Raw genomic sequence first — 121,896 nt, 5'->3', positions numbered from 1 at the left:
TTCTCTGGTGGGGCTCTGACTTTATCTTCAGTACAATAGCCAGATTCCCAAACAAATTATTATCTCTAAACAAGTTTACTTGGTCACAGATGTAGCCTGGTATTCAGTAACAAGGAGTTTTGTATGGTCTGTTTTGCCTTCTCAGCGGTCTTTAAAGCCAGATTGGATATTCCTGCACTGTCCTCAAAAACAGATACATGGAGATATCCCATTAAAACCCCCTTTCCTTGAAGCCTTGTCAGAGGTGGAACTCCAAGCTTCAGTAAAGGAACTTGATTTTGATTCCACCTTTAACATTGCTGAGCTTTTAGACCAAGCCCACTGAAACTGGAGTGTGCTGAGCATTTGGTATGTAACAACTCTGTCTCCTTGAGGTGGGCAAGCCAAATTTGATGTGCTGAGCAAGTCTGCAGTAGCCTTTTGGAAGCTGGACAGGGTTAGAAAATAGAGCAAGAGAGTTCTCGGCCATGCACTGTAGAATAGGGTCACTTTCTCCACAGCTCCTCTAGCACTTGTCAAGGAAATAAATTTTCACTTGTCAAACATTTGTGCATTTAAAAATACCCTGGCCTTGAGTGGTAATGTGCTGGGTAGTGCAGCAGAACTTTCCTAGCATTTCCTTGTATCTCCTGCATGTAGCCTGCTGCTGGATAGAGAGTGAAGACATCCCATAAGGCATGGTCCCCACAGTTATGGGTTTCCTGTGTTCAAATCTGTCCTGAGATTCTGCAGTGTTCAGTACAGTCCTAGTATGTAACAAGGCTTTTTTAAAGTTAGTTCTTCTAACAAGGAATAGTAATGTCTCAAAGAACAGTGACCTCTGACCTGGTAATTAAAAGACTCGGTCTGGCTCATCTTGATGCATCCAGGAAAAAAATGTTCATTTACTCTAAATTAAATTATAAAGTGAGGTCAAATCCATTTATCCCCTCAATGTCTTCAACAGATGCTGAATGCTCTGAAGCAGAGGTGACACTGCCTGGCTCCTCCTAAAGCTGGGTTTTGGTATAATGACACAGGCTGTGTTCCCAGCTCTTCTATGAAAAGATAATCATGCTGATGCTACAGATAACAGGTTATCAGAAGGCATTCCTCAATGCCTTCTGTGTTTCTAGAGCACTGCCAGTCTTCCCATCAGCACAATCTGCTTATGCTACCCAGTCCCATACTGGAAATAATTCCCTGAAGCAGCTACCTGCTTTGCTTTTCTCAGGGAATCATAAAGCACTAGCAAACAAGGTTAGATTTAGGCAGGAGTTATGTGAGGCCTGCAAGGTTGTCCATTCATATGATAATTATTCTGCATTCATCCCCTTTTTGTAACCTGCTTTTTTATGCACAGATGCATTTTTTTCCCAGCAGAGCTTAAATTTTGTTTTGCTTGTTTCAAATCCCTGTATTGCTGTAAGCATTCAGCAATTCTGTCTGCTGAGATAAGTCCTTACTATTACTGCTTTGTGCTCCCAGCAGTTCAGGCTACTTGTCTTGTGCCTTTTGGTCCTGGGACTTTGGATATAAACTCCTTGTCCAGTGATGTTTAGCCCTGGCATGTTGGTGGTTGCTTTAGAACTCATCATTCTCTCAGCACAGGATTCAACAGAAATATTTGCCTAAGTGGGATTTTTGTGTCCAGCCACATGGGTGTACTACTAGGGAGGGTTGCCTTATTTACCTCAAGAACACTTCTTCACCTCCAAATCACTTTATCGTTTTTCTTTCTCTTTTTATTACCCTCTTGTGAGAGAGACATTATTTACATGTCTCTTGTATGACCAGTGACTTGATGGTTTATGGCAGACAGGGATAATGCAGTTTTCAGAACTTGTTTTCTGAATTTGGGCATGGTATCAGAGGCTCCTGGAGATACAAAAACCTTCTTCTGCACCCCAAGGTTATGGAACTGGGCAGTACAACCGCGGGAAACGCGTAGGTACCTTACCATTCAAGACCTCCTGCCTTCCCTTGCACGATTTATTGTGCAGTCTGACTGTGTCATGTTGTCCAGTTGTATCATTCACTTAATATTTTAAGCTTTGCCAGTGTTCTTGGCCCTAGGTAAGAACACAAAGCAGCACCTGACATAAGAAATGTTTCATATTATGTATGTGGAGAGGTAGATGATGTTACATTCCAGTTAGTTTTTATAAAAATTCACCTTAGAGTCCAAAGGAGCTCAGCATAGCTGAAAGAGGTGAATGGAAAGAGGTGACTTCCACAAAGGGCATTTCAAAATGTTCCCCTTCCTCTGGAACATAAAGTTGTCTCACTCACTGTGTATGAATCAGCTCATCCAGGAGAGGAATCCAAAAGGGAACTGTGCCGAGCAATCATAATTCTAACAAAGCCCTTACAAAGGGTCTAGTCAAAGTGAAATGTTTATTTAAAAACATCCTCTGTCTAGCTCTTACCTTGGTCTTTCAAGCAGGTTCTGTGACCTTACACTTGTCCTTGTTGAACTTCATAGGGCTCATGTTAGCCCAAGTTACCCATAGTACCCACTCTTCCAGCCTGTCCAGGTCTTCCTGCAGGGTGAGTCTTACCTCCCAAGTGCCTGTTTCCCCATTTGGCAAATCTCCTCAGGGTGCACTTGGTCCAATCACACTGATCACTGGTGAGGATATTAAACAGTTTGGACCCCACATGTGACAGGTCACCAACCTGAAGAGGAGCTGTTTACTGGCACCTCCTGGTGCTTCCTGCCAGCCAGTTCCCCACCCACTGCAAGCATCACTTGTCTAGATCATAATGGGTCTGTTTGTCCAGGAGGAGGCTGTGGGAAACCATATGGAAATCCCTGCAGAAATCCAGGTAAACAATGTCCAACCACCCACCCCACTTGGACCGAACAGTTCCTTTGCCATAGAAGGTGATCAGCTCTGTCAAGCACAATCTGCCTTTGGTGAATCCATCCTGGCTTTTCCCAATCCCCTGCTTAATTTTTCTTGTGGTAGCCTCAGGAGGATTTCTCAGTAACTCTCCCAGGAACTGAAATATAACTTAGTGGCAAAAGCATTTGTAACTTGGGGAAATACATCAGGTTAGTAATGCCCACACAACCACAAATCTGTGGGGCATCATTGTGGTTGAAAACCTGACTCTCAAAAGCATTTGCCAAACTTGTAGATTGTTTAGTGAAATCTAGACTTCACTGCTGGCTGCTCACATGCTTTCTAGCTGTGTTAAGATGAGTTGGCAGCAGAACAGGCTTTCCCCACACCCTGTTCAGTAATGTGTGCCTGCATTTCCATCTGCCCATGTTGTTACAACGTGAGGTCTGTGCTTCAGCTGAGGAAACCCCTCCTTCTGTGGCTTGCAGAATGGTTGTCTGATGGTCCCTCACCTGGTGTTAAAGCCATGAGCTAGAGCTCAGCTGCTTCATCTAATCATCAAAGCACCTGTGCTCCTGTTTCACATCAGTTGCTCTAAGTGGGTTGGTTCATGAGGCTTCACATAAAGCTCCTGTAGCCTGGACCCCTTCCAGTAGTTTTACTCAATCAGGAGTGTGGCATGCTGCAAATTAATGTCTCAAAATGTAAACACTTTCTGTCCTATTTCTTCTTGTTTGAGACTTTGCTTTTGCTGAGGTGATCTTGAACTTGATTAATCAAGGCTTCTTTAACATGTTTCCAGGCAGGATTCCCTTCTTCCAACGTCTTTGTTGAACATGACGCACCCATGGGCCAGGCCAGACCTCATGACAATGATGTTAATGCCATCAGTTCTGCTCTTCTGTGAACCAAAGACAAGTTTGGGGCAGACAGGATGGTGAGAAATAGGTGGTGGACATTGTGAGTGAACAGCATTTTAGGAATGAGTTCACCGTCTATGCATGGACCAAAGCAAGGGGAATTTTTTTTTTTTTAATTTACTGTGATGAGCAAAAATAGTGCCAATTCTCTAGTGACTGAAACTTAGCTGTGTCTGAGGGCCCTACAAGGTGGAGCTGCCCCTACAGTGACATGAGGAGCTTAATTGCTACAAGATCCTTGCCCTTCTCTTTCCTCCTTGCTTCCTGAACATTGCTTTGGATTTTTATCCAGCGCTGCTTTTTAATCTATAGCTTGTTTTTTCTCTTCTCCCCTTGTCATGAATGTTGACACTCATTGGAGGCCTCTTTGGTTGTCTAAAGGGAGGGCCCTAACAGCACATTTATTCTTAAAGTTGAGCAAAACATCCTGGAGCCGGTAGCAGTAGCCTCGTTTGTCATGCTCTTGGCCAAGCCTGAAGTTCTCTTTAGGAGCTGACCTGAAATGCAGCATCACCACTGGGAGAAGGGAAAAATGGATCTCTTGATTCTCCCTTCCTTAGCTACATATGATGCACATGTTTGGCTTGTATGTTTAGGAGCACTGCTGGTGACTGCCAGTTGGACATTCCAGGCTCTCTGTGTAGCATGTCCCTGAAGATTTCAAGCCAGTGTCCCTCATCCAGTTGCAGTTGGGTTCCCTGTGAGGAATTCTGAAGAGCTCAGCAGAGATGCTGGCTTTGGCAGCTGCTGGTCCTTTGAAAAACCTGCCATGAGAGACAACATCACATGGCAGCTTCCACTGCCTTGCAGTTCTAGAGAGGCAATTACTAAATCTGTTTTGTTGTTTCTTGACGGTTAAGGCAAAATTCTGCAAACATTCATTATGATCTACTGATGAGTGTTTGTGGCTCTAAGAGGTCTCTCTGAAACCAAAAGGAGTGTTTACAGGAGAATTCCCAGCATTCACAAGCTTTTCCTGAACTCAGCTTCTCGAGCAGTGTGTCTTTGATGCAGAGATTGTGCTTCAGCCTATCAGTATTGGGAATTGTGTGTGGAAAAAGCTGTCTACCTAGTACACATCAAAAATTCAAATGATTTGCTGCCTCAGGTAAGCAATCTGTTCTTTAGGTGCCATCTAACCTTCCTGTTGAGTAGTATTTCACTGAATATAATCATAACTGAATGATGATTTAGAATGCTAGGGAGAATCTAGGGATTCACACAACTCTGAAAATCTCTGTGGGAGTGTTGGGGCGAATATTCTGTGTTTTAATTTTGCAGTACAAAATTGTTTTGGAAAGCTAATCTAAAATGGAAATTTCTGATGTAACAGACTCAAACCTAAATGCAGAGTGTGCACCACAGGCACACATTGAGGGAGGAAATAAATGTTTGGATACCATTTTTTGTTTGCTGTGGCAATTACTGGAATGACTTGGTGCTTTGGAAACTGAAGATTTTTCATGTTTGCTTGCTTAACTTTCCCTTTTTCCCACTGTTGACTCCAATAAAGCATTTTGCATTGACCTTTTTAACTGTTGAAGCAAAGCCTGGGTGGCATCTATTGTGTACAATGCTGCTCTTTTGTAAAAGAGACGTTGAATATCTGCTTTTTCTCTTCTAGAGAAGCTGACCCAAATTGAGCCTTCATAATGGAATTTACAGACACACAGAACAGTTGAAATAACTAGGAATTAATTTGTTGAAATCTTGACTTCCCAGGTGCTGTGACAAATGTTGAGATTGTTTAAACAAAATAATCTCCCCCTCAATGCAAGAAGCATAACCACTGAGTGGAAAGAGGTTTAAATCTGACATGCTGTCCTTTACCAAACAATTGATGCCTTTTGTAACTTGAATCTGTTGAGAAATTATCAGTGCTGGACACTGGGTCTCAGTGGGACCCTCATGCAGATGTAATGGTTCTGGTACAGTGCTTGCAGGAACAATTCTTTGGAAGTTTGGACAATGAGGGTTTTACACACATATAACTTGCAAAATTTATTATTCTGTCCCTGCCCAACCCTCCCAAGGATCATTTTTATGCAGTTTCCATTTGTTTCTCATTTAGATCTTAACAGCTGCCAGTGTGCTCTCCACTTATACCACCTGCTATCACTCTCCAAAGTACCTCTAACTTCTTTTTTTTTTTTTTTTGCAAAACATCTGCAAGGAATGAACCTTAACTTGTGGAAGTTCATGGGCGTTATGGAACACTTTAAGGCATTCTGAGTGATAAGTGAGTAATGCCAAGTAAAATGATTGAAATTGCTCCTGTTGGCTTCCAAAAGCTAGTAGGGCGTAGCCTCTAGTACAGTCTGGTGCCTGCAAGAAGGTGGTTTCTTTTTAAAATCTGTTTTCTTCAATTTAGGTATTGAAAGATGAAGGCTTGTTTTCCTCACTTCTCAGAAGAGTTTGATTCCTAACATCTGTAGAGCAATTACTTGCATAACAGACTGTACCCAAGTTAGTCTTCTTTCTTAAAGTCAACATATCCTTTTGGTTGTATTCTTCCCTACCCCTTTTTTCAGTGTTGTGCTCAGCTGTTCCTTTCCTTTGCCCTGCAGCTCCTCTAACCTCACTGCAGCTACACCGTGTGGGCAAGACCCAGTGAAATGCAAGTGCTTTCCAGGATTTGCCCAGCGAGGATGTGCTCCTGGCAGTCAGCTTTGGTTCTGGAAAGGGCTAAGGTTAAGGAGGTGCAATAAAACAAGTCTAGAGGGAAGTGCTTTGCTGAATCAGGGTTAACAGAGAGTTTTGCTGCTTCAGCTTTCTTCAGATTCATCATTTCTCACAGCTTCATTTACCTTGTTGAACTGGTTTTTGTGTGTGCTTGCCTGGATGGGTTTCTGAGTTTTTTCTCACTTTCCAACTCAACTTTGGAGGCAGGAGTTTGAGGATGAGATTAACAAACTCCTCCAAATATGTGGAACTCTTGAAACCCTGTGCATTATGGTTGTAGCCCTTGCTTTACAGCACCAACACACACATCTGTAGTGTGGCTGGCTCCTTGCCTACCGGTGGGGAAAGACACAAGAGAATCAAGCCCTTGGCAGGTTTGTGTAGGGTTTGGGATTGCCAGAACACAAGCAACTCTGCAGGTGTGCAGCCTCTGGCTCTCTACAGAGGCAGCAGGGGGATGCAAGGCAGAAGGGCGCTGACAGCCAGAGGGGCTCAGGGGTCAGGGATTGTTCTACAGAGCTGGGGCAGCAGAGCCTTTATGGAGCACAGTCCTTGCCTCCTGACCCGGTGCAGAAGTGCCCTTTGCAAATGAAAGGCCACCCACGGCTCCCTCAGGCCGGGAAACACAATATCCACTGGACCCTTTTCACCTCCAAATGTGAGGGACTCATCAGTGGCAATAAACGGCAGCGGTAAGATGGATTTCTTGTCAACAGAGCTGGGAGAACACATGGTAATTAAAGGACAGCAGGGACTCCTGAAGAGTGAAGGTAAAGGGGTGTGTCTGTTCAAAAACCTGGTGCAGTGCAGTGCAATGAGGTATTTTGAACAGTGCGGCAAGGGCATGGATTTGACCTATTTCTGGGTATAAACAAATAATGTTTTACTCTACAGCAAATGTATTTCAAGAAAGCTTACTGACCATGTCTTTATTCTAATGATTTTACTGTTGCTTGGTATGCGTTCCTTCTTCATTGGTACTCCATGCTTGATTAATTGTTTCACAATGCCACAAGCTTCTGGCATTTGTCCCACAAACTTAATGAATTATCATACCTTTATTAGGATAATGTCATGTTCTATTTTTTTCTGGAGTTAAGGGATGCTGCATTCCCCTTCCTGAACCAACAGCTGGGTATGGCCAGCACTGTTAGTGGTGAACAGAGAGATCCCATCCTCCTTGTACAGGCCCTGCTGCGGATGCTGTGGGTAATTTTTGTGGCAATGTATCAGTAACTGCGCCTTATCTGGAAATAATGTTGCTTCATGCTAGAAACTTCTGAGTCTTTTCCTGTTGAAAAATCCTTCTGGTCAACATGTCCAGGTACAGGTAGGTCTCTAGGCAGGTGAGAGGGGACTTAAATGAAACATAATGTACCCACAGCCTGTGCTTTACCATGGACACCTGAGGTTGGCAGTCTGGCCTTTTCAGGAGTTCAGAATTAAGTAACAATGGCATCCTGCACACCTTTGTTTGTTTTTCGGTTGGATTTGCATTTCTGTGAAGTATTTAAATCACAAACTTCATCTCTGGAGAACTCCATTCTCATCCAATGCATAGGTAGATATGAATGAATCCTCAAATATTATATACAGCCTAAATACCATTTGGAATGATGATCACCTGTAGGAAGCCTTTCCTGATAGGTTTTTAAGACAGAGAGCTCAGTGGTGCATTTCTGAGCTTCTGATGAGCTGAAGAGTACAAAGAGTTTATTTTATTGATTTGTTTTGTTTGCATTTTACTTAAGGGAGACATTTTCCTTCATTTGCAATACATCTAACAAAGACAATGTAAAAAAAGAGGACACTTGCATCCCTGATCAGTGAATAGAACCAGGTGAGAAAAGCTGATTTTGGAAACAAACATGAGGCAGGAGCCAGCAGGTGACAGGACATATTCTGACATAAAGCTTTCTTTGGAGAAACGCTGATTTGTCAGATGTACAAGTGCTTTTGAAGAGGGGCAGGTAGAAAACTGCTAGAAACTTTGGGTGAAAGAAAACAATTTTTTCTTCCTGGAGAAAGCTCAGCTGCAGTGGAAAATCTAGGGAATATTTTTTTCTGTTATATTTTGTTCTGCCTGAAAGAGCTGATATTAATTTTATTTAACCTCCGAGGAGATAGCTCAGACTCGAGATTCCCATAAAGGTTATCTGGAATAGGAAAACAAGCAAGTACAAACCCTCCTCCTGGTATCTGCCAAGTACTTTGCCACAAGCTGTGCTTTAAACCAGAAAAGTAGGAGGAACATAATGTTGCAGTGTCGGTAGAAACCTTAGCCATACACAGTCGCGGAGAAAAGTTGAGAGGATCTTGGATGAATGTTTTTTGCCTGCTGAGTGCTTGGTTAATTCCTAGCTAAGAGCAGTTGCAGGAGTAGTTTGTTTCTATAATTGTGCCAAGAAACACCCAGAGCAAAGGACAGGTATTGCTGCTTTCCGAGCGCGTCTGCAAACCGCGGCCAGGACCGGAGCCCAGCAGAAGTTGCATAACCAGCTTCATCTGCGCTCAACAAACCTTACCCCAGAGGTTTCTCAGCCTGCAATTCCAGCTCTGGCTCCAGCAGCGCGCTCAGGACTTCCTGTGCCGCATCTGCGCGGACACCTGGGATGCGGGTCTGCACCTGGGCTCTGCTTTCGTTTCGAAGATTTGCAAAGTCCCGGATTTTTGAAAAATTCGTGCCGTTCTGTACTGTCTTTCTAAAACCATCCCCCCCAATACAAACAATGATAATAATAATAAAATAATAAAATAAAATAAATAATAAACCCCAGATAAAACAGCAGATAACTGAATCAGACCCCGCCGGAGCACCCGCTGGGCCGTGGCGGAGGGCAGGGGCCGGCTGCCGGAGCAGCCCCGGCCCGTCCCGCTCGGCCCGTGCCCTTTCGGCCCGCTCGCCTCAGGAGGGGTCCGGGCCGGGCCCGGCCCTCCCGCCGCCCGCCCGGGCCAGGCCGGGCCGTACCACGAGCGCTCGGCCGGGCAGGGGGAGGCGGGCGCGGGGCGGGCGCGGGGCCCGCTCTGCCGCAGGTCCCGCCGCCCCGGGCACCGCGGCGACAGCGAGCGGGGCCGCGGCCCGGGCGGACGGCGGCACCCGGCCCCGCCGGCTGCGGGCCGGAGCGGGGCCCTCCCTCGGGGCCGGGCGGGCCCCCCTCCCTGCCGGCGGCCGGGGGAGGGCCGGGCGCCCGGATGTCGATCAAAATGAGCGAGCCCCAGCCCTGCGCCGGCCGCCCGGGCGGGGGGAGCCGCGGCGCGGCGGCACCGGGCACTGGCGGGGAGGCGGCCGGCGCATGGGACGGCGGGCTTCGGCAGCGGGGTAGAGCCTGGACAGCTGCGGACGGAGCTCATGGATAGAGGACGTTTGGCAGGATAACCCCGCGATGGCTGCCCAGTCGAGGTACGGCACTAAATAACTTTGGTCGCGCCCGGTGCATCTCGCTCGGAGCTGGGTTTGTGATGCCCTGGCTCCTGCTCAGGCTCAGCTGGCTGTGAGGCTTTACCCCGAGCCCCGGGTGGATTTTGTCCTTGCGTTTTGTTCACCGCCGTGCCTGCTCCCTCTACCCAGCGTAAACTTTCTTCTAGCAGGAAAAACAAAGTCTTAATTGCTCCCCGTCAAATCTCTCCCAGTCCAACAAGTTTAAAGCTCCTTGAAACCGATTCCCTTCTCCCCCGTGGACTTGTCTGTTTCAAAGCTCTTTGAAATTGATTCTCTTCTCCCCTCCAGACTTGTCTCGCGTGTATTTGTTTCTGTTCGCCCGTAGCCAGCCCGGCGTGAGCGGGTCTCTGTCGTTGCCTACAGCCCTGGCTCAGGTGGGCAATGGTTTCGCTCGGCCGGGTCGCAGAGCTGGCTGCGCAGCTGCGAGCGTAGAAAATGTTAGGTTACGTTTTCTAGGTATGATTACAACAGAGAAGAGTACGGGAATGAGTTACTTAGTTGCTGTCAGTGAGCAAGATTCAAGCGAAAACACCGATCTTAGGTAAATGCTTTTCAGCTGTGGTTTTAAAGAAGCAGCATTTTGCCCGCTCTCGGGGGAGTTGGGGAGCGTCCTGCCTAAAGTAAATTTCACACACAGCATGGGGGAGGCAGCTTTTCTTAAGCAGCAGTACTTGATGGAGCAGTGCTATTTAAGGTACCTGTTAAATGCCTTTTAGCGTTTACGATGCTTTAATGGGCATTTCAGAAATGCCGAAGATATAAATTCCTTTTTGCTCTTTAGTCCCACACCAAACAGCCACCCTGCTCCCCTTTCCTGCAGGCAGGAAAAAAAAAAAAAATGGTGGTATATCCTACACGTAAGTTTGGCACTCACGGTGCGTTTTCACAGTGGTGCCTTTCTGCAGGTTTGAAGCCAAGAGCTGGCTTTAAATTACAAACTGGAGAAGGACAGAGCCCTGCGGTTTGGGGAAGAAGCAGGGGAAGATTGATTGCTTGGTTAACAGCTGAGCTCTTCTCCAGCTTCCACCCTCCCAATACTGGGAGTATTTTGCATAAAGAGTACTTAACAAAAAGGTAACGATTGAGTTTCTAGCATCTTTTTTTTCCTTTGTATCATCCCTTTGCATGATTTACTGGCCTGCATTATCAGCGTTGCTGTAATAGGACCGCATGCTGGATGCAGCATAAATCCTAGGGATGCTGGCTGGCCCTGGAGCTTGGCTTGGCTCCAAGGCCAGGGACGTGCCTGATGTCTCAGAGGTCGTACAGCCATTCTACTGGGTGGCAGGAGGCCACGTGGGTGCAGTAGTCCCAGCAGTAGCCCCAGCTTCAGCCAGCTGGCCAAGAAAGGGCAGAGTGGTGCTGTGGCCAGTGAGCCACATCCCTGACCCGTAAGGTGAACGGTGCAGAGAATCAAGTGTTGCAGGCGGAGTGGCTCAGAGTGAAGGGAGGAAAATGGTCCAAGGGCTGGGACTGTGGGGCTGAATTCTGCAGGGCAGATGGAAGGGCCATGCCCCACACCTGCCATTTGAGACAGACATGGGGACAAGACATGCTCCTGCCATTCTGTACCCTCCTTCCTTCTCCATCCTGTGTGTTGGCTTTTGCTTTTGTCAGGATGCTGTGAGGTGCTCAAGTTGTAAAATTCTGCCAGAGCATTTCAGCACAGTGAGTGCAGAGGTTACACTGTATGCCTGAAGATCAGTGTTAAGATCTGTGATTATTGCTTGTTTTAAGACGTTTAAAGAGAGTAGGAGTGCATATGAGCAGCAGAAATGAGTCTGTAGGAGAGAGGTTGCATTTGCCAGAAGGCCTGTGATGTTTCTGTTTTAGTGGCATAAATCCGCAGGGGTATCCATCCCATTTTAAAAAAATTGTGCTTTGTGGGTGTGTAGAAGTTTTTATTCAATAGTAAAGGATGAGTTAATATTCACAATAAATAATTAGAACTCTGCTGCATGGGACTGAGAAGCCACATGTCTCTAGAATTCATTTTGCCAAAACATGTCAGAGGGTTTGCTCTGCAAGGCTGCTGACAGAAGAAATGGGTGAGCTTTCTGTGTTTATTTGTGCTTTGCAAAAAATACAGGCAATTTTTGCAAGCTCGGTAAATTACTGATGAGATGGTGTGATACTGAGCTCAGTAGTGGTTTGTGTATCACTCGGTACAAGGCCTTCAGGCTCTCCTCCATCTGCTCACGTTTTTTAATTCTCACATGCTGTTTGCTTTAGCTAGTGAAAGTGATGTGACACAGGGGAGGATGCTTGTTTGGAAACAAGAGAATCCAGCATCCTTTCCTCAGCTTCAGTGCTGTGATCCTCGGCAGCTCACCTGGCATTTGGGCTTCACAGTTTTGAAGGGTGGAAGGGTAGGGAAAATAAGGTGATGAAACCTACCTGTTGCTGCTCCTTAGCATTTTATAAACTGTAGTGGTGATAACTGAGGAACTGATGTGCTAATGGATGCCAGAGCATTTTTTAAAATCGTGATCTTAAGAAATGCTTGCAGGGCAAGTTGGGCATGGTTTGGTTTCAGCTGTTTGAGAATGATCAGCTTCTCCCATTAGCTACTGCAAGTAGCTTGCATCTGGAACTATTAGGTGGAAAAACTATCCTCCAGTTAACTTTTATTTTTGTGTAAAATGTGGGGTTGTGGGGGTTTTTAAGTTGCTCTCTGAGCCGTAGGTTTGCAGCTGTAGCTTTCTATGTGCTCACTTCTGGAGTACACAGATGATCTGATGCCTGTGGTGTCCCCAGGCAACAGGACTTGTGTCAGATTTTTATGGTATATTCAGCAACTTGTGAGCAGAAGCAGAGCTGATATGAATAAGGACAAATTTAGTTTCTTATCGACCATGGTGTGATGTTCATCATGTGCCATTCAGCTGCTGTGGGAATATGGCAGGACCCTTGGGAGGAGTGTGGGACAGACTGACAGCCCATCTCATTTCTGCTTCTTTATCCATAAAAATACCTGCTCTGCTGAAGCAATTGCAAGCTGAGCATCTTTAGAGGCATATCTGCCTCTTTTTTTTTAAGATGCAGGCTGCTTTTCTCAGACTGCTTGAGGTCATTTTAGATTGTCTGTAGATGCTGTCAGTTACACTTATTTACAGCAGGAGGATAAACAAAATACTTTGTTGTTTTGGTTGCTAAGAATTTTGGGTTTTCTTATATATATAAAACTTTCTTTTCAGTGTGGTCATGGTTAGCATAATTTCTGGTGTGCAGAACCAATGCAATTTCCAAATCTTTGTACATAGGTGAGTACAGTACACAGTCAGAGCAACATGAAACCTGAGTGTTGTGCTGTCACCCCTGCTGGGCTCATGCTGCTCTTTCTCCTGAGCCAGACCTGCGGGGAAGGGTAATGATGGACAGCAGCCTGGGAAACCCTCTGTTTCCACCCCCTAAAGAAAAGTTGTACCAGCTAAACCCAGAAGAGTCTTGAGAGGAGACTGTACTGCCCGCTCTGGTAGAAAAAAGGTGATGCTTTGCAGAAATAAAATGTGGCTTTATCTATATTTGAAAGACAGTAAATTCTGAAGGGAGTAAAGCTGAGGCTTTTCCCTGAGGAGAAGCTACATTGAATGATGCAGCTTTAGTTCATTCCATGTTATTTCACAGCTTTCCAGGCCAGATGTAAAGACACTTTTCATAACTTGTTTGTTTCATGGGTCCTGTTGATACAGGCAAATGCCAGTATTGGTGATGCTGAATTCCAGTCAGCTGGGGAGGTCAAGAAGGGCTGAAACAATATCTTGTTGGAGTTTACTTGTCTATTGAAAGCTAAAACATCCCATGAAACCCTGTTGGTTTTGCTTTCTACTAGCCTTGCCTAGAAATACAGACCTGTTTTCACCAGATGTCTGGGTGATCTATGGCATGTTTTGTGGACTGCTGGGGATTTTCAGTTTGCAGTTCCTTATTGCCTGGACTTTCTGAGCATGGAGTTGCTCTGAGGCAGACCTGCAGCTGAAACTCTCCCAATACAGAAGACCGAGATGCTCGCAGGAGAGTGGATTTTTCAGGTTGGTTTGTTTTTTTAGCAGTGGGTATACCAATTTGCAATAGGCCATTGAAAATTTTGAAGTACATTTGTCATGGCATACTTGAGCTGGTATACAAGGGAATGTTTCCATGTTCCTTAGGTCATGTAATTTTCCTGTGTCTGAATCTGTGTTACAAAGAGAGGCCTCTTCTCACAGCTTTTTATGAGAAAATCATTTGCTAGTACAACTGCAGGATGCAGTATGAAGAGAAGGAAACAAGCTTTTAATGAGGTGCATGAATTCTCCTCAGCACTTTTCTTCTGAGAGGAGTCATAGTGAATGATACATGAAGCTTTTAAATGTCTTTAAAACATAACAGAAAAGGTGTCTCATAAAAGTTACTTGGGAATGCTACAGTGACATTGTTTTCCATGAGGTGGAGGGCAGTGAAGTGAGGACGAGTTCTCCACAGAGTGCAGGGTGCCATCCTAGGGCCTGGCTTTGGTGCTGGGTGGTTGGGGGTGCAGAATTTGTTTACCTGGCATGACAAAAGAGTTACGGTAGAGATACCTCAAAAAAATAGAGAAAGTACTTTTTCTGTTCAGTCTTGAACGCAGCCTGGAGCTTCCCCCCCCTCCCCGTGGTATGTTATAGTGGAAAATGTACTGCTATTTTATGTTTTGCTGTTTTGGCTGCTGCAGTTCATCTGTGTCCGTGATAAAAAAGGGAAGAGTGTGGGACTGGCTGGGGCAATTAGCACTCCCAAGTGAGGTGTTACCATAGTAGATTAAGATAGAGCTGCCTCTCCAGCAGAATGCTTTTGTGGGGAGCAGACAAGAGCTGCTGCGTGTGCTAGGAGAAGATTTTCCACAGTTGCCTATTCATAGACAATTCAGGGAAGTGAAGTTGAATTCTCTATCAGTACAGAATCAAGCAGCTGTGGAAAGTGGTGAGAGGCAGAATTCTTGTAGTCCATCTTCCCTCTCAGCTGTGGTGGCTGTTGTGTGCAGAGCCAGCCCCCAACTCAGCTCTTTTGCAGCTGAGGTACAGAAGTTGTTGATCACCTTGTTGAACTGCATAGCTTTTTAAAAAGTGCCTTTCTTTTGCTGCCTTATTCTTGTATAGTAAGGGGGAGGTGGCAAACGGGGAGAAAGAGCAGGTGTGTGGGCACAAAACTGCATTTGAGAAGTTGCTCTGTTCCCGTTAATGCTTCAGAATTGTCAAGCTGAGGTATCTAGGTACACTTGATTAGGCAACCTTCATCACAAATGCTTCAGAAAGATGTTTGTCTTCTGCATTAGTTTAGGCTTAGATACTGTTTGAAGAATTGTCATTTTCAGTTGTTCTGAGTGTTTGTTGTACTAGCAACCTAAAGTTTTCCTTTACTGTTGTTTTTGCAATGTTACCATCAGGTTAAGAGAAAATAATGTCCCTGCTGTAATTTTTAGAGAAAGTTCAACAAGCAAATTGTTAATGGTTAACCTTAGAGACAACAGCAAAACTCATTTTCAGAACTGCAAGAACTGTGGGTTTCATTTTTGTACTTGCAAATAAAAAAAAAGGGCAACAAAAACCAACCCCAAAAACTCATCAAAGAATAACAAACAACAAAAACACCTCTATCACCAGTTCAAACAAAACCTGAGTAAGAAGTATTTTAAAAAGAAACAAAAGAGGAAACTCTTGAGCATATGGTAGTATTTTTATTCTGCATATCTTTGCTTCTCAGAATAGTGTATAAGCTGTAAGCAGCAAGTGATGTATTCAGCAGTGTATGATCAGCTCTTTCATGGCACAGTGTTTAGCAGGTGTTGTGTGCATGTGAGGTGTGTGAGAAGATCCAGTGCTCGTGCCCCCTCCCTGAGCTGAGCTGTGGGCACTGCATTTTGAAATACAGCTGTCTGCTTGCATCTGAAATGGAAAGGAATTATTAAAATGTGGAGCAGTAAAGGGATATTTACGTCTCTGGAGAACTGGAGATGTGATAAGAAATTGCTTTTGGGTTTTTTGTTCTTCTGCAGTTTGTAAGGTTTTGCTTAAGAAGATATTACTGGCATAAATAATTTCTTCAAGCAGAGCTCAGAAACTCTCCCTCATAACTGGTATGCAGCTATTTCTCAATACTCTTCTCTTCCCCGTAGGCTATTTTGGAAAAATCATCCTAATCTGAAGGCAGGGAATATTCTGGCAGTTTAGAAGTGCTTTGGTGACATGCTTCTCTTTCCCCTGTCCCCGAAGCCCTCAGCAGAACAGGCTGTTCTAGGAAAAGTTGTTTTCCTGATGTCAGTAAACCTGTGGCTCTGCTAAGAACAGGCTGTCAGTCTTAGAGACCTATTTCTTCTTAGCTTTACTGGAATAACACATACTAACAGAAAGAGAGCTTGGTCTGTCCCTCTGTGCTGCAGAGGAGGGAGCTTTGCTTGGATTTTTAGAAGACTCCCTTAGAATTGCCACTACCTGGAAGCTGCCATGTGTGTCTGTCTGTCTGTCACTGCAGGCCTTCTTTACTGTGAAAAGTGCTGGCACAGCTGAAAGGCAGCAAATGCACTGCAGAGGTGAGATAACTGTGTTGGCCCAAGTGTGAGCTCCGTGATACTGGTGAAGAAGGCTGCTTTTCCTGGCATATGGCTATGGGATGGTGGGTGTTAGCTGTGTTGGCCAAAGAGCTGTTTTGGACCACTGTGTCTCCCTTCTTTGCTGAGACCCTGCAGCTCCCTTGCAGCAAAGTGCTCAGCTTTTTCTAGCAGTTAACTTTTAATTGGTCATTGGTTTGGTTTTTGGGTTTCTGATTTAATGCATGACATTCTGTAACTTCCATTCTGGAAGCAAGATGAACAAGTGCCTTAATATTTAAAGGGAATGTGATCACTTTGCTGAGGTTTTGGAACACTGTAGGTGATCTTTATCTGTTTGCAAACCTTTATCCATTTTACATGGACTGGCTTCAGCAAACTGATAATAGGCTCTCTTTTCTTAGCTGGGTTTGTGGTCCTCCGTAGACGGAATGCCTGGTTCTGTGTAACGCACTACAGGGGTACAAAACTACTAGTCCTATAGCATAAGAAGATTCTCTGTAACCACCCATACTGATGAAAGAGAAAAATAGGTAAAATCATGTGCTGTTCTTTGAGAAGGTCTAATCTGCTTTTAGAAACACCGTAATAGTGAGATCTATTATTCAGAGACCTGGGGTACTTCTGCCATTGCAGAAGTTGACTTGTACAATGAGGAATTGAGAACAATAGACCTAAATAGCTTCCTAAATTGGCTGGGAGAATTCAGTAACTCAGTGTTTTACATATGAAAAAAGGCTTGGCCATTTAGTAAATTAAGTGGCATAAAGCTTTCCCTTGCAGCTCTCTATTTATTTGTAATAAAAATGAAGATTTTAGCCAAGGATGGGAGAAGAAAAAACCTTAGCAGCTTCAGTCTAAAATTTCCCCCTGAAGATGCCTTTAACTATTTGCTGTTGTTCCCTCCTCCTTCCAAACCAATTCCAAACTCTTAGTGGGCAGGTGGGATGACTTCAGCCTTGGTTTTGGTTCCAAGTGGAGTTTCTGTACCTACCTGAGCATGAGGTCACTGATGAGTATTGCTGTTGTTTGGTGCCATGGTGCACTGACATGCAGCTCTGCAGGAGTAGGACCACAGTGGAGTAAAACAGATGGATGAAATTGCCAGTCTGCAGAAATTGATAACATTAAAACTTGGCTCCCAAGCTGGTTCTTCCATTACTTAAACATGTGAATTGGTCTGGTTCTTAGTGATTTGGAAAGGTTGTTTTCTTTCCAAGTCAGTTAAGTAAACTGGATGAACCGACCGACAGCAAATAGGTTTCTTTCATTACACATCCCTTTTTGCTGCATGTTTGGAGGGACAGACAGAATTTATGTGCAGGGAACCTATTGCTGTTTCTTCCTCTTGCAATATAGACAGCTGATGTAGTATGGCATGTGTTTCACAGCCAGAACCTCCTTTCTGTAATTCTTGAATAAATGAAAGCAGTTTGTAATTATTGCACAATCTGGTAATTGCAACCAAAACCTTCTTTTGATCTGGTTTGGCAACTGTATTGGTGTGTGTTGATGTTGTTTTGCTATTTGATCAACGTGTGAGAGAATTTATTGTGAAAACTGAGGAGCTGTGCATATTAAACAAACCCTACCAAAACACCCCGAATCACAGAAGGTGATAACCATACACACACACAACCCCCCGTCCTGTAATGCTTATAAAGCCAGATGCAGTCTGAGTTAATTTTTAAATCTAATGAACATTTAGTTGACATTCTGTCCTTTAGGCTGAACATTGGCCAAATACAGAGGTTTCAGTTCTTAGCTAGAACTGACTTTGGTATCTGTGCTGTACTTAGTTATAAAGAGACACCTATGGAGCTCAAGGTGTCTCTGCCAAGGGTCCTGTGTTCAGTACTGTTTCCACTCAGCTCCCTTAACAGTGCTTATTCCTGTAACTTTCTGATTTGGCTGTCATTTGTGCCAGTCAAAACAGTAGAAATAGGAGAAAAGGTCCTATTTTCAACCATAGCAGGAGAAAACATCTAAATTCTGTTTAAAATTTCCCCCCTGTCCCCATGAAAAAGTCTGATAGAAATGCCATCTAAAAGAAGGTATTGTGAAGAAAGCTCTCTTCTGTGTCCCAACCCCATCTTCTGGGCTATTTCTTCTTCACTTCCCTGTTCCTTCGTTCATTGATTAAATATCAAGTTAATGGTTTCCTTTTGTAAAAATTGCTTCCTTGAAAATGGGCCATCTCCTCCCTCGCAGCCTAATGATGGAAAAGTACAGATGATATTGATATAAGCTGTGTTTACTTTAATGTAACAGCTTGAAAGGCTGTTTGTGTACAGTAATCTGCCAAGTGAATAATGGCTTGGTTTTACTTGTTCAGTATTTCTTTCTTTCCCCTAGAGAGGGGGAGGTCTGAACAACCAGTAGCAGTTGCTGAGGTTAATAAGATGCATTTAAAAGGTCTTTAATTAAGCCATGCAGTTTTCTTAGAAGGCCCTTGAACTATTCTTTCACCCCTTCCTCTTCTGTTTCACGTGGGTGAGTGCAAATAAGATGGGAGTGCAAGGGAGGTGCAGGCACTGACTAGATACAGATCTAGGATCCTGCTTACACACAGCAGAGTCTCAATGGAAAATAGGAAACCAGAGGAGGATTGAAATGGTTTGTGTGAGTTCAGCTGGCCAAGGGTGTGCTGAAAGCTGAGGCAGTGGTGAGAATTGATGTGCCAGGGCTCAGCAGGGTGAACACACAAGGTGTTGTTACAGCTGCTGCTCCAAATTTTATTGGTTCCTCTGGGTTTTTCTATGCTGTCCTCATTTGGGGCCAAATTGTAGCCTTCAGCTTGTACACTGGGTTCCAGCTGATCGACCCCTTCCACATCTTTTGAGACACTTAAACTGTGTATTATAAGGCAATGTTGTACTTTAGAGAAAAGAGGAATTTATGCTAGTATCTAATTTTCTAGTTTCCTTTGGCTTTTAAGTTTTCAAGTCCACTTCAAAAGGGTGTTCCTGGTAAAGAGCTCTGCTTGAGCTTATGCTCAAAAAGAATTTTTGACCTGGAGCTTTTACACAGAGAATGGGTTTTGCATGTGTATAAGCAAGTGCTCAAAATGGATTCCTGATTCACAGCTTGAAACTGAGGAGTGACAGAAAAAGAGATGGAGAAAAGGGAAGGGTATTAACCTTACAGTTTCCTGTGTTCTTTCTCTGTTGTATGCATTACTACAAGCTCCACATTTCTAAGCAGGGCTGTTAAGTGAAAAAATGGGGAGTTAAGGCACAATTTGCTAGTTGGGAAGGATTCTAAGAGCTGTTCTGAGGATTAATGGAAGTTTCAAGAAGAATAGAAAAATGTGTAAATAGTGAGACTCTTTCCTTACTCCCTTTTTTCAAGTGGCTTCCAGAAGTACTTGCAACAGGTTTTGTTTGGCAGAATTTTACTCTTTTTTCAGCCCGTATTTAGTCACTGTGGTAACCAAGAAATTGGGCAAGATGGAAAAATTACTGAATGTGTTAAAAAGTGTGTGTGGAGAATGTTATCCCGTGGTTCCAAATTACTATGATCAACTTGCATTTTTCTTGAAAATACCTAGCTTTCTACAGATGGCTTGGCTGGATGTTACCTGGGTTATGTGAGGTGTCAGCTGCTGTTGGAGGTGTTACTCATTCTGTTTGTGGATGTTTCATTAATGAATTTCGGGGCCAGTGAGAGAGTACAGAGAGATGAAGCAATCCTGAGTCAGTGCATCCCTGTGATGATGCGGGAAGCTGCCTGCTTGAACACGGGTTGTTCAAGGAGCTTTGTGTGCTTGGCTCTGAGTGTAGCTCTGGGCAGACAGTCAGGGGGTGAGAAAAAGTCCAGCAGCCTGCATGTAAGAATGTAAAACCTTCTCCTGGAGCTTGGTGCAGTGGTTCCTGTAGGGCATCTGCTCTGTCCCTCGGTGTCCTGCTCATCCTGAGGTCAGGGAGTGACTGCTGTCGGAAACATTCGTGGGAGGGCAGAGATGAGGAACCCCGGGGAGAGGCAGTGCTGATTCATTCTACTTCCAAGTCTGTTGCCACCTTGGTGTTGAGGACGGGAGCTCATTGGCTGCGCCATGAAAATAGTCGTAAGGGCAGAGGCTTGGAAGGGCGTTATCAGAAGGTGGTGTATTCCCTGGAAGTGCCCTGAGTCACCACTGAGTGGGCAGAATGCTGGATGTGCCTGGTGAAACTCCTCGTGTGTATTTCTGAGGCACTTTGGTGGGATTTTCCAGCCTTGGTCACAAGCTTGGTGTGAAATCACCACAGTCATTGCCTGGGCAGATGTGACTTCCTTTGGCTGTCAGGTTTTGCTCCTTGAAGAGGTGATCAGTTTTTATGGAAGTAGAACTTCCTTGACAAATTTGCTCTGCTCTTAGAGGTACAAGAAATGATGCTGTGTTTACAGAGGAATGCACTCACTCACAGGTGCCTGGTCAAGGACTCTTCCCCAGTTCCACCCACTCTCTTGGCAGCAGTCAGTGCCCATCCTGTCCCTGGTTTTCAGATCCTGCCTAAGAGGAGGGTCTCTGTGGACCCATGAGCACCTCCTGCCCATCCTGGGCTGCTTCACTGGGCTCTGCCTGACAGGCATCAGCTCATGAGGCTCCTGCTGTTGCATGAAGTTGTTTGCTCAATTGTTTAACAAAGTGCTTTTAATGGAAACATAAAACCGGATAGAAATACAAAGCCTAATGGAATAATCTCTTAATTGCAGTGCTGTAAATGACTATTCAGCACATGATTACTGTACTTCCAGGGGGAACAGTGAGGAGGAAAGAATATTGAATGAAAGACACTAAACACTTCAGCTGCTAAGAATGATGATTTATTGCCAATCTGAGCATCGGGCTAAGCAGGGCAAATAAACTGACAATAGTAAGTGCTTTTGGAGGTAAAAATTGCCTCATTCAGGGTATTCACTGTGTGCAACATGTAAATTCTACCAGGATAAAAAGCACAAAGAGTGATTAATTAATAGTGGCGAGAAACTCATGCATGCAGTGTCCTTAGGCAACCCAGAAAAAGTATTAATCAGCACATTGCCCAATTATTGGCAGATAACTCCTGGTATGTAGTAGTTTACTACTTCAGCTAGAAAATACGTTGTCCCTCTGCCTCCCTGTAAAAATCATGGGGTTGCTGTGTTATGTGGTTCACAAAAAATACCTCATGTTTTTTAGGCAGCCAAAGAGATGTACTCAGAGGCACATTGACATTATCATGTCAATGATAATGCCTTTCAAGATACATTAGTTCTTAGAGAAACTCTGTTCATCCTTCAGATATCTCGCCTAGGTTAAGACGCAGCAGGTGAAACAACTTTTAGCTGGGTATTGAGCTGGCTGTTGATGTGGTGTACAGCTGTGTGCTTTCCAGAATGGGTTAGCAGGGAACACGTTCTCCAGGAGCACTCAGGTGCTGCTCAGGGAGGCGAGGTAATTGCTTTGGAATTGGCCTTGCTGGCTTCCAGCAGCACTCCCCTTTCCCAAGATGTAGTTCCTTGTACATTTAGTTCCTGGATTGCCGGTGCTGCCTTAGGCAAGGATGCCCGACTTCACCTGCCTGCAGAAGCCCCTGTGCTGCTCAAGCCTTTCTTGGCAGGTCTGGGACATGCCCGGTGCCTGCTGGGCTCTGCCAGGCGCACACAGATGCAGACCCAGCACCAGGCTTGCAGCAGGCAGCTCAGAGATTTCCAGTGTTTGCAGTGGCCTCGGCAGTGCCAAAGCCGTGCTGCTGTCCCGTGGGAACGGGAGCTGGCTGTTGATTTGGTGCGAGCCAGAGGGTGCCGTTCCCACTGCCTGCATGCAAGTGTGGCTAATGGTGGTGGTGCTGAGCACTTGCTGGTTTCTCAGCCTGCTTCCTGAACCAAGGAAAAATAGGTGCTTTTTAAACAGAGGTGCAGATGATGTGGTGAAAAAGTGGCTTGTGTTTGTTTTGGTTTGGATTTTTTTATTGTTGTTGTTTTAGTTTGCTTTTTTGGTTTTGAATTGGAAAAACAGAAATATGTTGAATAATTGTGTACACAATTGAAGTGGCAAAGTACTTGTATCCACTTTATTATTATTCTTTAAAGGGATAGCTTTTTGTAGTTGCTAAAAGTAACAGCTTATGTAAACATTCTAAAAAAGCAGGAAAAAGGAAAGATAAGATAGTTCAGAGTGTGTTTTGGAGAGGTATATGCTTTGCAGTGTGCATTAGGCATGCATCAGTACCTGCCTAATGCACCCTGTCATGGATTATTGCTCTTGCTTAGATTGAACACTTGCCAAGTTCTTTCAGAATGACAATGAGCTGCTTTGTTCAGGCTGATGATTCGATTGCAGTTTGAAACTCCAGCACAGAGAGGTAGTCAGCTACAGAGCATGTGCACCTCTTAATACAATGGAAAAACAGGTAGAAACCATAGGGAAGTTAGCAGGCCCTTCTGTGTATAGATGAAAAAAATTAGAAAAGGCTTCTGGAATAATTAGAATCTGGCAGAGAATGCAGGAAAGGTTTTTAAATAGGCTTTTCAGCATATAAACAGATCTTTTCAACAAACATTGCTAATCTCGTTATGCTTCCACGTAGTCCTTGCTATGCAGATAAGACTTGTCCAACCTGTTACTTGGTACATGCTGTTATGTAAGTGAAAAACTCAAAAGGATAGGAGACCTTTCTTTCATGTATGATGTGTTTGCTGCTAATTCCTATGAAAGTATGAAAGAATTAATCTCTTTGATATTTTTTAACTTTTCTTAATCTCGATTTAGTTACAGTACTATCCTGTTCCTAGCATGTTAGATTTGATTTACTCAGTTGTTTGGGAAGGATTTACAGTAAGAATGTGTCACAAGAAATGTTATGAAGTTGCTCTTGTGTTTAATAGGCTGCAGGAAATTAAAGATCCAGGAGGCAGAGTTGCACATATCCATATTTCTGAGACAGTTTCAAATGCTCATATTTGCAGGTTTTGCTTTTGATATGCCTCACAGCAAATTAAACCACTGATAGCATTTGATGTGGAGTTAATTCTTTGAATAGCTTCAGGTTTGCAGTTGGGAAAGGAGTAAGTTCTCAGGCTGATGTTACATTTTACACTGGGCTGGGCTTTGAGCTGCTTTGAGCTGTAGCTCCAGGAGCTTGTGTTGGCCCTCAGCTGGGATGGTCACAGAGGGAAGGAAGGAGGACCCTTTGGACTGTGCAGGAAATCTGAGATGAAAGGCTCTTGGGCTCTGCAGAGGTCTCACTGCCAGCCCTTTCAAGCTGTCTGACAGCATTTACAACAAGCTGGATGAAGTCAGCCCTGTAAGAAATGGGGGTTTGGGGATGGCTGAAGGAAACCAAGCTAAGTTGAGCTCTGTGTGAAGCAAGAATGTGGCAATACGTGTAGGTTGTGGCACCTGTGGACCACATGGCAGAGTGACTGATGGAATAGGAGCTGCTTGTCAGAGCATGGACAAGGTCAGCTGATAGCAGGCTCCTGGGGAAAAACCAGTGATATATTCACTTGGCCAGATGTGCAGGGATGGTAGCTGTGTGAGGAGAAGTGTTGTATGAGAAGGGATTTAAAATGCACACCCATGAAGCAGCTGCTCACTAAACATTTCGGGTTTTCTTCTATGAACTGTGTATCTTGTTGAAATTCTTTTTTTTACTGTGGTGGAGAACAGCAGCGTTGGGGGTTTTTTAGTGGCATTTAGGAAATTCTATAAAATCAATGAACAAAAGACATGTTCACTTGAATAATTTTAATGTAGCCCTAAAATAGAAAATTTACTGCAATTGAGTTCCTGCACATTCAGTAAGCATTTCAGTATCCTCTCATAGAACTAAGATAGTAAAATAGATTGTAAGACTTGAATCTTTGATTTAACTTGAAAAATTATTTGACATAGAAAATTAAACATTACTTTTCTGAAATTTAACAGCTGATATCATCTGGATTGTTATTTTTCTTTTTTTTTACATTGCTGTAACTTGCTTTTTATCTTAAGGCCTTTTAGCTGAAAGTTCTTTCAAAGCTTTATCATTTTTGTGAGGATGTGGAGAAACTGTAACTAGGTTGGAGGGGACCATTGGGCTTTGCTTGACTGAGTACTTCTGTGCTACATGAAGAATAAAATACTTGGATATTGGGTGGGAAGAAACAGTAGGTCTAAGCAAGCATGGCTTAATTTTCTATAACCACTAGTTTGGAAATGTGTGTGAACCAAAATGTTGCAATTGTGTGACAAAATAAATTTAAATAGGTCTGGGAAATGAATATGAAAGGTAAAAATGCTTGTTCTTGATCCCTTGATTATTTGGTTCCTTTTCAGATAGTACTAGTTTGCAACAGCCTTTTTACTTAATCTCTCATGGTTTGCCAGTAAAGAACCTTGTTTTAGAGCATACTTTAAAGAAATAGAAATCTGATTTCATTTTTACATTCTGCTTTTTGTGCATTACTACTGCAAACGCACAGTTCTCTTGCTGCTTTTAAATCTATTGATTTTATTGAACAACAAGAACAGCATAAAAGGTATTTCAAGGCAAAAGCAAATGAACAGGTAGGGTAAGTTTTATATAAAGTAGAATGTAGGTTGTACCCTATACATTTTCCCAGGCAAGCCTACAACAGTTCATCCCAGGTGCTGGATTTCTGCCATTGAGATGAGGAATTCAGAGGCAGATGGGTACAGTGGGAGATTTCATGCACCACTTCACTGAAGAAAGCCTTCAGACTGCTCGGGCAGCAGCTGATAACCACTTCTGACTATTCAAGTGTGCCTTGTCAGCATTAGAGACCCTGATATTTTGCTAGTGGTGGGTGAGTTAATAAAATATCACCATCCTGCCTCTGTTTCCACTGGGGAACACCTTCTCCCTGTGCTGGGCAGTTGTGCACACATGTTCATAATCTGAAAGTATTGCTGCTCATCATGTGGTGGTTACCCTGCTCCTGTGTTCATGCAGCTGATTTAAAGAGCCCTGCCAGAAAGATTTGGCCTAGAGATAACAGCTGAAGCCGAGCACTGAAGTGCAGAGTGCTGGAGGATCTGGCCAGGCTTAACAAAACTTAAGATTTGGCATCTTTCCACCGATTTTACTTCAGTCACATAATTTTCCTGAGCTGGGGTTTGTAAGACAATGAGTTAAATTTGTTTACATGTCTCAGACTGACTTAAACAATCAGGAGAAATGCATGATGTTTTTTATTGTAAGTGACATGGAGATAATCAAGAGGAAGAAGCACTGCGGGAGGGAGTACTGCTGCAGGGCAGTCCATTCCCAAGTAGTGGGAGGTGTTCCAGGTGCTGTCACTCCTGGTGGAGAGCAGAATGTGTCAAGCTGAGTCTCTAATGGGTGTACTCATCTTAATTTTTCTTGCTGCCTGCCTACTACCTGAACGCTAACTTAATCCAAATTGCCACCGTGCTGCTCTGACGTGGCCACGTGTGAGTTCAAGTCTACATGCACAGTTCACGGCAGTCGCAAAGTGCTTTACCTCCTTTTTCATTAAGGGAAAAATCCAGCTCGCAGCAAGCTCCAGGTGCTGCAGAGGTAGGGAAGGTGCCGCTGGAGCAGTTGTGCAACAGCGGCTGGGGCACAGGGCTGGTGACCCTGCTGTGCCAGCATCCCTGCGCTTGCCCTGTGGCGAGTCGGGAATAATGCCAGGTTGCATTTTGTGGATGAGAGACTCCGTGACTGCAGCTGACTTTTAAATCCATAAAAATGGGAAAAGGTCACTTCTGAGAAAATCGTGGGTGAGTCAAAGTCCCCTCTCGGTTGGAGGAGGATCTGCTTAGCAGGGAATGCCGATTCTCCGTGTAAGCGGATTCTCAGACAAAGGCAGGATGTAGCTCGCTGTCAGAGGGATCTGGGTGTACCAGCTGAGCCTGACCAGATTGGCCCTGGGTCCTCTGTGCGAGGAGGCACTTGGGGCTGTGTGAAAATGTTTGCTCAGCTGTGCAACAGAGCGCTGTAGACAAACTGATGCTTCCCATTTTGATACAGAGAGTGAAGTTTAGAATAACTTATTTTTCACTGTCACCTCTGCAAAATAAACCCATTGGGGCAGCTGTTTTATCTGTATCCTGACAAAGGTATCTTTTTGATCCTTGCTGATGAGGTGAGAAGAGACATGGATGGGCTCCTCTTGCCTGCAAATGCTGCTCACATGGAAGTTCGGTCTTGTCACGGTTGCGGTTGGGTCACCGCAATCAAGGCTGCCTGTTGTGCAGCTATGAGAGGGCTCTTAAAATCTGGGGAACTCGTCCTGGGCTCGGGTCCCATCCGAGGCTGCGCTTCTAGAGCTGCTCCATCAGCCGCAGCCAAGGCGCCAGCAGCTTGGATTCTTTCTTGCATACCCGATCACTGAAATAGCATCGTAGTTGCAGATCTTTACTCACCTACCCACAGAGACACGCATGCCTTCAGGGCTGAATGGCAGTCAGACCACTCACGTGGCTGGAGGAAATCTAGGGATGTTTGCCTGAGCCTGCTGCCTTGCACAGGCGAAGTGGTCAGGATTTTTCATTGCACATACCCGGTGATTTAAATTTTTCACATTTCCTGCTTTGCCTGCCACATCCAGAACAAACAAAGCCTTAAATTCATCAACTCCTTGTCTGCTTTCCTTGTAATTACACTTCACACAATCACACCTTCTTAAAAGCCCTTCTAATATATTTGCATTTAAATGGAGAATGACAGCTTTCGTGTTCCCCTTCTAACTTATTATTAACACCTTTTCTGACTGTTCTATTAACGTCACCTACATGGGGAGAGGCTGAAAGCCCGGGTTACTTTAGAGACTTCATTTCTGCAGCAACACACGTGCAGATACTGCCTCTTGATTTGTGCCGGTCTTGACTATGGCACCATAGTTATGTGCTCTATAATTGTCAGATTTTTACAGATTTCCTAAGTTGCTGTTGTACGTGGCAGTTTATGACTAAATAATAAATTTTAAACATTTCAGGGTGAGGGAAAGTCCAAGTCATAAACTTTTCACTTGTTTGCCTTTCTTGAGTAGGCACGAAAAGGGTTGTTACTGTCAGTTATTTGCATCTTTTGACAAATCTGCTTTTTCCTCTTTTGAGATTTCAGTGGTTCGTGAACCACAGGCGGAGAAATCTTGGGGTGTGTTTTTAAGTGCATAGCCATTTGCACCGGGGTTTAAGTTCAGTCTATGAAGGATCTGTCATGTTTGAAGAACATCTGAGAGTTCCCAGTTCCTGCAAAAGTCACTGGGCGCTGCAGGGGCTCAGTTCTTAGGAAAAGATCAGGCTTACTCCTGGGAACTGCTTGATGATCAAAGGCCTATTGATGCTGAAAGGAAGCAAAAGCCTTTTAATGGCTGAGTAATGAATATAATTTTAAACTTGGCAACAGTGGGAGGAAACAAATAAGTAAGAATTTGAACCCAAAGATTACCATAGGAGAGGCTGAGTGAGAAGATGATTAATGTTACAAAAGTAGAACTGTTTTTTTTTTTTTTTTTCTGGCAAAGGCCGACTTAGCTTCTACTTAAGCAAAGTGGCAGTTCCCTTCTGCCTGTTACAACATCCCAGCCTTCTCTGCTTCAATTTTATTTTTTTTTGTGAGGGCTCTGTGTTTAAAACATAAAAAGAGGTGTATTCAGGATCATTTTTCCATATGCTTTGAAGGAAAGGTTGCAGCAGTGTTACATTTTCTTGGAACACATTTTTTGTCCAAAAATATTTGACAGGAGGTTTCTTACAGTCATTGTAGATAAACAGGTGGGCTGTGAGGCCTTTATCTCTTGCTCAGTGGGTCTGATGCCCCTGTCATATAGTCAGTAAACAGGGCTGGATAGATGCGATGAGTTGATGAGCTTAGAGAAAGCAAAATCTTGAAAAGCTAATTCCAATTCATATCACTTTAGTGTGAAGATATGTATTTTTGGGAAACATACCAAAGCTGATTGATGACGATGCAGAAAATTGACTAACCATTGTACTTCTACCCTATGTTTTTCTTTTACCATTTGTGTATGCTCAAACTGTGTATTTTCTGAGAAATAGTGTTTGATGTGAAACAGAACTTAAAAGATTCAGCAAGTCATAACTTGTTGATGTGTCCATAAAGGAAAGGAAGCAAAGGTTGGGACAGGGAGTTTTTGATGCTGTTTGTTATTAGCTGTAGTGTTGTCCTTCCATCATCTTGTGTTGCACTCACTGTCAGGCTGTGTAGGTGACACCAGTGTGAGTGCTGAGCACAGCTGTGATGCTCAGGAGCTTTCTGTGCCATGACTTTATCCACATTTCTTTTCAGGCTGATGGACTGATGAATGAAACTGAATATTTAATCTTTGCAGACGTGATCTTGGCTCTATAAGTTGTGGTAATTCTTCTGTGGATATTTTAATAGGAACCGAACTGGGGTGCTGCAGCAAGGCTGTTGTGATACATCCTTGTGATCTCTGTTTAATTGTTTTCGGGGATGATGTGTCTTAACCTTAAGCAAAAATACATCTCTCAGTCACGATCAGCATTTTCTCACATTAAAAAAAGAATCAATCTTAATGACAAAACAGCTTCAATGAATTTGTGTTTTCCTGCAGTTGTACTAAAATGAAATGTTGTGTCTCAGTGTTTCAGAGGAAGACGTTCTGCATGTTGAGAGGGAAGTGAGTGTTTTCTGTGTGTTTGCTTTTTAGCCTTTTTCCACTTTCCTTCCTTGCTCCTGGATAAGTCCTTTTGGGAGCCGGTACTAGATATTATTACAATTAAAGCTGATTTTTATTTTCATTTCATTTTCACTTGGAGAGCACACAGGACAGAGGCAGAATTTCTTCCTGCACCAGTCTATTTTTTGAAAATGTTGTCATGGTCTGGATTGTCACATATCAGCATTTGAACCTATGTTGTAAGGGGTGGCATGTCACTGAGAGCAGCTTCAGAGCACGTCGGCATTTTATGGCTTCTGTTACAGACCGAAGTCTGGATGATGTTGCAGCTCAGGGCGTGTGCTTTGCTGAACTTCCTGAACCAAATCCCTTGTTATGGGAGCCAGTGCCGTGCCTTCACCTTGGGCTGCTTTGAGCCTAGCAGAATTGTACTGTTTCAGTCTGTATCAAAGCACTGTTTTGGTTTTTTGGGGGGTGGGGGTGATTTGTGCATGTATCCCCTAAATCCCAGGCTTCCATGTGCTTGGTGTGTTGATGCCAAGCCTTGAGGTCCAGTTTCCCAAAGCATTTCTGCAAACCAGCAAGGAAGAGCCTGGGGATCGTTTTGAGGTTTTTCTTGAGTTCTCATTTTAGGAAAATCTGAGTGTCAGAGCTGTGAGTCTGAAGAGGTTCCTGAAGAGCAGGAGTTGGGGCTCTCCCCGCAGCTTGGGCAGTAGCGGAGCTGGGGCTGTGCGTGCGCCGGATCCTGGCAGACGGCATCTCCGCATGGGTTTCCTTGCTGGCGCCTGGCAGGACATGGAGACCTCCTCTCCTCTTGGCACGGGGCCACACAGGGCCTGAGCTGACTGTGGTTCTCAGAGGCTTTCTGCCTGGCTTCCTGACACTTGACCTTAGGGAGCTGCCGTGTGAGTTACAGCATAGCCCAGGTTTTCAAAAGGTTTTCATGACACCTAAATAACAAAATAGAATTGGAAGGGGTTTTAGCTCTTGTCTTCAGGCAGTTTAAGGTCTTGTCTGCAGCTTAGAGAAGGGAAGGCTGCTGCTCTCAACTGCATTATTAAATAAGTTAGCTACTTAGTGTTTTTTCCCCTTATGCTTTTGCTTTTGAAACTGTAGCTCCTTCTGCTCAATGAAGCTGGAGAAAAACTCGGAATGAAAATTACATTGACCTGATTCAGACAGGGAGGCAGGGGGTGGATAGTGATTCCAAGCAGCAAAGGGGAGGGGAGTGACCCCTGGCCTGGCTGCAGGGCCAGCTGGCTGTGTATGGCCAGCAGCCGGGGCCGCGGTACCCGGGGAGGGTATTGAAGACTGAGCAGTGCCCGGTACTCCCGTACGTGGGTGAGTACCCCTGTCCGCTGGGAGGTTCCCGAGCAGGCGCCTTTGTCTCCTCTTAAACCTTCAGCAACTGGCACCATGGCAAATAGGCAGTGTCCCTGCCCTTCCCCTCTACCCCCCCTCCACACTCTTTAGAAAGAATTTATTGCTGGGAAGAGAGCTTGGGGTCAAGGAGGGTTCAGGGAAAGAAAAGGCCTTTAGAGGTATTACAGCTGCTGTCTTTGCAGCAAGCAGCACATAAGTTACTTTACATTCAGTGTCCGGGTACATATAAGAACTTCTCACAATAATATCATAAATATTATTGTTGTGAGAGACTCAAGTGGTTTAGGGTTTTCCTTTTGTTTGAATGTAATCAGAAGCTCTGAGCAAAACAACTAGATTACTCTGAGTTTGGGTGCTTGCCAGCCTAGAAATAGAAGGACATCCGTAATCCACATGGATGTAAGCACAGTGTTTTAGTAAAAAGCAATTTTCAGGGTCATAATATGTGGCCTGCTTTTTTGTGAAGCACATTCACTTTAAAAAAATCATTTGCAAGCATACCATTTTAGATAGATAGTAAATCTAGCCAATATTGCTTCTAGTTTGCCTTATTTTTCTTAAGTTTTTGTGTTTTGCAGTTGGTGTTTCCCACACCTGACTGCACAAAGCTGTTCTGGTACACACAGTGCAACTGCCCAACTAACTGCTTATAGATAGGAAATTGCTGACATGCAAAATTACATTAGATGTACAGGGGAAATGGTTCTATTATACAACTTATTACAGAAGCATTGTATGTATTTACTGAAGCAGTGGTAAGTGATTCCTGCTTTCTTCTTTTTTCTTTTATGAATGTTTAAAATTGTTTGCAGGAGTAGGGTACATAGCTATTACTGGACACTTCTGTTTTGCTATATTTGGAAACAGCTTGACACTAGCAAAGTTGGAAACTATGCTAAACGTGCACAGTCTTACCCCTGAATGTGTTTTTCTGCCTTAGTGCATCCTTACTGCAGTTCCGTATATAGAAATTTGCCATCTGTCAGCATCATTTTCCAGAGCTCCCATTGAGTCAGGAAACCCCCTCTGCAGCAGTCAGACCTCTTGGTTAACTGCTCCAGCAAAGCCAGTCTTCTGCCTCTCCTCTAGGGATGATTAAACTTTCAGTAGGTGGCTATTGATGTAGCATTTGGGAAGATGTCACTGGTGGGGAGGACAAGGCTCTTCCTTGCAAAGCAGACGCTTGGGAATTTGCAAGTATGAAGAGGAATATAGGAATTATATGTATACAGTAGACTGTGCAGTAGAGTAGAAATAGGGCAGGAGAGAGATGCCTGCATGCTTTTCCTTCCCCAGTGTCTATAAAGATGAGAGCAAGAGATTCCCTTGTTTTGCAGTAGAATTTCACAGGCAAGGTGTAGTTTAAACGATCTGGCTTTCCATGAAGTCTTTCTTTCTGCTGTGCATGTGACACAGATTTATTGGTCCTTTGGTGTGGGCTGCTGGAGTTGAGTGCATGCAGATGTGGTTGAGGAGGAACAGGGGGATTTGACCTGGTGTTTTCTGAATTTCTGAGACCTTTCTAAATATGTTTATGTGATTGCTTTAAATGCAACTGCATGGGTTTCCTGGTGAGCAGCTTTCAAGCCTGTTTATTGCCAAGTAGCCTTGCCTTGTTTTTTGTCAAGTAGGCGAAGTTCATTCTTTAAAAGTGGCAACACCTTCAAAATAATGGATTCTTTTACTCCTGGGTGAAGAGTTGGGGTGGAAGTCTGAACAACAAGAATGTTTGTTAGTTTTTCACAGTTATTGTTGCAAATAGATTTACCAGCTGGCGTGCTTGTCACCCCACTGACTGCTCCTCAATTTGTTTCACAATGAAATGGATGGATAGCTTCCTTCCCACTGTTCTTGAAGGATGGTATCGGGAGTAGAAATCACTGTGAAGGATGCATATACCTTGTGTGCCACATTACTATGTTGTGCAGCAAATTCTTGATGTAACTGATTTGTCAGCTGTAACCATCCTATGGATTTCAAAGTTGCTTTCATTCTGGATGTATGTCATTGTCTGAAACCAGGGGTTCTGTACAGAGTAGATACTTGTTGATAGCACTGGTGTACCATGTTAATCATCCTTCCTTTCTCTCCTACCTAAAGCTTGTGCAATGAGGACAGAAACTTGCTGCGGATTCGAGAGAAAGAGAGACGGAGTCAGGAGGTTCTGGAAGACAGAAAACACTTCTCTGAGAAAACTCCCCTCTTTGCAGAGCCCTACAAGGTAATGGTACGGGGGTCTGGGAGGGGAAGAGAGGAGGAAAGAAGGTTGGGGTGGAAGAGGAGAGCTGTGGCTCTGCATAGGGTGTAGCAGACTTGAGCATGATAAATAAACACGGCATCTTCCTATCTGTTTTAATTTCAGTTCCTCAGAGTATGTGCTTGAATCTCTTCTGGTTGTGCAAGAGCAGCATGGACTTCAGGCTGGCCTCCTGTAGTTTGAGGGAGGGTGCTCAGGAGTAGCTTGGCTGCCTGTCTGTCTGCAGCTCTGGGTGTAACAAATGAATCTGATGTTAGCACTCCTGGAGGCTGCAGGTGCCCTAAGCTTGGCTTGGTAGCGGCTCAAGCAGTCCCATCTGCTTTGGAGAGATTTGCAGGATCAAGATGAGCTTACCTAACTTCACTCATGGTGGTGTGTGGTGATTAAGTTAAGATCCTGAAGAATGTCTCTTCCTGAGCTGGATCTCTTGGGGGGCTTTTGAAATGTCTACCTCTTTGTTCTTCTGTTGCAGACTAATAAAGGAGATGAGTTGTCAAGCCGAATTCAAAACATGCTGGGCAATTATGAGGAGGTCAAGGAGTTCATGAGCAACAAATCTTGTCAAAACCTTATAGGGATTCCAAAGAGCATTGCCCCTCAGTTTCCCCCCGGGCAGCCTGACAAGGCCATCCGTACATTGCCATCTTCATTCCAGCACCTGACCCGCCGTCCACCCGTGGGACCCATGGCTGTACCCCCTCGTCCTCCAAGCCACTCCAGTCACTACCAAAAGGCACAGTCAGGAACAGAACCAGCTTTGGGTTTGCACAGCAAGAGCTGCAGCTTACCCAGCGCTCGCAGCCGCGTCCAGGAGCATGGCCGTGGTGGCCGGGACACTCAGGCAGGTTTTCCCCACAGCCACAATGGCAAGCCTGGCAGCGGGGAAAGTCGAGCTCACGGCCTGCAGGCCTCCCCTCTGGCGCTTTCCCCGTTCCTGCCATGTTTGTTGTCTTCTCCCGTGGCACCCCTGTCACCTCTACATTCCAGCCAGCATATCAATTCCAGGTCACAGAACAGCAGCAAAAGTCATGGGTCAACCTACAGTCAAACCAAATCATTACAGGACTTGGTGACGGGATCGCAGGAGAAGGAAAGTCGGGACAGCCCAGCCGTTACCTTGACCAGCACCACTCAGCCTTCCTCTCAGACTTTTCCCACTTCTTTGACATTGAAAGCCAGTGCAATGCAGCAGAAACCAACTGCCTATGTCAGACCCATGGATGGCCAAGATCAGGCATCATTTGAATCCCTGGAGCTCAAACCTCTCCTGGAGGAATACCATGAAGGACCCAATGAAGATGTCTCAGACTTGAAGGCAAAAGTTAAAGCTGAACTATCCAAGTTGGAAACCCTTTCTGAGCCCAAGGAAGAGACTGATGAAGATCTGTCAGATTTGAAGGCAAAAGCCAAAGCAGAACTATCCAAATTTGAAACCCCTTCTGAGCCCATAGAGGTAAGTGTAATTTTTGGTGATGTCTGTTGGAGCAGGGTAAGTTTGGCTGTGGGAGAACAGGTCATCAAATTGCAGTGACTGCCAGAAGCAGTGATGGCTGTGTGTGTGTTACCCTGTTGGAAGGTGCATTTTGAGGTTGACCTGGGTGTGAGATACCTGTTTGAATGGTCAAAATGTGACACTTTCTGTGATTTTTCTGTTGTTTTCTCAGTGAGGCTGCAGCAGGTTTTATGGTTCAAACCTGCTTCTGTGCCCATAATTTTTGTTTTCCTCTAAGGCTTGTTAAAAAGAAGGGGGAAATGTTATGGTGAGAAGATCAAGTGTTGATGCAGAGTGTCAGGACTCTGAGTGGTGGTGGGTGGAGGCCCCAAATCCTCACTGAATATGGACAGCCAGCAGTGCAGTGGATTCTGTGGTCACCTGGGTTTTGTGGCTGGGAACAGCACAGATTCTCCTCTGTAAGTTTGTAAAATCTCACTGTGGACCCACAGGAAAGTATGACTTGATATTGCAAGTTTCCTTGTTGTACTCCATCTGTTTTTGCTCACCCAAGACTACCTCTCAGATTTGTCATGTGGGATGGAGGCAGAAAGCAGGTAAAGCAGTGGGAGAGGAGAAGCAGCATTGTACATGTGTTGTTCAGCAAATGCAGCTCCTTTTCCTGTTCCTCTTTGAAGCCCAGTTTCAGCTGTGCCAAGGGACCAGCACACTGACTCTGCCGGCCTTGGGACTTGGCCTCCTGTGAGCTCAAAGGCACTTGGTCCCCTGGTACGTTTTGGGGTTTTACTGTGCTTATCCTTCAGCCCTGATGTTATTGCTATGCCCTATGGGATTTAGGATCCCATAGTCCTAAGGCAGCTGGGCAAGGAGAGCTATGGAGATCGTTTCAAATTGTATTTTGCCACCTGTGTAATGAAAAGAGAGTGTGGGTGCAGTCTGTTTTTCATGGAAAAGGGTGTGGATCAACTGCAAATGGCTGTAGGCAGTATCTTGTGGGAAATGAGAGGAAACTGTCAAAATGACATTGCTGAGAAGTTGTGAAAATACTTTCATGCTCAGAGACTTTATTTGCTACCAAGTAGGTTTGGCATTGCACATCACACCTCAAAACAGGAAGTTCACTGAGGTCACATTACCTTATTTGCTTAACCAGATTTTACTCCTGGGAGGGAAAGAAAGCAGTGCAGGGCATCACCTTCTACTTTATCTTATTGTCTTATCTTTTTTATTGTCTTATCTCTTTTCCCATCCCCATGCTTCTTCCGTCGTCTCGTGTAACTCTGATTTAATATGAATTTTGATAGGGCAGCATTAGATATGATGCTGTGTGCTTTTTCTCACTTTCTGTTGAGCGTGTGAGTCTGAGTCCAAATGCCCATGAAAATCCTACAGCTGCTAGTGCAGCAGTAACATTGCTCATGCTCCTTCTGTTTTGTCGGTGGCAAAGTAACAACACAATAAAAAGGGAATTGAAGATAACAAAATAAAAGTTTTTGCACAAGCCAGGACCCTGGTTTTAATTATATGCTTGGTCCATTTTGAACCTGATAGAGGAACCTTTTTTGTGAATATGCTGAATGATCCTGCTTTGCAGTAGGGATCTTTGGGCTGTAGCCCCTGATTGTTTTCTGTGCATAGGCAGGGAGGAATACAGGCATTTTGGATGATGGGTCTGTAAGCTCTAGTGAAAAATACATTACTTTGATTTCTGCTTTTTTTCAGTCTTGTCATTTTCACATTTTCTTACCTTTGTTTGGTCTTAGTGATGAGCATCTCTTTGATAATAGAGCCCTCCTGGGCTGAAGCCTGGAGGGAGAAAAGGAAGAAACAGTGAGGTGGCACCCCTGGATATGTGGCCTGTGTGCTGGATGTCCTGTACAAGAGAGGCTGCTTGGGGGTCTGTTGTCTGTCCCCCTCTTTAGTTCTTGGTGAAACAGGAGCTGTGGGTAGGCTCTTGCCCTGCAACAACCCTGACAGTGAATAGGTCTAGACTAGCAGAAACTCTGCTATTCTTCCCTCCTCTTCCCTGAACTGTTTGGCCCCACTTTACTGAACAGCCACATGCCAAATACAGTTTTTCCTGTCATCTCCCTTGACATGACTTAGGAAAGCCATTTCCTCAACATGTGTTCTGGTTAATTGAATTTCTAAGGCACATTTTACCTGCAGCTGTGAATTTATTATTGACAGCTCCTGCTCATGGGAACACTGAAAAGTTCAGCCTTCTAGGCCAAATAGACATACAGTTTCACTGCAGAGTGAATGAATCCACAGTGGATAGCAGTGCAGCGACTGACTTTGCATTCACAGAGACACTGAACAGCTCTTTCCCCTCTTCCCCAAATCAAAGCTTTCACTTTCAAATGTCATCACTGTCCCTTTAAGGCAACTTTCCAAATTTGTTGTGAGAAGGCTTAAAAATATAGAACACATGAAGAAGCTTGGATATACCCCTTCTCTTCATGTGCCAGGTTTTTTCTCTTCTCCAGCACCTAAACAAGGATGCTTTTAAAGCTCTTCTCCCTCTCCATGTCTCTAGGAGGGCTGCAGAACCAACAAAGACCCTTGTATTGCCTCCATTGACACAGACTGTGATGTGTGAAAGGGAATCAGTTTGACAGCAGGGGATGAAGCAGCCAGGCTGTTTGGAGGGAGAGTGTTTATAAATCCTCAAGCATTATTAAGGGCATGGTGTATGGAGGAATGCATGGCCCTTGATGCTCATTGAAGATTTGGCTTTGTTTTCCCAATATTTTTGGGAAAATTCCACCTTGTGTAATGAGGTCTCATCAGACACTCCTGCCTGTGAACTGGGAAGCAAATAGGGAAGCAGCCAATTTAGAAACCCTAAGCAACAGTGAAGCAGCCCAGATGTGTTAAGTCATTTTGGTAACACTGTATTATCCTTGCTGTCATTGAGCTGTGTTTTCCTCTGTAAACATTTATCAATGTTCACCAATTAAAATGTGGTTATTATATAGTAAATAGAAATTACTAAATACCTGCAAAGATGTTTGGATGGCAAATATATAAAAAGTCTGTTTGAGGTAGATAATTTTTCACTGGACTTCTCTTCATGGCACCTGAGTTTTTCTACTGGCAGAAGCTGTCAGACAGGTGAACCCTGTAAAATAGGAATAAATATATTGTTTTAATTCTGCATCTTTTCAAAATGAAGATCTTTAAAGACATATGCAGCACTGCTGGCCTTATGTAATGATTAAGCTACTGTCATCTTTCTACCAATCTTTTATGTATTTCTCATTTACTGAATATGAGGGAGATTGTGCTTTGTTTGGGTTTTTTTTTCCCCTCACCCCTTGTAGTCCTTTTTTGACTATTTTATTTTCCTTGCTTTGCACCAAGACAGGTAACAAGGTGTTACTTCTGTGTCACCTCTGCTGCCCTTTTTATAATCAGAAGTGCCTTAGGTGATTGGAGAAGTGTTTCCATGCTTCCCCACAGGTATTGTGTCAATTCGTCTTGCTGCTGGTGTGTGACTGCTAAAGAAGCAGATCAAACATGAATGAGGATTGTTACTTTTTCTGACTGTTTTGGATACGAAAAGTTTTAAAGGTAAAAAAAGTAAACTTCAACCTCACCAAAAGTGCTGAATCTGTCATTTTTGGTAGGCTTCCCTAACAACTTGCATGTAAATGTCTGAAGCTGTGCTGGCCAAGGCCTTTCTCACAATCCTTGGGCGTTGTGGTGTGAGCAGAAATGAATTGCAGCCAGAGGAAGGTTTACTGTGGGATTCTCTGCTGCTCATGGTCATACCAAGTGCCCAAAGACAAATCCTTTCACTTGGGTCTTCTCCATGTTCCCTTTTGGCTCTCAGAAGTGAAAACAGCTGGTATTTTTTATGCTCTTACATTATTTTAATTTCTTGTTCCCCTCATTTGCTGGGTTGCAGGTACATCCAGAGGCAATGACCTTGATCGCTGCCCCTTGGGATGGTTGCATGGACCACAGGCAGTTTGGGGGTTTGACTAGTGGTTATGAGGTCAGGATAGCACACAGCTTTTGCATTTTTAAATGCATAAACACATTTTGGCTTCTCTTGTTTTTTCTCTCACTTGATGAGCATGCAATGTCCTAGGAGAAGTCACAGTCCATCCCAGTTGACAGGAAAAAATTGTATGTCATGCTGTGTTTTGTTTGGGTTTTTCAGCTAAACCAAGCCAGAGCATGTGGGTGTAGTTATGTAAACAGAAAAAGCTACTTGTATTTGATTTAACAGGTCAGTCCCACTGGATGCAAAAGAGGATTTTTCCCTTGTGTGCATCTTCTTTGGAAGAAGCCACATTTTCTATCCAGGCTGGAAATAAACCAGCAATAAAATGCCAAAGCAGCTCTGATGGCTCACGCGAATCATCCTCCACCAACCTCTCTGTAGATTTTTGAAACTCTCCACACTGTTTCTTGCACAAGTGGAAAGTGCCAAAGGGACAGATGTTGCCAATTTGAACCGTACAGGGGGAAGGCAAATATTGCTAAGCAACCGAGTGCTTGAGAGAATTTTTCGGAGAGGAGCCAAGGGAGTTATGTCTGGGAGCGCCTGCAGCTTCTCATGGCTCGGTGTGAGGGAAGAGATTAAAAGTTCTTTCCTGTCAGGGCTGACGCCGCCAGCACAAAAGACACCATAACCTATTGACACTGATTAGGGCTGACAAGGCAATGTATGAAAACAGGAAATCTGCCCTGCCATGTGGGAAGGCAGTAAGACATGTTCAGAGAGGTAAGTGCAGCACACAGCCGGTGCCAGGGTGGGGTCAGCAGTTGGCTTCAGCGGGACCAGGTGGAACCCAGGCAGGCACCCAGCCCCGAGAAGTCCAGTGGAGGCTGTGTCTGGGTCTGCCTTTCACATCTGACTGGGAGCAGGTTGCTGAAGGATGGGCTGGCAGGGAGAGGGGAGTGTTTTCAGTGAGTCTTGTAATAATTGCAGGCTGCCTCATATAAATGGAGTTAACTTCTCTAGTTACTGAAGGATAAAAATGCTTATAAACAAGGCAAGTCTTAAAACACCTGTGTGTGGTTGTGCTTCTCCCCGGCCAAGCAGTACTTCATAGGTAAGTGCCAGCCTGGAGGTCTTTGCTTTGGTGGTCACAAATGCCACTGGAGATGTTTCCTCAGAGAGTGAATCTGCCTGTTTCAAGCCTCTGAATTGTTTTGGCTGTAGATTCCTGGTTCAAGAGATGTGTTTTCGGGAATGAAACACAAAATTTATCTTCCTACATTGGTCATCACATTAGCACTCTCATAATGCTACTTTGAACACCTCCTGGACTTTGATCTGATTCTTTGCTTTGTTTGAGTATAGGGAAATGTTTAGCATGTGCTTTGTGTTGTATTTCTTACTTTGTTTGTTTTTTTTTTTTACTGGCTACCAGTGAGCCTCGGTGGAAGTGGCATTTTGCAGCTTAAGGAGGCTCCATAGGAATTTGGATCAGCACAGTGATGTGGGTTATGTCAAGCCTGGTGGTACTGCTTTTGCTTCTTGGGCACTGACCTCAGTGCTCTTGCCCTGTGTGGGTGCTGCAGCAGGAAGGTGCCTCACTGAGGTTTTGGTCAGCTCTGTGGTTTTCAGCCAGCACCAGCATAAAGGGGAGAGGAGTTCCCCTGCTGTTTGTATGAGCTGGTTGAGCTGGTATAGTCCTGCATGGAGAAGGGCTTCCTGATGGCCCTGGGTAGGGCATGAGATTGCCAGAGCTCACCAAAGCTTGACTACAGCAATATGGTAATTTTTGAAAAGAAGTCAGCAAGTAGCAGTGTTCCTGCCCTGGCACACTACTCAGGGCAGTCTGTTTTTATATAAGTTATGCCTCTCTTATTTGTTTCCTTGTGTTGTTATTCTGTGCTTTGAAGTTTCAGGTCTCATTTTTCATTTTCTCTGATGTCTAACAATGTTGCTGTCTGAATTATCTTTAACATCCTTCTCCCTCCCAAGCTTTAGATACCAGTTTTTAATCTTCATAATGATGAGCATTTATTACTTAGACAATAAAATAGTGCTGTATTGTTTCAAGCCAGCAGAATATTTTAATTCCCGATTGGAAAAGGTGATACTCCTAATTTTTTGATCTCCTGCTTTCTGACACACCAATTTCCTCTCCCAACTGCTTTAGCAGTGTTGCATTTTCTTGCCAATTTGTTCCATGGGTCAAATGGTTCATAAATGTCATTAGATATTGAGATGCTCTTTTTGCATGCAATCAGGGGTATCTTGGCAGGCCATTCTACTCCAAGCAAAAGGTCTGGGTGCATTCCCAGAGAGGCTCTGCCATCAGCCCAGCTTCCTTTGCATGTACCCAACCACAGGGAGACAAACTGCAGCTGACATCACTCTGTACCCATTTCGGACCCAACAAGGACTGGATGCTGGAAAGTGTCCTCTCTCCCCTCCCTTCCCCACAGCCTCCTTCATCTGATAAAAGACACTCTGGTCTTCTATGAGTCCATCCTTTCCAGGATACTGAATTCAACCACTGTGGCCTTTCTGTCTATTCTTCAGATGGAGCTTTTCTGGAATCAAAGGAGGAAGGAACAAGGGTGATGTTTGCTTTGGCTGCTAAGGAAATAGAGCTCAATAGTACTTGGCTTGTAGACTAATTTTTAACCAGTTAGGAAACTTGGCCTAAACTCCCATTACTTACAGAAACTCCAGTTTAGGTCACTTGTTCAAATGTGCACTTTCCTTTGAAGACAGACAGTAACTTTTGCCATTCAAGAGATGGCCATGTAGCTTAGGTTATGCCACAGTCAGAAATGTTATCTTGGCTGGCTTACTAACCTTCACTAAGTAAAAAGAAAAAGTTGACCATTAAAAAAACTCCAAAAAACCTGCTTAAAGTTTTCAGATCTTTTTCACTGCTCAAAGTTATAAAGAATAGCAACAACATAGCAATATTTATTTTTTTATTTTTTTCTTGGGAGATGAGAGAATTCAGTTTCTGTATTAGCATAATTTTAAGAGCATTTGTCTTGAATTAGAGCCTAAATTCAAGTATTTGTTTTAATACACTATTGAATTGAAAGCACCCCCAAGGGGAGAAGTGAGTGAGCACTTCCCTATGCTTTTTAAGGTTAACTGCTGTATGTGTTTACAAGTATGTTTCTGTGTCTGTAGAAGGAGCAAACTGCAGAGTGACTGAGCATTTTACTAGTTTGTTGTAAAATAAACAGTGTGTGGAATGATTCCTTATTAACTCTGTGGTATCTATTTCTTCTAAAGCTTATATATTTTTAACTTGGTTTAAGAACGTTAGTTTTTTTAATCTTGACTTATGCATGTTGTGTTTTGAATAGCAGTGGCTTATGAAGAATGCTAGAGGTTTGGGAAGATATAGGGTGAATTAGTGTAACAGGAGACAAAGTTATGTTAGATTCAACCTGTTCCTTCTCAGACAAGGAATACTTTGGTTTCTTTCATCAGCCTGTCAGCTCACTGCTGTTCAGACCAAGTTGTAATTCAGACTTGGCTGGACACCATCTGTTCTCTAGAGGTGACAGGTATGGTATATTTAGCCTGAATGTTTTCACTTGAAGTAGGCATTTTACTGAAGGTGCTCTTGTGCTTCATATTGCTTGTCTCTTTGCATTTTTGCTTTGTTAATCCTTGGCTGGGTGTGTTGAAGGAATGCCATCTGTGCTTTACCAGTGCAAAGGACATCCCTTGCCTCCTTGGTGCAGGTCAGCTCCGTTCCTGCCCCTCTTTGCCAACACAGTATTGATGTTACCACAATAATATTGCACATTTTTTCCTAATGAAAGCAAGAGGAGAAGCAGTGTGGTATTTATTTTTCTCTTTGCTATGGTAGCAGTAACCCCTTGGGTATGTCCTACCCTTCCCTTAGACATTTCCTCAGAGCCTTCTGTGGTGCACATGTAGGGAAATGCTTGTCCAGCTTTCAGGAGTCTAAGGACTGCATGTGAAACTATTACAATGTAGAGATATTGCCTGAGAGGACAGAAAAATGTCACAGTACACAAAGGTGGTGAGTCCTATCCATCATGGTGACAAATTATGAACCTGCCTGCTCACATCCCTGAGGTATTTTAAATTATTTGAGTATTTTGCCATTGGTTCATGGAAACTTTTCACAAACATTGGCATCATTTGAGCAATTATGTATGAAGGAAATTATGGGCAGTGAAACAATAATTCAGAAAATCTGGAAATGTCTGTAGTCTTCTCCACTTTGTTGTCTATAGGATGCATCAGGAAAAGATGGAGAAACCTTTTTCTTAGGCAGAGGTTGGTTGGTGTCTTGGTACTTCTTGTAGCCATCTCTCCTTGTTTGGATTTTAATTCCAGGCCATTCAGACAGTATGTTAAATAAGCAAAAAAACTACATTTATTCCCTCCAGATTATACAAACAAGGAAAGAAAGAGTGGACTGCTCCTCTCCCATCCTCTCAGCATTGCTTTGTTTTCTGATAGCTTTTGGAGCCTGGGAGGCTGTTGGCCTGTAGCCTTCATATTACACCTGAGTGACAAGGATCACTTCTCAAATGCCAGCCAGGTACGTTAGCTCAGCACCTCCTGCTTCGCCTGGCTGCAGGTAAAAATTGTGTGTGACAGCTCTGCAGTGTGTAAGCCTGGCCATAAGGAATTTCTGGGACTTGGGGAACACCATCTGCAGCCTTTAATGCAGAGTTTAGGGAATGATAAAAATGTCTTTTAAGGAACCTTGCTTTTTGAATCACGACAAAGGCAAGTATCTATATACAGATTTAAAATATTGTGGACTGGTTGTTCTAGGCACAGCATAAGCAAAGAAGGTTCTGGAAGGCTCTGTCCAGCCCTGGCCTCTCTTCCCACCTGACAAGCTCAGGGTGCCATGAGCTTTTTGCTGAGTGCACAAAGCTGTTTTCTGAGGAGGGGATGAAAGTGTCTGTGCATGCTCAGCTGAGTAGGAACAAATATCTCCTGGGAGCAGACTGTGTCAACCTCGGATGCTGCTTTTACAGCTGAAAATATAAGTTAAGCTGCTTTCAAGTTAGGCTACTGTCAGTTACCTGGACACTCTGTTTAGCATACAAAATTGAAGAGTGACCAGGTAACTGATGGACAGGACTTGCTTTGGTTTCCCATTGTCTTTAGCAAAACAGGGAGCTTCCAAGAGACTTGTCCAATATTTGTCTTGAGGAGGATAACTTCCATCTGTGTAGACATGGTAATGGTAATAATACTAAGGCACATTGCTGTTCCATCCACAAAACATAAGATCTAGAAATAGTTTTTTTTTTGCATTTAATTCAGTTATAAAACAATAGTGATAGTTGTCTTTGCAAGCAAAAGGATATCCTGCTATTTTTTCCCTTGCAAGTTAAGTTCCTTGGTTTGGAAGCATTTAAAGATATTTCTTCCATTTCCATTAAAGTTTAAAAATAGCACGTAGGCTCTTTCTGAGTTAACAACTTCATTTTCTTAGGAAGAGAGCTACAATTCCTATCCTTTCAATACATGTGTTTTCTTCTCTTTTTTCCTTTGGGAATACCATCCTTAGATGTACTAACAAGCATCCCTTTATTCATGTCCCTCCAACTTGCCTTCTCCTTTGATGCACTGGTCCTGGTGACTTTTAGCACCCCCCAGGCTGTGTGGTCTGTCCCAAGCAGCAGCACAGAGATGTCCTGGGTGCTGGCATGGGACTGGTGATGTTGCTCCAGGCTCCAGCCTGCCTCTTCAATTTGTTTTATTTCCCAAACTTTTATTGGCAGTGTTGGTAATTCAGGGAGGAGCTGAGGGTGCTTTCAAACAGCTGGGAGAGTCTGTATCTCCAAGTCTTGTTTACTGAGTCTTTAAGGGGAGGTGCACCAAGTGCCACCACTGCCATCATAAATCTAACTCTGCTTGTTTTCCAAGGGGAAAGTGGTCTTTGAAAATGGAAAGCATTTCTGAGAGAGAGCATCAGTTAATGATCTGAAGTGGTCCTCAGAGCCACAGGATACCTCTCACCACCAAAAGCCCCAATTTCCTTGATGGTCTTAGCAAGCATAATTATTATTTTCTTATCTTTTGTTGTTTCAGCTGCAGTGACCAGCTTTTTTCTGGAGTAGTTTAGAGTTAGGCTACTCAAAATACTGTAAAAGTATATCTATGAACATAAATTGCAATGAGGTGGTTCTGGATATGAGAAAATACCTGAAACAGTGGCTTGCTGCTCTCACTCAAATGCTTCCATTAAAATAAAATTGTGTATTCATTCTTGAGGGAACAAGGGGACACAGCCTCAGCCTTTTATGGACACAATACTTGCAGATTCACATTAAGCAGTATTAAAAATTATTTACTGGAGAGACCTTAAGGGGACAGTAGGTAAGAAAATTTTGTGGAATCAAGGGGTCAGAACTAGATTTTTGAGAGCTGCTGTACAGATGGTCATTGCAGTGGAGAGGTGCTCTGGTGTGGAGATTCTTTATGCAGAGCAATTTACTAGAGAGATAATCAGCCTTGGCTGGAGTCCTGGTCTGCATGGCAATGTATAGGTGATGCTGCACTTAACTTCCATGCTTACTTTGTTTGGATTTCAGTTATATTATTATTAGATGGAGACTAACAAGAGATGCACAAATTTTTGTCAGCAGCTCAGGATTTGTAATGAATCCTTCATTAAAACATATCAACAGTCTGTTCCCCCAGGACACAACCCCCTTGGCTACTTCAGTCAAAGAAAGACAAAACAGCAATTTGTTTTTCTTACGCTGTTTGAACACAAGGAGGCCCATGTATTTATTTTTAGATTGAGCAAAATAATCCATCTCGGGGTTAGAAAAGCGTGTAAAATCTTTAAAGAATGTTTTATTTCCTGCAGGCACCCACGCAGGAACAGGACAGTACAACCATTGTTTGCTGAGTATTTTGATGTAAAGTGCTTAAATTGCCAGGATCATTCAGTGTCAGCTGAAGAAAGCTCATGGGAATGGTTTGATTTGTTTTCAAACCTGCGACAAGGGCAGTGACAGGCTGGAGCCGCTCTCTTCACTTGGAGCTGGGCTGCTGAGTTGAGGTGTGGGCAGAAGCAGAAGAGAAGGTGGTGTGGCATTTTTCTAGTGGAATAACTTTGATGTTGCCTTGGAAAAGAGAGTAGTCGACTCAAATGAGTTGAGTGTGCTTGTGGAACTGTCCACAGGGAACTTGGCTACAGGCGAGCTGCTGGTGAAACCCTGGTGCTCACAGAGGACCTGAAATAGAACCCAGAGAAATTATTTTAGAATGCCCCTGTGGACTCTGAGACTGGTAGATTGGGTTTGTAGTCTACAATGATGTCTTGTGACATCAAGCAAGCAGCATAAACACAAATGTGAAAACAAATGCTTTTATAGTGTAATTTCAAAGACTTTATCTGGCTAGATAAGACAGAATCCTTCTGTACATTTCTGTAGTGCCTCAGCATTGTTTTAGTGTGCACACAACAAAAAGCATAAATAGGTTTTGGTTTTTATAAACTACAGAAGTGAAACCTTACACTGGAAGCAATGTCAAGCAGATCTACTTTAGCTTCGCTTTGATTTGCTGGAATTATTCCAGTCTCCTTCCGTTAGGGTAAAGAACTGGGTTGGTGAGAGGGGAGACCCAGGATGTGTTGCTTGTTGCTGCTCATTGTCCATAGCTTAACTCACCCATCTGGCTACCTGCAGCTGGCACAAAACTCAAACAAGTATATCCCCAAACATCTATTTCTTACAGCTGCTGCAGTGGGTGCTGCCTTGTTTCTGCTTTCCACAAAGAGAATCTGACATAAGGTTTTTACAAAACTTCAGCTATTTCATTTTTATTTGTGTTTAATTTTTTTCTTTTCATCCTTTTGTATTCTACCTTATGTTTGTTTTGGTTTTTTTTTTGGTTTGGTTTTTTTTTTTTTTTTTTTTTTGTGGTTGTCATGTTTCTGTTCAAATGGAGTGAGCTTCCTTCTTCTGTGCCAAAAATGATGTGTCTTGCCATAATTTCTCCTGTGAAAATTAATCCTAGTCTTGGGCAACCTGCTGAGAAAATTGCCTTCCCTTCTCATGGATTTGTTGTTCTATGACAGCAGCTTCCTGAATTTTCTGGAACAGCTCAATCTGCCGTTAAAGGGACTCTGCTGCCAAATAGTACCTCTATGTTATTTTACAGTAGTAATGACACCTCAGACAATATTCCCTGTAATAAAATGGCCTTTAAAATCTGTAGCCATAGTTTAAGAAGTCAGTCATTAAGTCATACTGAGCTCATACTGAGCATATGATTTGAGATTTTAAACAAATTATGTCTATAACGTTTTCATTACAGTAATGTAAGTCCCTTTTTGTTGTATATTTCTGAAATGTTTTTGAGCTTAATAGAAAAATAGCACCAGGGAAAACCTAAATATATGCAAGTATTCCCACACTTGCATATGAGGGAAGTGTGAAGTCAAGGAAGGGATGGTCTCATCCCTAAAATACAGTTTGCTTTAAAGTGTTTGCACACACTTTAGCCTGATTTGTTATTGATTTAATCCAAAGCTCACAGGCAACTGTGCAAAGACTTGTAAGCCTTAGCTCAAAGTCCACCTTTTTCCTTTTAAAAGCACTAATACTTTTTGCATGAACTTTAAAAAGGAAACAAGCAAAACCCCAAATCCCTACAATTTCTTAACATGAAAGAAATCAGAAGAAAATCTTGTGTTGACTGTCTGCCTGCATCTTTCTTAGTTGACACAATTTTGATGGTTTTGTTAGCTTTTCATCCCTGTTTCCCCTGTGTAGTCACTTCTCCAGTGGTTTGCAGGGGTTTTTTTAATTGCAGCAGCTGCAGCAGTGATGTTTTCCCAGGTTCACCCAAGTGGCTGCCGATGCCAGAGCTAGGGAAGTTGTGTTTTGTTAGAAGAGTTGGGTGCTGATGGAATCTTTGGGCTGGAAATGAAAGTGTGGTTTTATGCCTCAGGGAGCTGTTGTTGTTACTAAGTTTCACCAGGATGTGCTTCAAAACCAAGTCGTTTTCTATTGTTTCCAATCCATTTAGCTACAAGCAATTAAAATAGCCCTGATCCATAGCTCAGGGCATACAAGGCCATGGACTAGGTTAGTGGACATGGGAAAATACCGCCTCGTACATGGACTTTGTGTGCTTGCTAGGGAACAGAAAATTTGCTGGTAGCAAAGCTTACACTGATTGACAGGTTTTCTTTGTTTTTTTCTCATAATCTAAAATACCTACTGCATGAAGGTTTTAAAATTATTATTTTCTAGTTATGGGTTATTTAGCAGTTATTTTCTAGCAAATATTGGGTACAATAGAAGAGGTGTTACAGATTTGTAAAATGAAAATAGTTGTAGGACTTATGTTCTGTGATATGGAACATTTAAATAGCCTTGGCAGAGAATCTGCTTGGTGTCTGGTGTTCCTCAAGATAGTGTGTGAAAGCCTTTATGAATTTTCATGTTTATGTATTTGTGTCAATCAACAACATGGCAGCCTCTTTCAATACATGGCAGAACATTATTGCATCCATCATCAGGATTAGTGGAGGCTTGGTTAAAAAAATATGCCTTGTCTCTTGTTGGCTGGGTCATTTTGGAAACGTGCCCTGTATCAGTCTGTAGCACAGAGAGGATGGATTTTTAACTGCACAAATATACAGGTGGGTAGATGCTTTGGAGAGTAAGTTGGCTTGCTATTGCTAGCGTGACTTGTGTGTGAGGAGGAGAAGGCATTTAGTATGCAAGATCTCCTCCTGCTCTGACTGGCTGAGCACAGATGGGTGAGGTGAGGACAGGATGGTAGGTTTCAGTCTGATTTTTGTCCTGCCTGTTGTTTTCAAATTAAGCCTTCATGCAGTGAAGTATGCAGTTTTGTGGTCTTCATTGCATACAAGGGGCAATGACTGTGCAGTTGACGTGAAAAAATAAATTTAAAACTAGATGTTCCTATTCAAATCTATTAAAGCATAGCATTTAATGGGAAGCAGCTGAAAATGTGATTGGTTTGTTTGTTTGGGTTTTGAGAGCTGGCAACCTTCTCTGCTGATAGTTGCAGGGGCAAAGCTCTCATTAGGAAACAAAGAAAACCTGACAGCAGAATGAAGGGCATGGAACTCATAATTGGCTTTTCTCATTGTTGCTGCACCACTTGCCTGGGTTTTGTTGGTGCTAATAACTCAGTCTGAGATCAGGCAAAGAGCAATAGCTGGCATACTTGAGCTGTACACACACACACACACATTTCCGTTTTAATTAGGAGGAGATAGCAGGCAATGCACTCGTGCTGTAGCTGTTCCTTTCCTACACTGCTGGGTACCTGCAGCACCAGTTTCACTTAAGATGGAGATGGAGAAACAAGGGGCTTGTTTGAGCACAGGATGTCAGGGGGCAGCTTCAAATGGGCTGTGACAGCAGAGGCTTGCAAATAGCAGGGATAAGCAGTGGGGTGGAAATTATGGAGATGAGAAGGAACAGAAAGGTCTGCGACACCTTAACGCTTGCCTGAGAGGCTGCCTGGATCCGTTCCAATTAATGCCTGCTCCAGACCTCCTGTCCCTGTCCTTGTACACTCTGTGTGCTCTGACTGCCCCTGGCCTTGTCTGAGCCCACACATCTCAGCAGTGTCACTCAGTGGCTTCTGAAATAATGCATGGCCAACTCTCTCTGAGAGGTGACTTTTTTGACATCTTGCTTGAAACTACTCTGGCACGGCCTCCTGAGGAGGCAAGCTATTTAAAGAGCAGGGAGAAAGCTTCAGCCCCCTTCTTGCACACACGAGAGCCATACGGTCCTTCGGCTCCACTTGGCACATGTGACAGACCGGGATGAAAATGTGTACTGTAATTTTTAGTGGAATATCTTTTAAAAAAGAAATAACCTTAGAAGCTCTCTAACCCCATCTTCATTACAAAAAACCCCCCTCAAAACAACCACTTATTTGTAATATCTATGGCTCACATAGTATCCCTGCCAGTGGGGCTTCTCTTTTGTGTGCCTGCTGGTTCCTTAGGCAGTTTAGTTTGGGTTTGGTTTTTAGTTTATTATCCTGATTTCCTTATTCATTCCCAAACAGAGCAGTGCGAGGCTCGGGGCATGAGCAGAGCTATGTGTTCATGACAGTGTGTGGATTTTGGAATTGCTCATGAGGAGAGGACGTGGAAGTATTTCTGAGAGTTTCGTCACACGCTTGCTATGCAGTGTGAATCTGCCTGTGCAGATTTTAAATTGTTTTCTAAATTAGGAGCTCCCTCTCTTCTTTTGTGGGTATGTGCACCTGTGCATTTCTGCATGCCTGTTGTAGTAAAGACAGAGTAATTCTTCAAGTAACTTCTAGGGCTTCTTAGATTTGTGTAGATGCTTGAAGTTATTTTGGCCTGAAGTCCTTTTCAGTTCACGATCAAAGTAGTAATGAATCCTTCATGAGCTGTTTTCATTTTTTTACTTTTAAGTCAGTGTTCTTATTAATATTATTAGTAATTAAATTAGTATTATTGCTGCAGGAACTAGCTGTTACAGAAATACAGCACCAGTTTGGATGGGAGAACTGGCTCTAAAACACCATACCAAACCCAAAAATTGTGATTGTGCTTGATCATGACAATCAAAATACTTTGTAAGCGATGTTTGGAGGGGCCTGTGTCATTCCCAAACTGAAAGAGTGTGGATGTGGCATAAGGAAATCCAAGCTGGGGATTGTACAGATGTCCGTGTCAGACACCAAATATGCACCAGGCTTAGCTGGAGTTGTCTCTGCACGTAACAGTGTTCCCAGGAAAGGCTGTAAAAGAGCTAGCAGGGATAGACAGCAATGTGGAATATTTGGTCTCCCACACCCACAGTCCTCAGTGGAGCTGAGCTCCTTTCAGGGATTTCTTTGGCTTTATGGCTTTGTAACTCTTCCTGCAGCAGCATCGTATTTCTCCTTCCCCCTGAACCCTTCTCTTAAAGCTGACAAGGACACCCTTTGCTGCTGGGTGGTAATTGTGGTTTAATGGTGGTTTAGTGGTTTGACAAGCTTGAAACACAGCCAAGATGTGACTTGAAGAAAAAAAAGCCCAACAAACAAAAGGGGGAAAAATATTCGGGAGGCAGAAAAGCCCAGCTCCTTCAGGCACTGGATAGCTTTGTAAAAGATGAAGTGTCCTCAGTCCCTGGAGCTGGGATGGAGGGAAAGGAGGTGTGCCCCTAAGGTTTGGGGCACAGGGACAGTCACAGTCCTACCTGAGAGCACAACCCCTGTGCAGTCAGCTGACTCCGACCAGTTTTGGTGTGGTTTTGACGCTGTGCTTGTTCCAAGCAATCTGTGATTGTCATCTCTAGAGCAATCACTTCACCATATATTTGATAATGGTGTCCTAAAAACCCAACAAAACCAGAGGTCCTTATGCTGCCGATGCAGACTCTTGTGTAGTGCTTGTTCAGTGTCACGTGTTTGTTTTCCTTTAAATTTTGAGCCATGAGGAAGAAAGTGGTTTCTGCTGAGCCCCTGGACCTGTGAAGAACCAGTCACTGAACCCTTGGGGGTTATGATAAATCCTTCTGACAATTGAACTATAAATATTCTGTGTATGTAAACCTGTATCAATGTCAAAGTCTTTTTAGGCTCATCAGAAAGAACTCCAGGAAGGGGGATGTGGGTTGTTTGGTGCAAGGATAAGAGAGGTCCAGACTGGCTGTTACAGATATTCTCTTATTCTCAGGTTAATTGCATTCCACTCTGTCATCACTTGTCACCTCATAAAACTTAAGTTTCTGAAATGGGTGAAGTAAACTGACTTTGGTTTGTGGCAATCAATCCATTAAAGAGAGAGTTTTGAGATACTTAGTCCAGGCAGGATCTTAATTTCTTACCAGTTTTGTGGGAAGTTTATTTCTGTGGTGGTGTTATGGGATATCTCAGGAGTTTCTGAAGCATTTTGCTCAGGAGGATGCAAGTGAATGTGTCTGCTGTTCACCACTTACTGAATTAAGAAGTAAACTAGGCTGAGCTACCAAGTTAAGCCTGCTGAGAATAAAAAGAGGAGAAGGGGTGCCTTTTTTGGCACCATGAGTTACGAAGCATTCCAGTCTCTTGCCATGTGGTAGTTCCTTGCAGTTTGCCCTCCCTGGCCCCTCCTTCAGTCTGCTGTGGGACACGTCTGCAGGCCCTGCTTTCATTTGTGTGTCTAATCTGGCCATGCCTCAGCTTTCGTTTGTTTGGGTGTGTAAGGTCAGAAGCAGCTCTCCCTGTGTGATTTTCTGAAGAAATTCAAGGCTTTGTCAAATGAGCACTGCTTCAATGAGAACTTTATGTAGACTCAGACAAATGAGGTTGCAAGGAAAAGGCATTCCTCTTCTCCTTCCAATGTAAATAGTGCAGCATGTGGGAAACAGATGAGTGGACTTCCTGTGAAAGGGCCAAGGATGACAGTTTTGGACTTTATTGAAGTGTTTGCTTGCATTGCTCTTTACTTTTTTTCTCTGGCTAAGATCCTTCTGGTTGGGCATTGTAGCTCGCTGTCTGCTTTTTGAATGTGAATAAATTCTTCTTGGCCTTTCCTTTTCAGCAGTTACCCTGATGACTGAACACTTCCATAGAATTTCTTGTTTATAGACAAGAAACTGATCTGGCATGCATTTTGCTCCTTACAACTACTCAGTTCTTTGGCTGTTTTCTTTTCCAGCCTCTTTTAATGATATCAGTTAGGAAAGGACATGTAAATGACAGATACTTTTAAAGCACATGCCTTGTTAGTAGAAGAGAAGCTGATGTGTGGAAGGGAAGTGATGTTCCCCATGGCTGGGGCACATAGTGTGTGGAAGTACACGTACACTCCGAGAAGGGATACTTTAGAAGATCCTGCCATTAAAATTTGGGACTGGGCTTTTATAGTATCAAGTGATTGACTGTCAGATTTCTTCAGGCCAGCTGTGTCAGCTTAGCAGCTTTAGATAAGTTATTGGTAGTATCAGTAGAATGTTTGTTCCTTTATCAGGTACTTTACCTGGTCTACCACATTTTTATCTCACTGTCAGGATGTTTAACTTTGGGATTGATGAGTCAGACTGGTTTCAGCTTTATTCAACACCAAAAGTCCTGTGATGCCTTCTTTTCCATTTACCACCAGTAGCTTTGCAAATACCATTTGCCATTGGTGGTATTGCTCGAGTCATTTTACCTCATTCCAGGCAGAGTGTCCTGGCGGAATCTCAAGTCACCTCTGCCCAGGACTTGAAAATGAGGCATTTCAGAAGTGCATTATAAACTGTCCTTCTGATGGGGATTTTAATCCTTACTAGCATTTTATTACTAATGGGCCTCCATGAAATTTATTGAGCTGTTGGTAAGCAAATGTTCACTGAGTGTGTGCCTTTCTCATGTCAGTTGGTAAAAAACCCAAACAAACTCATGCTACTTCCCTCTTTCTTGTTACAGCAAACCAACTCCATTGATGTGCAGTCCATTGAAGAAATTTTGAGGGTAGGTACTCTTAAATAATAGATCTCTGTCTTTGCTTAGATTTTGCATGCCTTAAGGTAAAGATTGGGGAAAAAATACCTCTCTGCTTCTGTTCACTCAGCAGATGTAGCTGTCACTGGTTTTTGGGGGTGCTGAGGAGAGGTAGAGATAAGAGTTAGCCTCAAATACAGCTGGAGTTGTGAGATCAGTCTTTCTATCAGTACATAAGTGTAATACAGTCTGGTGCAGTTCAAGACTGACAAGTCATCTGAGACAGCCAGAGCTACTCCTGCATCAAGTCAGGGTTTGCCATTCCCAATGCCCGTCCTCCAGAGGCTCTGGACAAGCTGCCTTGTGTCTGCTGCCAGCCCCAGCAGCGTGGCCCTGAGCAGGAACACATCTGTGTCCTTCCCACCTGCATGTGCATGGAACTGCTGCTGGACTGCTGCTCCCTCACTGTAATTCCAGTCTGCTCATGCAAAGAGCAAAGCCATGTCTGATGCTGTAACCTTGTGTCAGAACTGCCTCTGTGAGCAGCACAGGCTCCAGGTGGCTGTGGCTGAGTCTGTCTTATCCCTTCCCCGTGCACAGTGTGAAAATGCCCAGGGATTCCCCAGCCAGTGGTGCTGATCCTGGTTCCTTGATGTCAAACGCTATTCTGAGATGCTGAAGTCGTGGTGGAACAGTTTGGTTTCTGCAATTCACTTCCCTTGCTGTTGCTTGAGGTTGCAAAATCCCGATGACTCGGTAGCTCTCCAGAAGCTGCTGTTGGGGCAGTGTTTGAGCTGGAGAGGAACTGCACACAGGTGCCCACTGGCTACTCTGTGCTGGTTGGGGTTGCAGCACAAGGACTCCTCCTAGAAGTCTGGCATCTTTTTGTGTTTCACCAGGGATATCCTGTGTTCTGGCCTGTTAGTAATGCATATCGCTATTTTTGTAGCAACCATGGGGAAACGTGCCCAAATGCATGAAGAGGTAGATCCAAATCTCTGTGCCTATCAGCAAAACTCCTGATAGCTGCTCCTCTCAATCTCTTTCCAGGAAATGACCCGCTCTTGGCCACCTCCCCTGACAGCTCTTAATACACCTACTAAAGCAGAGCCTTCCAAATTTCCATTCCCAACAAAGGTAAGACACCCTCTTTCTTCCAGGACTTTTGATAAACTAGAAGAGAGCTTTCTGGCTCTTGCGTGTGTTTCTGTCTGATTTTGTCCCCCTTCTATAAATAAGGGCTGTTAGGGGGTATTACCTTCAGAAGTAGATAAATAAAAGCACAATGGGGGTGAATAAAGAGTGCTTCAGCAACTTAGACATTTGTTGTAATTTTGGTCTTCAAATACTTTTGTGAGACATTTTAAGTATCTCTGCTGAACTACAAAATATATTTTATCTTTTTGTCAATAGAAGAGTTTGCTGACTGTTTAACAGACGTTTTTGGCAGATCTTATGAAATTTTAAAAATACTTCTTCAAGAATGCACATACCCCTAATGTGCTTACAACTGGTTTTTGGTAACAGTAGCATGTTATCATTTCTGTCCATGCTAAGCTATGTCAGGCCAGCTTAGACTATTGGACTCTTTGACAAGCTAGTTGAAATGTTTATTACAGTAAAGTAACACGTGGAATACAAATCATCAGTACACGTTTCTTACGAGAGAGCTCATTTATTTTATTCTCAATTTGCACTTTGTCATTTTTTTCTAGGAATTGCAACCTGAAGGATCTGTAGCAAAGGATCAGAGTAAGTAGATAGCCAGAGGAAACATACACAATATGTTTATTGACAGATAGTTTTGTGTGTTATACATGACATGTAAATTGACTGACATTGATGAAGAGGTGTGATTTCCTGTGCTTTGTTGAACAGTGATGAATTCAGAAATGGCATAAGAGATTGTGTACATTCATTACCTAGGCATTAAGGCAGCTGTTCATCAGAGGACAAATGGTATTTCATTAGGAAACCCCATTTGGAATGATGAATAATCTGATGACAATTATGTTCTAGAAGAAAGTGATGAGTCTTATCTGGTGCTCAGAGAACATAGGGTAAAATAGGCTACAAAGGAGGCAAATAAACCCAACCTATTCATTTTTGATTTCCAGAGCAGTATGGAGCACCTTCAGAAACGTTGCCAGGTTCTCTGCCAAGAACATCGTAAGTAACCAGACCCTGTTCACATCTCTACTGTGCAGTTAATTAAAGAACCTGGAAAGAACTAAATTTTGGGTTACTCAATGTTTCTGGAGATTAAAGTTTTATCAGTCTGATTTTTCTTAGAAAACTTCCAATGCAGGGAATTTTCACCAGTACAAACATTATTGTTTCATGATGGAATCATAGAATCATTTAGGTTGGAAAAGACTTTTAAGATCACCTAGTCCAACTCTTAACCTGATGATGCCAAGTGTACTTGTCATGATTACAATGATTGTGTTAAAACCAAAACAAAACAGAAGAAAAATCCCAACTATTAATGCACCAGATTAAAGGTATTTTGTTCTTTTTATCCATGGCTATTTAACATCACAATTTTGTGCTCTTCAACCTACAATAATGCATCCAACTGAATTAAAACATAAATTAAAATAGGTCCAAACTGAATGTGATTGATCCTGGATATTGTTTTGAAGCCTGAGAGGGCTAGTAAAGCTACACCTACAAGAACTATAAAAAACAGGCCTGAAATTTTAAAGCAAAAAAAAAAAAAAAAGGTAGATAAAGTAACTTGGTGCTGTCCTTGTAGGTGAAAGTGGTTATCTGTTAATTAGGTTCATTACAAAAGTGTGTTGAAAGCAGTTTTGTGTGGGCTGACATTAATCTTTCAGGATTAACTTGGCCAAATGCAGCATTGCTAGGTTCTGAGCCTTCAGTAACAAACAAAAATCTTTCCATGTCTGGAAGGCTCAGGGGTCCGTGTGCAAGGCACTTGCTGAACCATTAAATTTAAATGTCTGTCAGTTCATATGATACATAAAGATCTTGTTACTCCATGACATGTTCTTCCATGAAAGCTGCAAACTACAGAGTACAATGCTTACTCCACTTGTTTGCCTTTTCCTTATCACAAATCATTTAATTAAAAACCAAACAAAACTGGGCTAGTCACAAGTAAGAGCAAAACCATGTCTCCATCTTGGCTGAGATTGTAGAATGTTTCACTTAAGCTCTGTAGAGTCTGTTAAACATCCCTTTTCCTACTGTTCTAGCATAATGCAGAGGAGCCCTCACTCATGGGGAGCGTGGGATAGTGTCTAGCTGAGCAGTCAGCTACTCTTTTAATCTCTTCCTTATTATGCTTCACTTTCATCCACCCCAGTTTGTTCCTCCTCAATGACAAATGAAAATTTTCATTGCTCTACTAAAACTAGTAGTTCCAACTGCTCCAGGCTGTGCCTTCCTCCCCAGCTACCCTATGACCATCATCATTATTTCAGTTCACTGCAGCTTGAAAAAAGCCCTTTAGCCCTTTAGTCAGTTTTTGAGGCAGCAGAGAGAGAAGAGACTTTTCCTGCAGACAAGAATTGGAAGGGACTCCTTCCTTAGCCCACAGGGCCAGAATTGTAAATTTGGCACGGTATGGAGCTCTATCCTTAGCCATGATCCCCTCTCTGCTCAGCATCCTTGCTGGGCACTTCAGAGCCAGTGCTCATCCACAAGGGATGTGTGAGCCTGTGGTTGGCAAAGGCAGTGGAAGCAGGAGGAACAGGGTGGCCTGGGTTTGTGTCTGAGTGAAGTTTGCCTGAGGATTTCTTCTACATCTTTCCCCTGAAGTGATACATCCCTTCTTTTCTGTGTTTGTTTTCTCTGGCACAACAGGCCTGGCTTTCTGTGCTTCTCAAAGCGCATGTGACTGTCTGAAAATTCAGCTGCCTGGAGTAGCTTGTGTTGCAAAGTGTAGCTGGCTGAAAACAAACAGTGATTGTGCTGGTTAATTGGAAGATGAAATCCCAGGGCATCTGTGTGCCCAAATTAAGCATTCAGCTTTTCAGAGCGTGCAGGGATTTCCCAGATGGATTTCATTCTTGAATGCAGCTCTGAAGTTTGCACCTGGCAGTGCTGGAATGGAAGCAGCCCTTCTTTGAAAAGGAGGCATGCCAGCTCATTCTTGGTGATGCATCTTTAACCTGGCTAGCAGAGAGGGACCAGCCTGTGCTTTCAGTGAGGTTGTTTGGCAAGGGATAATAATTTTAGTGCCGCTTCTATCACTAAAAGAACTCTTTTAAAATAGCTTTAGGGAGATTAATGGTGTGTACATAAGCTGTAAATGAACAGGTCTTGCAAATGAAACCTTGGCATCTATTATTCCTGAGCTAACTGGAGCATTAAAATTATTAAGGCAGATTTATTTTCTTTAACTAGGCTATTTAACAATTTGTCAAAATCTTGTTTTGTGGAAACTGGCTTTGTCTACCCTTGCAGAAGTATGACCTGAAGTTTTAGAGTTCTTCCTTGGTCCCAAATAGAGCATAAGTAGTTGCAGTGCTCTTTTATGCTGATGTATTTTATTTACTAGCAGCTCACATGGAAAAGGTAGTCCTTTTTATTACAAACAGTTAAATCAGATTTAAAGAGATCTAGGTAGTGTCTTTGGATGTCCCTGTCCACAGCAGGGACAGACATTGAAACTAAATGATCTCTAAGGTCTCTTCCAACCCAAACCATTCTATGATTCCATGATTATCCTCTTACCTCTAAATGAAATAAGTCTTTAGTCCACAATTCTTAAAGCAGAACAAAACTAAATAAACAAACAACACCCCAAAACCAAACTTAAAACCTTTCAGCAGGTTTTAGCATCCCCGAAAGTTTCTTCACTAACATCTTTGAAGGACTCCTTCCCCTTAGGAATTGTAAAAGAAAATAAAAAGGATTCATTGAGATATCAGTAGATGCTTAGCCAAACTGCCCAGAAATGTGGAGAGTACCTGTGCTGTCAGTGTTCTTTTTTCATTTCTGTGCCTTATCTGTCAGGCAGTGAGCTCGGGCTCTGGCCCACAAGCAGAGCTGGCTCATGCAGGATTGCTGCAGGCTGCAGGCTGTTTGCCTTCTGTAGGAAATTTGGAGCTCTCCTTTTCCAAGGTGGTGTCTCATAGTGCTTCCCTTCAGTGTTTACTCTAAATGAAGAGGCAAGAGGTGATTTCCAGCGAGAAGGTGTGTGAGGAAATGAGGCAGTGGAGGGTAGATCACAGGGGAATGGCAGTCAAAATGAACAAAGAAAGCACCTACTTTTTCCTAATTTCTCCCCATTTTTCCAGGGTGATGTGGCTCACTGGGGATCATTTATAGTTGTTTTCTTGCTATAAAACATGTTGTCATGAGGGATCAGAGTCCTGTTTTTCTTTTTTGGCTGCAAAAAAAAATTTCTCGCAGAAAGCCCTTGGTTTGAAATGAGGTTGAAATAAGTGGAGTTGAGTTTTGTCCTGATTGATTAAAATCTCTGTCTCAGCTCCCAAGATTTTGATCCCATTTTTGGAAGGACACTTGAATAATCATCTGGGTTGAGGAGTCAATTGCCAGCTAGTTTTAAGATTTGAATAACTATACTTTTGAATAGCCAGGTTTTACCTGCCAATTTTTCAACTCCTTTGGGATGCCTGCACAGTTGCCAGAGAGGGGATAACAGTCTGGGAGAGCTTTGGGTCCCTCTCCTTCCCTTTCAGCATTTTAATTAAAAATTGCAAACAGTAGTTACCACCTGCAGCCGCAGGACTAAATGGTGCTTTTGGAAATGTTTGTGGGCAGCCTGCTCTCTTCTCTAGCAATAGTGAAACGGAAACAAGCGCCTCTCCACTTGTAAACTGCTCTGAGTACCTGAACTGCTCGACAGTACTGCTGAAATGTGCAGGAGAAGGGAGTTCCTTGAGTAGAGAAGAGATGGGAGATAGGCTTGACTTTGGCATTGACTTACACGTGTGCGATAGGAGACTTGAGCAGCAAAACCATTCATTTCAGGTAATGATAGGGTTTAGTAGATTGAGCATGCCAAATGTTCAGAAAAGATGGGGGAGGTTGTTTTGCTTTGGCAAGTACAAACCAAATCTTTATCACTGCCTGCTGCTTCAAAATGTGTCTGCCTTGGCTGATATTTATCTTCTGGTTGTCTTTCAGAATGCTCCAGGACGACCTGCAGCTCAGTGATAGTGAAGAGAGTGGTGACGATCAAGTCGGTTTTAGCTGTTTTATACACTAGGCACACAGACTTCCCTTTAAACATCACCACTTGTTGCATTGTTCTGAGTTCTGAGCTAACCTTTCCTCCCCCTCTCCTCTTTGTCTTTGTGAACAAAACAGGTTGTTGAAAAGTCACCTTCTTCACTTGCTCCTCCAAGGTACAGGTTCGTTCCCAAACTACTAGCTAGACCACATAAGGAGAAAAACAAAACTGCTTTTTATATGTGGGGTAGGAGGGTAAGGGTTCCTGGTTTCTCTTATAGCTACAGACTTAGGTTTCTGGCTGCTCTTGAAAGTCAGCTTTAGTTGTGTGGGGTTTTCCGGAAAGCTCCAATTAGAAATGAGTTATCCAGGCATGCTGGATCTTGCCTATGAACCAGAGCTGTATTTCCTTAACTGCTCCTTTCTCTTCTCCTCCCCTCCACCAGTGTCTGTAGATCACCCTGCAGCTAATGGGATTTTCAGCTGTAGGGGCAATGGGTGAGGTGTGAGTCCAGTTTTAGCTCAGAAGGAAGCCCAAAACAGCCAAGTGGGTAAAGAACAGGAAAGGGTTGGGAAGACTCATTGAGGCTGTTTCAGCTCCTCTTGATAAGGAAGCTGACTGTAAGCAGTTACTGCCATGTATTGTTAGTCAGAGACAATATTCAAGGTGGACTGAACAGCCATATACCAGCATTTGAGGAAGAAAGATGGAAAAGCTCAAAATTTTTTCTGTGTGAGAGCACTGACATAGATTTTTTTGACTTGATATGTATATTCTTCAAGTACAAGAGTGGTCTACAAAGTCAGACTTGCAGAGGAGCACACTAATACTTGGCATGATCTGTGTCTCTGCAAACTCTTAAAATAGGAGTGTTCTCTTGATATCAGTCTTGGATCAGCAAGGAGCTTGCCTCCAACTCCTACAAATGTGTTGATACTGACGTGGGAAACCAAAGCAGAAAAAATATAAATTAAAAAATATCTACATTTTAATTTTGTAAGCCCATTTCAAAAAGAAAAACACTGTGCATAAAAGGGACAGCTCTTCCTTGATTCCATCCACTCTATTGTCAGTGTGGAGAAAACCACTTTTTGTTAGAGCAGGGTTTTGCAAGAAATGCTGCTGCCTGATGTGGCTATTAATGAAGTGCTTACAGCAACATGACCAAGTAACACAGATGAAGTGAAAACTTAAGAAGGAGACAGAAAAAACAGAAACCATCCTGAAATATATGTTCCTCATTCACTTTTATTGGAAGTTTTCATTTTGAGAGTTGGGTTTTTCAGAAAAGAACTGGGCAGTTTCAGTGCTTTTTAAACTTTGGTTGGCAAAATGCAGTTCTACATTGTAGCACTGGCATCCTGCTACATATTTGACTGGGTTGGAGTTGAAGGTTTTATTATTTCCAGCAATTTTGTATTCTGGTGCTTTATTTTTTGAGTATGCCAGTGTATTTCTCTGGCCTTCTCCCCTCTCATCTCAGTGCCAAAATAATAGGGTTTCAGTTTTTGTTTTTGAATAAAACTGTCAATATTATAAGTAAGTAACCTTCAGCCATGCTGCTTTCTAATTTTATCTCATGGTGGCCTTGTAGTTCCTTACAGTCCCAGCCCAAGAGTGTGGCATCAGCACATTCCAGCAGCTCGGAGTCAGGGAGCACCAGTGACTCAGACAGCTCCTCAGACTCGGAGACAGAGAGCCACTCGAGTGACAGTGACGCGAGCGACCCCCCGAGAGCACCAGCGCCTGAGGTGAATGCAAAGGAGAGGCAGGGGCTGCTCACACAGCCCCCTGCCTCACTCTGCTGTCTCAATGCACTCAGGGCAGGAGACTGCAACACTCTCATTGATCAGGTGTCCCCTTGATAGCTTTGCTGCATCACTCCACTTTTCTTGCCCTTTGCTTCCATTCTAGACTTTGTCAACCTTAGTTACCCTTACTACCAACATAATTAGACCTTCATATGCCCAACCTGGAAGTGTTCCCCCGTGTCCTTTGGCACAGCTGTCCAGCTCTCCTGGAGGAATCAGTGCCTTCACTGGGGAGACAAGAGAAGGCACAGAAAGAAGGCACAGCTGGGATGTGTGGGGCCCATCTCTGCCTGTGCAGGATTTCTGGGTGCCTTGATGGGCAGTGTCAGGGTGAGACCAGTTTCCTGATAATTTAAGAGGAGCTGCTGCTCCTGTGTCTGAGTGACTGATTCAGCTTCTCCCAGGTTGTTCCTGAAGGGATCAGACCTACAGAAAGGGCTGGAATATGCTTAGTCTCGCTGCTCTTGAATTTGGCTTGGATACTGCTGCACTGGCATTTCTGAGGCTTTTTTTGGGGAAAGCAGACAAACAGAACTTGGTGCCTTAAACTTTCATAATTGTGAGACCATGCATTTAAAAAAAAAAACAAAACTGCTGCAGAACTGCTCATGTCCCATGCTTTCAAACAGTTCTTCCAGCTTGCAAAACATTCTCAGGCCACTGGGAAGTACATGGCTGTGTCTGCAGACCCAGCTGATGCAAAAATATCCACTGGCAGTTTGAGGTTCTCTTACAAAGCCCCTTGTAATTTATTTTTTCTTCCCTCAGCTCTAGCTCTCTTTCTTTTCACCTTAGAAGTGCAGGAAAAGGAAGAAGCCAAAAACAAGCTTTGAGACAGCATATCTTTCCATCTCACTCTAAAATTTTTGCCCTCCAGCAGCTGAGTTACAGACTTTGCCCACTGCAATATGGTGTCTTTGTGGAAAGATGTTATACTTCTCCTCTTTTACTAAATTCTGTCTGGTTTATCTTGAAAATACTGATGAAGTCCTAGCTGCTTGCCATTGACCTTTTTGTCCTTTCTTTTTTATTCAGCCAACTGTTTATCCATGATGCTCTGGAGTCAGTTAGTGCACATGGCCTGTTTGTTTATAGTCAGTTCTTCACATGCAAAAGCAAACACTTTGAGACCTCTAGGCAAGAGTCCCAAGGCTCTGGTAAGCTGTGCTAGGATGGAAACAGCCCATAAAGGCATCAGGTTTGAATCCTCCCTTTCTCTTTTTGCTTGCAGCCCGAGCCACCAACTTCTAATAAGTGGCAGCTGGACAACTGGCTGACCAAGGTGAACCCACCAGCAGTGCCAACAGAGAGCCCCAGTGACATTGCCCGAGGGGATGGGCGTGAGGAGGGCAAGAAGCAGGAGTGGGGCAGCAGCAGCAGCAGCAATTCCTCCCAGCAGCACACTGAGCTGAGAGAGCCTCCTCACAAGAGCCCAGTGGCCAGGGCTCCCCAGGAGGCTCCTCTTCCGACCAAAGGCAGCTGCCAGAAGGCTCCTGCGTGCGCCGGGGAGCCCTCGCCCAGGCAGACCGTGGGGATCAAAGGGCCCGGCAAGCCCCTGGTGCACGAGGGGCCCAGGAGGGGCCTGAAGGTGGAGAGTGAGCCTGGTCCTTTGGAGGTCACAGACCAGTCTTTCAGGGACAAGCCAAAAGTCAAAAAAACAGTGAAGACAAAATCCAATGACAGAAAAGACCTGAAACCAGGACTTCAAGAGCCCTCTGAGAAAAAAAAGGAGAAGGGCTCCCACCAGGCCAAGGCCAAACCTTTATTTGAGCCCAGGCTCATGGGAGATGCCCAGGCACACGATGCTCTCAGTCCCATTCCTCAGGGCCAGGGCACAGCCCCCCTCAGGACCAGCAGCCACAGGCCTCAGGATTTGCACAAGGAGAAATTGCCCTTGCCTCTTGGGGAGAAGTTGCTCTCACCAGTGAGGGATCCCCCAACCCGTGAGCGCCTCGTGGTGAAAATAGATCTCTGTCACCTGGAAAAAGTCCCTCAGCCCCCCAGGAAAAATGGGCACCAGAGGAAAGCAGAGACCAAGAACCTTCCCGATGTGAGGAAGCAGGACTTGAAGAGGAAAGCCAGGGACACTCCTGAGGAGTCCCTTGCAAAGAAGAAGGTGAGAGATGGAGTGGGAGGTGGGTTTGTACTACTGTGATGTTTGAAAAGCCTATGTGGACTTCCCACTTCATAGGTTGGGAGTAGAGCCATTATCCTTCTGTAAAGCTATTATCAGGGGGAATGTGAATCAAAACTGTCTTCAGATGTTTCTTGTTGATCACAAATCCCCTCCTGAGCAAATGGAAAGCCCTGTAAGCTGTCTAACATGTTTTAGTATTTTAGAATATATTTTTGCTCTGTTTTCTTGAAATCCTGGTTTTCTCAGAGAATAAAACCAATTGTAACAGTGGCTTTCCCTTGAATTACAAGACAGCCCTTTGTTTAACTGAGGTGATAGTTGTTACAAGTGTTTTTTGAAAAGCTGACTCCCAAAGGAGACTATGAATATACCTCCAGCCAGCTGGGTCAGCTGGACAAAGAGTTGGCTGCAGACCTTGTGGGGAATGGGTATTCCCTCTGGGTATTTCAGTCCCTGGGTCCCTTTTTGGTCCTCACAGAGCAGGTGGCTCAGCATGGGTGGGTGAGTAACCTTGGTTTGGGTTTCATTTAGTTTTGCCATTTTATGAATTTCCTGTAGTTGTGAGGGAGAATTGAGAAGAGCAGGAAAATTGTGAAGAAACTTGAGACCTCAGAAATTCCTGCTCTTGCAGAGCAGTGGGACAAAGGGAAACAGGCAGTCAGTCTGTCTAAGAGACACAGGAGAGGAGCTATTTGATGTTCGACATGTCTTCTCTTGCAATCTCAGTGCCTGACTGCAGGGAAACCCCCTGAGGGCCTCACTGTCAGCTCTGTCTGTGCATCAGTACCCTCGGGGGCTCAGGTCTCAGGGCAGCCAGCTGGGTCAGATAACCTGGAACACAGTGTAAGGATGTGATCTCAGTGCTGGAGCCTTGTCCTGAGCACCCTGCCAGAGACAGACTCTGTGTCGCAGCACACCCCTGTGAGTGGCACAAAGCTGGCTGTGTCCCAGGCGTGAGTACAGGCTGGGAGAAGAACTCACTGGGAGCGTGCCGGCGGAGAAGGAGCGGGAGGTTCTGCTGGATGAGAGGCTGGATGTGACACAGCAGTGTGTGCTTGCAGCCCAGAAAGCCAAACATGTCCTGGGCTGCATCCAAAGATGTGTGGTCAGGAGGCTGAGGAAGGGGATTGTGCCCCTCTTCTCCTCTCTGGCGACGCCCCACCTGCAGTGCTGCATCAGCTCTGGTGTCCCCAGGTTACTGGTGCTTTAAAATTTCACCTATATCAGCATCTTGGTGATAAAAACCAAACCCCCTGCGCATCTGGAGTACCTGTGTGGAGTATCTCACATGAAAGTGCCTTGCTTTTGATTATTGTCAGTAGCAACAGGTTTAGCAGTTCCATCCCTGCTACTGCAAAGCAATTAATCTATCCAAGCAAAATTAGATAAAATGGAATTTTAGGTTACTTGTCAATGAGCTTGCATTCTGTATCTTCTGTGCTGTGTGTCTGCAATTTGTTGGTTCCAATAAGGTATCTTTTCTTCTTTTTTTAACCAGACTCAATCAAACTTAGCTATGTTGGTCTGTATTTTCTGTGAACTTTGAAAACCTAAGTGATTTTATGTTTCCTTTTTTTTTCCTTCCTATTAGAGGGTAGAGAAGGAGGAGACTGATAGGAAGAAAATGAAATCTGAAAAAAAGCCCAAATCATTGCAGTCTTCAGCTAACAAAGACTCCAGTAAATTGAAGTGAGTATACAGTGGTGGAATGGCAGAAGGATGTATAAATCCAAGTCTTTCCTAAACAGCTAAGATAAAGGAACTGTATCTCCTGTCCTTACATTCATGAGTTTGAGCAGATTTGCCTTTACAACCTGGAAGCAACCGGTCCAGAAGCAGTTCTGTAGGTGTGGGTGGGTAAGGGCAGGGAGCATTTGCCTTCTCCACCAAAGTCATCCTCTTGTCTTTGCCTTGTTTTCCTAAGTGACCTAATGGACACAAAACCAATGTGCCTTTTGAGTCCTGACTGTCTGGAATTTCAGGTGGCCTTTGTGACCAGGAATTCCTCTTTTTTCCCAGTGCAGCATTTGCAGTGCTTCTTGTAGCTCTGCTGGAGCTTCCCCTGTAATTTGCATACCAGAGCACTGCCAGCTTTCTGGCTAGCCCTTTGCTCCAGTGAGTGCTTCCAAGAGCATGTTTCCAACTGGGCAGTGTTCCCGAGAGGGGAGACTCATGCCTCAGTCATGGGCTATTGCATTCAATTCCTGCTTGCTTGTGGCTTGAATTTAAGGTGTTGGCTTGGATTGGTATGTAGTGTTGAGGTTTGTGTCCTGACAATAGGAGTAAACTGCTTTTCTGAAGAGAAAACACTGACGCACTTTGGAAGCTCTGAGGAATTGGGACTACCATTTAGTTGGGTGAAGGGATATTTGAACTGTGGTAGTCATGCAAGAGCTTTAATTCTGGGGCTTATTACTCCCTTTTTCTCAGTGAAAATGAGCACCTGTTTTAGTCTCGTTCTGGCTTTTGGAGTGGGAAGAACAGGATGCATTTTTGGGAAGAGAGTGCACTTGGGTGGGTCAGGTGATGGTTCTGTGCTCTGTGGAGCATCAGCTGTGCCAAGGTGGAGAAGCTTGGGAGCATGTGTGTGATGTGAGTGGGGACCAAACCATGGGAAAAGTGTGTGGTGGAAGAGGGGAGAGGATTGTACCACACACAACAGGATGTGCACCATCACACCTCAAGTCTCCTCACTGGTTAAACTTCATTTCCTCCTCTTCTGATGTTGCAGTGCATGAGCACGGGATTCCCTTCTCAGTGTTTTCTTGGAAACTTTGAGAAACTGAATAAAAATATATAAATGAGCAGTGGTGAAGCAAAGTTTAGAACTATTTGGTGCCACTTTGGGCTGCTAATCCTAACTTCAGATGATCAGAAATCTAATGTTACTAAATGTGATAATCTCTGCCATTTAAAAGCATAGCATTTTAAGTCTCTCTCAACTTTGTGAGTGTTGTCTAGTTGATCTAGCAAGTCTTAAAGAAGAAACTCAGCTTAATACTATCAAAGCACATACAGGATCAAGTGTCAGGGTGAGTATCTCTGACCACAGAAAATACCATCTACCAAAAGGGCGAGAGGCAGGCAGTGCTGCAGTTAATTTGCTTTGTTGAGTGATTTGTCCCAGGGGTTTTAGTCACTGTAATCACCTCCCTCACTGAGTGAAAAGGGGCTGTATTGGAGGCATGCTTTTTTTGCAGTGTCCTGATGTTCTGGTTAGAAGTGTTTGCTCCAAGGACAAGTTCTGAGACTTATTCCTACTTGAAAAGCAGCTTGCTTGTATGTTGATGGTAGGTGAACATTTGCTGTCTAAAGCACAATGAAGACCCTAAAGTTTTGTTTCACTTTTATTGCATTCTTTGTATTAACAAGTCATCTCCCACTTCCAGAGGAATTTAAATAGAATTGGCACATGATGTAACTAAGTTTGTAAAAAATCCCTACACTGTATGTACGCCGTATTCAGGAATTTACTTCCCATTTCCAGAGCATCAAAAGCTTCATCTGAAACCCAGAAGAAAGATGTGCTCCCACCACTGCCATCCATGTCTGCTGCACAACCTGCCTCAAAGTCAGCCAAGATGACCCAAAAGAGACCCAGAAATGAGGCTGACGAGCTGCCTGCCGTGGATAACCCTGCCAAGAACAAGAGCAACCACAAGGATCCTTTGTTCACCAAGCACAGGAAAGTGGAGGGAAGTCATACGGAACTGTCAAAGGGCATCAGAGTAGGTATCCAGGATAACTGGTGGGATGTTTCCTCCAACATGGGTGCTATGTGATTCTCTTCAGAAACACACTCTGTAAACTCCAAAGGCATGAGAGTCATGTTTATCCTAGTTGCAATTTCAGATTGTAGGCAGCTGCTAATACAATACTGATGGTATTGGTGTGAAAATAAGTGTGCTTATAAAAAGAGGGGATTGCTTAAAAATAAGAAAACAAGCAACCTGTGGCATTGACTACAACCCAGGTGTAAGCTTTTATAGCTTGTTTACAAAATGGTTCATGATCCTTGCAGCTGACTATTTGCATTTCTGGGTTACAAAATTTGTTCATGTGGCTGTTTACTGGAGGCTCGGGCGTGTGGTCTGGGATGTTGCTCTGTGTGTGTTAAGCCAGACTGTGGACAGTGTATTAGCTGGCTCTGACTGCTTGCTTTTTCCTTTTCCCTGTAGTTAGTAATGGGGAATCAACAATCGTTGTGTGGTCAAGGTGGAAATAAGTGTGAATAGATCTTATCACTCTGCCTTGGCTAGAGGACATGAAAACTGTGCTGCTTGCAGCCTCACTGCTCTCTTAGTCATTGTGCAAGGAAATCTGCTGTGAATTTCTCTGAGCTTGGGAGAAGTTTGAATGGTGTTAGGTATGACAAGCAGTCCAGGTGAGAAGCAGGCTGGGGAAGAGAGCCTGGAAAATAGACTATGCTTGGGACAGATAAACATTTTCACTTGAAATTTAGGAAAGACGGGCTTTGGAATTGGTTTGGGCATATTTCTGTAACCAGCTTTGTCTCTATCCTTTTCCAGGGATCTGCAGGTGATGTCACAAAGCCTTTCCCAGTGCCTTCTATGCCAAATGGTACCTCTAAGCCAAGGAGACCTCTGCTCAAGTTTGAAAAGTAAGTTTTTGTTTGACACCTCTCATCTTTGCTTTCTGAAGGCATGAGGCAAGGCTGGCCATGAGACCACCCTGGCTTCTGCTGTTTCATGAGCACTACTTTGGGAGGGAAGAGAGGGGGAGAGATGTGTGAGATCTGCCCTGTGCTGCCTTCTCATGCCACCCACCACAAAGTAAAGGTTTACAAGAAAGGCAAGTTTTACAACAGTTTTGGTTTGAGGGAAGTCACTCTGGAAATTAGAGACCTTCTCTCTTGTAAGCAAGTAACTTGAATACAAGTTTTGGTCTCAGATAAGTGTGTGGTTGCTGCCAAATTTACTTTGTTTCAAATAAAATTTATTTATGGGTCTGTAGTTGAGGAATGATAGATGATCTAACTACTGTCTTTCCATGGAAATGAGGAATTTGTTCTCGTGGAAGCCCAACCTCTGGTGGTTTTTTATTTCTAAATGTGAATTTTTAATATTATTCCGACATATATTTTTTAAGAAATCAATCAACCCATAGCATCCTCTAGATAAGAAAGTAAAACTGATAATTATCCTACCCTTTTTTATATGTTTTTCCTCTCTGTCCCAAATTAGGCAACATTCAAAGGAATACTACATTGAACAGGCCCAAAGACTGAAGCACAAAGCTGATGCAATGGTAGGTCTTGACCTTGTGCTGGGAATGCTGACCAGCTCCTGCATTCAGCCCTGGTACCTGTGTGTGTGGGAATGAGGTTTGCTGGCTACCATGAGGTTCACTCCATACTCCATACATGGAGTGTGTCCAGTCATGTGTTGGGAGGCTGTCTTTATTTGCCAGATGTTCAGATGTTTCTCTTGGATGCAAACACATCTAGAAAATGGGATTCAGAACTGGCATTGTCAAGGGTTTTGCTAAGAGCTATAAAAGCATCCTTGGAAAACAGATGGAACAGTTAGTTTTAAGACAGTTTAAAAAGTCAGAAAAGTCAGGATCCAGGCAGTTATTGATTTGCTGGTGACTGAGACTTGGAAGTGGCCTTGGCAGATCTGATTTTCTCTGCTCTGTGCAGTTTAACAGTGTGCCCAAGTGAGCATATTGCTTTGCTAATTATGGCAGATAATTTTCTCAGTCAGATAATGTCCATTTGCTACTTTCTGTTTACCTGTGAAAATGAAGTGAGGGAATGCTGCAGTAGGAAATAACCCCTGCAAGGCAAGCCTCCAAGACCAGACAAAAGTATCTAAAAAGAGGTGAAGATAATAAATTACTCAAGGAAACCATTGAGCAAAGAGAGACAAACGGAGCACACAAAGCTGAAGACTGGGATCACATTAAGGGTTCTGCTGAGAACCCTTTGAGTTTCACCCAGAGGCCAGACTGAAATCTTTTTCTTTCTTCAAATCCTGCCTAACTAGGAAGAAAAGAGAGTTCAAGTATGCTTGAGAGAAGTGTGTTTGGTCTTTGTAAAAAAGTGAGATTTTCTTCCCAATAGACTGACAAGACTGGAAAGGCCTTTCAGTACCTGGAGGCTGCCCTTCTATTCATTGAATATGGGATTGCCTTGGAATCAGATGTGCTGGAACCAAAATCAGCTTACAGCATACTCAGTGACACCATAGTTCTCATCAAGTAAGTGGCTTTCAGAGGGGGACAGTTTGGCATGTTTGGAGGGGAGGGCATTTTGACACACAGTCCTCTGCTCAAGATTTTACAAAGTTCCTTGTGCCAGGACTAAGGACTCGGGGCAGGTTTCCTCACTCTCCAACTGTTTTTAAGATAATGGCATGCACTGTTTTTTCATAAACTGTGGGGCTTCAGAGTGCTCTGGTGGCTGACAAAGTCCTGTTTATTCTGTTTCCCTAGATTCATTATGACTTTGAAACCATTTGCAGACTCCTCAGTCTCTTCACACGGAAAAATCTTTGCTGTGTTACGGTGAGTAACTGTGCTTCTGTTCCTTTGTGCACTGCTTTGAAACTGAGGGGAAGGTCCATTGCTTCCAGGGGGGAAGGTATGAGCTAAATGGGAGTTAGAGTTATGCAAGGGAGAAAAAAAAAAAAAAAACAAACAAAAACAATATAAAGGAACAGAAAAAAAAACCAGTATAAAAACCAGAATGAATTGAATATCCCTAAGTAAGCTGGGAGATCACAAGGGACCACATGTAGAAGGCACAGGCTTTAAAATTGATCTCCTGGTAACTTGAGAGCACATAAGGGCTTTCACCTAAGGTGAAAGAATGTGATTTGGCTGTCCATGTTTGAGCTGTGTAAGTGAAACTGTAGCTGAACATGGATGAGGCACTTCTGGATGGGGACTTACTCAGCCTTTGGCACCTTTGAGAGCCTGGGTACCTGTTTGTATGAAAGACCAGAGAAGGCCCTTCCTTGTTTCTTTCCCTTGTGATTTTTTTTTTTCTCAAAGCCTTTTTCTATTGCGACCAGAAGGAGGAGAAATTTTGAGCTTTCCTGATCTTCCAGTAGAGCTCAGGTGTGCCTACCTCCATCCCTCAAGGCTGATGAGGGCTGGGCACAAACACTGACGCTCGGGTGCGTTTCTGTCCACAGCATGCGCTGCCAGTCCATTCTGCACATGGCAATGTTTGGTTACAAAAAGGACACTGCAATGAGGTATTCCAGACTCCTGAATGACCACTTCAAGGTAGGGCACACTAAGCTGCCAGCTGGATGGCTGTGGTGGTTACTGATGTCAGCTGAACAATCCAAAACTAACTAGACTTTTATTCCTTGCTGCAGAGTAATTTCAGAGTAATACAAGCACCTTCTCCGGGTGTTGCAAGGTAAGATTTAAAAATTTGTTATCATGTGTCTGTGTTTTAATGACAATGAGTAAGAGCTTTTCTGTCATCTGTGGCCATTTCAGGTGGCAGACAGGAAACTAAAGATTTTTTTGTCTTTCAAAATCTATGACCGAGAGAAGGTTGTTCGGACTTTGACAGTGGTGCTGATTCCAGTTACATTTTTTTTGGCCACCTTGCACAGGATAGTTCATTGAGAAGTAAGTGCTCTCTTGAGAGCAGTGGTGGAAGCCCTGTCATACCAGTGACTAAAATTAGGTTGGTTGAAGTGGTGGGGGTGTGATGAGCCAGGCTGTGTCTGGAAGGCAGCCGACTGACCACATTTATTATCTGCCCTGGGTCTATAAATAAATGTGTGTAGGCTGACCTGGCTGCTCTAAGGAGCTGCCAAAAGCTCCAGCCTCCTCAGGAGGGGAGCTTTAGTGTGCCTGATTTGGAAGGCATTAGGGAAAACACTTGGGTAATCTGGTGAAGACTTTCACAAGCAGGTGCAGATTTTGGAAGATGGATGGGTGGCTCTTTTCGGTGTCTGGTGCCACATTTTGTCTTGTTGAGTAGAGTCCTTCTAAATCACTTCCAAAATCTTGGTCTTGCCCTCAAAGTACAATTGCTTGTGCTGTAGCTGAACACTGAACTCACTTTTCAGCAGTTCCACTCCGTGCTGCAGGCCTGGGTGACACCGGATAGCTCCTGGCATGAGGCAGCCTTGTGGAGAGATGTTTAGCTCTGAAGCTGAATGTTTATGATGGTGTTTCTTTTCTGCTGCAGAAGCACAGGCTTGCCTTCTCCTCTTTCTCCAATACCCTCTCCTGCTGGATCTGTGAGTTCTCAGCCAGGATCAAATGATAGCAATGGCGTTGGCCACAGCGGCATTGGTAACAGCACTGGCTCTACTGTCACTGTCTCCTGTCATATCTCCAGTGTCACCTCTTCCTATGTCAACATCACCTCCTATATCCTCCATGCATATGAAATTTGGGAAAAGGCTGATGCACTGGCCAGAAAGAATAAAGGTAAGTTTTTGCCCTTTGTCTTTTCTGTCTCATGTGTCATGGTTATGTGTGTGTTTGCTTCAATCCTGACACTCAGTGCAGCAAACACCATACCTAAAGTTCAAAGCATGAAATAGGTTGAATATCTTTGCCAGGGCATATTGGCAGAGATACTTGATGGTGATATATTGATGAGTGTTCCCATTACAAGGTTTTCTTGGCATCCTCAAATGTCCAAGAGCTAAGGCATGAGGGTGTCAAGTGCGGGAAACTAGCCAACTTGCTTCGTGGTAACACAAAAAGAGTAAAGGGTTTGGGTTTTTTCTGTCTCTCCCTTTGGGGCACTGAGCTTTTCTGAGTGGATTTAAAAGTATCATTTTGGCCTGTAGCCTTGTGTTTTAGTTTTTGTCAAATTTCCAGGTCATTTTGTCTCGAAAATGGTGAAGCTGGCTTTTCTGCCTAACAGAGAAGCTGAGCAGCACTTGAATTTGAGTCCTTGCTGGGCACATGCCCAGTATTTGCCAGCAGCAATTCCTAGAATTGCTGCAACTTTTTTATTTTACAGTTTTGTTGTTAAAAATGTTGTATTGTCATTTGGTTCAAGCAGTGGTGAATACACGAAAGCCACAGGGGGGGTGCAGTCCAGCCTGTGACATTGTCATCCCACATGGCCTCAGCAGTGTCATTTTCCACACAACACAAAGTTTTGTGAGCCAGTGTGGGTGAAGAGATGCATTGCCATGACCTGTTGGCAAATTTGCAAAAGAAAATAAGCACAATGTGCCTGGCTGGATTGTTGGAAGGCTGTAAAAATCCTCACACTAATGAGGCAGTTGCTGAAAATCAAAAGACTTTCCAAGTCACCTTTGAATAAAAAACTGGTTGTTTGCTGTCCTCTGAGCAAATCTGTGCCTGCAGCAGCAGTTCATGTGTGGCATTTTTGATTCTGTCCTCAAAAGGCTGATAAAAGACTGGCACATAGAAGCAGTGGATGGTGCAAATAAGCCAGAGGAGTGAGTCATGGAGGAAAATGTGTGGGAGGGCAGCCTGAGCACAGCCTTGCATCAGTCAAGACGAAATTCAAAACGTGCTCTGTTGGCTGGTCCTGACGTAGGGGATTGATGCCTGGGGTACTAAATACTCTCTAGGGAGTGGATCTGTGCAGACACCTGTAAATACTCATGTAGGCTTGCTGGGGGTGTCACTGTTCAGGACAGGTGGAAGCATTTCAGACCTGGAACTTACTGGTAATATACAAAGAGGTAGAGAGTGAAAACACAAAATGAACAAAAAAGGCCACATCCTTGATTCTTTTATGCAATTCATAGGACATAAGAGAAAGAAAGAGCAGCAGCCTTTAGCTATCAGGATCTTTTAAGCAGGGAAATCCTAAGCTATTGGAAAGCAGTGAGCTGTAGCTGCTGTCCAAGTCAATGGTGCAGAGCTGAAGTGCCCTCTGGAAGGTCCCCTGACAGGTGCCAGCTCCTCACTGTAATTCAGAGCAGCACTGTGGATCACAAGGCTGTAACAAGTTGTCTTCATGCTCTGATCTCCCCCTGCAAGGACAAGCTGAGGCTGCAGGCATGGACATGAAGTCCCTCTCCTTTCACATGATGCTGTGCTGACAGATCAGGTTATCTTCTGTTTGCTCAGACAGGGGCTTTGAATTCCTTCTATTCCCCATGGAGGGCATGAATTCTGTAAAGAAAAGCAGGAAAATCAGAGGGAATGTGTTCTCTGCTTCTGCATTGGCAATTATTAGAAAGGAGGTGTTGTGCACTCTGCTTCTGAAGAGCTCCTTGCACAACCAAGTGGAATTTTTCCACCTCTAGCTTCAATCTTTGGATGTTAAAAAGGAGAGCTGAGAATGGCCAGTTTCTGAAAAGGTATTTAGCAACATGGTTGAGCTGAAGAGCGAGAGATTGGGCCTGTGTTAGTGGGAGGCAGGTCATGCAGGAATGTCTTGGAAAGGAATGTCCTTGCAAAGGAACAGGTGTGAGACTTTCCCACAGCTCATGGTCACCTGCACAGATGATTGCCAGCCCAGAGCAGGGCTTGCAGCCTGCCAGCCCCTCACAGCAGGGTCGGGTGTGCTGCAAGAGCCACCTCCTGTGCAGGAGGAGTGGGATGCCTGGAGCTGGTGGGATGGGAGCAATGTGAGAGCTGCCTGACATGCTCGGCTAAAAGCAATCCAAACCAGAGCTGTATATAGCCTGGCAAGTTACACAAATGGAGAAATCCTGATATCCCCAAGGTTTGAGGATGGGTGAAGGAAAGAGACCTCAGCTGTGTGTGCTTCTGGGTGCTGCTCATGAAGACACTCAATTTTGTCCTGTTTCAAATTTGGGGGAAACTTGAAGCAGGGACAGTGGTGCAAACACCCATACTTTTGCTGCCCTACCACGGAGTCTCTGTGTCCTTTAAAGTGAGGACATGCAGAGGTGTCTCAGTGTGTGTAAATGTTTTCCTGTTGCCTGCACTGCCTGCTGTGCTCGTCACCCTTCCCAGCCCTGTCACGCTGCTGGGCTGCCTGCACCAGCACTGTTTAACAGGACTGGCCAGCTGACTGTGCTGCTGCTGTCACTCCTCACCTGTCAGGTGTGCCTGGTGTTTGAAACCAACCAAATGTTTTCTCTCTCTCTCCCTTTCTTCCCAGAGTTTTTTGCTGAACTCAGCAGAGCGACGAGTGCTCTGGCACTGACCAGTAGCCTGACAGACCTGGTGCACTACATCAGACAGGGATTACAGTGGCTGAGACTGGAAGCAAATATGCCTTAACTGGTTCTCCAGGTGGTTAAATACCTTGAAGTTTTTTTGCACTTTTGAAGCCTCAGAAACAGTTTAATTTTTGTTTTAATTGTTCAATACAAAGCACCTGCAAGGGAAAATATTTTAAATAAAGTTGGAAGTTATCTGGCTACACTGGAAAACCCTTGAACTGTGTTTTTCTAGGGTAGCACTTTGCTACCTTGAAAAAGAAGAGATGGAGGATGGCACCTTCCTTTAAAACGACGAAGTGCAATGAATTGTCTGAATGGCCCGATGTATTGATGGTCTATAAACATTTCTTTTACAAATAACCAGCAGGACAATAATTGCACATGATGCTGACAAGAAGGAAATCTGCCTCCAGAGGTGGTTATGCAACATCCCACAGTCTGCAGCAGTTGTGTGCCCAGACAACATGCCAGAGGAGTTGCTTTTGCAAGCACAGATGCAATCTTTGGTGTCTTTGTTCCTCAGAGAGCAAGTAGCAGCCTCATCAAGCACTGAACAGCGTTATGTTACAGGAAAAGCAGCAAAAGGATCTGCTCTGCCTGCTGTCCAACCTCACCCTCCTGCTTTTGTCAGCCAGCTGACAAAACTGAGGAAGCCACTGCCTTCAGTGCTGCAAGTTTTCTTTTCAAGTCATCACTGCTTTGGTCCTCCTTGCTGTGCTGTCATGCACATCCATGCCTCGGGCACTCCAGCTGTGTTACTGAGGGGCTGGCTCTGCTCAAGCCTTGCAAGCCAAACACAGCTGGAGTGGCAAAACGATGTGATGTGTTTGGAATAGCTCTGCCTCTTTGCTGAGAGATGTCACCATGAGGATTCTTTGTGGGGCTGATTTTTTGTCATTTCGGTGGGTGGGGGTGGAAAGCTGCACTGGTGCACTGTGATTACTTGGATATTGTTCTAAGGGCTTCTATGGGAAGGAATTGCTTCTGGTTAAGGAGAGATTAAGTGGCTGAATGTGGAACATAAGATAAATTTTGCATTTGGATATTTGCCTGAAACCTTGGTGAATATCTAAGAGCAGGATTTGTACCAAAGTAGGGTCTTCTTCATGTGGGAGACAACTCCTGTGTTCTCTCAGCCATGTTATAGGATGGGCCCAGTGACTTAGAAACCTGTCAAGGGGACAAGAAAGGGAATAATGAGCTGTTTCCAAGCATTATTTTCCTCGTCACAATATCAGTGAGGGCAGCACCCATGGCATTTGTGTATTCAGTGAGGTGACACCCTTCTCTACCCAAGATTCCTTGTGGTGTGACAGCAGCATCCTGCCATCCTCATACGCAGTAGTGTGCCTTAGCCCGCTGGTCCCCTCTCACATCCCTCACCCCCTCTCTCACAGACCCGTGGGACTGGAGAAGAGAAGGATGGTACCCCAAAATAATTGTGTTTACGAGAAAGAATCAGCTCCCTTTTCCACATAATTTCATGGTTAGGAAGGAACAGGTCTGCAGATGTGCAGAAATACCCACTTTGTAAAATACCTGCTCATGGGTTTGAGACTCATGAAAACGGACAGTGAGCAAAAGGTTTGCATTTCCAAAAGTAGGTTCTGTAGAAGTGGCCCCTGCCACGGGGTAGCCTGGGCTCTTCTTGGTTCTGGGAGAGGTGATGGGAGAATGCTGGTCCCGAGCACTGGGGAGCTCTCCTGTCACCTTCCCTGGCAGGGCAGGATCACCGGGATCATGGCTGTGCCTTTCTGCACCTTGAAGGGATTGGCCTTTTACGTTCACTTTGTTAAAACCCTCAGAGCATTTCAGGGATGAGCTGTCCTAACAAGTGGCAGGAAGATCCATGTCCCTCCTCCCCATTTTACCTATCAAGCTTTGCTTTTACTCCTCCCCCCTGGAACAGAGACTGCTCAGACTAAGCAGGGTCGGAGAAGGGCTCAGCATTAACTGTTTTGTTCTCAGGAAATGCGGGGATGGGCAGCCAGCCTGGAGGCTGATGTGCACTTTGGAACTTGATCCCAGGCTGGTGGATCAATGCCACCTTTGGACTTTGTCTTCAGACAAAGCTATTTCTAGGATCACCAGCTGAGGAGGAGGAGGAAAGATGAAAGCTTTATTGAACTTGAAAACCATTGTGGGAGCCTGCAGGAACCCTAGCAGAGTATGAGGTGAAAGCATAAGGGGCAGCAGGGACAGGGGTGTCCTGGTACTTTCCTTCTGTGTGTATCCATGTCCCTCCCTGCTGCCAGGAGAGGTGCTTGCTGCTGTGCAGAAGTGGTTGTGTGAGGGCTGCTCCCCTTCCCAGGATCAACTCCCCTGGGCTTTGAGGGAAAGAACATCACAGTTTGTGTCACAGGCATGTGGAGGCTCTTTGGGGCCTCTCAGTTCAAAAGCAATCTGTGGGAGCACCACTCCACAGCAGGAAGCTAGGTTTTGTTTCAGGACGCAACGATTGTTCACATAATAGGAAATTTTAAGAAAAGCCATCATATTTCAACCTTGAGCCAGGTCAGAGGCCTGCAGAGGGTTCAGAAGGAAGCTCATAATTTTCATCTGGGCCTATTCAGGCCTTTAAAAAAAACCAAAAATTAAATAAAAACAGAAATGAAAACGTAGCAGTGGAGGAAATAGCATTTGCCATTCAGAAGCAAACCATTAATCCAAGGAAAACCAGGGGTGATTTGTTTAATCCCAGAAAGAATGGAGGCAGCTATGGTGGCAAAGCAGCATCATTTCCACGCAATATTTATTTAAAAGAAATAATAATACATACATTGAAATTGTCAAATATTCTATTTTTAAGATGCCATTTATTTAATAGTTGAAAATCCCACTTACATGGAGATAGAGATCTCTTGTGTAACTGAAAGTCAAAGTCTGACTGCAATGTCCTTGTTTTTGGTTTTGTCCTCTCCCCTCCCTCTTGGTTTCCACAAAAAATCTGTGCATCTTATTTTGGGGATGTATGTCCCTCTTGTATATAACCTTTTTCTGCCCTGTGTGTGATGGAATTTCTGAGATGGTTGATTCATATGGGGGAAATAAACAATAAATGAATGTTTGTTATGAGGTGTTTCAAGAGTCCTTGTGTTCTCAGCTTCTTGCAGAGAAATTCTAGCGTAGCTTTTTTCTGAATGGACTCAGTGTTTCCCTTCTGAATGAGGTTTAGGTATGAATTTCTGTACAAGAAGTCTCTTGTTCCCTTTGCTGCCCCGTTTGTCACCTCTTGCCCTTTCCTTAATGACCAAAAAGTGGTGGAAATGTAGATGCTCAGAGTGGCAGGAGCATCATGATTTGGGACATGTTCCTCCTGCCCTCCTAAATCTGATGCAGGGAAGGCTGTGCTGGGCCAGCTGCTGCAGCCAGCAGAGCCTGGCTCTGAGCCCTCCCTGACAGGAACATCCCCCAGATTGGTTTCAGGCAGTCCAATGAGGTCCTTTAGAAAACCAGGAGACAAGGCACAGAAGTGGTGGCTGAAGGGTCCTGCTCTGTGTTTGTCACAAAGGTGTTGCAGGGCTCACTTTGTGAATTGGTTTCTGAAGGGCTGTGGGGAGGATTTCCTCAGGGAGTCCAACAGGATTTCATGCCCTGTGGTAGCTGTGGTCTCGTTGGTTGTGCAAGGGGATCTCTGCCACAGCCTTGTACTTCTCATTGGAGGCTTTTCCCACTTTTTGTTTTCCAAGTTGTTCCTTGGAAGAATGGTTTTGGCATCTCTGTGCACTATTGGGATGCAGTTTGTGATTCAGGTCTGTTCTGCAGCAGGCACTGCCCCCAGGATGTTTGCCAACAATGGATGTGGTTTCCTCGTGCACTGTATAAGTTGTAGGGGATGCTGACACCTGGGAATGCCCACTGGAAATGCTGCTGTTCCAGGTGCTGGGCACAGAAATGCACTTTTGGATTGTGCTTGGTGCAGGGCTGGGGCAAAGCCCAAGACCCCAAAGGGTTAATTTTGGGGGTGGGGTGGAAATGGGGTTGAACATGCCAGCAGGGAAGGCATGCAGAAGCCAGGCAGGATGTGGGGCTGTAGCAAGTGCTGGCTGCCCAGCTTGGCTTTCTGCCAGGGCAGTGCCCCCCCCCCACCCCCCCCCCCCGGGCTAACACAGCCAAAAATATTTTTCCAATAATACTTTGTTGTCGTTTCTTTAATGATCAAGTCTTTATTGCCCAAACCTAATTTTGCAATCCTGTTTAATTTATTTTGAGATTTTTTTTTTTATTGATTATAGATGAGCTTGCATTCTGCCTTTGGCTTGGCTTATCCTTTTCAAAACAAATGTCATTTTTGCAAAACAGCTGAGTTAAAGTCGATTGCACTTTCTCAGCCCTGTGCTGCTCTCCAAACACTAAAATAGCTCCTTGGCAGCCTGTGCTTTCCTTATGTTAATTGCCGTTTCAGCAGCCCCTGTCACAAAAAAACAACTCTGTTTCTGGGCTATCATCAACCTTTCTGAATGTGTTTCCATAACCTTTGTGTTCCTGAAACTTGTGCATGCTGCAGAAGCAGTGTGCACTCACTGCTGCTTTGTGATGTCTTTTGTTAAGGTGTGTGGTTCCCAGCTGGGCTTTCCTCCTCTCCTGCTCAGTATTGCTGAGGGGATTTTTGGGTCTAGCCCTTCATGTTGCAGCATTAAGACTGTGTTTTACACTGTTAGAGGCATCTGCAAAACTTGTAGATTGTTTAGTGAAATCTTGATTTTACTGCTAGCCAGTTCCATATGAAGAAATACTTGTAAATGGAAAAAATAGATCAGATTTTTTTTTTTTTTTCAGTTTTCCAAGTAACAAAATACATCTGTTTTTCACTTGTTCCATGTGGGGTTTTCCCAGATGCCTACTGTACCTTTTCACTTGGAAACTATAGCTGTGGTAAATTCAAGTCTTTGTTTAAATTTTCATTCAAAAGAATCAGAAAATCCTATCAGCTTAAGGACTGTAAAGGAGTAATTACTTAAACAATGTAGTGTCTTGAGAGAAGTTGGAATCTTTTGGACCAGGGAGGTTGTGGGCAAAAGGTAGCTGGGCTCCAGCTCAGGACATGGCAGGCAGGTCAGAACTTGAGGGGCATTAGGGGTGTAAATCTTGCAGTCAATGCACAAAATCTTTCCTAAGATTTTTGTCCCACATAGTTGGGAGAAATGAGCCTTTACTTTTATTATATTCAGTGTTTAGTGGAATAGTAAGCTGAGTGAAGGTAGTAGATTAAAATAAACAGTCTGGCTGAGGTAGAAGGGGAAGAGAAACCTGCAGTTTACAGGCGCAGCATTTGTTTTAGCACCCTAAACCCGTCTCTTGACATCCAGTGGGTTTTCCGTGATGATTGTTAAACAAGAGGCAAAGGGCTCATTGTATTTCTGTAGCCAGTGAAGGAGAAGAACCACTCTAGACAGAGGCATTACTTCCCCCTGCTGTTACTTTGTGTAAGGGCAAGAGTTGCCCTGGAAAACAGAAAATCCCACGCTGCAATTTGGTAGCTGACACAGCACAATTCAGACATAGTCCTGGTGCATCCCTGTTCCTCTCCAGTGATTCCTTGGCACTGTGTGAGTGGGACAGACCATGGCACCACATGAGTGCAATGACTGGTGGCAACTGGAAAATGGCAAACTTGTTTGCAAGAATATTGGTAAAGAAATAAATGTGGATTTTTTTTTTTAAAGTATCTTTTATTTTTAAGTGCTCCAAGGGCAAATTAATTCTCCTAATAAATCCAGCATGGGAAAATGGGACACAAGAGCTTTAAAACATCCTTTAAAACACGAATGTATGTTTAAAGCTGAGGACGTAGAAAATTCTATCATAAAACTAAAAATATGTGAAATGAAATTAAACCTCTGATAGATGAAGTTCAGGCTTGGGAAACTGGGTTAGGTGGAAGGAGGCTGGGCCAGTAGCTCTTGTGTCTTGGATGAGGGCAGGTAGCAAAATGTGCTGTTACTGTTGTGATTGAGAACTCGCCTAAATAGGAATCTAATGAGGGATTCCCTCTTTTCACAGAAAATATCAAGACATAGAGTTGCAGTGCAGCAATCGAATATGCAAGAAGATTGTGCAGCTGACAGGTAGTCAGAGCAACAGAGCTGCAGGAATCAACTCTCATGAAAAAAATCATCAGGAGATTATTTTTCATCATCAAGGTGAACAAATCATCTCCTTGATTTGTTCACCAAATTAGGAATTCTTGGAATTGATGTTTTGTACCTTATCAGTGATGTGTTGTTTTGATTTTTTTTTTTCTTTTCTTAAGACTGTGTCTCTTTGAGATTATTTCATACCACATTCATTCACCATCTGATGGGCAGAAGCCTTTTCTTACATGAATTCTTTCAGGAATCAGCTGTACTTTGAAGGAAAGGTGAAAGAATCTGATGAATCATAAAGATGAGCTGGGCTGCTACAGCTCTCCAATATCAACTCTCTTTTCTTATCCCATTAACTAATAATTTACATGTGAAATTCTTGTTGCAGAGGGCCTGCTCCAGGAGTTCTCCTGTCTGGACTGGTAAAGAGCCTCCCCGAGTTTCCATCACTCCTCAAAGTGTGCAAGTCACAGAATTGAATTTCTTGCTGCCTTTTTTCATTTAATGCCTGAGCTGGAGCCTTTGGACAAAGCAGCTGCATGGTCTGGCCCTGGTACTGAGAGCTTCCTGAATGGCTCCTTCTCAGGGAGCAGGGGTTTGGTGATTTTCCTTGTCAGAAAGCCTGTCTGTGCAGGGTAATTCTCTGCATGTCTGAAAGGCAAGGAAAGGGCCAGCATTGATGTCATATCTCCCTTCCATCCCTGTAGGTCAACAGGAACAGCTTCAAATCCCAATTCTTACTACTGACTCTGCAAGTGTGAGAATAAGAAGTCCTCTCTCCAGGGAAATTGCAGGTAAGGCTGGAGCTGCTGGGAGAGGCTGAGCAGAGGAGAGAGCATTGTCTGCACAGGGCTGTGAGGTGAGAGCTGCTGGGACAGGGAGCTCACCCTGAGTGAGGTAACTCCTCACTCCTCACTGACTCCAGGCTCAGCTGGTCCTACAGCTGAGCTCTCACAGCCAGTGACTCCAGGGGAAGATGGCAAAGCCTCCATGGAAAAATCCAAATTTCAGAAGTGAAGCCAAACCTGTTGATTTATTACTTTTATTATTATTATCAGTTTCAATAATTCAATGTTTTCTATGACTGTACATTAAAGTATCTCTTCAAATAATTAAATGTATGCAAAGACTTCAAATTCTGCCCATAATAATTTCAACGTTTGTGACAGCAGCATTGAAAGGAAGAGAAGCTCATAAAGGAGTGTACCTAAGGTTTAACTTTTCCAAGCAGCTTCCATGTTCCATTAGAGCAGTTTTTTGCCTGGGGCTTGGTGAAGAAAGGCAGAAAGAAGAGGAATCAAATAAGTCCAACAAAGGGATAAGTCCAACAGTTTGGGTAAATACAGAACTGTAAAAAAACCAGGGGAGAGTCTTTGGAAGAGAAGCTGCTGGAGTTTCCCATGTCTGTTTTCCTGAGGTCTGCACCTTAGGGGTCAGAATTTGAGTAAACACCACCCCCAGCCCCATGGATTAGGAGACATTGTTTGCTCACCTAGGGTTAGGAGCAGGTGTGGACAGTTTCTTGTACTGCCAGGTGTCCCCTTCCTCAGCTTTAGGGAATCTCTGGATTAATCTGTGCCCAAGTGTGTCAAACAGAACTTGGCTCAGTGGGTACAGTGCAGGTGGATTATCAGCAGCAGCTCATGGTCAGGAGGGGAGCACTGTCTCTCCCAGGCAGGCTGACCTTGTTTCATCCTCCAGGTGCCATCAGGGGTTTATTTATGGTATTTCTGCAAATGCTCTGCTGTGTAGTGCTAATCTTTCCTCTTTCTTTTTTGAGATGCAGTCTTGAGCGTTTCAATGGGACTTGATGCTTTGGTCATTATTTGTTTTAAAAGCTTAGGAACTACAGAAATTGTCATTTGCCATCTTGTTAAGCAGACAAACCATTTCAGTTCAGGTCCAACAAATGCCAGCTCTTACAGATTAAGAAGCAGTGTGGTAGGGCAAAGGTTCAGCTGTCCTTCTGATTAGATTTTGCTTGGCTTAACAGGGAGAGGAAGGTTTTAATCTAAGTCATCCTCACTAATGGTCTCAGGATACAGTATAGATGTTCCTCAGTTCTGCACTGAGCTTTGCACTGAGCTTTTTTCTAGAGAGGAATCAAATGTTCTCCCTGCAGACACCAGGATGCTTTTTCCAGGTTCTCAGCCACATTGCACTTGGAGAGACAAGCCCTGAAGCAGTTAATACCAAGCTGTTTTCTTCTCACATCAACTCACCTGTTCCTGCAAATATCATGATCCCACTAAAAAAGCTAGAGGGCTTTTTAAAAGAAATATTTTTCTATTGGCTTTGACCTTAGATTGGTTTGCATAAGAAATTACGTCAAGGCCCGGACTGAACCTAAGGGGTTCCTGTTCTTCAAAAGGGAGCTGCATAAATCAAGATTCTGTCTACTCCCATGCTGATTTTCTTCCTCCTCTTGTTGCCTCTGGAAAACATGTGTTCTCCAGTTTATGTAAAGGAAAAAAATTGCATTTTCATTCAGTTGTACAGACCAAAAAGACAGTGCTCTGCATCTTCCCCTGACCACCGGGCAAGAAGAAAGATTTCTGGCACCCCATTAGGTACACCCAGAGTTGTGATGTTCCCAGTGCTTCATGCAGCAATGTACAGGGCAGGCTTTCATTTGTTGCTTTTCTGGCACACACTCTTTCTCTGTTAGCTGGCTCAGCAGTATTTAGCAATTGTTCCTTGCTTACGTGGAATTAATTCTTGGATTAGAATTCAGTCTCTCTGTGCAGTTAATTTGTTGAACTATGTGGTAAAAGAAATGTTATTTTGCCCTTAATCGTTGTTAACAGAAACATAACCATGACCAAACTCTCTTGGATATACATACATTTTTTAATATAATGTACAACAAAAGGCATTGTATTAAAAATTTCTATTGAGTGTCAATGGTTTTAGTTACAACCTATAAAATTACACTTAATGACTCCCATAATGTTTCACTTACCAGTGTCTCTGTCTATTACAAATGCTGAACTGGGAGCTGCCAAAGGAGTATTGCACTGACGCTCATAATAATAATTATAAAAGAGTTCATTGCAATCGTTCCACATAATCCTCCATAACTTGCTGTTTCCAAGTTTGTGATGCTTTGATGCTTATTTGGCTACAAAATGAAAGCCTTGTCTCCAGATAATGAAGGAAAGGAAGGTTGTCCTGGACCATTTGAAGTCTGAGAATATTTAATTCTTTCATTGTTTACAGCTAGACTTGAGAAGGATCAAAAAGATTTTTGCAGGACTAGCTTAGCATAAAGGCTTTTTTCTGACTTGTAGCAGAGGCAGTGACCATAAAGGAGGTATTATCTTTAGGAATAAATTACACAGTAATTAAAGCAAACTACAGATTGTTTCATACAAGAGGGACAGGGAGTGGAGAGCTTTTTCAATATGGAAACAACTTCTGTATGTACAAGCCAGAAAGCTTGATTTCATCTAGAAACAAAGTTCTCTCTTTACGAAAAACTTCAGTCTTTTACACCTGTTTTGGAAATCAACAGATACCCAGATTGCCATTAATAACTGCACCTGATTTCCTTCAGGAAGCTGTACCTAATTATCCAAAGGGACCACTAAGACACAACAGAGTAAAACAGATTAAAAATGTTTTCAGCTTAGTTCTCTATTTGAATTAACTAATTGGAATGACATTTCCCTGCTCTTAGGGTCTGAAGTGAGTGTTTTAGTGTATAGAAATGGAGAAGAATTCCCCTAAAGAATCTTCTAACAATCCTTATTATATTTTGTTATTTTCAAAGGCACATCAACACAAAGCAGCAGGATATACAAGCAGCAAAGAATGTCCACTGTTGAGAAAAGGGCATTTGGATCCCACATGGAAGAACACAAGAGGGAGTGGCAGACTAGGAATGGTGAATCCTGTTTCTGATGGATGAGTGTCTACTCAGATGAACTAAAGCCAACACTGAAACAAGGTCAAGGTTAAGGCACTTGATAGATAATTAACCTGTTTTAAAGGAATTCAGACCTGTTTTGGGACTAATTTAGTGAGAGAAGTTTGTATTTCCTGATCAGACCCCAGGATCAGAGGTGTGTTATTCCTGAGTCAGTGGCCTTGGTAAAGAGATAAGCAAGATGTCAGCAGAGTTGGGTTTACACCAAGATCAAGAGAACCTGTCCCTTCTGCCCCAGGGAAGGAGGCAGAGCTTGTGCTGAGATAAGGATGAACTTGGTAAGGTGATTCACATGTGGGGTCCTGTTGTGAGCACAAGTTTCTTTTGGTAAGGAAATTCATCTTCATTCACAATTCAAAGTGGGCTTTCCAATGGCAAAAGCATTTGAAGAATTAAGATCAGAGAGGAGAGAAACCAGAGATCCATTCGGAGGCTAGGACTGGAGTCTGTGTGAAGGTGACAGAAAAGAATTCCAAATGAGCATAAGCAGCCCTAACCCTAACCTGAAATGTAGTTTAATACATGGAGGACAGAGACCACCTCTTCTAAGTTTAGGGAAGAGAGAATCTCTATCTAAACCAGTGAAAAACCTACCAGTGCACTCTGTCTGTTTCTGATGAACACACATCTTTAAGGTCTTGCACTACCATGCCCACCAAAAGCAACAAGAACATGGAAACATAAAAGGTAATCTCTTGAGCTCTGTTATATATATAAAAAGCTGTCTTAAAAACCTCTTTATCATGATAACTGCTACCAAAAATCCAGTGTATTAACAGAATATAAAGTGCTACCCAGAAAGCCTTCCCTGTATTTTTCCACAGCTCATTTGATAAGTCCCAAAACACTCTGACTGGGAAAAGGGTAGAAAAGTCAGGATCTCACAAATTGTTTCTAAAAAATCCTCCAACCCCCCCTGATTTATGACAGATTCTGCTTGATTCTATTTACAGAGAATCCTGCTGTTAACGGAAATTGATATTAGCACTGACATCTTCTCAAAATGCTTCCAAGGGTGAAAATGAACCATCAACATCACAGCTATGGGAAGGTGTAAGTAGCACTGGCTGCCAGGTTGATATGCAAATGTGTGTATTCCTGTATCACTGTGATGCAAAATGTTTGAAGAAAAAAGTGTTATTGCTACTGAGAATACCTTTCTCAACCTCTTTACACAAGTAATAAAAATACTGCAAAAGCTGTGCTGGCCCATTTCCTGGAAATGCCAATTTCTGTTTGTTGGTAGAGGTAGGCAAGAGAGCTTCTGACAAATATCTAAGTACAACATGTTCAGCAGAGACTTTCACCTGCCTCTGACTTGCAGGCTGAGAAGTGCAAATCATGTGTGACATGGGAATCAACCATCAGTCAGTCATCAGCTGAAAAAGCCACAGACCAAGATGTTTACTCCCATTTTTGTTTCTTTGGTTACTGGTTTGGGTTTTTTTTAGTATGAAAGTTACTACTTTTGTAACAACAATGTTTGCTTAATAAACCAATTTGCTTTTTTGCTGCACATTTTTCTCTAATAAAGACATTAATATTCTTGAATTTTTATTTCCTCTTCTAAACGTTGACATTCCCCTTTAAACATGTGGTTATATACCAAGATATTTACCTTCAGCTGTTTTGCAGACATTTGATGTTTAGCAGAACAGCTTGTTTCAGCTAGAACAAATAAGGGTTATCCATTTCACCTGGATTTGTGTTGTTACAATCTGTCTTCTTCACCTGTATCAAAGTGCTCCTCCAAATCATTTGCACCTGGCAGCTATTTTTTCCATACATCAATTGTGTGAAACATAGGTTGAAGTCCATGACTGAAGCTACAAGATAGTGGCTTATGCCACATTTCACAAGAATCTTTCAGATACTGCCCTGGGTAAAGACAATACTCACACTGAAGTTACTCCTAAAAAGGAAAAAAAAGTATTTTTACATATGTTGTCTAAGCATGTGAGGCAGATGCCTGTATCTTTAACTTTCCAAAACACAGAAGCCACCAGTGGGACACCCAGCCTTTCCAAAACCCAGGCTCCACAAACCCTTCTGGGTTAACAGGAATTGACAGTAATTCTGGCAGCCAACACTGCCCTCCAGTGTGGGTTGTGTTAACTTCCTTCTGCAACGGCTTCCTTCTTCGGGGTAATAAATGGATTCAGTGTGATTACTGACTGTGCCACCCCAAGACTTCATTTAACTTTATCTTAAGATAAATATTTTATTTTACTAAAAAAAATTAAAAAGCTATTATTTATCAGCTGCTGCTCTCCTTTCTATGTACTACTGCAAAAATAAAAAGGAATGTGTAAATACATTATTATTGGATCTACAGTTTATATTTCTTTTGTTGTATTTAGTATTTTTTCAGAAGTTCTACAGACCCATTGGATCACCTTCACAAATCACGTTGCAGATTTGCTTTCTGCAGTTATAACACACATAATGGAAGTCAGTGTTGTTTCACTATTCTCCCTGCAGATTTCTGATAGCTTTATATATATATACATATATAAAAACAGGATCTACATTTCAAATCAAAAATTCGCTCCAACACCCTCAAACCGTAAGGAACTGTTAATCTCTACAACTGATCTCATAGGCAACACACTGCTTTTATTACACAAACACCTCAATCTCATTTAGAAACAACTGGTGTTAGAGGCATGGCTGATTTTAATTTATCACTGAATTATCTTTTTTGTATCATTCATCTGAATTTCAGTCCCAGTGCATTAAAAGAGAGCTTCAGTTCTGACACAGGTGATGCTCAATACTCCCAAACACCAAGTTGCAGAAAGGTTTATTTAACCCCATATTCTCTGTGTGTTTATTAACATATTGAACAGCCACTGGAGTTTGCACTTCATAGGAAAAAGAAGGGGCGGGGGGCTGGGGGATGTGTCTGTGTGTCTGTCTGTGTTTTGCACTGTAGTGAATAATTTCTGGTCCAAAATGTGTGTGTACAATTCCTACTCAAAACTGTCCACCTCAGGGACTGCTTTTTGCAGAATTTGGGCCAACACTTCACTACACTGTTCTGTGAACATGGGATGTTTTTTAATATAAAAAAGCAGCTATTATCCTAAATTAAGATACTTCCCAGAATTATTCAAAGAAATGGTTAGGTCAAGGTCAAGGTGCTGTAATTCTTTACCAAAACATACTAGAGAAGGTGGCGGGACCTTCATTCACCACCATTCCAATCTAGAGGACAAGGCAGGTAGGCTGAGATTGCACCTTTGATTGTCCTGAGAACAATGATCCCCTTGCTTCCAAGCACTACAACAGGCTGGTTTGTGATGCTGTACTTGCCCCCACAAGCAGCCATGGTCTCAAACAGCCTCCTGTGCTGCATGAAGTGGTGCAAATCCCTTAGTGCTAGTGCCCACTGCCACACTGAGCTCCCTGGTCTGTATCTCATCTGATCTGCGAGTAAATAAATTCCGATGGAAATGCGGCTTGGCTTGGCTTCTCCCCAAACCCCTGCTGGCACCAGCAGTTGTTCCCAGTCTTTCTCTTGCAGCAATAGGGGAGGTTTTGTGTCAGGCAACTGCGACTGCCAGTGTCAAGGGTCAGCTCCACAGCCTCTTGTCTTTGTCACCAGCTCCCACAGCTGGCTGGCATCCACTTATTCTATTCTCTCAGTTTACAATCAGCTTGAGACTTTTTGCTGCACAAATGCTGCTTCTCCCTGTGACCCCAGCAACCTAGACTCAAAATGATCTGTGCTGCTAAAACCTGAGGTAGCTTGGCTGTGCCCTGTGCATTGATTCAGCTTCTGTCCCCTTGCATCACCCTTGTGTAGGGACACAGAGTTGTCAGATGCCATCAAGGGGCAGGGCACGTCACATTTTCAATTCTGCACCGACACAGTCCCAGAACTGATCCCTGGCTTCCAGCTGGACCTGGAGCTGCTGATCCCAACCTCCCAAGACTGTGCCTCAGCTGGTTCTCAACCCCCTTTCTCAGTCTCTATTTCATCAGCTCATCCATGAGGATGGTTTGGGAGACAGGCAAGAACCCTGCTCAGGCTGAGGTAAACAACATCCACTGCTCTGCTCTCCTCCACCAAGCCAGACATGACAGTGGAAAAGGCTGGTGGGTTGGTGAAGGTTGGCTTATCATAAATCATTGCTGGCTGCCAGTCCTCAGGAATCTACCCCATCACCATGACCACTCAAAGATCACTGAGCAATGGCCCCTAGCCACCCTCCACACAATATTAGGAGCCTTCCTCTTCTGGATTTATTAGCTGTGGGCTCCTCATTCCTCATTTTTAAGGAAGCTATAATGGCAGTGTAGAAAGCAATCCCCATTTTAAATTTTTCACCAATAAACCTTTTCACTAGAGCACCAACAGAATAAAATCTAATTTACAGATTACTAGTCCCAAGGTGGCAATGACAAGCCAGGAAAGAGCATAAGGCAATCACATTTATATCACTCCATCTGGGAGAGGCAAAAGCTGAGTGTCTGCTTCAACAAAAACCATGACACACAAACATGTTGCCATTGTTTTCCATTCACCCTAAGAAAAAGACCTGAAGGAAAAAATGTTGGTTTTGTTCTTCACCATTCTCCAGAGACATTTTCTGACTTGAAATCTGAGACCAGTTCTCTGATCAGTATCTTCCAGCGTCATCTCACTGCTCCAAGTCATTCCAGTGGACAGCTAGAAACTTCTGGAAAAATGAACATTCAGGGATGTTCAGGAGTGAGGGAAAAAGTACAGGACAACCTTGTAAGAATTTAGTGAAATGGGAGTTATACTATTATATAGTTTTGTATCTCTTGCACAAATGAGCAAAAAAAAAAAAAAAAATTAATTCATAAGCCTTCTGACCCTCTGTTTTTCCTTAGTAAATTCTAAATCTCCAAGCTGATAAATCACTTTTCCCTTCAGTTCTTTTTAAATAAAAATGCTGAAGTCCTATTACACTTTTCAGGCTACATTTAAAAAAAAGCCTGGGAGAGCAACAACCCTGCAGTGAGCCTCTGGGGAGGCAGTTTATGGCAAAAGTAGGAGAAACATTGTACTACAGATCCAGTTGGAGAGCCCTGAAGTGGGCTGTTCTCTTTGAAATATTTTTTTCTTTCCTCCCACTCCCACTTTAGTCCATCTTTGCATAATCTCTTTTATTTTGTTCCAAATCTCTTTTATTTTGTTCAAGTGAAGCAGCAGCAAGAAATTCCCCCGCTCTCTATTTTTTTTTTTTTTTTAATTGAGAAGAACTGCTGGTACTCAGCCTCTGGTGGGAAAAAGCATGGGCCGAGGCAGAGTCCTGGCTCCCTTCTCCCACATTATTCACTCTGCTGCAGTTAGAAGCCAATGCACACTAATTGCTGTGATCCCCCCATTTGGCTTTTAACTTAAATAGCCATCTGTAGGAGAATCTCAGCTGCTTTCAGCAGCCAGAAGCACTTGAAAACAGCAGCCCCTAACATTGTTTAATTTTTACTTTGAGGTCATGAAAAAGACCACTAACTGTTTCAATGAAACTCCATAGGATGGGCTTTGGCTGGATGATTTGTTCCTGCTTTAGGATTTAATTTGAACAATATGGACTTCTCCCCATTAGCATAAAATAAATCAGCACTTTGCACTAGTTTCCCACGCATCACTTTCCACAGGCTGCCAGCATTAGGGATCATGTGGACAGATGACAAGCACTCAAACTACTTACATCTATTACAGTCCACTGGTCACATCAGCTCCTGGTTTTGATCATTCTTTACCTTGTATATCACTGTTACTTGCTTCCCACAGTCACCAGGTTTAATATACACATGCCTTGTAATTCAGCCACATAGCATATTTAGATAGTCATAAATTCAAATCAGGTAGCAAGGGTTTGAATAATAGAAGACATTTTTTTCTCAGTAAGGCAGTTATTTGAAATACACCACAGCTAGAGTTGTAGGATTTCAAGGAGATCAAGTATCAGAACTCATATTTTCCTTCCCCAGCTTTCCATATTTGTGTTAGCACATAAAATGCTGCTTTATATAGAAATGATTTTGTTCCATGAGTCTGAGATAACTTTGAGATTTACTGAGCTCGAGTCCAGGTATGGCACTTCATCTTCAAAATCACATGGGATGAAACAAATGATCCAAGTTAATGAGGGGAAGCCATTGAGCTTCATTAGCTGGAAAGAACAGGGTATTTTTCCATGAAAGATTTACAGGCTTCTCCTTCCCCATTCCACTACTCCTGCCTTGCTGCTCTGTGCCATAGGGGACATCACCACACTGCTGCCCCATCCAAAGCTGATGGGCAGCCAGAGCTGCCCCAACCCTTTTCCTGGCAGCCCTCCAGGCTCTGTGGTGCCCTCACTCCTTCCCCACAGCCATGCCCTGCTGTGAGCTTTCCATGTTTGCCCACACAGCAGCCCCTCGCCCTCAGCAGGACCAGCAGCCTCCAGTTCTACACCAAAAAAGACAGCAGAGAAAAGGGATTCCTGCTGAAGCAGCAGTGATGGACCCAATACCATCCCTGCAGCCAGTGCCACATTGGCTTGGTGCATTTCCTCCAGCGCTAAGCAAAGCTAAGTGGGGACACTTGGGTGTTAGTTGTTGCAACCATGAGTTCTGAGGACCAAGAAACTACTTCAAATTAACCCCATTTGATGGATTTTTTTGTGAGGCAGGTATGTCCTAAACTATGGACGAGTTAAGACATAGGATACAAAGCTTTGGGGAGATTTACAAGGAAAATAAAAAGGAAGTTAAAACTAATCAGAAACTAGGGCACAGGCAGGAAAAGCATAGGATGCCATAGGCTTTGGGTCCAGCAGACAGGGCCAGTGATCTGGGTGTGTCTGTTGTGAGAGTTTCTACAAACAGTTTTGCAAAATACAGCAGAAGTCCCAAATATTTATAAAACATTTAGAAACATTCAGCTTTTTGCACCAAATGAAAATATGTATCCTATCCATGGTCAGGGGTTTTACCTACACGTTTCTATGATCATCTCTTCAGATCCAGCTATCTCCAGTCCAAATTAACCTGTAGTGCTTCTTGTCCAGACCAGTCTGTTTATTGCTAACTCAGATGCCAGTTTTAACTGTGAAAGAAAAATTGGACTTGCTGAGGAAAGAAGTCAAATATGTATCTAAATACCAAGACAAAACAAACTGCAGACACTTCTCTGAAAACCATGTCAGACCAGAGGTGCACATTTTTTGCTAAACATTTCATGTTTCAATTGGCAGCTCTAAGCTAAATTGCTCTGCCTCACCCCAAAACAACACATATATAGAAGCATCAAAATTTCATGCAGAAACCCTTTTTGAAAATGAGGGGATTTTTTTCTTAAGACTCTACACCAATAGACTAAACATTTCTAGATTTTTTTAAATATACGAAAGTCAGATGTTGTCCACCTGTTAATCACTGAGGTCGGATAGAAAAAAACCCAAATTGCTCCAAGCTCCCATCTGAATTTTTGGTGTATGTATAAAAACTTCATTTTGTACAACTGTTAGAGCAGTTCAGATTGACCCAAACACTGAAAGGAGTGGCTTCATATTTTGTATTAACAAAAGATCATTTTCTCTGTTTTGCTGGACAACTCCAGCACAGCTGCAAGCAGCCTCCTTGAATGCAAAGTCTTCCCTTCTTGCATTCACCTCAGATTCCAGTGCTACAACAGCTCAAAGATGGGTTTTTAACTTTGGTAGGAGTTCAATAAGCATGTGCATTTGTTTGTATTTGCAGAGTAGATTACAGCTGGGGAAAAAAAAAAGAGGGGTAATTTTTTTTGTTTTATGGGAGGAAATGAAAAAGACCAGTGCCATAGACAAGGATTTCATTAAGATGAAGAAATTCCAGTTCTCCAAAGGGAGAAAAGCTTTGCTTGAAGATCTTTCATGAAACAATTTGTGTGGTCTTTATCATTTCAAAGTCTTAAAGTGTGATAGCTGCAGAATTACATAATTTTCTGAACTTGTCTTGGAATTTGAGCTTTTTAGCCTGTTTAAGCCCTGAATTCCATTCCAACCCAGTAAAGACAATTTTGATCAAAAAGCTGTTGCACCAGTCTGTAATCTTCCAATGAAATCTATCAAAACTCTAACAATAGGCCTAAAAGGAGACACTAAAACTTGACAACCAAACAAATGAACTGCAATTATGTATCATTGTCTCATCCTCACTGCATCTTCTAAAGCAGACATCCTCCAGAGCACATATAGAGCATGGTTTTGCATGTCAGCAAGTACTTCCATTACCCTAATGTACGACCAAAATGTCTCACAGTGATGGTAAAATGCTGGAAGCAGCAGAAGAAAGCAAGACATTTTTCACATTAGAAAGTGAAATAACCTGAATTAATAAAATGTAATTAAGAATCGGTTAAGATGGAGCAAACACAACTTATTCAGATATTATTTTCCATGATTTTAAAACTTCTTTTTATGTAGTTAGTTTACTCTTATTATCCACTAACCTCTTCCAGACCAGAAGTGGGAATGATCATTTAATAATGCAACCTTGTCTAACATTGTCAAAGGCTATGGACTGGTATAGAAGAACAGGAGATGCTGTCTCAGAGCACACAAAGGGGGTTATTTTTGAGGGAAAGAGTCTTATAAATAAACCCAGTATTATCTAGTTGTTATTAATGTTTTTCACTTGTATGTCAAAGCACCCCTAAAGGGTCCTTAACAGGAGGCCTACAGGTCTTTTGGGAATAAGAGAAACTTCATCTACAGGCATTAGTGGGCAAACACTGAAATGGAGAACAATTATGAAAAAACTGCTGTACTCACCACACCTTCTAAAACCAAGAGGGGCAACAATTCCAGTAGCTGACTGGAACAACAGTGGAAACACTGAGAGAACTTATTTCATTTTACTGAAGCAGAAACTGGCATCTGACTACAAGCCCAGGAAGAAGCCCCCCTACAATAGAATCCCATTTTTTGTTCTCACCCCATTAATTAGATATCACAGATGAGGTAGAGTAGACACAAGAGCTTCTTATTCTAGAGTTACAGGAGGGTAGGGGCAAGAGGAATACTGGTTTTTTCCCTGAAAAAAACAAGGAATAATTTTGATGTTTATTTCTTTTTATAAAGAGATACTTTATGTATCCCATTCCAAGAAAAAAGATATACTCCTAATCGCTGAAAACCTCTGAAAATTTTCACAGAAGTTCACACCAGGCTGATGAGAAGAATTATTAAAAACAAAGAGTGTTTTGCCCAAACATCTAGTCAGGTTTTTCTGAATTCTTCTTCAGCAGCATGTCATCTTGATGTCATTCTCACCACTGCCATCACACACCCTATAAATAACTGTATTTCATACATGGGAGTATGAAATTAGATTTCCCTGAAATTTCTAGCTGTCCATTGGTTCCACTGTGGTTTTCTGAAGGGAGATGCTCATTTTCCTGACTGTCATTGAAAGAGACCATGGTGCTTTAATTGCTGCTGGAAATGCACTGTCATAGTATTCAAGTCCATTTTTCTTTGGGTGCTTCTGGTAAGGAATTCTCAGCAGGTGAACTGTAAATCTTTATTAAAAGGTAATTTTCCAATTTTTAGAGAATTTATCAGTCCTTTGAAGCCCCCATGCATATTGGAATTTTTGTGGACACTGCTTCCCAAAATTTGAGCACATTCTAGAGTTCAACTTTTTTCAATGGGAGTGATTTTTGTTAGGTTACCATAGAAATGAGTGATGAAACAGAAGCTGGCTCCTGGTGAATAAAACCCACAAAAAACCAACAGCAACCATAACCTCCCCCATTAACCCCCCAAATACAAAGTTTCAGCAAGAATTCTCCTGTAGAGGAGAAACAAAAGATTATTACCAACCTTTCCCTTAGGGCTATAGCGTGTATCATTTACTGGAATTGCACTTGGTTATTGAAAGTCATATATGTGTTCACACAACCAGACAGCAGGGCTGTTGAGTAGGAATTAACATAGGAAGGGCTTTTATCACTAGGAGAAAAATAACTCATATTTAGAACCATCCAGTCGTTCAGACAAAACTCTTTCCTTGTTTACCCATTACATAACATCCAGATGTTCTCTCCTATCTTGTGAAGAAACACAGTTTTACTGAGCTGATTTCGGTCTGAACTGGAAATACCAGTTCATTTGGACTTCTCTGTTAACTAAAAGGTCTTCAAGTAAAAAAAAAAAATTGGTGGGTATCTTCTAACTATCAAGCTGGTACCAATACACTGACTAAAATATAATTAAAGCCTGTGCCCAACAGCTGTGTTTGCAAAGCTGCTGAAGGTACAAAATACTGGGTTTTTTAAAGAAGAATGCTTACATCATCAATGTTTAGGTCAAAACACTCTGAGTTCAGGATTACCTCAAGGGTTTTTTTCCCATTATAAGGACAGTCCTTGGTTACAGCACTCAGCTCACACATAAGCTCTTACTCCGAAACGTGCTAGTCCTCACATTTTGATGCCTCAATCAATAGTTGTGACTTTGGTTTGTAGCTGCCTTTGGTTTCACAAGGCTAAACACTGAGTTTCTTGATTTCACTCTCTAAATCTCGGCATTTACTTTCCACTTCCTTTTATCCAATGCCCTCAGTCTTCCAAGCCACCACCTCCAATTGTCTTCCCTCACTTCAGAGACTTCATCATTGTTGGTTGCTTATTATCTTGGCTGCTTTCAGCCCTCAAATCTCAATTCCCCATCTGTTCTTCTAAGTCATTGGTCTTTCAATACTTTTTTTGCTATTTTAGCTTTTATAATCTTCTGGACTTCTCAGACATATTACTTCAATTTATGTAAACTATTTCTATCCCTGGTCTCTGTCCTTGCTTCATTCTTGTCCCCTGGGTATCTGACATTGTCACTAAAGCCTTATACTCTTGCCTAATCACTCCATTTCATTTATTCTTCACATGCTCCCAGCTCTCATTCCAAATTGAAAATACAGCTTTTTGCTTCAGTATTTCAGAACTGCACTTCTTTATTTCTTACATCTTTGCAAAGGGGGCATCTGTATCTGTATTATTTATATGCAGAAGACATTTTGGTCATGCACGTTGTGTGGCTACATAAAAACTGCATTGTTCTGTGCCTCTGCACCACCTCTGAGGGTTCCAGGATTCTGTGTGGTGAAAAAGCTCAAGGGAATTTTTTTAGAAGATCGTATTTTCCACTGACAGCTTGTTCTGAGCTGAAGTGAGTGCGCACAACAGTGACATTTTTAGCTGTGAATCCAAATGAAATTTTTTTTGTAGTAAAAGCCAACCGAACCCTAGTATTCAAAGGGCTGCTGCTATATCCACTTTCTTTGGTTAATAATCAGCCCAGCCACATCTACCTCTAACCTGCCACTCAGCTCCAGACTTGTGGTTTCTTTGAATTTGGCATAACCTACGTGGCTGCAAAATGCTGAGCAGCAGCCTCCACTAGTCTGGAGCTGTCATTAAAACCTACCTAATATATCCTACAGACAGGAAGCTGAGGATTCTGTGAAAAGCAGATACATTCTCAGAGAGACAGATCCTGCCACCAGACAGTGCCTTGGAGGAGCCTGGACTGCTTCTTAATGTTCTGCTCCCATTTGCTACAGTAGTAGAGAATGAAGTGCCTTAGTAGGGGAAGATTTAAAGTGTATTCCTTGATGAATAAGAACGAACTCCCTCATGTGAATTTCATTTTTCTTTGTTGACCGGTTTTGCCCAGAATGCAGCAATAAACAGAACTCATTAATTGTAACATTAATGAAGTCCATGGAGGTTGGGATCAGATATTATCTGTTCAGTTATCAGAATCCCTGAATCCAGTGCAAATATTTTGCAGAAGAACAGAGACAGGGATTACAATATTGTCATTGAGCTCATGACTTCCTTCCAAGACCTTCCTGCTAGGCTCCACTCATGCTTCCATCTCACCTCCTGCACTCTCAGTGTATGGCCTTTCTTTGCCCATGAAAAGAGAGCTGCAACACATGACAGGATTTTTGTGCATGTCACAACCCTGCTCACAAGAGAAGAGCAGACAGTTCAGCATGGCTCGTAAGCTGCAGGTTTGCCATGAATTCATCATCAGAGAGAAACTGGTGGCTTTAGCTGGCACTGGTATGGAAACAAACTGAGGAGCAGAACCAGTAAGCCATAAAAAGGTACCAAACCCTCTACTGGTGTTCTCGATAACTGAAAATTTAACTTCAGGTGAAAGTTATTTTCCCCACTAACACACAACCCAGTTTTGGTCCCAGTCATATTTGTAATGAGCACATGCACACCTGCTTCATTTTCTCAGTTGGCCTCCTAGCAAACACCTGCACAGTGGGGGAAAAAAACCCATGGCTTTTATTGCCACTAACCAAAATGCTCGTTAGTAAAATATGTGAAATAACATCCAGTTTTCCAAAGACACTGTCATTCCTGTCAACATTTCTAGAATCAGTCTAATTTTCCTAAATAAGTAGCCTGTGACCAAGGAGTCAGATTTCTCTTTTGCTTGGTTAGTATAAAATGTGTAGAACAAAGTCTCTTCGTCACAGTTCCCCAGCACAAGCTGATCAGGAGCTTACTTCAAAGAAAGAATCCATTTAGGATTGCTAGGGGAAACTAGCTGTCTGTGATGGCTCATATCAAATACAGCAGACACAAATACTCTACAGAGTCCTGTTTTACTGCAGCTCGTGGCCATCTTCTCTTTTATGTCATGGCAACACCTCCCTCAGTCTTTGTCTTTTTCCTAATTTGTTGCTTTTTGCCCATACTGAGTGCTCCTGAAAACACATGTCTGAAAGAAAACTCTTAACATTTTCAGTCACTACAAATCCCAGAAACGGAATCAGCTTCTGAAACAAAAATATTACAAATATGTTTGAAACAGAAATTTGAGGGGTTTAATAAAATCTAAAAGTAGCAGGTATTTTACCTTACCTTGTGAAAGGTAGCTTCCCCTGTCTTCCCCCCAGCTCCAGACCCTTCCTGATGGTATAAAAAATGCAAATCCCAAATGGAATATATCTTTAGTCTCCTTCAAAAACCTTAAACATGCTATGTCCTAATTTTAGTTGTGTATGTTCCTTGTTTTCCTTTCAGTCCTCTTCCTAAATTAAAGCTGGGCATTGAGATATCGGATCAGATAGATATCAGGAAAAGGTTTTCCACCCACAGGGTGGCTGGACGCTGGAACAGGCTCACCAGGGGAGCATCAAGCCTGACAGAGCTCAAGAAGCATTTGGACAGTGCTCTCAGGCACAGGGTGTGACTCTTGGGGATGGTGCTGTGCAGGGCCAGGATTTGGACTCAATAATCCTGATGAATCCCTTCTAACTCAGCACATACCATGATTCTGTAACCTCTTCCTTCTAATGCCGAATCTATGCACTTTCAAGAAGTTGACACTTCTTTTGCTTTAAATTTTTTTTTTTTGCAATGTCATCATTTTAATGGGAATCTTTTTGATGATTACAGAGTATTTTTCTATCATCAGTGCCTATCACTGGTCTTGGAATTCAATATATACTTAGGAAAGAAATTCTATCCTCCTGAGTCTTTATAATGTCTCAAGATGCTAAGATTCAAAATGCAGAGGTGATAAATAAATTCTTCTACTTGCAGTAAAATCAGAATTTAGGATTTGTTAATCATCCTCACCTTAATCCCACTAAAAAATGCACTTATTTAATGCTAAGATTATAGATCTGGATCAAGGCTTGTTCTGGGGTGACAATGGGGCACAGACAGACTGCCTAGGTGTAATGAGGCTGAGGGAGGAATAACAATGTCCCTATTCATATACCCAGACCCTGCAGCATCCAAGCCATCTGCTGCTGAAAATGCAGATCTGGACTGAAGAATGCCAGATTATTTCCCTCTCCTGTTATTCAGACAGCACTTCTCTTCTGACACAACTTGCAGACACTAGGTCTGTGCTCATTTCTTCTGTTAGAATCCCAGAGCAACTTTTTAATCTCAGAAGGCACTTTGCAAACTCAGAATAACATGCACTGGTGAAATTATAGCCTGTAAAAGAATATGCCAAACTGGATGAAACTGTAAAAGGAATTCCTCTGTTAACACAAAAGGGATCTGAATCTAGAGTTTTAGTTATAAAGAAGTGGCATGGTAGAAGAGAAGAATAGCAGAATATCTGTAGCACAGAGCAAGTGAAGTGAAGCCCAGTAAATTGCTCCTGTGCGTGGTTTTGATGACTCCTGTCAATTACTGGTGTGAGAAAATCTTGCACAGTTTGGCTCACAATTACAACAAAAATTAATTTGGTTTAGAGGTGAATAGCAACACTTCTGAAACCTCCTGAATGGTCTGGGCTTGAGCCCCAAGAAGTACAAAGTGTCATGGCCAACTTCTCAAAATGTCACAAAGTTGCTTAACAACAGTCCCAGACATCAGCACTGCAGAACATTACAAAACCTGTGCTGGATGAAGAAGGGCTCCTTGTGCAAAGATCAGATTTTTACCAACTATTAAAGCTGATGGAATAAACAATGTAAAAATGGTTTTATTTCCCCCTAGAAAACAACAGCCTCCTTAGTAGTTACTGAAAGCCTGTTACAATCACTCACTGGCTAAACAGGTTTGATTCCTCTGAATATTTTTACTCTCTACTAACAGCAGCGATTCTTCTGCCTTCTGTGGAGAAGAGAGGGAGCTGGCCTTTCCTTTGTTTCAGAGTTGATTTTGCTGTCTTTAATAATGAAGAAACAAAATGTTTGCACAAGGTGGGACTGGACTGTGAACAACTCAGCCTAGTGAAAATTGTCCTTACCCATGGCAAGGGGTTTGAAATAGATGATCTTCAAGGTTCCTTCCATCTAAAATCAGTCTATGATTCTACATACTCAAGAACTATGTTAACCAGAGTATGTGAAACACAATTTTTTCTACATGGCTTATACATCTTTATGTTTACCTGTCCGGTCTGACTATTAAATTTTCAGAATTTTTACTGGAGGTTGCTACAAAGTATAAGAGTTGGTCTGATAAATTTTAAGTAAACAGTCATCCAGAAATTTATTTTTCATTTTTGTTTAAATGGACGCACCTATACCTGAAATAGGCACAAAGTTGTTCCTTTAAAATCAGCCCAGGCATTCCACTTATTAAGGCTACACTACAGCTACACAAAATGATCTCTCACCAACTGCAGGAAAAAGTTCTTCCTGTCTGGTGTACTTTAGATGGCACAAACATGGCAAAAGAAATTCTGCTGCTCCTTGTTCAAAACATCCTTTTTGTGCAAAACAAACAAACCCCAAAGAAACAAAGTTCAGGCCAGTGTGAAGCGAAAAAGAGGGAGTTGCCAGGGAGGGGCACAGGAGAACCTATCTCTGCAGGGGCATTTCACTCAGGCTTTATCACTGGCACACATTAGAATACACCCCATTCCCGCTCTTTATGTGGGCTGGAGTCCCCAAATCAGACAGCACAGATGTCCTACTCTGTCACACGTCCATACTGTGCTTGGGCACACACAGGAGGGATCAGAAAGCCATGGTCAATTATTTGAATACTATTAAAACATGATTCTAAAGTGGTGTCCAACAGCAAGGATTGGTGCTTTGAAATCAGCTGGTTGGAAACTCCCTGCCAATGGACTGATGTCTTTCTATCAAAAGTGCTGTCAACAAAAAGCATCCAGTTTGTGTCCAGCACCATTGCTTCCAGCTATTCAGCCTGGCTCAAAGCTCACTAGCAGGAAGGCTTGTGAGACAGAAAGGCATTGCATGTGTTGGTCTGTGTGCCTATTGTATGCTCTGCTTCTTGGCAAGGACTGCTGAAGAGCAGAGCACTCCTACAGAGTTTTGACAATATCCTGCAAGGTGCTTGCACATTCTTGTTTGAGGTGGTGTGAAATAGCCTGGCAGGAGTGGCTGCATCTACTCTCTGTCCAAATAAAGACACATATTGTTAATAACCCCTTTCTCACATATTTCCCCTTTACAATATTCTGTCTGGTTCCTTTTTTAAGTTAAACTTCTCTAGGCAGGAAAACATGCCAGCTGCTGCTGGGTTTGTTTCTAGCATATACAGATGAGGAATGGAAAACAATTGAATACAAATAAAATTTTAAAGGCCTGAAGGATGACTTTGCATAAGAAAGGTTTTAAGGGTTAAAGATGTCTAAGTTTTTACAGCTTGGCTTTAATAATATTGAATTTTTTTTCTCATGTTTCTTCTTCTGTTTATGAGACAGAGGTTAATGCAGCTTGTGGTGAACCTTTCAATTTATGTTCATCCTTATGGTAAGCAAGAGTAAATCTTTTGCTGTGACCAAGATGGCTAATGTGTATAAATCCAGAGATGTACATACATATACTAATACCAGTGACTATGTAAAACACTGACCATGTTTTTTAGCCAGACACATCCTTTCTCCTTCAAACTCATGTTTCACACCACAAGTGCAGACACCACCTTCTAAAAATTTTGTAGAAACTGTAAAAATTGCCATTATTACCCCAGAAAGTACAGTAAGCTTTCAATTTTTAACCTCCAGTTATTAAAAGCAGATGTGCTTTCACATTTTTAAAGTGCTAAATGTGAAATCCATGGAGAATAAGTTACACTGTTAGTTTGGAAGACAAAACAGGTGTGCTAGAGGTTCTGTAATATGAATGACAGGGAAAAGGGAAAGAACTGTCCACTGGTCTCATAGTAAAAAGATGAAAAGGACAATGAACAATTCTAGAAGATTTTTTTAAAGGGAGGGAGAAGAGAGCTTGACCTGTGGAACAAATGTTTTCAGCACATCGTACTGGTCAAGCCTGCACTGCTTAGAAAGGCAGTAAATTTGAAAAGGTTTGAATGCAAAGTGAAGAAGATCACCCACATGTGCCCTGCGCTTTTTTTTTTGCTAAGCCACCTGTTCCTGGTGCTGCTGGCTGCAGTGCACAGGGCTTCACAGCTTTTTGCAAGTTATCCACAAATGAAGCAAACTGCTGTACAAGCTAGCTGTGGTAGTTGGGAACTGGAAATTCAGAGCTTGAAGGGACCTGCAGAGACTATTCAATGCAACCTTCTTCACACTGTGCTGGTAATATGGGTAATTTGGATAATCTGTTTTTAAAAGTAAACCCCAGTTGGCAAGGCTCCAGGCTCCAACACCACTTTGAGCAGTTTGCTTTTCTCTTCTTGAACTCAAAAAGACACATCTCTAAATTATATAAAACTCATTTCCTTCAAATTGAGGCAATTCCTACCCATCTTTCATATATTAGAAAAGAAGTGTGAATAAACTAAAAATGTGCTTACCTTTCAATTGAGTGCAAGGACAATCAAATCACAGGTGCTGCTGCTCTGACTTCCACATCCACAGCTGCTGATCATCAGGGCTTTCCTGATTTCCACAGAGCTCTCCCTTTTCATTTATTTTCTGTCTCATTTCCATTTTGCAATGCCATTTCTCTCAATGGGAGATGGCATTGCAAAACTTGAGAGAACATGTGTCTCTCAAGTTTTGCAATGCCATCTCCCATTTCCCAGAAAGCTGGGACTGCCCTCTCCTCCACGGCTCCATCATTCCCAGGAGCTGCTCCCCTGCTTGGCAGGCAGGGAACTGCAGGGAACTGCAGAGCTGTGGGCCAAAACCTCCCAATTTGTGAGCACCTGTGTCAGCCAGGTGCTGCTCAGGCTTCGTTGACACAAGTCATTTCAAGCCCACAGGTAGTTTATCTCCTAAGTACTCAGCATCCACTCCTCTGGCACTGGCCACATAAGGTAGAGGAAAATTTTTTCAGCAATCACAAACCTCTTCAACAGTGCAACAACCAACATGAGCACCAAATAACAAATATTAAATATTATTTCTAGCACACTAGTTCTGTAAAAGCTCAGAAAAAAATTACAACCACTCTGAAAGTGTTTTCAAAAGCAGTTATCCACAAAGAGGCTTGGAAACATCAATTAAAAAGCACTGTAAACATTGTTTATATGAATTATTCCTCAAAATATTTGTAATTCTTATTTCCTCTGTATTCAACTAATGTTGTTTGTTGCCCAGGGCACTCTTGATCTTGTCTATAAAAAAGCATTTAAGCACTTACAAAATTTCTATTAAATGAAATAAAAACAGAAGATGCATATTAAAAAAATACACCATACAAGCAGATTTAGCCAAACTCTCCCATCCTAAATTATATTGCAACATATAAAATTAATACAATTACCACATTCTTAAACTCAGAGTAAATGAAGAGAAATGAAAAAGATATTGTCATCTATGGAGCTGATGGAAAAAGGGATGAGCTTCTAAACATTCCTTCACATTTTATTTCGTAGAAGCCACCTGAAAATCTCTTGAGTTTCATGAGGAAATTGCCTTTATTTGTAGAAAATTTCAGCTGGCATCTGAATTTGAAAGCTGAAATAGAGTTCTTCACTATTACTGGATAAATTAATACTGGTTTGAGATGATTTACATAAAAATAGGATCTGTGCCTTCCTGCCAATTTAGAGCTCTAGGGTAGCTTCATTGCTGTGGGGCTCACACACTGCATGCTTTCAAATATATTTATCTTCACAGATAAATATAAGCTAAGGACATACTACTGGTCTTGCACTCCAGACCAGGAGCTCAGCCTCAGGAATAAAGGTCACTAGCCAAAGCTCACACAGGAATATTCTGATGGAGCCATCTCAGACAACCCCTTGGCTCTCTGCTTCTCCTGTACCAAGTTACAGCAGGGCAGCCCTTTGGGCCCCACATTACCCAGCTCCTGCTCAGCCAGAGCCCCACAGCACTCACTGGCTGCTGAAGAGACCTGGCACACATTAGTGCCACTCAGTCAGGGGAAGAAACAGTGGATGACTCTTGATTATTATTAAGTGGATTTTAAATTTAAGAATCAGTTAAGCCCAAAAACCTGAATTTTATTGGTTGTTACTGTCACACTTCCACTACTTCTTCCACTGAGTAGCATAATGAGCAAGCAAAGGTTTGCAGGGATCATCCTTGAATATTCCCTGACCAGGAGTGGGTGGGTGTATCAACTGTGTAATTTAAAATGAACTGTAAATGATAACAATATCTAGACAAGCAAATGAAACAATACCTAGGAAACTCCCAGGCACTGGAACATCACTATTTATGCTGGTAAACAAGTTGTGGCCCAGGCCAGATTTTGGAAGCTAAAACCTTCCAGGAGCCATTTCCAATAGGAAATTCACAGGAATACAAGCACAAACAGTGGCCATTCCAGCTAATCTCAACAGTGGTCGTGTTCCTGTGCAGGTTTAATTTATTAGAAAATAGTTTAAGTGTGGCATTTTCCCTAATAAGGACATTTACAACTTCAAGAATGTAACTTTTTTGCAGATATAGTTCTTTGAGAGTGCTGTTCAACTATCTACAATGGAGAGGGCTTTTCTTTCCTCCAAGAGGGTGATGCAGCAGCTCCCCTGCTGTCACTGCACTGCTCTCTCAAAAGGCCACTCCTGCTGGTTCTCAGGCCCCGAAAGGCTCCGCAGGGACACTCCAGCCTCACCGTAGGGGATGGGATTGAGCTCAATTGAACCTTCCTGGGAAAGAAACACATATGCATCATCATCACTGAGCTACACAGATGGAAAACCAGTATTTCAATATAATACTAGTCCTCCTCATGTTTTTCCTTATTATTAAATTGTTTCAGTAACAGACTATTTTTGCATATCAGTTTCTATAGTGTAACTGCATTTATTCTTAAGTTACCTAGTATTTTAACTTTTATCAATACTAACTCATCACTGATAAGACTGTCTGTGATAAGTTATTACAGCATAAATGATAATAAGTAATTATAGGATCTAAAATAACTCAGACAGATAAAACTCACTTGAACACTTCAATTATCATTGCTGATGCAGGACCTTAGATGAAAAAAACCTGCAGACCAGAAACCATTCCTACAAAAATGTGAGCAGGTCCTACCCAGGGAGGGAGGTCAGCTGAGGTAAATTAAATTTTGATTATAAGGTGCCTAATTTTAAGAATGCCATCCAGTGGTGACAAAAAACCCCTCCCAGTGGAAAAACAACTACAGTGCAAATGAACATCAGAAACCTGAATGACAAGTGGAAAGCTGAAGTTTCATGATCCATAATATAACATATTATACACACAGTGACAAATACGCAAAGAAAAAAATTGGACTTACCTGTGATTTTTTCCATGCATACCAAAAAATAGCAACTATAAGAATACAAAGCAACACAAGGGCAATGCTGACTCCTGCCACTAGAAGAGCAAAAAGAAAGGTAACCATGACTCTAAGCCACTAAGACAAGGAAAAAATTAATTCCTACATTTATAGTGGGTAATTATGCAGCATAAAATAGTTATATGCTGCACTAAAATATAGGTCTTGATTTTTCCTACAAACAAAAATCTTATTCAGGTCTGGGTTTGTACAGAAATAAGCCAATCATGTCAGAGATCATGACGGTAATTTTTTTTTTGGCAGTGCTATAATGTGCTATAATTAAAAAAAAAAGTCGTATAATTAATGTCTTTTTTTTTGTGAGCAACAGTTACTGCTGATCAAAAATTAATCTTTGTGTTAAGGACTTTATTAAAAGAAAAAGGTCCAAAGTAATAGTAATAGGAAAGCAAATTACTCTGGTTTAGTCTGGTTGAATGATACTGTCATTACTCAAATCAGCAGAGAAATACCATGACTTGCCATTAAGGAGTGTCTTAAATACTATTATATGAAAACAGAGTTTTTCTGGCTAATGACAAGTTCATACATAGCTTTTGTATTCTATAATCAACTGCAGTAAAAGAAGTTAAAATTACAAAACTTAAGTAAAGAAAAAAAAATTTAAGCAATAGTACAATATGTTGAAATTGTGAACTTACCTACTAGAGTTGGCAGACTTCTTCCTGCTAAAAGGAAAATAATAAAAATTAGAAATTTGAGAAAACTGCACAGCCATGTGTAATGAAGCCAAAGCTGGCTTTCCTACCTCAATATAAGAAGCAGAGAGACTACAGGAGGAGGAAATAGGGAAGGCAGGTGAAATCCCTGGCACTTCAGCTACTAACACTATCCCAGAAGCTGCTGTGGAGACCACCACCACCAGCAGCCAAAGCCCCACAAAGGCAGGATTTGAGAAAGTATTATTGTTCTGAGCCTGCAGCTAGGAAGTGTCATGCAGCCTGTAGCTGTGGTGTCAAGAGCACAAGTGGTCTTGAGAAAGCAGTCACTCCAGAAAGCCCAGAGGGAGCAGCATGGCATCTGAGACACACCGAGGCAGGTGCTGCACAGAGAGGTGTCACAGAAAAATTCGAGACACTTCACTGGTCCGGGGGACCTTTTCTGCTGTTTTAGTCCTCATTAGTATTCTTTTCTTGGCACAGAATAGCTAGACACTGATCATGGAAAATGTGTGACATTTCATATTAAATGATACATTTCCTGCCCCTTGACACACAATTATTTAGTCTGTGTAATTTGAGATGTCTGAAACATTCTTTGTACTTCAGCTTCCACCTCTGTAGAAATAGGTGGAAACCTGTTTAAATCAATCACAGGGTTATATTGCTGCTAAATTGGTTTGTGCTCACAATTCTTCTAAGGACAGTCATTGGCTGGAAAACAACAGCACAAAAATGGAACAATGTATTCCCAAGACTCAGATGTGCGCACCTGAGGGAAGAACTGACTCAGGATTTGAAGGAAGCAACAACTTAAAAACCAGACCTGGAACAGGATCACTCCCCTGTGAGTCTGTTGTAGGTCTTGGTGGAACAAGTTCCTTAGGAGGTGAAGTTTTATACGTTGCTCTCTCTTCCTCCTGAGCGTTACAAATATATCCTAAAATTAAAAACATTTCAATAAATTATTGATGAAGTATGCCATACCCTTTATTTATAAGGTTGTTTGATGATGTCAGTTATAAGATTCAAATGCTCTTGACATTTGAGAGACTAACTTGTCTAACTTGGACAATCTTGCTTGCTGTTTTACATTTGGAATGTTTCCCTCCATCCCTTTATTTTGTGTGAACATTTCAGTTGAAATTGTTAAGATATTTCTCAAAAAAAGTTTGGAAAAACTCTCCTCACTGGTATTTACTCAGCTGAAAAAAACCCCCAACAAATCACAGCTATTCTTTTCAGCTATTATTTCCTTGCTCTGGAGTAAGAAAATGAAATCCATAAGGGAACAGTAGGAGAGCCTTTACTAGTTTTGGGAACTCTCTGAAAATTACCAAACCCATTTTCATTTGCTTTGATGGGGGTTGATAGGATATAGAAGCTCAGCTCACATGGGATGTTTATTGATATATTCATCCTTGTTCTCACTTTTCCTCTTTCCCTACATGGTTCTCAAATGGGAAGCAAGTACATTGTTGGAAATGACAACATTCATTTGCTTGCATTAATTAACAAATAAAATTAACATCCCTTCTTTCATGTTACTCTCCCCTTCAGTTGCAAATTAATGAAAAAGAATTGGGGAGGGGTGAAAGATACTTTTCCTGGACTTTTTGTTAGTGACAGGAAGAGGAAAACTATACCCTTTTATAAGTTATTGGAGCATTAAGGAGATGCTTTCCACAGCCACAGTTGTGACATAAAAAACAAACCAAAACAACCTCTCCTATTGAAGCAGAAATTCCAGGAGATTCCATATGGACTCTGAAACATCACAGGGGCGCAAAGCTCTGCCCTGTGAGATTCTGGGGCATACAAGTTTAAAAAAATCAGCATCGTCAAACATCTTATTTAATTCTGGTCTCCCCTGAGATTTGCTATCTACAAAGCCCTTTCTAGAAGGATAGCATCCCCTCCAGGCGTAACATCCATCCACAGCTTCTCTGGAAGAGAGCAAACCTGTGCACCCAACAGTACTAAAGGGCAGATGCTGCCTCTCTGAGAACGAGCAGCACCTGATAGCAGAGCATTGAAGTTACTCCAGGGTTAGGAGAGAAACTTGCTTTGAACTTTGAAGCTTTCCCAGGACTCTGCCAAGCAGGGCACAGCTCAGCAGAGAGGGGTGATGTATGTATTTCCATAGACTCCTTAGAAGAGGGATGGCAGAAATTCTCAGCCAGGCTTGTTTCAGAACACATGTCCCCTCATGATAAGAAGGTCCACTAGCCAACCCCCTCCACCACTTTTTACCTTCTTAAATTCTCCCTCTGTTGCTGCCTTTAGAGGTGTAAAGAAGAAAGTGTTTGATGTCTTTACACCAGACTGAGCCTATTCTTTTTCTTTTTCACAAGGAAACAGTGTTCTGGTGGAAATTTATGAAACTGATACAATTAGTCACAAATTCTAACAGACAAACATAAACCCCTTTCATTACTGTCCAGTATTATACTCAAATGATGTAAGGTCTCTCTAATACAACATTCAGTCACAAATTCTGAGTATCAAACATAAACATTTTCATTAGCCAGAACTGATAGAAGGGGTCCTGAGTACTGCAAATGGTGCAGTTGGGAAGTTCATGGAACTTGCAGAGGGAGATCCCAGCCATTACTTCTACACAGTAAATTTACAAGGTCTTTGTGGGGCAGGTGGGAAAGCCTGGTGCTTATTGTTAAAAGGCCTGAAAGATTTAAATTTTTTTGTTTTCTTGCAGCATCTGAGTTCCTTGAGATACTGCCACTGTACCTGTAACCTGTAGTGCAGAAAGTAAAAAGGGATGAGCTGTAGGTGTTGTCATTTCTCTAGCTTTATTGTTGATTGTTAGAATATTGATCATAACTGATATTAACATTTATTTTTGTCATTCATTAATGAGTCTAAGATGACTAATGTTGCAACAAGTCTTACCTTTTATGCTGGCACATGTCTTTTTCTGTACCTGCAGAGGATTTCTTTAAAATACAACCTAAATTATTCTAGAGGTTTTATTATTAGGAGTGCCACAGATATTTGCATGGCAAAATAATTGTGTGCTTTTTAAGCATTAGCTTACTGATCAAGCTTAATTTACTGATAGAGATATAACTAAATTAATCATTAATGCGGTACAATATAATAATACACAGACAAAACACTTTCAATGATTGTACTTATGGATCTAGCCACATAAATTAACATTTAGAATGTACTCAGGAATATTTTCAAAAAGTAATTGCAAGTATTGAAGAGGAAGTATTTGCTGAGGAAAAAAAGATAAAGAAATGTTCACTCACCTGCAAACAACAGAATGAAGACAGGTATTATCTTAAACATCTTCATTTTTTCTTTTTGTGTCTACAAGAGGGCAAAAGCACCAGGGAAAAATCCCTGGGTCACTGTCCCCACAGCAAAGAAGTGCCACCAAAAGCTACAGACCTCAAAAGCCTGCCCCTGCTGTGCTTATCATTCTGCTGTGCTGCTTATTGGCTGAATCAGACTGGCTCCTGAAACAGCTGTTGCAAGGGCTGAGATGCCAAATGGGCTCTGTGACTCCAGCAGTTTTGGATCTGCTGAAAAGAATTTTCACATTTCACCAAGTGTGCAGTGAGCACAGAAATTATGAGACCAACAGGTGGGCAAGTCCTATTCATATGCACGACAAGTTCTGAACCGCTCATTTCCTAAAACACTCCAGTTTTGATGAGGATATTCTTGTATGTCACACCTGCAAAGAGACTGTGTAGATCTCAAAGCTCTTGGTAAGTATGCAAAATGCATCCAGATGGAAAAGCCTGGACACGTGGAAGTGAAATGCCTGTTGACCGCAAAAGCCACGCATTTTCTTTGGCACTGATCACAGATCATGATATATTCACAAATATTTAGTGCACCATAAAATTAAGTGTTCAAAGCAAAAGCAGTGCCAGCCTGTGAAGTGTAATGACTATTCACATACCTAGATATTTAGGATAGTTTAAAGAAACTATATAATGCCTTCCATAGCTGCTTCCCAAGTCCATCTCAAAACTGATGGTCAGTGCTCCAGATGGGTTGACAGAGGTATGAACTTCATCTGAGGGTATGCCATAAAATATGCTGAGTTTTCTACAGATAATTTGAATTTAAAAGATATGAATTTGTCAAGAAAAAGAATTTGCTCAGCAAACTATCACCCCGCTGTCAAAATTTCACCCTCTTTCTCTGCTGGGATGATTTCTTTTGAGATATTCAGCAGTACAGCAGGGAGTACTTGTGTCCCCCTGGACCCATGAACAAGATACCAGCTGGACTTTCAGGAGTGACAAGCAAGTGGGAATAACAACCATTTGGACAAATATCTCCACTCCACAGGACAGCATAATGCTTGCAGCCATGTGTCATTAACAGCTTTTTTTCAGTGCACACCCTTATCTTTTATTCAGAACATTTATCAGGCTACAGCAGACTTTTTTTCACTGCAGAAATGCTGGTACAATGTTTTCTGCCTTCCAAGTCCATTGCTAACCAGCATAAGAAACCACTTTAATTATGCATCCTTTTTCTTTCAAAGGCTTTCTACCAAAGACTGCTTGTGTAACAGACATTTTCATCTCAGACTTTGTTTGAAGACTATCTCCAGTAACAATTATGTTTTTTCTCTGCCTTCTTACAAACATTTTCACTGGAGTAAGAAATTAATATCATCATGAATCTCCTGTGTACACAGAAAAAGTATTCATGCAAGAGACAAGTATGAAGAACCCATATTCTCAGTGGAATACTCTGGAATTCCCTGCCCTGGTTGCCATATTCTGCATTTCTGAAATCTGCTGTCATTGCCATTGCTAGCAAGAATGCCAGAGTGAATTCAGTCTTCTAATTTTACAAAGTGCCACAGCAGCAATAGGTGCACAGTACAACAAACAACAGTGACTTATAAAAAAAAAAGTGGAAGTAGAAGAGAAAATTTAGAAAGACACCTATAAAGAGGTTTGCTGAAACTGCAAAATTCAGAAGGATTTTGTCAGCCTGATTCTCCCCAGGGAAACTGCCCAAATATCTGGAATGCCTTGAGAATCTCTCTCAACTCTGTATTCTCATTTGCAGTCCTATTCTTGTCCTCACACATCCAAACAGAGGCACCTCAGGTTTCCTGCAGTGACAGCAAATATACTAAGAACACTTGATAAGTTCTTTCAGACCCTCTGAAATTTGTTGTTCCTTTTCCACCACTGGCATCTGGGAATGTTGGGTGTTCCCTTCCTTTTAGGAGTGGGACGTGACGGTCACACACACTAATTTTCATGTCTACACTGTTGTATGTGGTCGGGAGCTGTGGTATAAACAGAGAACTATCACTGATTAATTAATGATTAATAACGATCATTACATTAAAACTCCATTATGTTTCATTATCTCCTTGCAAGACAGATTCTATTTACTTATGAAATAGTAAGTGACATATCTCCTAAGCCAAAAGATTTTTGTGACAAGATATTTACTCTAAGAGGACTCAAAATCATTGCTCCTGCAGATACACTGCAGCCTACCATTTGTTTTTTGGTCCTCATACACATATAAATGCACACCCACATTTACAGTTCTTTTTCTAGGCAAGGAGGTGCTCCAGGAATATCCCTGCTGAATTTTCCTTGGAAAAGCAGGGCTTATCCCTCTGAAGAACGAGCTGCCAGGATCCCTCTCTGGCAGGTTTTCCCTGCCCTAGTTGCCTTTTGTGCACGGCTCTTGTTACACAAAGCCATCACCCACAACTGAGATAACTGAACAGGGCAGATTTTATGAATCTCTGTGGTTAATGAGCAACGTGGTTGTAACATGTGGAAGAAATTTTGTCTAGTCTGATCTGCAGCCACTTACTGGTAGGTTCTCTCTCCGAAATTTTTGCAGCGCCTAGCAGATATAGGAAATGGAGGTAAGTAGTTCATTCCTTTTCCTGCTTACCTTGGCAGAACTACTGACACCACACAAGAAGTTTCAGTATTGTGGACAGAAAGCAATCACTGCTGTCTTCCACCTCATATTTGGAGAATTTAAAAATTAATCTTATTATCTTTGCCTTTTGAATTAAAAGTAACACATTGGCCTTTTATGTTAACTCATTGTCACAGCAGTGTGTATGGGATGTTGTTTAATTTGAAGAAACTGTTCTCTTTGTACTGGGAACGGCAGATATGTATAACACAAAACTCCTGTCTTAAGCAGCTTTAGCTTCATTTAGGTCTCTCCTGCTTTTCCTACTTGCCAAAACTATGGATTAACCCTAATGCCTACAAGAGCAAGGGAGATTGAGCTGCACATTGACTTGAATTATCTCAAAGTTACTGCACAAAATGATCCCATGTATTGAGGAAGGACTTTTCACAGGCCTTGTGAAAATCTTACCCCCAAACCAGGTGAAAATTTGCTCCCTGTAGCAACAGCTCTCATTTTTGTGCTTCCATCTTTGTGCTACAGTGGCAAAGTCCTTCCTTCACAGACTGCAGGTAGTAGTTTGCCTTCAGCACCACATACAAGTTGCTGAAGTGAGAGACTGTCAGCTATTTATTTTTTCCCATATGAGCATTTCACTCAAGAACTATAAAATGCTTCATCCTCTCTTTGTAACAGAGAATAACATTGTGCCCCCTGTGTTTTAGTTCCCTTGATCTATTGACCACACATTTTAAGGACAGGCTGACAGCTAGCATGTCAGTTATTTTCAAATATCTGTCTCTGTCAAATTCAGAAATCCCAAGAAAATAAACGAAGCACAGGATTATAAATACATGTGAAATCAGAGCTGTCATCACTCTCAAGGATTTTCCATTGTGCCTGCTCCACTGTTTTTAAGCTAAGATTTCCCAGATGTTTAGTAGAAATGTTTAGAGAGTAAAGCATTTCATTTTTCTGATAGGTGCAACATTCTTAAATTTAACCTATTCACAATTGGAGGGTTGTGCCTTTTTTTTTTTCCTCCAATTGTATCAGTGGGATAGAATAATAAAACCAAAGTTTAGAAAGTCTACACAGTTCCTGATGGCCTGAAAGTTGTTGTTTCAAATTATTGGGTACCCTTATTATTCAGATGAAGAAAACTGAACTGAGACCCCCTGAAAGGTTACTGCTCATGTGTGCTCACCCCAGTGCTCAGAAGCCAGGACTGGGTCTGTATTGGTCTGAGCCATAGAGGAGGAGAGCAGGAACTATCCTCTGATTTAAACTACAAATTTTAATTATGATTAAAAATTTAAAGCAGGATATTTTATTTGAAATGTTTATCTTACCTTGCTAATTGATATAACTGAATACCTCCAACTTTCTCATCAAGTAGGAGGACAGTTATACATTTTAATGGAAGTAAATATAGTTTGAACATACTTAGAAACAGTTTTTATGCTAGTTGAAAATATTGATGGACCCATTTTCTATGCTACCTGAAGTTGTTCTTCTTTACTTGCTTTCTTCTTCTGTCAAACTGCACTTGAAAGAAAATTAGATTCCAGCTGAAAACTTATAAGGTTCTAGAACTAGTAGATCTGACAGTCATAATGAGTCATCTTATGTTTTTTACTCTCTTTCTGGTTCAGACTATGGATGATTCAGCCACGAAAACAATCTTAAAGGCAGGAAATACCTCCTCTGAATCTTCTGAACAGGCTGCTGTTGTCAGAAAGGTACTCAGAGCCTCTAGGTGCTTGAACAGCGATGCCTCCAGCAGAGCAGTGCTTTGGCTTTCTTTTGAACACCAGCAATACACTTTTACTACCTGAGTACTAATGCTGCTTGCATTCCTCAGGCAGTGTGTGCAGCACTTTGGATCACTAACACCTCACAGATCCTGGCCAGAGGACTGGTGCTGGACAGCCAATGTGATAACAGGGTAAAATTGTTTACCTTAAGAGTATTCTGCTCAAGTTTGAATTAAGATGTCAGCTGTTTCCCACGCCTTTATTAAAATACAATAAAGATACAATTAAATGCAATTAAAATACAATAAAAGTCTCCCCATTCCGAAGCACTGCTGTACTTTGCATGCAGTCAGCTACTGCAATTTACTGTCCTGTTAAGTTCTCACATAAGCTGCAGAAATCTTACAAGGTTGTAGCTAGGTGGCTTGTGCTCACTGCCCACAGCCATCAAATGACATCAGGAATGAAGTCATGTAATCGGCTTTGCCACCCAACACACAGATTTTAAGATTGCACTCACATCTCTCCATGTGTAAGAGGATTTGTCATGGTTTATATTACAGGGAAGACCAGCTTCTGTACACACCTCCTCTCCTTCCCATTCCCACACTCTCTTCTGTCTCTTACACATCCATACGGATGCTTTTACTCAAGAGATGTTCAGTAACTACAAGGCTGAATTCTTCCACCCTAGGCCATTAGCCCTCTCAGGACAGACCCAATAAACTGAAACAGCAAAGGGATTTAGGCATTTGATCTCTGGAGGAAACATCAGAACTCTGCAGAAGATGTCCGTGCAGTGATGAGTGAGAGGAAGGCAAGTCAGAGAGGCAACCTACAGAGCCTGCAGGCTGAGCTGAGTGCTACTACATCACAGCAAAGCTTTGTTCTGCAACAGCAACAGCTAATGCAGTTAACAGCTAATGCAGCTAACTACAATGCTGAGCTCCCTGTGACACAGACTCCTGGCACAGAGATGCAGGATAATGCCTTCGTTCATCCAGGACTTTCAATTTAGAAACCATCCTTCGGTTTAACAACATAATCACAGAAGAGGGCAACTGCCCCTCTCTCCCATATCTCCTGTAAGAGATTACATTTCAGAGCACTCAGAGATACACTTCCTTCATCAATATGATGAATATTGAGGAATATAAAAGCCCAGGGATTCCTTTGTGTGGGATCCCTCCTCGAAGGTGCCAGCTTGAGCTGTTATTTTGTTGTTGCACCACGATTAAATTGTTTTAAGGATCCAGATGTCTGAGACTCTGCTATGGGAAACCTGGGGGGTGGTGAGGGAACCGACCTGTCTCTGTGAGTCTGGGGAGTGTAGCTACGAAGAGGCCTTGGTCCAAGCTAAGGCTGTGCAAGTGTGACTGCCAGAGTGGCTCAAGTTGACATTCCCAATGTCCTTTACCACTAACTGGGAGACTACTGGGAGTCTTTAAAAACTCAATTACAGCGCAGCAAAATACTTAGGAGTGGTGGGTAGTATGTGAGAGCAAAACTCCTCACGGGAAGTTGAAGTTGGACATTGGAAAAGGTTCTTCCCCCAGAGGGTGGTTGTGCACTGGAACAGGCTTCCCAGGCAGGTGGTCACAGCACCAAGCCTGGCAGAGTTCAAGAAGCATTTGGACAATGCTCTCAGGCACATGGTGTAACTCTTGGGTGTTCTGTGCAGGGCCAGGAGTTGGACTTGATGGTCCCTTCCAACTCAGCATATTCTGTGGTTCTGTGATTACTGCTGTTGGTTAGGGGACAGTCTTGGAAGGAGAGATCTGAGATTCCAGCCTTGCTGTAAGCACGACTGCTGTGTTTTATCTTATTTCTATTAAAATATATATCTGCAAAGTGTTAATGCATGCATTCAGTTATTAGCTTCTTCATACACAATTTTCTAGCACTTCTCTCTACCATGCTTCTCTCAGAGCACAGTTTAATCTACTCCTGTTAACACTGTTAAACATGAGCTATCTGCTATTTGCACATCACTGAGTTAACATTAGCCAAAGTTTCTCATTACCTGAAGTCTGAGTCACAGGCAGAGATGGACTTCATGGAAGTCAAACCTACCAAAGCACTCTGCCCAAGAAACACGGAATGCCTGGACCTTTGTAACTGCCCATCACTTCCACATCTGACAAGAGAGCAGTGAAGTCCAGAGCTGCTTTTCTTTTCAATCTCCATTCAACAATATTGTCATGAAGGAAATACCCAAGATACATTTTCCTAAATGTATGCCTTCCCATAGAAAACAGCCTGGTCTCACCTCAGAGTGTGCTACATTACAAGAAATACTATAAAAACTAAAAAATCAAGATCTGAACCACCGTGGTCTTTGAATGGGCACCTAGGCATCCCATTTTCTCAGCTAAATACCAGTTGTTAATAATGTTACCTATTTAGGCCTTATGCTTGAAGGTCCTCTGCTCAGTAGTATGTGCTGGCTGAAGCACAATATTTCCAATGTAGGTTTGGTTCCTTTTCACAGACTGAAGAAAAGACAAATGCCTGAAATAAATGGTCCAAATGTGAATAATCTTGCACAAAATGCATTTTTTCAAATAAGAAGCTTTCTAGTCTTATAATTAGCATAAATATTTTGCTTCCCCTAATACGCTACGTTTATATATTATTATTTTGCACTTAAAATACTGTGAACTGAAAGCCCAGGTCAGAATTTTTAACATTGAAAAAAAGGTCACTGCTTTATTGCCCACTCTCCAAAGCAGCGCTCTGGAGAAACTTTGAATACCTGTTCTTGTCCTTGGGCACTAGAGGTCACCAGTGGAACAGACACGAGGAAAGGGATTGGTTTTAATAGTCCCCAGTAGTACTGAGGCCTCAATCCCTCTCCTGAGACTTTCATTTAAGTTGTTACTGGAAATCCTTTGGCAAGTCGAATTTTGGAAGAGTGAGATAAAACTATTTCTTTCAAGCAAGTTATGTCTCAGATGTATAGCTGTGTATCTATTTGAAAGGGATGGGTGTTTCTTGAAAATATGATTTATTCATCCCTCTGATACTTGAGAGTTCCTTGGCTGATACCTGCTGTATTTGAGCTCTGAGTAATGTTGTTGAGACAGAACCACAGAACACCCAGCAGAAACACATGTTGTTTCAAACGAAACAGCATGGCCCATTTCAAGGAAGAAACAGTGCTCCTTTACTGGTTCCATGTGTGGTGTGTGAGGGGTGCACTGAAGCAGAACGTTCAAGAACATCAGATGCATTTTTTGACCAAGAGACCACACCATCTTTTAATACATTCAGGGCTTTCCATTTCTATGAGTGACACTTATGGCCAAAAAACCCCCAAAGTCCTCTTTGCATACGAAGAGGGTTGGAAATGCTTAGAAATCCATGCTTGAGCACAGCCATTCCTTTAGAGAAAATACATCCAGATTTTAACCTCTAAAAGACAAAAATTTGCTTAAAATGTTTCTATCAGATCAGCAGCTAAATTTAACAACCAAGTTTATAAACTTATCAGTTATTTATATAATGAACAATACTAATATAATCCTAAATAAGAAGCAGGTTTTTTTAGCAATGATTCATTTAATAAAAGTGTTGGATTGGTACAGTGCAATAAACATATAATGTGTAATAAATGTACTGCTGCAGTTATGGAAACTGATTATAACCAAACAATTCTGCCAAGAGAAAGACTTCTTGGTTCATTGAAAGTTATTACCATGTCAAATATCAACTCAAGGATTGTTTTGTCAAAAGATTTTGTAAGATTTTGGATATTAAACCTATCACAGATTGAAATTTTGGTGAAAAGTCTATCAGAACACTATAAATCCTAAAATCTAAAGTAAGTAGCAGTAACACACAGGCTTTTTGCACACTTGGTTTCTTCACTCGAGTTTCATTTGACTTTGAATTTCATTGACTTTGAGGTGCAGCACATAAAGAAGTGTTGAACCATGCAAAGTTAAAAATTATGCAGGCAGGAGGAATCTTAGCCTTGAAAGAAATAAAAACAACTAGACACTATATGCTACGTATTTTCACTACTTTGTTTAAAACAGCATATTGATGTACTTAAAACACTTCAGATCTGCATGTTATTTATGATGCTGTAAACATACAGAAAAGCATGAAAGTCACATTTTCCACTGCATCCAAGGAGAGAAATTTAAAATTACAGCTATTGGAAATCTGGTTTACGAGCTGTGTGAAAGGTGCAGTTAAATGCAGTGTTATAAACTTTGGCCTACAATACCCTACATGTAGCAACTCCTAGATAGTGCTAAAGAGAAGAAAAATCAAACTAGATGGAGACTTCTGGCTACATTCTGATTTTTCTACATTCTTCTGGAAGGAATGAGAGAGCACATGTGAATCTAGCCCACATCTTATAGATTCTTTTATGAGCAAGACACAAACCCAGAAAACTGCAATATATAAGTTAATGCACTACTTATGATCAAAGGTAAGCAGGGAAGACAGCTCAGCTCAGCAGGGAGGAGTATCAAGGGGTTTTGTAAAGCTTTGTGAGTCAGGCATCAGATCTGGGACACAGAACTTTGCGGAGGGTCTTTTCTTATGAGCCCCTGCAGCTTCTGCTCATGGGCTTTTTTCCCCTTCTCTCCTCCCCTGCCTTCTCTCAGGAGCCCGCAGCAAATGTGAGCTGAGTGTCAGCAGAGCATAACATGGCACACCTACAGTACTTGCCATGGCTGTGCCCAGCCCAAGGTATCCCTTACAACAACACACACTGGAAGAACAAAGCACCAGCAATAGCTGAGAATTGGGCTTGCATGGGGAATTCACCCATGGGCAATTGATTCTGGCTTCTTTTGGGCAACCCATTCGTGCAGCACAGCAACAATACATGTCAGATATGGTCTTTACTGCGCACAGGATTTACCCAGTAACTCTGAACTGGACTTACCTAAATGAAAGTTATTTTTTTTTACTTAGTGCACTCATGAAAAGGTTGGTACCAGTGAAGAAATTTAGATACTGGATTATGAGATACAGTTCTGCAGAGATGTAGCTTTCACCTGGCTAAGTTCTCTGTTGCCTGTACCCTGTATTTGGGGAAGTGTGTGTTCTACAGACACAAATGCTATAGACAATGGCACAAGACAGCAAACACAGGAAGGGACAGGTGGCACCAACCCTTTTGGCAAAAATCTCAACTAGCTTGACTGAAAAGTCAGTCACTGAACTGCAGCATGTGTTTTATGAATATACACATAAAAGACACAAGCTGGCATGAGAGTGGACCTTCAATTTCCCCTTTAATGCAAAACATCCAGAGGTGTTGATATTCAGGGTATGCTGCTAAGCTCATCTCATGCCTTTGTGGATGTGGGTAAGGGTAGTAGCATATGAGACTGGCTGTGTAGCTGGGTTTGAAGAATCAAGGAATTTTTCTTGCCGATCTCAGGGAAGCTTCTGACATTTTTACTGTAATAATTTATTACAGTTTTCATATTTGGTGGATATATGTAGGTCCTGGAAAAGCTCTCCTGTATTTACATAAATCTACTATAAACAAGTCTCATTTACCTTCATCCACCCATCATAGAGTTCTGTAACTAGAGGAAAAAATATTTCAACTGACAAATATAATATTTTATCCCTCTGGTCCCTTCCCATTTTCTTTCATCATCTTCCAAAATTATGTTTCTATTTCAATTATTCAGTTGTTTTGTTGTTTTGCACTTTGTTCCCCCCCCCCCCCCAAAAATGTCTTCTTGGTGAGAAAGCTCTGCTCAGCTGGAAAACAGCACTCCCATCAATAGAATACACATTCAGGTTGGTGAACCCAACAGATAAGCCAAGCATATCAGTTTCCTGATTCTTTTCTCTAAGCAGCTGAAACCCTCATTGGTTTGACAGGATCAATGTGTTTCTCAAGTCCTTACAGCCTTGCTCTACCTGCCTTGGGGTGACCTTGCAGGACAAGGTAGTTCACTTGGGCATTTGGGGGTCTCTCTGTAGCTGCAAACAGCTTCCCTCACCCAGGCCCGGGTCTGTGCCCAAAGAGAAGAGGCTGCAACCATTGCCACGCTGGCTCAGAAGAACCTGGCTGCTCGTGTTTCTCAAGAGCTCTGGCTTGCTGCGTAACTCAGGCTCAATCCTGGCACAAATAAATTGCTTAATCTTGAGATCTGAGCACACAGCGGTGTCAGCGAGGTGGCACAGGCGGTTTAGAATTCCCTGTGTGCTTTGTTCTTGAACCTCAGCGTGCAATTCCAAAGCTGTCAGGGTTTTCCACCAGGCCTGTGCCATACCAGGAATGAAGTTAACCATCACGGTTACCTTTGCTGTCAGAGCCCCTGCAGTCCAGGCAGGAATGCAAGCACAGGCTGGTAGCCAGCTACCCTGGGACTGTGGAGCTACTGGACTTCAACAGAAATCAACTTGTAACACACAGACTATGTTGGTGGGGGAAGGGACAGCACTCTATCCATGGCCACCCACTGCCTAGGAAAAGTCTGGCAACAGGGGTGTTATTCTTGTTCCATTGGCAATCGTGGGACTTTTGCTAGACTTGATCCTAAATGAATGCATTTTTCTGACCCAGAGTCCTTTTATGTGGTTCGGTATGGAAAAGTGCCATGGTATTTGTCACAAAAAGTCCTCGCTGGCTAATCTGTTTTTAGGATTGTTGATGGTTTATAAATTAGAATTATTAGTCAAACATTGCTCTGTGTGTGCAGACTCCTACAGACTGGGCTATAGGGACAGCATGGAACCACCTTTCTAACTATGGCAAGTTGTTTTGACAGAAGGGAGAAGTAGTCAGAGCAAAACCAGAGGGGTATGTAAGCAAATTACCCCTGACATGCACTCTAACATATCTTAGTCATTGTGTTGCCCACAGAACATTTACAAATCTCCAATAAAAACGAATTTCTTATATCTCAAGGCTTTGGCAAGTTCCATTTAAATGTATCGTATCTCTGTGGCAAATGCCTTGTGTTTTCTCTCCGTGTTAAATACAACAGGGACACATTAGCAAATTAAAGATTAAAGAGGAAAAATAAGGTGAACGCGCTGGTTCTCTTTAATTAAAGCACAAGTACTTCAGTAGTGCTGCAGCCTCCCCTTCCCAGGCATTCAGGATGGCCACCCTAGGGGTGAGCTGAAAGCAGCATTTAGAGGTGGAGAGCCCTTCACGGGTGCATGGTCATAAATCCCAAGTCTGGAAAGTTCTGTTACTGACAATAGGCTGAAATGATCAGAAAATGAAAGCTGGCAGGCACTTATGTACATCCATGTGTGGCTATGCCAACCCGACTCAGATGTTGCAGACTCCCTCACTCCCTTTGTATTTCAAATTCCTTGTTCATCAAATTAGCATGAGTAAAATTACATAAAAATATATATAGTGCTAAATTCTATGACAGGTGTAGATCTGAGTCTTGAATTGCAGAACATTCAAAACAGCAAAAATGGCTCAAATATTTTCAATATTGATAATTTTTTTTGTCATTCCACACCTGGCTGAGTTTCAGAGCCCCTTTGCCCACTCTCTGAATGTACTTTCTTACATAAGAATGTTTCTGGGGATATGCAGAATGGATGAATAATGTAAACCCAATATGGATTAAGTTTTTAAAAAACTGGGAATTTTTAGCCAGTGTTCCTCTCTACCTCCAAAATTCAAAGTTTGAAACACAGAATGGGCAATGCCATCTAATGTGAAAGAAAAAGACCATGTTAGCTGCTCTTGAAGCCCTGAAATTAGGCCACTTTCAGTTGAATGATGCTTCAACTGGAACACATATCTTTTGTACCAGTGCCACGTGAAAATCTGTCCCTGTAGTTTTGGTAACTATATTTTGTATGAGACTGCTTCTGATAATTTTTTTTTTCTTGTCTTTTTTTTTTTTTTTGTCTTATCCACATAAACAGAAATTCACAGCTTTGGGAGAATGACTTCCTTGACCCGTATTTTTTATTGTGACAGAATCCAAATTCTGTACGTTCTGCTCTTTTCCCAGGAATGCTAATTACAAAATTAATACAATGTGCAAAACAATGGACAAATCTAAAGATCAAATGGGGAAGAGAAACTAAAACCAAACTCCTGTTTACACTAGCCCTGAGTGTAACACCACAGAGAACTACACTTGCCATCCCCCAAACTAAATTTCATTTAAGAACCAACTAAATATATTTGCTTTGATATGTCTTTCAGCCAAAGGACTTCACTCTCTTTTACATGGCAACCTGAAATATGTTGTTTGTTTTGTGTTTGGCAAAAGATATTAGAAAGATTAGAAATGTTTATGCTATTCACAGTCACATTAGAATGAGAGTGTGTGACAGCTGCTAAATGCCTGGGACTTATGCAAAAGTTCTCCATTTAGCTTTCTATATACATATGTAGGTGTGTGTGTATTTAAATTTAAAAAAAATTGTACAAGGTCAGCTTACAACCCTTCTGGAGCATTTGCTACAGCAGCTGATAGAAACAAGGCTAAAAGGCAACTTGAACAAGTGGTAAATCTTCAGTGGCAACTTTTCCTTGCCAAAATTTGTTGGACAAGTTCTCTCGTAGAGTAGGGTGCTAAAGCAATGACTTGAACCTTCTCCTTGTTATATAACCAGAACCCAACACCACTTTGAATTCTTTGCACCTCTCAGGAGAGAAAGGATGGTCAGAACTGTGTTACGTCTCTAAAGGATGCACATATGTCTGAGTGGAGATCTGCCTTCCTTGGATTTCTGGGCAATGGCAGTGTGAAAAGGAAACACAGTCTCTTCCTACTTATACTTGATGTTTTTTCATCTAGCACTATCAAAAGGCAAGTTATGACACACAACTAAGAGAATTAATTTCATGTGATGGCAGACAGTGGAGATGTGTTCAGCTTCTCAAAAACAACCCCCGCCCCCAGAAGTATGATCTGCAACAGAGCTTCATATCTTCTAATTAACATTCTTGTTTCTTTGCTATCAAACATTGTTAAGGATACATCTGTGCAGACTAGAATAAAACCTATCAACAGGGAACAAACATGTGTGCAGTTGAGCCTGTGCTCTACATGTGCAGAGTAAGACAATATGCACAGAGTACAAACATGCCACACATTCTACCATGCAAGTGAACATGTTTTAGCCTTGTCTGCAGCTACAACTTAACTGAGGCTAAGCAGTCACTCATTTGCATCTTTCAGAGGTACACATTGTAAATAACGTGCGATTTCCAAAGCGTTAACATAAATTAAATTTCCAAAGTGTTAACATAACAATGTGCAAACGAAAGATATTTGCAGTCACAAAGCATTATTTTGTATTTTTCTAAAAAATGTGATCAAAAAAAAAGGAAAAACCTAAATTGCTGAAAAATGCAAACTCATGGACTTCAGAGTTTGGACCATATGACACACTGCCAAAAACTTAGAGCCTATAAAGTGATCAGGGCTGAACTTCAGCTGTTCATTTGGTTGAAATATTTCCCTGCTTTGTTTGGTCTTAGTTGGTTGTTTTTTTGTTATTTTCACGGTTTTGTTCAGCTCAGTCAGTCAGCTCAAGTTAAGATTGTTTCTCTGCAGTATGGATTCAGCTCAAGTGTCAAAGGTAGTGGTGATTAATGCATCCACATTTTTCCAAGTCTGGCAAAGCCTTGTGTGAACCTTATTTTCTTTCTTTCTGTCAACCTCTCTCCTCTCTTCACTTAGAACATGCTT

At 42.6% G+C, this 121,896-nt stretch overlaps 1 protein-coding gene across 2 annotated transcripts; it reads left to right on the top strand.

Annotated features, from left to right (window-relative positions):
- The first annotated feature begins 9,651 nt into the window (after positions 1-9,651).
- On the top strand, positions 9,652-76,812 carry AFF1 (ALF transcription elongation factor 1). Of its 2 annotated transcripts, none has more exons than XM_059844003.1 (21): positions 9,652-9,830; positions 32,515-32,635; positions 33,144-34,124; positions 52,486-52,530; positions 53,551-53,637; positions 54,216-54,252; positions 54,618-54,669; positions 58,624-58,678; positions 58,807-58,844; positions 60,264-60,420; positions 61,712-62,596; positions 64,209-64,306; positions 66,105-66,345; positions 67,147-67,238; positions 67,822-67,885; positions 68,703-68,839; positions 69,074-69,145; positions 69,778-69,871; positions 69,967-70,010; positions 70,797-71,041; positions 73,677-76,812. In XM_059844003.1, the coding sequence occupies exons 1-21, from the start codon at positions 9,814-9,816 to the stop codon at positions 73,796-73,798; spliced, it is 3,684 nt and encodes a 1,227-aa protein (XP_059699986.1). In that variant the 5' UTR covers positions 9,652-9,813; the 3' UTR covers positions 73,799-76,812. The 2 variants fall into 2 exon arrangements, with proteins under 2 accessions (XP_059699986.1, XP_059699984.1); XM_059844001.1 differs by having other exon boundaries at positions 58,807-58,850.
- Positions 76,813-121,896: the final 45,084 nt, after the last annotated feature.

The sequence above is a fragment of the Haemorhous mexicanus genome, chromosome 4 (assembly GCF_027477595.1).
Source record: "Haemorhous mexicanus isolate bHaeMex1 chromosome 4, bHaeMex1.pri, whole genome shotgun sequence".
NCBI lineage: Eukaryota > Metazoa > Chordata > Aves > Passeriformes > Fringillidae > Haemorhous > Haemorhous mexicanus.
This window is presented reverse-complemented; position numbering and strand designations above follow the sequence as displayed.

Coding starts and splice junctions, on each gene's coding strand:
- AFF1 (XM_059844001.1), top strand. Junction 34,125..52,485: donor CCCCTTCTGAGCCCATAGAG/GTAAGTGTAATT, acceptor TTCTTGTTACAG/CAAACCAACTCCATTGATGT. Junction 58,851..60,263: donor CTTGCTCCTCCAAGGTACAG/GTTCGTTCCCAA, acceptor GTGGCCTTGTAG/TTCCTTACAGTCCCAGCCCA.